The sequence below is a fragment of the Pygocentrus nattereri genome, chromosome 26 (assembly GCF_015220715.1).
Source record: "Pygocentrus nattereri isolate fPygNat1 chromosome 26, fPygNat1.pri, whole genome shotgun sequence".
NCBI lineage: Eukaryota > Metazoa > Chordata > Actinopteri > Characiformes > Serrasalmidae > Pygocentrus > Pygocentrus nattereri.
Window position 1 is genome coordinate 18,395,565 of NC_051236.1, and position 123,269 is coordinate 18,518,833.

A 123,269-nucleotide genomic window follows, 5' to 3' on the forward strand; every position below is an offset into this window, starting at 1 on the left:
TTGTGTGCTGTCAGGTATAATTGAATTATTATTATTATTATTATTATTATTATTATAGTCAAGCTTAACTGTCACACTTTATGTACTTCGAAGTTGCATGTTCTAACTGAACCTAACAAGTATTGTCTCTCACTCTTTTTCAGATCCCTCTTTTTGGGATCATGTCTTCAGACTCAGCCGATCCATTCTACTGGATGAGAGTCATTCTGGCCTCTAACAGGGGTCAGTATCTATTTATGTATAAGCATTATTGCATTACCATCCTTTGTGTATTGTGTACCATTCTTATTGTGTTGCCATAAGATCTTTTCTAATACTTGCAGATTTTTCAGTCTTGGAACTTAAAGCTTCTGCATACAAATTTTAAAAAAGGTTTCATCAGTAATGTATTAGATTTTATTAGAACTACTTTCTGTAATGATTTTTAGAATGCATATGCAACAAAACAGCTTTTTCAAAGCAAAATGTGTGCTTACATAGAGTTTGTCGTTTGTTATCAGCCACTTGAAGCAAGAGGCCCGTTACTGGTTTAATATTTCTTACAGCCCCCTTACACTAATGGCAGATGAGAAGTTTAGCCTGGTCTTTTCCATCAGTGTTTGGGGCTGACCCTTTGATGGGCTTAAAGTTTGACTGCAGTTGTTGTAGTCTAATAGTTTACCTGCTACAGGTACACTGATGGAGTTGGGTATCTCCCCTATCGTGACCTCTGGCCTCATCATGCAGCTGCTGGCTGGAGCTAAAATAATTGAGGTTGGAGATACACCTAAAGACAGAGCACTGTTCAATGGAGCTCAGAAATGTAAGTGTGTTTTGTGTAATTTTTGTGTTGCATGTAAATATTATGGACAGGAAGAGATGTCTCATACATTTTCTGACATTACTCTTAAAGTTTGGTGAATAAACCCACAATTTAATTTTATATTTTGAATCTTTGTGTCTTTTTCTTGCTTAGTGTTCCATCTTATTCCATGTAGACTGGCTGCATTTGAAATGGGATATGGCTATATAGACTGAGGAAAATGCTAATCAGGTATCTGGTCCTTTGTTTGTAGTGTTTGGAATGATCATCACCATTGGCCAGGCTATCGTGTATGTGATGACAGGCATGTATGGAGACCCCTCAGAGATGGGTGCTGGAATCTGTCTCCTCATCATCATTCAGGTGAGTTAACAAACATGCATCTTAGTTATGAAGAGTGACATGCTGTTAGTATCAGATGCCTTTACTCCTGTCATTTTACATATATCTTATACATCTAGAATTCTGTTAAACTATTAAATTGACTGACAGTATAAGGAATTTGGATAAACAGAATGCGACTCAGGCTGTATTTCTCTTTTGTAGTTGTTTGTGGCTGGTTTAATAGTGCTGCTGCTGGATGAGCTTCTCCAAAAGGGCTATGGCTTAGGCTCAGGCATCTCTCTCTTCATCGCCACCAACATCTGCGAGACCATTGTATGGAAAGCTTTCAGCCCGACAACAGTCAACACAGGCAGAGGTACACATTTAAAATGCCATGGCATTTCCACCTCAGTGTTGACCAAAACAAAATGGGTTGTATGTAACCATAAAAGGCCTATACCCAGAGTTTACACCTTTTGGTAAAGTATCCACTAATTTCACTAATTAAAGTCCACAAAAACTAATTAAGACCACAAGTGAGCAGATACATATAGGTTTTATAAATTTATTTTTTTATCACCAAGAGTGGGATATACTAGGTGAAGTACCTTCTTGATGCGTTTAGTGTGTTATAGTCTTGTGCATGATTTGAGAAATGGAACACATTTGAATACTCACTTGAATTTTTGTGTTTTTCTGTGCCAAGGTACTGAATTTGAGGGAGCCATTATTGCACTGTTCCACTTGCTGGCCACGCGAACTGATAAAGTGCGAGCTCTGAGAGAGGCTTTCTACAGGCAAAACCTGCCAAACCTCATGAACCTCATCGCTACAGTCTTTGTCTTTGCTGTGGTTATATACTTCCAGGTCAGTGATGAGTTATAGTGACCAAAGCAGTAAGACATAATGAGACATGCTAAATAAAAATAAATAGATTATATGTTACACTTCAAGGTGAATATATATATATATATATATATCTCATTTCCTTGTTTCATTTTCAATCTCAGGGATTCAGAGTTGATTTACCGATCAAGTCTGCACGTTACCGTGGCCAATACAACACCTACCCCATCAAACTCTTCTACACATCCAATATCCCCATCATCCTGCAGTCTGCGCTGGTATCCAACCTCTACGTCATCTCTCAGATGCTCTCCACTCGCTTCTCTGGCAACTTTCTGGTCAACCTGTTGGGAACCTGGTCTGTAAGTAGCCTATATGGACATAAACTGGTCAGATATTGCACACGTATGTTTTCTAGTATTTATAAATGAAAATGAGAATATGTGGATATAGCTGGTTATAATCCATGTTGCTAGAAGTGATCAGTCATTTTTGAGAAAAAGAGTGACTTGTGTATAATGTCTTTTCAAAGAGGAAATTCAAATATGAGTAAAACTTTGATGAAAATTGCCTGTAGTTGTGCAACGCAACTAGCATGTATTTAAAAATGCGCTGTATGTTGTTGTATGTGTGCTATAATCTACCTGACCGGATAATACATTTATGTCTGGGAAGTCACAGTCCAAAATGAGTTTCTTTTCTTTTTTTTTTTTTTCTTTTTTATTATTATTATTTTTTTCCGCTAGATACTTTACCATGCCTTTTATGGATACAAATTAACTATAATCTTAGACCAACTGTTGTATTTGGAGGAAAAAATTATTCTTATTTTTCTGTTATTTGCAGGATACATCATCTGGTGGTCCGGCTCGTGCCTATCCTGTAGGTGGCCTGTGTTACTACCTCTCTCCTCCGGAATCTTTTGGCTCAGTCCTGGAGGATCCAGTCCATGCCCTCATCTACATTGTATTCATGCTGGGATCCTGTGCCTTCTTCTCCAAGACATGGATTGAAGTGTCTGGATCATCTGCCAAAGATGTATGTGTCATCTGCAAGTGCATTGAGTAATCACTATGATTGTGAAGTGCATCAGCAGACCTTGTCCTGAATTCTGATATATTTAGAACAGTGCAGAGATGTAGTTGGCACCTTTAATGTTGGAGGAAGGATGTTTATATGGAATAAGTTTGTTTTTTTTTTTTTGGTTTTTTTTTAGGTGGCCAAACAACTCAAGGAACAGCAGATGGTGATGAGGGGACACAGAGAAACATCTATGGTACACGAGCTCAACAGGTTTGTCTCTGTGCTCATTCAAGCACATACCTGTTGTTTATAAATTGAAATCCTTCTGTTAAACCCTCTTAAATTTCGTTTTGGTACCCTTGTGTGTGTGCAGGTACATCCCCACAGCAGCTGCCTTTGGTGGGCTGTGCATTGGTGGTCTGTCGGTCATGGCTGATTTCCTGGGAGCCATTGGCTCAGGAACAGGAATTTTATTGGCTGTTACCATCATCTATCAGTACTTTGAGATCTTTGTTAAGGAACAGAGCGAAGTTGGAAGCATGGGAGCCCTACTCTTCTAAAATTTCTTCACATGGACACATGCATATGCTGACAGACACCTTATCAAACACTTTCATTATTTTTATGAGTGTTATTATTATTTTTTTTTTTTTTTTTTTGTACAATTTGAGTTGAAGTGGTCAGTTGTCAACAGTGCTGTCTTGAGAGAACTCCCTGCTGTTGGCCAGTTTGACCTTGAAATGTTTTCTTTGGACAGGAAGAAAAATATTTCTGAAATATTCAGTGGTTAGTCTGTAAAGCTAGATTCTGTGAGCTGGAAAGGTTGCTGGGTGAGCCTGTGTTTTTGAACCGCCCCACCTCGTTTCTCCAAAGTATTTCACAAAACCCTTAAGAATCTTAAGATTCTTCCACAGTTTGTTGGCTTTACAAATTCCATATACTGATGGCAGTGTTGAGGAAAGACTAAATATTAAAGTGCATCAGTTCTTCATTGTATGTGTCTTACCTTCACACAGTGGCTCAGTTTTCCATGTCTAATCCACAGTCTCGCCGGCACTTCAGAATCATTCTGAAAGGTGTTCTGTCCCTGGCGGCTTTCTATAAAGTCCCTCCAACAGTATGGTCACGTGGTTTGTTGATGTTTGCTGGTTTGTAAAGGACATTTGGTTGTGGTATAAACAGATTTGTCACATCCAAGGAAATGCACTTGTAGAAGATTGCATTATAGAACAGTCCAACCAAGTTGGTAGGAAGAAAGGTAAAACACACTACATAGTGTGGTCCAGTGTCCCCCTTCTTTTTCTTTTTTTAATGAATAGGTTATCCAAGCCGGAAGCGTTTTTGTCTGCATAAATAAGGCAGAAATGATTGAGTGAAAAGGTGCTTTGTCTTTGGTGGGTGCTTCTTTGCCTGACTGAAATAGCCTGGATCTTCTTGTAACATTAACAAATTTTTTACTTCTCTACAACAGGAAAACAACTTTTTGATGTCTTGTTGACTTAGTGTCTGTATATATGACATTTCATGAGATGTGCCACCATGTAAAATAACTTCTTGTTTTTGAATATATAAAAAGAAATGCTGTTCCAAACATCTATCTTCTGGAAAGAGTGCTCATTCCCAATAAAGGCTCTTTTGTGAAAAGCTTAGTCGGTAGTGGGTTTCTGTAAGGACAATTTTTTGGTAAAAGAGAAGTTCAGGAACATGAATGAACAAGTGATTGACTCTCCCTTTCAAATGCAGTGAATTTGCTCATTTATTCGGCAGTAGGTAATTAGGTAAGCATAGTGCAGTTGAAACATAATCTCAATATAGTGGCAGATACTCCTGAATAAACTAATACAAATCACGAGAGACAGGTGCTTATGGTGGGATTCCACAATATGGACATAAGGAGCACTGGCTATGTGAAATTATTTATTTGCTGTTCAATGAAAATTATCCCCGGCTGGTCGACCAGGGTCCTCTCTGTGTGGAGTTTGCATGTTCTCCCCGTGTCTGCGTGGGTTTCCTCCGGGTTCTCCGGTTACCTCCCACAGTCCAAAGACATGCAGTCAGGCCAATTGGAGATGCTAAATTGCCCCTAGGTGTGAGTGTGAGTGACTGTCTGTGTCTGTCTGTCTGTCTGCCCTGCGATGGACTGGCGACCTGTCCAGGGTGTATCCTGCCTTCCGCCCGAAGACTGCTGGGATAGGCTCCAGCATCCCCCCGCGACCCTGACGGAGAAGCAGCTTAGAAAATGAATGGATGGATGAAAATGATTTAAACTATATTATTTGAATTTCTGTTTATTTGACTATATCAAGAAGTGACATGAGTAGCATACAGAGGAGTGGTAGTGCAGAGGTTGGGGAGAATTTTAACAGCCAACTGTGACCGTTCAACTCAGTCTGCGTTGAAGGATTGTTAATAAGTGGATGATCTGCCCTCTATCAAGTCTTGGGTTACCAAATGAGCTGCTATTACAGAACTGCCTGGCCGGTGTGGGTGGGATAATGAGTGATCCATTTAGAAGGTTTTAACATTGCGTTCACATATTTCCATTGAAGTCAATTCATGACACGGTCCCTGCATTTCTATCCTCATTTCAACCTGCAGGAGGAAAAGTCTAATCAACACCCCACCTGAAAGGGTTAACTTTCCTTTGGCCACCAATCCTGATCATTTCACCCCCAAAAAACACCCTGCCTAAAGTAAAACTGAGCCAGCCCACTGGGGTCATATATGCACTTACATCAACATGCTTTACTCAAGCAAGATTGGGCTTATTGAATGATGCTTTTGCATTAAACTGATTTAGTGCTACTCTAAAGTTTTTGATTTTTTTTAATGTACAGTTTATTTACATTAATTTTTCTAACAGCACTCCAGGATAGACATATATTGCATGCCATAGATAAATCTAATCAAAAGTCTCACGGTCCACTAAAACAAACCACTACATGTGCTGTTCAAAAACGTCAAACATAATTTTAGGGCTGTGCTGATGAGCAGTGATGTTTGTATCTGGGTCACTGACTAAAAATTCATGATGTATGTTAACAAGGGGTCTGTGGTTCTGTGTGCTTGCCACATCATGCTCACTTCAATCAATGATTACCTGAGTAACAGATCCTCAGTTTCTGACTGGATAAAGCTGGAGAGGAACGACTTTAGCTGGCCTATGGAGTGAAGGGGAGTGTAGGACAGGATCTGCAGGACAGTGGCTTAGCCTTTTCTGTCTGTGAGTGGACTAAGGCAAGACGACACACAAATCTTCTCACAGATCCAGATTTTCTCTACATCTTTCTTTCTTTCACACTTCTTTCAAGCCATTCCTATCATCCTTTCTGGTTCTACTAGTTGGAGTGATGACAACTCTGAAGGAACTTTGTGGGGGCTTACCTCTGAACCCTCTTCCACCAAACCGTGGCAGAGACCCCAATGTGCCTCATGCACCCGTCCGTACCCCAAACCTCACTGCAGAGGAGGAGCGGGTGAGTTGTTACATCAACAAACATTTCACTAATAATGAAGCTTTAAGCTTTTAACTTTTAGTACTTCATTATTCACTATAAATGGACACCAGTCATGCAAAAGTACATTTTTCTGCAAATAGACACTCTGAAAATGTCTTTAGTATAGTGTGCATTTCCACTAGCAATCAAAAGTTTAGGAACACACTACTACTTCAGAAATTCAAATTAAGTAAGAATAAATACTGGCAATGATTTGACAATTTCCTTTTCTAAACTATTGTTAAAAGCACATATTTAAACTTATTTGGCCCAAAGCTGATTTAGGCATCAGAAAAGTTTGATTGCTGAGAAGCAGGGAAATCACAAGAGGAAAAAATGTATGGTTCTTTGAGCAGTTTTTGCAAAAGAAAGTACAAAATTTGTGACTTTCTACTTAAAGCATTTTTGTGGACATACAAAAATAACTTGCTCCTGTACAAAAAACAATTTTAAAAAGGTAGGTGTCCTCAAAAAACAAGCAACGTGCAAGGCCTAGCCTCTTTGGTTCTTTATTGAACACCCTTCATCATTACTCTAATTATTTTCCGTAGTGAACAAGTACTTTAGATACTGTAGGTCAGCGGTGTTGGACTCACTCATCTCTGCCATTTCATTTGCAGTTGTGCAGTGAGCTTGGAGTCCAAAGGTTAGGTGTTGAAATCTTTCAGAGGACTTGCGGGTCACCTAACAGACCCCACTTGAAAACATATAGAATTCTCTGGAGCTTTTCTACAATGTTTAAAGGCCTGTCAATAATTAGAAAAGATAAGAGATGGAGTAAACAGATGAAGAAAGAAGGGGTGTGTGTGTGTGCATGAAAGAGAGAGAGAGAGGAAGATGACAAATAACAAACAGAGAACAAAGCATAATGGATGGCAGGTTATGTAACATGTCATGATGGTTCAGAAAACTGAAGCCTAACCCTGGTCTGTGCCGTCTCCATCAGCTGTCACTGAGGAACGCTCTGAGATATTTTCCTCCGGCTCTGCACTCCACTCTGGCTCCAGAGTTTGCCCAGGAGCTCAGGCAGTACGGACACATCTACATGTATCGTTTCTGCCCTTCAATACGTATGAGGTATATATACACAGACTAATCGGTATGTCATGAACACTTTAGAATATCTTTTAGAATTCAGTATCCATGTCCAAGCGTTTGTAGACACCTGCTCATCCAGTGTTCCTTCCTGAAATCAAGGGTTTTAGTAGTAAGGTTGTACTTTTTTGCTGCAGTTACAGCTTCTACTCTTCTGAGAATGCTTTATACTAAATGAGGGAAGATTGCTGTGAGGATTTGATTGCAATTCAGCCACAAGAGCATAAGTGAGGTCAGGAACTGATGTTGGATGATTAGTTCTGGATCACAAACAGTACCTCAGCTCATCTCAAAGGTATTAGATGGAGCCAGTGCTTGGCATTAGGCATGATGAAGCTTGTGTGTTCCAGAGTATCCTGTTCTATTAATATTTTTCCATGGAGATTATAAGCTGCCTGTGCTGAATTCATTAATTAGAGGGGTGTCTGGATTCATTTGGACATATATTGTATCTTTATTGGTGTACTGTGTACCTCAAAGGGTTGTGAATCTATGACATGGATATTAGGGGTATAATATTCTTCATATTATTGTTTTCGCTGATACGTTTGTGTGAATCTTTTGATGAGATATTTCACAATGTAAAAAGATTTAAATATTGATGTAGCTGTATGTTAGGCATAATGGTCTAAAACTGGTCCTCACACCTACCGTATGTGTGTTTGTTGCAGGGCCTATCCTATTGATGAGTACCCCTGTCAGATACGTCATGCTGCAGCCATCATGCACATGATCATGAACAATCTGGATCCTGCTGTAGCTCAGGTGTGCACAAGCACACACATGTGCACCTCTCTCAGTGTTACCTGCACTGACAGTCACACAAACACTAATGTTATTTGACACTGATCTTTATAATATTTTTCTTGGGGAAAATCCTGTAGTTGGGCTCCATCTAAATCATTTACTCATATCTCTCACTGCTCAGTTTCCACAGGAACTCGTCACCTATGGAGGGAATGGACAAGTGTTCAGTAACTGGGCCCAGGTAATATATATATATATATATATATATATATATATATATATATATATATATATGTTAATGTGTGTGTGGGTGTGTGTGGGTGTGTGTGTGTTTGTGTACTTTTTTCAACTGTTTTCCACAATCATAAATAGTTGTTCAGCTGTGGAATCACAACAAACAGTTGTTGATCCACAGCTTTCATATAATTAATAAGACACCAAGAGGCTGTTAATACAAATCAAAAACAAAAAAATTTAAAGGTGTCCATAATGATGAACAGAGCCATAGAAGATTCTAAAATGACTGAGAAAACTCTATAGCATCAAGAATCAAAGACAAATCTTGAAATGTTTAATAAAATATCTAAAAATACCTTTTGGCAAATAGTTTGCAATATTTAAATCTACGGTGGGTCTGCTACTATTGTATATAAAATGACAAAAAATATGTGGTAATGTGGTTGGAAAGTGAGAGAGAGAGAGAGAGAGAGAGAGAGAGAGAGAGAGAGAGAGAGGCATAGAGAGACAGAGAGTTAAAGAGAAAGAAAAAGAGAGAGACAGAGTTAGAGAGAGAGAGGCAGAGTTAGACAGAGAGTTAAAGAGAGAGAAAAAGAGAGCGGCAGAGTTAGAGAGAGAGAGAGAGAAAGAGAGAGACAGAGAGTGGTGTATAATGTCTGTATGTTGGTGTGTTTAGTTCAGGCTGGTGTTACACTACCTGAGCACTATGAGTGAAGAGCAGACTCTGGTGATGTACAGCGGTCATCCTCTTGGTCTCTTCCCCAGCCTGCCCTCCTCCCCACGCTGCGTCATCACCAACGGCATGGTAACACAAACACACACTGCCAACCCCGATCACTCAGTTCAGTGAATCTGTGCATATTTTATCTTGCCTGATGTTGAGTGCATTTGCGCGTATCCCTCAGACTCAGTGCAATGCAGTATTCTCAGTATTCTCTTTCTTTCCAGGTCATTCCAAACTATTCCTCCAGGGAGAGCTATGAGAAAATGTTTGCTCTGGGAATCACCATGTGAGTTTGTTTTTTAAGGTTTTCTACCTTATTGACCATAAAGTTAAATGTAAATGTGATAGAGTTACATGTTTACAGTCATGTAGGTCTGTTTGTGTACATGTTTTTATTGTCTTTATTAATCTCTTTGATTCTTGTGTGTGTTCAGGTACGGGCAGATGACTGCAGGAAGTTACTGCTACATTGGCCCTCAGGGGATTGTTCATGGAACTTTGGTATTTAACATGCCACATAATAGACCTCATCAGAGGGATTGTTGTCTCAAATCTTAATTTGATTTAGGGTATTTGTAATTTATTTATTTGGAGTGCTCTGCGATAGACACAACAACTGAAGAAGCTGTAAGTGACAAGAGGCCAGTCCTGAAATAAGTGCCTAAAACCTTCTTAGACAGGGTAAAATCACTGTAATGCATGGCCTCAGGTGGTTTATTTTTTCAATGGTATATTCAATGGTAAAAATATGATATGATAAAATACATGAATGTTCAGTAAATTATTTATTATTCAGTTCAGTGCATTATTTGCTATCATTCTTTTTCATCTCCTTGTTGTTCATGCACCATTTTGTAGATAATTTCAACAAGAGTTGTGCTATTTATTTTAAATTTTCATAACATTTACACTTTTTATGTTGGTTAAAATTTCCCCATAGACTGATACTGGTGGAATATTGAGGCAGTTTGTATTCCAACTTTGTTCATCCCTTTTTTCATTCCTCCATTCTTGCATTTAAAGCACCTGATTTCAATTCTTTCACCATTTATTAAGCTTTTTTCCTCAGACATTTTATTTGTTCTTTCTTTTTCTTTTCTTCTCTTTCTTATTATTTCTTTTTCTGACTTTTTTCTTTATTTTCTACTTTCTACCTTAATTTCTTCCTTTATTTTTCTTCCTTCCTTCCTTGCTTCCTTTCTTTCTCTTCTTTTGTCCTTCCTGTGGTTACCAGGCAACTTCAGTTGATGCTGAACAAGAAACTGCTTCATAATTATTATTAAATGGTTTAACTGTGACTTTGTGAATGTCCAGATTCATGATACTGATCCTTTCATCTAGAGCTGATAATAGAACAAGCAATAGAAATAGAGACTTATTCTCTTTTCTTCCTCTGGGTGTTTAGCTGACGGTGCTGAACGCAGGGCGGAGGTACCTTGGCACAAGTGACCTGAGGGGTCGTGTGTTTGTGACCTCTGGACTAGGTGGCATGAGTGGAGCACAGGCCAAAGCTGCTGTCATTGCTGGCTGTGTAGGGGTCATCGCAGAGGTCAGCCAAACAGAAATCAAGTGTGTTTGAGCAGGAAAATGACCTAACTATGAAGGACACTGGCCTTCCAGGAGCCTCCTCCATCAAAAAGCATTGTCCAAAGTTCCATATAAGTACAATAAGAACAAAGTATTTCCTCAATATTTTCTCATGAATCTTAATTGAAGCTGTGTTCTGCCTGAAGGTTGATGAGGCTCCTCTGAAGAAGAGACATGAGCAAGGCTGGCTGATGGAGATAACTAAGGACCTTGACCACTGCATGCAGCGCATCAGGTACCACATACACCATACATCCCCAAAAGACACAGAGCTACCATCTATAGCAGGCTGCATCTCTGGAACTCTTCACCAAGGAGCTATGTGTCGTGTATAGTCAAAGCTTTATGTAAACATACATATCCAGTCATTACCACTGGACAGCTTCTTCTTTCATGAATAAATTGCCATTTAAAAGTTTGGAATCACTGTTTTTAATAATACAAGTCATACTTAGTTGCATATACATGTACACACGTTTATATATGATGATCAAAATAAAACAATGACTAGAATACTGAGCAGAGTTGTAGGTGATTTATGTGGTAATGTGTTTTATCTAGTTGTAGATGAAAGGTGTATAACGTCTACAACAAAGCTACAATAAAATGTACATCCTGAATGCCTCACATCTGAGAAGTGGGATTTCAAGTCAGCTAACTCTTAATATGGCCAGGGCCAATGTTTCATTTCACACTTCCATAATCTAAGAATAGCTCAACCATTTTTAGAGGTCCCTGTAGTTACTGAATAATAAGCCTTAGTATATAATAAACCTGAGACTTTAAGAGGTTAATTTTACATCTACGAAAAAGGACTGTTCATACATGAATGGATAATTACAGTAAATTAAGGTGAAATAACAATCAGTAATATGATAAGTGATTCCAGTCTTTAGAATGGTAATAAACCATCTAATACCATTTACTCTGATCATGTGATTTGGGAGTTCTGCTATCTATAATAATGGCTTATTCAAATTATAACTTTGATCTGGTGAGCAAGGTCATTCCCAATGGGATAAACATTTTAACAAAGCAAGAAAAAATATATATCCATATAATTCAGAGAGTAATTGGCCAAATAAAGAAAAGACAAAAGACACGTACAATAGGTAAATATGAGTAGAAAAAATGTTATTTGTCTTTTGCAGGCAGGCCAAAAGGTCAAAGATGGCCCTGAGTTTAGGTTACCATGGCAACATTGTGGACTTGTGGTGAGTGTCAGTTTATAAACTCATGAGTGTTGTGTGTTCAGCATTTATCCTTGTGAGTCTAAGAGGGTTGTGCTCCTCTAAATGTCTATTACCATTTATGCACCTTTGTATTAGTGGGACTGTATGTCTTAAAAAATGTCTTATCAATGATCCTGGTTTTAGGTATTCTCATGGTGTTGTGAAAATATACTGAAAATGTTTAAAAACAATAATATACTTCAAAATCATTTCACTACTGCTATTATGTTGATAGACTTTTAAACAAACCTTTCATATTTCTTTATAAAGCCAAAAGTCAACTACAAAAATCAACATAAACTTCACAACTCTCGATCTACACGTGTTTTGTGTTTCAGGGAGCGTTTGTGGGAAGAGTATGAGCGGACAGGAGATTTACTGGTGGATTTGGGTTCTGATCAGACGTCACTGCACAACCCGTTTAGTGGTGGATATTACCCAGTCCAGCTCAGCTTTGAACAAGCCAACCAGCTCATGAACTCTGACCCTCAGCGGTTCAGAACTGTTGTACATGAAAGGTACACGTTGGAAATTGCAGTGACACAGAGAAAACAGCCATATAGGGCCTCCACAAACCATATGATTAATAAACATTCTTATGTCATATTTATTAAACTAAAAATCATTTACTGTATCTGCAGTAAACTCAGCCAAAATAACCAGAGTGCCTAATTGAAAACCCCACTGTGTCTGTCTGCAGCCTTCGTAGGCACATAGCAGCCATTAATAAGCTGTCTGAGGAAGGAATGTACTTCTGGGATTATGGCAATGCCTTCCTTTTGGAGGCTAAAAGAGCAGGCAAGTATTATTTCCACAAAGCTGTTCTGGAAGCTGTTTGACTTTTTTCTTTTACAACCCCAATTCCAATGAAGTTGAGACGTTGTGTAAAACATAAAAACAGAATATGATGATCTGCAAAGCCTTTTCAACCTATATTCAATTGAATACACTATAAAGACAAGATATTTAATGTTCAAACGGATAAACTTTATTGTTTTTTGCAAATATTCACTCATTTTGAATTTGATGCCTACAACACGTTCATGTACAAAACACACAGCTTTTAATTGAAAAAGTGACAAAGACAACAGTTCATCTTGGTTTCTTGTGGAGTTTAAGGTTAGGGATAAATTAGGTAGGGTTTAAGTGTATGCATAGCTTATATAATACAAAAGTTAAGCTAAGAAGTCAACAATTCAAACTTTTGATTCCCATTGATCCTGCTGTCTCTCCCAGGTGCTGAGGTGCAGAAGAGCGGAGGAGGAGCTACAGAGTTTAAATATCCCTCATATGTCCAGCATATAATGGGGTTTGTCAGCACACACTCATTTTCACACAGTTCCCACATGCACTCAGCACAGAATTCATGTTCAGCTTATCCCACTAGCCAAAACTTAATGTGTTTCAAAGCACACACACATACACACACACATACATCTCACTTATCAGGCCTGTCCCATATAGTGCCACGAGCCTTGCAGTCCTCCAAGTCCTCTTAGATTACAAGCAGAATGCAGCTTTATGACAATGTTAATTAATAAACAAATGCTTTTTAATGATCATCTTAATACCTTCTTCTCTGCTATGTTGGTCAGGCAACTGTAAGCAAACCCCTCCTCTCTGATCCAGAACCAGAATCTGAATTCAAAGTCCAGATTTCAAGTTCTACAGTCTCATGCCCTTGCATGCACATACAATTAAGGATTGCAAGAGTGCAAATGTACCAACTGGGACAGGGCTATTCTCACTCCAGTAGTCTTTTTTGACTTTTGCCCTTTGTGTGTAGTGACATCTTCTCTCTGGGGTTTGGACCGTTCCGGTGGGTGTGCACCTCAGGGAACCCTTCTGATCTGGCTGAGACTGATGACATCGCCACCTCTGTGCTTGAAGAGATCAGTGCCTCTGTAACCGAGAGGGTACGACAGCAATACAGTGACAACATCCGCTGGATCCGTGAGGCTGGGAAGCACAACATGGTACAGTCAACTTTATGTCCACTATCCAGTGCACTGTACACAGAGAATGATTTGGTTCAGTAGTAAATGATACAGCTTCATATTCAGCACCATAAGTCATGTGTACCTTTCCTTATGACATTGTATGAGTAATATGCAATTAAATACTGATACTATACAATAGTGGTACATTTAGAAATGTTATTATTATCATTGGATTTTGGGACTATTATTTGTGTTTAGTATTTTTTAGTATGAGAATATAACATTTATAGATATGACACAGTGGATCTGTACTTTTACAGTATTTTTTTAATGTACTTTAACTGTATTTTTAAATATTCATTCTCTCAACACCCATTTTGGATGATAGTGATGATATGTTTCTGCGTGTAGGTGGTGGGCTCTCAGGCCCGTATTCTCTACTCAGATCAGAGGGGAAGAGTATCCATTGCCTTGGCTATAAACAAAGCTGTCGCCGATGGCAGAGTCACAGTAAAACTCAATATACACACACACTCAGAGCATTAATACTATATGGTGGATATAGATGTGGCAATCAAGGTTCTTTTCTCTCTGTTTCTAGGCCCCTGTAGTGATCAGCAGAGATCATCATGATGTCAGTGGCACAGACAGCCCCTTCAGAGAGACATCCAACATTTATGACGGGTCTGCCTTCTGTGCAGGTACACACACTGAAACCCACTCGCATCTCATCTAAACTTATTTATTTATCTAAATATTTTTCTCTCTTTGCATTTTAGATATGGCTGTGCAGAATGTTATTGGTGATGCATTCCGTGGTGCCACATGGGTTTCTTTGCATAATGGAGGTGGTGTTGGATGGTAAAGCAATTTTCACTGCTACATTATAGGAGTACTTATTGTCTATATTATTTTTTGGAGATATACTTTATGTTTTATGCTATAAAAAGTTTATAGACATCTGTTGGTTAATGTTATTAATAGGGAGCTTGTCCTTCTTTACTGCAGCAACAGCTTCTATTCTTCTGGGAAGGCTTTACTCTAGATGTTGGAAATAACTGTGAGCACTTGATTCAGCCACAAGAGCATTAGTGAGGTCAGGAACTGATGTTGGTAGATTAATGCTTTGAGGGGGCTTTATACCCCTCCACATTGGACATGCTGAACATAAGCCCATGTGCCACAGCTTTATAGTGTTCCATTTTATTAGCAATGCTTTCCTATAGATTCTGTACAAGCAGTGAGTGTGTAGTTGAACACCTGTTTCAGCATTTGGTGCATCTTAAAGTATAATTTACTAATGATAGTGGTGTCTGGATACATTTGCACATATAGTGTATCGCCTGGTGATCTAACTGGAGTATTTAGGGTGATCAGGTCTGTAGTGATTACTTGATAACTGGCTTTGTTATTTCTTATTGACAGTGATCATGTGTTGATTACTTTTAATTCAGGGGGGAGGTGATTAATGGAGGTTTTGGATTGGTTCTGGATGGCTCTGAGGAGGCTGGAAAGCGAGCCAGAACAATGCTGAACTGGGATGTATCTAATGGGGTAAGTGAATGAGTGCTTGGTAAAATAGACACAGTAGTCCACGTACAGTAGTACTCCACTGTCACATATTAACCTTCTTTAACATACACTGACTGGCCACTTTGTTAAAGTTAAACTGCTTCCTTGTTTCTACACTCATTATAGATTTTATCAGCTCCACTTACCATATAGGAGCACTTTGTAGTTCTACAATTACAGACTGTAGTATATCTGTCTGTCTGTATACTTTGTTAGCCCTCTTTCACCCTGTTTTTCAATGGTCAGGAAGACTACCACACCACCATTACGTCAGTGTCACTGCAGTTTTTATTTTTTGTTCTTTTTTACACTTCAATTTTGTGGTGGTCCATTAAAACAAAAGTCGATTTTGCCACACTCTTTGCACTGACGATTGTTTCTGCAGGTGGCTAGGAGATGTTGGTCAGGAAACTCTAATGCTTATGAGACCATCCAGCTCACCATGGAGGATCAGCCACATCTGAGAGTTACCATGCCATACCATGTACAGGATGAACATATACTGTACAATGCACTGCATTAAATAACAACTCACCAGAGCCATTGCACACTGCGCAGTAAATTCATTCAGCTCAAGACATTTTGAGTAGATTCATACTAAGGAACTTTGCAAAAACCCAGGATATGAATGGACTCTATAAACGCACTGGCAGTATTAAGTGTAAATATAAGTAGGTGAATTGCTTGCTGACTAAAAAAGCAATTAAATGTGGAATGTTTTATTAATGTGTCCATTTGTGATTGTCAAATTAAATGTGAAATATTTATTAAGTGTACTATACGCTAACTAGGAGCTAAAATGGTCAATGTTGGAATAGCACTTTTCATTCAAGGCAATCAAGGTCAAAATCACTTTTGGCGTTGCATTTCGTGACCATGTTGTCGATAACAATCTGACCATAGTTTGTGATAACACTGTAAGCATGCCTCGTCATTAATGTGGTCACACACCTAACAATGTTTGTGATTTGGGCCCATTCAAGGTTACATTAGAGCCACTCTAAGGGGGGCCTGGCTCCTACCCATTTCTTTTGCTATATCAAAAATATGACTGTAAAGCACTAGAGGACACCTGCAAGGTTTGTTTGCTCCAAACAGCCTCGCTTTAACTGGGTTACACTTCATAGTCTCCTTATAACTGGCTGAATTCTGCCCTCACTAGAGTAGGCTGAGCAAGTCAACAGAAATTGAACCAACTAACAGGTTAACACTACAATAATAAAAGACCTGCTTCAAGTTAGAGACTTTAAAGAAGCAAGTAAGTACATTTTATTTATATAGCACATTTAAAACTAAAGTACTTCACAATAAAACAAAAACAAGGATTCCTACCTTCTGAACACCACTACCACACATTCACACAAGAGGGTACAGACCTCAGTCCACAGATCAATGACTGTAGAATGCTAATCCATAAAAATGTGTTTTAAGCTTTGTTTTAAAAACAATCACAGATGATGCATGCCTGATGTCACTTGGAAGGCCATTCCAAAGTCTTGGTGCAGCGACAACAAAAGCATGATCCCCTTTTTGTTTAAGATGAGACAGAGGAACAGTTAAAAGTGATTGAGAGGCAGACCTTAAAGATCTTGAGGGCAAATATATACAAAGCATGTCCTCAACAGGTCAGGTGCCTGACCATTCAAAGCTTCAAAACCATCAATGCCATTTTATATTGGGTTCTGTAATGCACTGGGAGCCAGTGTAAGGATGCTAAAATTGGAGTAACCTGCTCTCTTTGCACCAGTTAACATTCTGGCTGCAGCATTTTGAACTAGTTGTAAACAAGCCAGAGATGCTCCATTAATTCCAAAATATAGTGCATTACAGTAATCCAATCTAGATGTCACAAAGGCATGAATGACGTTTTGCAAATCTGAAGCATTCAGAAATAATTTTAACCTGGAGATTGTCCTGAGCTGGAAGAAACTAGCCTTGACCACTGCAATTATTTGCTTATCAAATTTTAATTAGCATCAAAAACAACCCCATGGTTTTTAACTTGTGTTTTTATAAAAGGGGTTAAAGAACCCAGATTTTTTTTCAAGCTCTTGGTTACTGTGGGGGGACCAAATAAAATAACCCGTTTTACTATCTTTCAGCTTAAGAAAGCTCTGGGTCATCCAATTCTTAATATCCATGATACATTCATTAAGTCTTCCTAATGATTTCCAAGGTTTAAAGGTTAGTATAGTTGTAGATCATCTGCATAAAAGTGAAATGAGATGTTATGTTTACAAATAGTTTGGCCTTGTATAGCAAAAAAAGCACAGGGCCTAAAATGGACCCTTGTGGAACCCTATATATCATGGTCACCGAAAGAGTTGCTGAAAAACTGAGACATACAAAGACTGTTACTTGCATATCTGTTACAAGCTTTGGGCAGAGCAGAAGTTTTATTACACTCTTTTATAAACTAAGACTAGCTCAGCCTGTTTGCACTGAAATCTGTGTAGTTACTGAATAATGAGCCTTAGCATGTAAAAAAAAGTTGTATTTAAATTAGGGCCAACATCAAAATCCAATAACGCTGCTAGCTTGATACTAACCACGGTGAACACCCAAGAAGCATTATTGTAGTGCTTGTTTAGAAAGCTATGCTTTATGGATCTCTGCTTGTACCTGACGCTTAAAGCAAATACTCATTCACTCACTCATCATCTCAGCCGTTCATCCTCCTTGGTCGCAGGGATTGCTAGAGACTATCCCAGCGCTCACTGCAAGAAACATCCTGGACAGGTCGCCAGTCCATCACAGAGACAACACAGACACAAAAAATAAAAATAAAATGACTTTATTAGCACAAATAATTTGTGCAGGCTATCAATAGGATCCTCTGACTTGTTTCTCTCCCACAGGATCAAGTTTCTGCTGAGAGATTAATCACAAACATCGACACATTTGAGCATCCCAACCATAAATGTTATATTTTATTTTTTTCCCCACATTTCCATCATGTAAGGATACTAAGAATTTAACATATTGTCTATTTATGGTTTGCTGGAGCTTCTGGGCCATAAGTCACTCAATGCATCATGGGAATATGGAGGATATAATAAAAAAATATTAATCAAACTAACAAATCATAGCTGTTCCTGAAATTGTACCCTGTTCACTGCCACACTGTTTATGGGTTCAGCCGTTTTGTACTGGTATCTGAAAACAGTGCTGAAGAACCAGTGCACTCAACAAATCCCACAATGCAAAGCAATAAGCGGTATACAGCTTATCCTAGGAAACAGGGAATGCCCATAATGCACCATGTTCTTTGGTTGGAAGATTTACGTGCAACTTCTCTGAATGTTAGCAAACCCAGCAGCAACGGCAGCGACTCCACACCTCTCTTCAGACCTGTTACGAACGTGGGCCAGGTAAGCTGTTCTGGTGTGTGGAGTCAAACTGCTGGCGTGGTGTTCATAGTGTTTATGCGATGGAATCTCTGTGATGAGCAAACCCGCATGAAGTAGTGTCAAATTCTTTACTACCATACAAATGACCATATCGCCCTATATCGTGATCCAGATTTTCCAGGGAAGGGTTTAGTGGTTAGGAGACGGCGCATGATTTTACTTATAAACTCCACAGGAAAGCATTCATGTTAGACTCGCTTGGGAGAGCCCTGTTGTTTACAACAATACATTTTTGAGTGCCAACAAAGCTTAAAGGCAGAAAGCAACAACACACCATATTCTACGGTCTCTCTAATTCCACACTTTATCCTGGTGTAGGATTTTAAATAAGAAGCCAACTTCAGCCTCGTCACTAAAGTAACGAGTAGAATTTAAATAAAATACTTATTAAAATCAAATTGAGTCGGTGTAAAAAGTGCTTAGAAGTTTCTTAGGTGGTAATTTTCTCTCTTCTGGATAATTGTGGTGTGAAATAACTAACTCGAAGGTGAGGGTGGAGCAACAATGCGACGCAAATTAAATGAGAATGAATTATAAAAACTGTATGAGTGTAATGGAACTGCGTAAAATGGCAGAAAGTAAAAGTAAAAAATCATCGTTTGAAAATACTCAGAAATACAAGTAAAATACAAGTAAAATATAAGAGCAGGTGGTATTTGTTAGTTAACACCTTTAGCTTTTGTGAAGTGTTTGAAGTAAGACTAAGGTCCTACTGCCACCGAACCTGTTGCCATGGATACACGCGTAAACTACAGAGCCCTGCGTTGACAGAAGTGCACCAGTAAACTGAATAACTCGTGGCCTAGTTGTCATGGATACGGACGCAAATTACAGTGCCTCAGCTTTTGGCGCTTAAGTCTCGAAGGACGGTCCGGCAGCCCACGCAGACTGTTACAGGATCATTCCCTGCAGGTCAGATCGCCATGGAGGACCCGCTGCTGGAGGAGCAGTTCAGGCGGTTGAAGAAGCGAGATTTGTTCCAGACATACTTCTTTAAAATGGCTTGTCGCGCTTTTGGGCCGCCGAAATGCAGGGAGCGCCTCACAGTGGCGCCCCCGATGCCGAAGTTCACTCTCCCGGTCCACCGCGCTCCCTCTGTCCCAGCCGAGGTGTGCGGGACGGGATCCGACCGCAGAGAGCCGAGCTACACGGGGGAGGGCGGCGCGGAGCTGGCAGAGTGGATCAGAGAGAGAAGGGCGCTCCGCGGGGAGCTGGACCGCCTTGGGGAGCTGGATGGGTGGCTGCACAGCAAACCCACCCTCACTGACCTGGAATACGAGGTCATGGATCGGAGGAGAGAAGCGAGGAAAAGCCTAGCTCCACCTCAGCAGCTTAGTGAGATGGGCAAGGTGCACACTCGCAGGACAGACGTGCACACACACACACACACACACAATCACATGGCCACAACTCAATGTATTTAGGCATGTAGAAGTGGTCAAGACAACTTGCTGAAGTGCAGACCGAGCATCAGAATGGGGAAGAAAGGTGATTTAAGTGACTTTGAACGTGGCGTGGTTGTTGCTGCCAGACGGGCTGCTCTGAGTATTTCAGAAAATGCAGATCTACTGGGATTTTCATGCACAACCATCTCTAGGGTTTACAGAGAATGGTCCGAAAAAGAGAAAATATCCAGTGAGTGGCAGTTGTGTGGATGAAAATGCCTTGTTGATGTGAGAAGTCAGAGGAGAATGGGCAGACTGGTTTGAGATGATAGAAAGGCAACAGTAACTCAAATAACCAACACCTTGTTGAAAGTGTGCCACGAAGAATTAAGGCAGTTCTGAAGGCAAAAGGGGGTCTAACCTTTTACTAGCACGGTGTACCTAATAAAGTGGCTGGTGAGTGTATATTTATATATATATATATATATATATACATATATACTCACCCCGATCAAATTGTACATCTTCTACAGGGAGCAAATGTAAATTGCTGAGTTGAACATATTTGAAAAAGAAAAAAACAAAACATAAAAGCTTAACTTTTGCACAGGCCACAATATTTTTTTTGCACAGTTCATGTTAAGTTAATCAAATAAAGTATTAAAGTGTTCAAAATGTGCAGAAGTGTGTTCTCTGTGTTAGCTTAAGTTCAATTAGAAAATCCACAGTACATATTAATTGACTGTGGAATAAATTTTTGTTGTTTGACCCCTGATGTCTGAGCTGCAGCAGGGAGCCATGCGAGATGAGGAGGTTCTGGCTAGTCTGCAAATGATCAGAATGAGTAGTGAGACCCACTCTTACCCATCCACTCTGGGAGGTCCTACAGGTAGGGCTGTGGAGAGCTTCAGGAGACAGAGTCTGAGAGAATACCTAGGCTGTCTGGAGCAGTGCCAAAAACATAAGCTGCCTATTAGCCCCTCCACACTACAGAGAGGTACACACATTTTTTTCACATTTTTCTGTTTTAGACTGATCTATGAAAATAATGAGTGCTGTATTACTTTATGGCATTTCCTTTTCCTTAAATTATGATCATATACCCATTAACACCAAATTCTAAGCAAAGCCACAAACACTCTATTTCTCACTCTTTTCAAGTATTTCTGCACCCAGGGGATGCAGGTGGGTGTAAGGGGTTGGCGTTGAGGCAGGCAGGCTCGAGCCCTCTTCTGGGCTGTGGTGAGCATCTGAGGGGACAAGTGTCCTACAGCAACTCTTCTCAAAAGGGAAAAAAAGAAGAGGGTGAGGGGGAGGAACAAGAATCAACGCTACATAAAGTCCGCAGAGAGAGGTAAGGGTGACTCATGTAGTGGTTCATCCCATACAGATGTAAATACATTAAAGCTGACATGCTGCACATTAATATCATTATTTCCTCTGAAACCCACTAGGAGCAGAAGGCAGCCTCTGGCCCGGTGTGCTGACCCTAACGCATTCTGGCCAGGCCATGATGGTCATGTGCGGTTATATCAGCCTGTGATGTCTAACCATCCTGAGAGTGTGCTGTTTCAGCTCATATTACACACCCCAGCTCCAAGCCCTGGACATTGGCCTGTTAATCAAGCAGGATACTTCACCTCTGGAGACATCAGCGCGCATAAGTCCTATATACTGTAGTGTATCTGGAGACATTAGTGCACACAAGACCTATATGTTTTAGTCTTTTGTGACAATGTGCAACCTAGTTTACTGTTCTGAAAAGGCTAAAATGATCTGGACCAGCCATGTAACATTAACTTTGGACTGAACTCTGCAGGGCTGTAGTTCTCCAACTGAAATAATCCAAATATTGACTTATTAACATATGCATGTTGACTCATTTGAGGCTAAACTGAGGACACACTGTGGATAACAAAAAATCAGGACCTTCATTAGATTGATCCAAATAAATCTAACCACTAGATGGGACTATTACCATGCACAATGCAAAAAAGTAGTCCTAGATTACTGTTCTCCAGCTGTATGGGTAACATTTAAGAGCTAAAACAGCTCTTTTTGTCAAAGTCTCATGTTTCTGAGGAGCAGTGGTCTGCAGTTCAATGGATTTTGTAAGGGTGTCATAGTTTTGGCAAAATATGATGAAATTCATGCAATTGACATCTGGCGTATTGTCCCCTTGAGAAGTATTTGCAAGATATCAGAGTATATTATCAGCGCTTTAAACATAGCACAGACAAGCTTTTGTGAACTGTGAAAGATCAAACCTGTGCACAAATGGCACTGTTTCAGTAAAAGGGAACCAGTCATGTTCTAGTGTTGCTCATATTTTCAGGGTTATGGATAAATCTTTTGGCTGTTATATGGTCATTCTCCATTCAGTTAACTATATAGCCAACTTTAAGTACTGAATATTAAACATTGACTTTTTCCTGGAAACTTTGAGGCTACGGGGTTATTTGCTGTCAAAGGGGTGCTCTCCAAAAGCCCAGTGCTATAATAGGCTATAAGCATCTAAAACAAATAAACTATTTATATTAACCTATTAAACCATCTGTACAAACATTACAAGTTTAAAACGATATGTCAAATTCTAAAACATATATCCATGATTTTTTATATGGTATATTACAGTCTATCATGTTTTAGGGGGCACTATGATTTTTTATTTTTTTAGGTGAAACAATGGACTGAAATTCTGCACTGTACTTTGAAATGGTTGAGCCATTTAGGGATAGTGCAGCTGAAATGTAGTAAATATTATGTAGCGTCGCAGCTGTAAACTATGCAAAAAAAAAGATTAGTGAGCCGCAGCTTACAAAGTTGCGCTTGAGTTGAAATGGAGGTTTTAACTGGATCTGCTACTGTTAGGTCAGTTGTCTGTGTTTAAAGAAAGTGTTCATTCTGCCTTTTTTTCTCTCAAATAAAGCCAGCCTGAATTCAGTCAAAAAGTGCTGGGAAATCATGACATTACTTTGAAAAGCCTTTTGGTGGTATTGGTGTGTGTGTGTGTGTGTGCTGCATGTGATAATAAAGCAGTATTGCTGAACACGGCACCAATGATTTGCATGAGGAAGCACAGCACTGTATGTGGGTGTGCTGTATTTGTATAATCCAATGTAGATTTGAGCACAAACGTGAATGTCATAGATGACAAGAGATCAGCTGTAGGTAAAGGGTAGAAAGATGTCGCGGGTTTTAAGTTCACTTTTGTCTACTCGTGAGAATGGCCTCCTCTTCAACATGCTAGGACAGGACTGCAGTGTGAGTCCATTTGTCATCTTTTTTTTTTTAACTTGTTTTTACCGATCTTTTCAAATGTTGCTTTTAACCCTCTTAAACTCTAGGCTTAAAAATGTGTATTTTTAAAAGACTTATTCAGCAACTATTACTCAGAAAGTACTATAAACTAAAATGAGGATTATGTAGACATGAGCTGGGAGAACTGAAGTGTGGGCTCAGATACAGGACCTTAGGGTTTAAAGGGTTAATTACTCAGAATAAGCCACACAGTAAGGATAGATAGTTTCTAAATAATATTTGGTTTCAAAATAAAAACATAAAGAATTTCTCTGCTTCTTGCTCTCACACAGTATAAGAGGATATTAAATGTAAATGTGCCTGTCAGACAGATAAAGATAGCATTTATTTAGAGGCTGATTTGTTTGTGATAGTTGTGTGTTACTCTCTTCCTGCTTAGCTGATTTTACTAGCAAAAATAACACGCAGTATTAATTTACTGCTACAGCCAGCTGCATAATTATCGGCACCCTTGGTAAAGATGGGTACAAATGGTCATGAATAAATGTCTTAGACCAATCTTACATAGAAACTATGATAAAGTTGTGTTTAATTTCAATCTTAACAAAGAAAATAATCTTTTTATTTTTCTTGTTTACAAAAACTCTATTTTTTTATCTGAAATTAAAACCCAGTTCCAGAAGCGTATAACGATTTTCAGTTTTTGGCTAGATGAAAGAAAACGTTTTCTTTTGGCACACCTTCCAAATGCGCCACTGGCACAGAGGTGGCATCTAATTGTAGTCTTGGAGAATTGGTGACCCCAAAACGCTACCATCTTCACTGTGTGTGGCAGGTTTACTACAGCTCTAGTTGTTTTGAACTTCTTAATTATTGCTCTAACAGTGGATATAGACATTTTCTGTCATATAGCTAGTACATAGTTTTATCTCATTTCTTTTGTGTATTCTGTAATCTTCCTCTTGATGAATGACTAAAGGAATTTGGCTTCTATGTCAGCTCTTATTGATACCCCAGTAAAACAAGAAGTCATGGAAGACTGTGTAAGAATTCCTGAAAACTCAATTGGAAAAGTTAAAAACAAATAAAAACATACTTCAATTGTTCAAAAGACTTTAATACAGGTTTCTGTTTTCTTAGACTAAATTTACTTTAATTAAAAGACATTTTTTTATTCGTCCTCACCAAGAGCAGCAATAATTATGGAGCTGACTGCGTTGTGTGTGTGTGTGTGTGTTTCAGGCTTCTGCGTGTGCCGTGGTGCAGTTACTCATGGCGACTGCAGCTTGTAAAGGTCAAAAGTCGGAATGGAAATTTCACAGCTGTGGAGTTGTGTGCTTGGTGTCGGACAGAAAATTACAGTCATCATTTATACGACTCTTCTCTGTCAAGGTTACATACACATACACAAACACATCCTAATTCTATTACACAGATACCCATCAAACTCATGTTCATATTGGTTTGAGTTTATGTATAAGTACATTACTGATAGGATGATATTAAATAATGTTTTATTTGGACAGATTCTTTTGTTTATTCAGTAGCTTTGACTATTCCTATATTCTAATGCATTACTGTCTTAAAGGTGCAGGGTGTAAGATTTAGGGGAATCTATTAGCCGAAATGAAATGTAGTATACAAAACCGACTTGTGTATTCCTGAGCTTAGCACGAGCCCTTCATATCTACATTGGGATCGGTTCCTCTTCCACCCATCCATGTTCTATTGAGTCCACTGACTACTACAGAACATGATGGACCACTGGCTCCAGGGAGTACCTTTTGTGTTTTTTTTTCTGTTGAAGTGGCAGCAAGGGATGGTGAAGCCTTGTCGAAGATAAAAAATGAAATCGGGACAGCCAATGGCAGAAAACCTGACAGCCATCAAAGGTTCTATTGCATGCTTGGAATTGGAGGGGTGAGGGAGGCATAGTCAGTTGGTTGTAACCTGCAACCTCACCATGAAATCTTACACAATGCACCTTTAACCAAAGTACTGACTGTAAATGTAAAAGCAATAATCTCTCTGTGTTTCTGTCTGCAGAGAGCAAAGCTGCTTTGGGAGCAGGAGCTGTACTCACCATTTGAGTATTTAGCGCCCTGTCCTTATTTCCACACTTTCCCCGGTGATGTTAGTGACACAGCTTCCTCTAGATTTCACCTTCTTCCCTTTTTCCTATGTGGGACTGTATGTTAAAGGAACACTTAATAATTTCCCAACCTAATTTTTATCTGCTTTATCTGTAGTCTATCTGTACATGGATTACCATTTAGAATAATTTCCCTGCACTTAAATAAGAACAGAAAACCCACTGACTCAAACACACTTATAATAGAAACCAGTGGGCACTTGCTTTAGAATAGATTGAAAAACACGTACCCTATATGTATCTTCATGATATATATATATATATATATATATATATATATATATATATATATATATATATATATATATATATATATATGCCGGTTCTTCTTTTACCATAGGAGTGCCGGACTGGGCTGAACTTTGCTGATGAAGAGGAGGCTGGTTGTTTCTATAGTGCTGTACAGAAGTGCATCAAGAGTTCTAGAGGTCTGACCAACAACATCCTAAAGTGATGCTTTAGTACATATTTAGTCAAACACTGTTGCCTCATATGTCCAAAATGGTAACTTTTCAGAATGAAAAAACATCCATCCATCCATCCATCCATTATCTTCCGCTTCTCCGGGGTTCGGGTCGCGGGGGCAGCATCCTAAGCAATGAAGCCCAGACCTCCCTTTCCCCAGCCACTTCCACAAGCTCTCCAAGGGGGATTCCGAGGCGCTCCCAGGCCAGCTGGGCGATATTGTCGCGCCAGCGTGTCCTGGGTCTTCCCCGGGGTCTCCTCCCGGGTGGACTCGCCTGTGACACCTCCCGAGGGAGGCGTCCAGGAGGCATCCTAACCAGATGCCCGAACCACCTCAGCTGGCTCCTCTCGACGTGAAGAAGCAGCGGCTCTACTCCGAGTCCCTCCCGGATGACTGAACTTCTCACCCTATCTCTCAGGGAGAGTCCAGACACCCTGCGGAGGAAACTCATTTCGGCCGCTTGTATTCGCGATCTTATTCTTTCGGTCATTACCCAAAGCTCATGACCATAGGTGAGGGTGGGAACGTAGATCGACCGGTAAATCGAGAGCCTTGCCTTATGGCTCAGCTCTTTCTTTACCACAACAGACCGGTAAAGAGCCCGCATCACTGCTGACCCAGCACCAATCCGCCTGTCAATCTCCCGCTCCCTTGTACCATCACTCGTGAACAAGACCCCGAGATACTCGAACTCCTCCACTTGAGGCAAGAGCCTATCCCCGACCCAGAGAGGGCTCTCCACCCTTTTCCGCCTGAGAACCATGGTCTCGGATTTAGAGGTACTGATTCTCATCCCAGCCGCTTCACACTCGGCTGCAAACCGATCCAGCGAAAGCTGAAGTTCGCGGCCTGATGTCCCCAATAGGACCACATCATCTGCAAACAGCAGCGATGTGACCCTGAGGTCACCAAACCGGACACCATCCATCCCTTGACTGCGCCTAGAAATTCTATCCATAAAAATTATGAATAGAATCGGTGACAAAGGGCAGCCCTGACGGAGTCCAACTCTCACTGGGAACGAGTCTGACTTACTGCCGGCCATGCGAACCAAACTCCTGCTTTGTTTGTACAGGGCCTGAATGGCTCGTAGCAAAGAGCCATGTACCCCGTACTCCCGAAGCACCTCCCACAGAATACCCCGGGGAACACAGTCGAATGCCTTCTCCAGATCCACAAAGCACATGTGGACTGGTTGGGCAAACTCCCATGAACCCTCCAGAATCCTGGAGAGGGTGAAGAGTTGGTCCAGTGTTCCACGACCAGGGCGGAACCCGCACTGTTCCTCCTGGATCCGAGGTTCGACTATAAGCCGGACTCTCTTCTCCAGTACCCCTGCATAGACCTTGCCAGGGAGGCTGAGGAGTGTGATTCCCCTGTAGTTGGAACACACCCTCCGGTCCCCTTTTTTAAAAAGAGGCACCACCACCCCAGTCTGCCAATCCAGTGGCACCGCCCCCGATGTCCACGCAATGTTGAAAAGGCGTGTCAGCCAAGACAGCCCCACAACATCCAGAGCCTTGAGGAACTCAGGGCGGATCTCATCCACCCCTGGAGCCTTGCCACCAAGGAGCTTCTTAACTACCTTAGCGACTTCGGCCTCAGTAATGGACAAGCCTATTCCCATGTCCCCAGACTCAGCCTCCTCACTGGAGAACGTGTCGGTGGGATTGAGAAGGTCCTCAAAGTACTCCTTCCACCGCCCAATGACGTCTTCAGTCGAAGTCAGCAGCACACCATCTCCACTATATACAGTGCTAGTGGCACACTGCTTTCCCCTTCTGAGTCGCCTGACGGTTTGCCAGAATCTTTTCGGAGCCGACTTAAAGTCACTTTCCAAGGCCTCACCAAACTCCTCCCATACACGGGTTTTTGCCTTGGCGACAACTGAAGCCGCAGATCGCTTGGCCTGTCGATACCTGCCAGCTGCCTCTGGTGTCCCACAGGCCAACCATGCCCGGTAGGACTCCTTCTTCAGCTTGATGGCATCTCTCACCTGGGGTGTCCACCACCGGGTTCGAGGATTACCGCCCCGACAGGCACCAACTACCTTACGGCCACAGCTACAGTCAGCCGCTTCAGCAATGGAGGAACGGAACATGGCCCATTCTGAGTCAATGTCCCCCACCTCCCCCGATATCTGGTCAAAGTTCTGACGGAGGTGTGAGTTGAAGATCAATCTGACAGGTTCTTCTGCTAGACGTTCCCAGCAAACCCTCACTATACGTTTGGGCTTGCCTGGTCTGACCGGCATCTTCCCCCACCACCTGATCCAACTCACCACCAGGTGGTGATCAGTTGACAGCTCAGCTCCTCTCTTTACCCGAGTGTCCAAAACACATGGCCGCAAGTCCGATGACACGACTACAAAGTCAATCATTGAACTGCGGCCTAGGGTGTCCTGGTGCCATGTGCACTTATGGACATCCTTGTGTTCAAACATGGTGTTCGTGATGGACAAACTGTGGTTTGCGCAGAAGTCCAAAAACTGAACACCACTCGGGTTCAGATCAGAGAGGCCATTCCTCCCAATCACACCCCTCCAGGTCTCACTGTCATTGCCCACGTGAGCATTGAAGTCCCCCAGTAGGACAATAGAGTCTCCAGGAGGAGCACCTTCAAGCACCCTTCCCAAGGACTCTAAGAAGGCTGGGTACTCTGAACTGCTGTTCGGTGCATAAGCACAGACAACAGTCAGGACCCGTTCCCCAACCCGAAGGCGTAGGGAAGCTACCCTCTCGTCCACCGGAGAAAACCCCAACATACAGGCACCGAGTCGAGGGGCTATGAGAAAGCCCACACCTGCCCGCCGCCTCTCACCATGGGCAACTCCAGAAAAGAATAAAGTCCAGCCCCTCTCAAGGAGATTGGACCCAGATCCCAAGCTGTGTGTTGAGGTGAGCCCGACTATATCTAGCCGGTATCTCTCAACCTCGCGCACCAACTCAGGCTCTTTCCCCGCCAGTGAGGTAACGTTCCAAGTTCCAAAAGCCAATTTCAGCAACCGAGGATCAGAACGCCAAGGCCCACGCCTTTGGACACTGCCCGATCCACAACGCACCGAACCCCTACTACTGCCCCTCCCATTGGTGGTGGGTCGATGGGAGGGGGGACTCATGTAACTCCTTCGGGCTGGGCCCGGCCGGGCACCATGAGTAAATGCCCGGCCACCAGACGCTCGCTGGCGAGCCCCTCCCCCAGGCCTGGCTCCAGGGTGGGGCCCCGGTAACCCTGTTCCGGGCAGGGTACACAAGTCCTGCTTTTGTGTCTTCATAGGGGTTATTATGGATCACACTTTGTCTGACCTGTCACCTAGGACCAGTTTGCCATGGGAGACCCTACCAGGAGCTTTTGCTCCAGACAACATAGCTCCTAAGATCATTCAAGCACGCAAACCCCTCCACCACGATAAGGTGGTGATCCAAGGAGAGGAATGAAAAAACATTAGGAACTTATAATGGACGTTAACATTAAAGGATTTATTCCCAAGTAGTTTTGCACCGTTTCTATCCATCCATTTATTGTGACATTTTCACAAAAGTAAAGGGCAGCTGGGGTTTACAAATTGTCTTTAAAAAGGCCAAAAATGAATAACATGGAGATACAAGATTGATGATCAAGCAGATTTCATTGTTAAAACAAAATCTTGTATCTCTAAAATGGTAACTTTTCAGAGAAGGAAAAACACAAGTTTTCTGGTCCATTTCTATTGACGTGTTCATCGTTTAAAAAAGAGCCTTTTTTGAAATAAAATACTTTGTCAAAGTCATTTACATTTATACATTTTTACGTTTACATTTATATGCCTATTCACACAAATGCAGTTTAGCCCTGCTCATTCAAGTGAAAGGTGAGCAGCCAGATCAGAACAGAAGTCATTTACATATAATAGTCTGGAAATCAGTATACTAAAACAGCTTGTTATTTCAGAGGGATAAACAACATTAATTATGAATGTTTTGGTATAGCCCTCTGCCCAGTGATCGCTGGGATAGGCTCCAGAACCTCCCTGTGACCCAGGAGTATAATCAGCTTAGATAATGTATGTGTGTGTGTTTTTGGTGTATATTAAACTGTATAACACATGTTATAAGTGAACCTCAGGGTAAAAAAATAAAATGTAATAGACTGTAGGATATATGTCATCAAAGGGTTCCAGTCCAATAACAGCAAAGTTTTTGATGGAAATTTCCTTCATTGTGTGAAAACTGGCCATTCCCTTAGCAATCAATGTTAGTGTTCCATTCATCCCAGAATGCTGCTTACTGGCTGGATGTGCCTGAGTCTGTCTGGATAGCTTCTTTCACACTTAAACATGCGTACATTTAAGTAGTACAGATGTTCCACACATTTCTGGGCCCTCTGTGAACCCCCTTTTTTGACCATGTCCTTTGAGGGCCCCTTCCACCTAAGGGCTATTATTTTGTTACCTAGGGATTATAATGTCGTTGGCCTGTTGACAACAATTATTTCATCCGTTTGTAACTGTGTCCTGTAGTACACCCTGTCTTCATGCGCACACACAGTCTGGACTCTGCCTCTGGCTGGCTGCTGAGGGAAAAGCTGAATGCAGGTCTGACTGATTGTGGAAAAGACAGCCGGTGAGCAATGTCCACAGTTACATACATGCACTTATATCCACTCAGTTTTTAAATACCTGATGACTTGATTAGATCTTTAGTACTGAGCTCTAACCTGCTTGACTAAGTTACACAATCTTTCATAGGTCGCCATCCCCCAAAACTCCACCACCCTTTGACTTGAGGATGACCAGTACAACAGTGGGACCAGGGACCAAACCAGCTTTACGTTTTACCCCAACTGGTCAAACATCTATTTCTTCAAAGACTCTTTCTAGCCCTAATGCTGCATCTGTTTCTCTGGCACAGAAAAAGGGACCCCTGCCCCCCATCCCTTCTAATCCAAGGGCAGCCTCATTTAGTACCGGTCACAATGCTAATCTGAGAAGCCTTTCCAGCAGTTTTTCCATTCCAGTCCATCCACCTTACCCAGCCCCCCAAATAAACCTAGCAGGAGTAAGGAAAAGTGCTAGCTTTGCTCCGGTGAGTAAACAGCAAAGACACCATGTGACCTCACACAACACATTTCCATATAGATACAGTATGAGAAATTACTTTATGTATTTGACTGTGTATATGCAAACTTCATTTTACTGCAGAGAGAAAATTATTCTTCTGCTGTCCTGAAGCATCAAAGAAGCTTACAGATGTTTACAGGTTACTTTGCTCTTTGTCTTCTCATAAACACAAGGATAGACTAAGGCTTAGTCTATTTCTAAATATTTTTTTCAAAAATTGCTAACTTTACCAGAAATGTAGTCAATCAGGCAAGACATGCTGGAGCTATGAGTCTAATGAGCTAAATGGAAACTAATACCCAAGCAATTAGCATCATGTGAACTGCATGCCTAAATCATCACACACCTCATCACACAGCACCTGCACATTTTTCTTACCCTAACACTCCCACTTCTACTCAAGATGAATTTTGTTAATTAGATTATAAGTTGGATCGGGTGTGTTGGGAACACTGAAAACATTGAGACCCTGTTTAAACCTGATCACTTCATGCACTTTGAGTAACAGGATTTTATCTGGAGAAGGCCAAGGCACAAAAAAATGCAAATGTAAATACACAGATACAAATCCAAACACACAAACCACCTCATGAGGTGGTATGAGATGCACTTGAGCCACGTTGCTGCAGTGTAAACACATCCGTCTCTTCAAGACAAACAAATATCTAAACAGCTCTCAGAGAACAGCTTCCGAAGAACAAGCAGATTTGTATATTCTGTACAGACAGCAATCATGTTTCAGTCTGACTATTCAGACACACATATGACTACCAAGTGTAAATGCATGTGGCAAAAATCTTACCAGGATACAATCCAGATACTAGTTACTAGTCACTAAAATGTGCAGGCCAGGGGATACTCCAGGACAACAGTGGAGGACAACCAATTCTATTATCCAGTAGAGAACTCTCAGGGCCTTTTTTTTCTTCAGAGAAGGCCTAATAATTTCTATTTTAATAGTATCATCACTCTTGTTGTATTGAAACCATGAAAGTGTTGTTGTAATGCTCTTATTGTATTGTTAAGTTTTAGTTTATTATAAATGTATCTTTTTTTTCTATGTTGTATCTGGGTAGATATACTTAAGCTAGAACTAACAGTAGAATCACCCAATCAAGGGGTGGGACCAATTTTGTGAAGTCATAAGTATGTCACTAATTGTGAATACAAGAGGTAATCTGCCCAGAGAATTTCAGTCAGATAATAGAAATGGAAAACAGTGACAGCAGCTATTAAATGGCAGAGAAAACCCTTCAAACCAAGGAGTTAAAACTCTTTAAAACAAGGAGTCACTATAAAACTGCTACAAGCAAAAACGTGCATTGGTATGTATCGTATAAACTTCAAATAAAACATGGGATGTCTTTTTACAAGTTAAAATTATCCATGTTTAATTTAGAATGGCCAAAAATGTTCATGTGAATTACTGTTAGCTTAGCTCAAGCATACTATTAGAATCCCATAGGGGTGCCAGTGGAATTTAGCATTATCATTGAGATGTTTTTTTTTTCTTTTTCAATTTCTTTGACATTTATGGTCTAAACTCAAGGTCTAGCACTAATATTCATGGTTGGAACAAAATCTCATAAAAAAACCTCATAAAATCTCCAAAATGGTAACTTTACAGGAGAAGAAAAAAAAGGAAGCAGACCTTTTTCCAAGTTATTTTTGGCTATTTATTTTGGTCTATCCTTCATGACATTTATGCACAATATAAACATGCATTTTTCATTTATGTCAAAAACTGAAAATCAACAAAAATGGAGATACAAGGGTTTGTTCCGACAACAGCTAGATTATATATACACTATTTTCGTAGATAGCTGCATGTCATACTGTTTACGATTCAGCAAGATTTGTGGAAATTGTAGTAAAATATCCAAGCAGTTCACACAGTTGGGTAGACTCACAGCTCCAGCAATTAAAAATTAAAGATGCAAACTTCAAATACATTGGCTGATAGGCTACATTTCGTATAACAAGAAAATTGTGTAATTTTGATTTTATATCACTTTAAAAGCTTATTTTTTTGTCATTTTATCTTTCTAGCTGACATGCAAGCAGACTCTCAATATGAGGAAGATCAGTAAAAGCACCTGTGAATCTTCTAATGTAACACTGCTCTTATAGCTTTTTCTTTTCTGCAGTAAGGCAACTGTAGAACAATTTCTCAAAACCTTTATAAGTACATTACACATTAGAGGACTTCTGCTCCTGATTTGATTTGTGGACTCTGATGGTGCTGCAGGATTAAATCAGTTATGTTTTCTACCTGCCAAGTTCTGATATTGCTGTTAGTAAGTAACAGAAGATTGCAGCTGTATTTGAATGCTATGTGCATGCATTTGTGAATCAGTTTGACTCACTCTTATCTTGAAATACTAAAAACTATAACACCAATAAAGACCTTGAGTGATATGTTACTTCAGATTGTGATTTTATGTGTTTAATATGAATGTGTGAGGGCCTCTTTGTTGGCCTTCACAAATCTACACTGGAAAAGTGGAAAATAATGTCTTTTTAATTAAATATAATGTCTTTTTAGTCCAAACATCAGGGCCTGAGCCCTGGACAGAGTTGCTTAACCTATTTACCATACCAGCATGGGTGGCTGATATAAATAGGAAAAAGGAATTAAAAAGAGGTTTCATTTTTTGGCATCCTCATCATTTTACTTGCTAATAGCAATTCTGTAGACTTCTGCAGACCCAAGAACAATGTTACCATCAAATATATATGAATTGGCCAACATGGTCAAGCTACAGATACACTCAGCCAATGTGTAATTCTCTTTCAAATGTGTTGTAATGTATTACAGCAAGTGCTATTTTATTTAAGCCCACTATGCTTAATGCTGCCTTCCTGCTGTCTACAGTCAGTAATACTAGCTTGAAGTAATTTTGTTTATGTTGAGAGGTTATAAGTGTCATTATGTTTGATACAGAAACGTTTTAAATTTTGCCGTTATGTAAGCAAAAGTGCAGTAATCCAGTAAAAAAGGTTGAAGTATCACTTACATTTTTTTACTCAAGTAGAAGTATAAAAGTACATGCAAATAAATGTACTTAAAGTAAAAAAGTAAAAGTATTTTTTTTAAAAAATCATCAAATTAATTTTATAACAGGATATCTTTCTACTGAGAGGTACATATCCATCAAACTGAACATACATAATGCTTTAGAATAGAACTACATGCACACGCACACATATTTTCTAAGCTGCTTCTCCCTCAGGGTCACGGGGAGGAAAATGCCCAAACACGTTTACATGTTTGATTTCAAATTAGAGATGCACAGTGTTGGAATCTCTACTAAGACAAAACTGTCATCTTTTATTTTAGCAGTCAGTACTGAACACCAGATCAAATAAATCCTTCAAATTAGGTTTGGACCAGAGTGGGACTTATTTTCAAACCTGGAGTTACACAAACTCACAAAACATGCTAATGTCCTGCAATGCCATTACACCAGGCTATAGGCTGTTTCCAATGGCCATGCGGTCATCAGTCTACATATTTCAATCATCCTAGGCTGAAGCATATTGTCATAGCAGATATAAAACTAAAAAAAAAAATCTATCTATCTATCTATCTATCTATCTATCTATCTATCTATCTATCTATCTATCTATCTATCTATCTTGGTCTATTTATGTCTGACCTCCAATGACTCAATGTACTGAAGTAACATCAGTCCAAGCGTTTAAACGTAACCACTACATCAGGTGGAACGGGAAATGCTTCAGCTTCATCTAATCTCTATCCACTGTACAAGTTAAGCGCTAACTTGATGCCGTCACTTTCTGTGGATTCCACTGTCTCATCTGTTTATTTTTCTTCCTCACTGCTGGGGCCTGTAAGCCGTGAAAATAGCCAGTCACAGGTTCACTTATCTCCCCTCTCTGACCTTTCTTATCCAGTAGGGAGCCAATTTGTGCTTCACTGAGTGCCTGAATACAACAAATATAAAAAAGCAGGTAGATAAAACAAATAAATTGATCATTAATACTAAAGTAATAAGCCTGTTTTAAAAATTATAGCATAGTAAAATGTACAGATTTTTTCTTTTGTGTCTTTTGTGTTCTTTTGTGTGTGCATTTACCACTCACTCCAGTACAAACATTTTCCTTACTTTGTGGATCATCTACTGTGAACCAAAGAGGCCCTTCTACAAGGTAAGTGTTTAGGTTTAGGGTTATTTTGCTAGAGCATAACTGGAGTCAGTGTAAGACCTCACAAAAACACTTACATTATGTATGTTTCTGTATGGTTCAGAATCTATTACCACTACATATCAATCACTGTGTATGACATGTACAGTGTTGTATAATATTATACAGTGTATGATAATGTTTTGATTAAGTGTGACACATTTAAAACAAACCACTCATTTCGGTGCCACTCCGTGCTCCTTAAGCAGGATTAGGAGTGTACCGGTCACTTTTTCTGTCCTCCATCTGTCCCTCTGCAGCCCAGTCTGCCCTCTCTGCTGTTTTCAATTGAGCTGTTTGCAACACAAATCTACTCCTGTGCATATAAGCGGTGTGGACCGAGCACAGGTCCACACAAACCCTCACTCTCATTCTACTCATTCACTCTCACTCTACCCACTCATTCTCGCTCCACTCACTCACTCTCGCTTGACACACTCACTCTTGCTCTACACACTCACTCTTGCTTCACTCACTCACTCTCACTATAACTCACTCACTCTCACTCCAACCCACTCACTTTCGCTCTACACACTCTCGCTCCACTCACTCACTCACTCACTCACTCACTCACTCACTCACTCACTCACTCACTCTCATTCTAACCCATTCACTCTCACTCCAACCCACTCACTCTCGCTCTACACACTCACTCTTGCTCCACTCACTCTCACTCTAAACACTCACTCTTGCTCCACCCACTCACTCTAACCCACTCACCTTACTCTCGCTCTACACAATCACTCTTGTTCTACTCACTCACTCTCACTCTAACCCACTCACTCTACTCACTCTCACTCTAACCCACTCACTCTCACTCTACATGCTCACTCTTGCTCCACTCACTCCTACTCTAACCCACTCACTTTTACTCTCACTCTACACACTCACTCTTTCTCTACTCACTCTCGTTCTACACTCATTCTAGCTCCACTCACTCTCACTCCAACCCACTCACTCTCACTCTAACCCACTCACTCTCACTCTAAACACTCACTCTTGCTCCACCCCCTCACTCTAACCCACTCACCTTACTCTCGCTCTACACAATCACTCTTGTTCTACTCACTCACTCTCACTCTAACCCACTCACTCTCACTCTACATGCTCACTCTTGCTCCACTCACTCCTATTCTAACCCACTCACTTTTACTCTCGCTCTACACACTCACTCTTTCTCTCACTCTAACCCACTCACTCTTGCTCTACATACTCACTCTTGCTCCAACCACTCACTCTCACGCTACTTACTCACTCTTGCTCTACCCACTCATTCTCACTCTACTCACTCACCCTACCTACTCACGTTCACTCTGCCCCCTCTCACTCACTCTCCCTCTATCCACTGCTCTACTAATTTACTCTCACTCTAGCCACTGCACGGCCAATTCATTCTCACTCATTTCCTACTCACTCTCCCCACACACTCTCACTCTACCCACTCACTCACTCACTCACTCTAGCCACCGCTCTACCAACTCACTCTCAGTATACCCACTCACTCATTCTCACTCCACTGTCTACACTCGCAGCCTGATGCACGCTGGCACGCGCAGGGCTTCAGCGACATGAGAGGCTCTACTCGCCCCTTGAACAGGGCAGGTAAGCTGGACCCGCAGGGACTCGGTCAGTCAGCGGTCAGCAGGGCAGTAAACCGGTATTGTACCCTGGCGGGAACTCCTCTGTTCTTCACTAACTGCCATTGTGCTCGAACATATTGACGACGGCTAGCCAACGGCTCTCCGGTGCGTACAGCGCAGAGGTCCAGCCATGATTAGAGTGGATGGAGTGTAAACAGAAGCTCGTGGCCGTTGTATAATGTTGCTAGAGCTTTGGCATACCACGGCAGACCTTTTCTAACCACGCTCAGAGCTAAAGAACTGAGAATAAGTGAACTGTTATGCAGGAAAAAAACAATACTGTTTCCATTCTGAAACGCTTCGCTCTGCGCCCGGTGTATGTGTTCAGAGTAAGGCTGTAGTTTTCGTGTGTTGTGTTGGACTGCAGGTAAATGGAAGTCTCCAGGTCACTGTAGCGATCCGGGCTGCTTCAGGTTACGCGAGCACGGCTCGGGTGATGGACAGATCTCAGGAAAAGGGGATTTGATTTGGCATCTTAAACTTGCTGTTGTGGACTTGAAACATGTCATAGTGGACTGCAAGCTATGTCGGGGGTTTGAGGTTGGTTGGCAGGTGAAAGAGCCCTGCTGAAAAACAAACACGACTGGAGACAAACTCCATGGTTTGGCTTCCTCTTGGGAACTGCCTTAATGGTTACTTTTATATCCCTTTCTTGGAGAGCACCTAGATCCCTCAGAACACCATCAGATGTGTCTAGAATTAGTTCAGCATTAGGATTCCCACCAGGAAAGCACAAAACACCATTAATAACCATCAGGAACTATTAAAATCCTTGAATGATTTTATGATTATTTTTAGCAGGGAAGTGGAGCAGGAGCTGCGGCGTGTTAATGAGGTTATGCTCCACATTCCTAAGAATCTTTCAGTCAAGAAAATCTGATATTGACTGAATATTGCATGGTAAAGAGGAAGTCATAATACCGTAAAGAAACATTGTTAAATTATCCTGATAAACATTTTCTATCCATCCTGCGTACATGTTGAAGTTACTCAGTGCACTGTCAGTCTGTTCCAGGAGTAACGTGTCTTTGGGCTGTGTGTGTGTGTGTGTGTGTGTGTGCGCGCGCGCGCGCGTGCGATGGAGAGGGTTTGTGATAGCAGGACTGAATTGAGTACGTCAGCAATGAGATCTACTAGGGGTGAGTTACCATGGCAACCTGAACTGGCTAACTTGGTGTTTAGGAAAAGGTTCATAAATGCACTTTTAACATTATCTCTGATTTTTGTGTCTCACTCCTTTACTTGCTGTTTCTGCTCTCCCTCTCAGTTTTCCTATCTCTCTTGCTCTGCCTCTGCTCTTTGTAATGGTCTTTGGTAACACCTTATATACCACAGAATAAACTGAATCATGGAAGATTATATCAGGGTGTTTCTGCTGTAGAATATATGAAATATTTCATATTTCTGCATAGATCAATGTAGGTCAGACTGCCAGTGTACTGGACATGCTTCGGTATTACTTCCGCCTTTGTCTTTTTCCATTGCATTTTTTTTCTCCCTCAAATTTTATACCACTCATTCTGTAGCCTCGATATCTATTCTTTTCTCTTTCTCTGGTTATCCCTCCCTGTTTTCCTCCTCCCTCCCTCTCACTCCCCCTCCCTCTCTCTCTGCAGTATCTGGGTGAAAGTTCAGCTGCATTGCCTCCAATCCCCTTCAGTCGTCAGCAACAGCCTCTGTTTCTGTCCATCTGCAGTTGTGTGTGTACATTTGTACATTTTGTTTATGTTCTTCATTCTACATATAAGAGATATTTGGTGAAATGCTAGCTGTATATATTGTATGCTATGCATGATGTAATGCTGCAGCGTACACACACGCGCACACACACACACACACATGCACAGAATGTTCTCATATGTATTATTGGCTCAGATGTGATAGCCTGTTATGTAAGAAATCTGTCTGCCCTACATATGGATGTTGGAGATTTTGGAACAGAGAAGAGAAAATATATGTGTGTTTGTTTATGTGTGTGTGTATTTGTAGATGTTGATTGAAGACCTTGTATCACTGCACATCACAGGCATACAGAAACAGAACTGATTAAAGTATATATGTGCCGACATTGTAAACATTTATATGCATATTAGGCATTTGAGAACATATGTAAACACCAATTCACAGTTTTTAATTCAAAACATATATTAGAACATTAAGTACAGATTTTATGTATGCTAGTGACATTGCTTAACCATTTCTGAACTTGTCCAGCCCAGTATTATGTATAGTCATCCAATACCTGATTTGGCTAATCAGTTCTTCATTAAATTACATCTGGAACAAAACATGTGGTTTTCTTACTAGCTTAAAAGATATCAACCACTTTTTTAGAAAACAAGAAATCACTGTTACATTTTAGTGAGTTAATGTTTGTTGTCATTTATTTTAATGGTATATGGTGTTTTTATGAGCATAAACACAGTTATTGCCAAGACAGACTGTTTTATTTGGTTGGATAATTAGGACTATAGATAAATATCACAGCTATTAGAACAAAACCTTGTATCTCCAAAATGATAACTTTTTGCAGGAGTAGGAAAAAACATACTTAAATGTAAGTCAATGGACCCAAACCTTTTTCCAAGTGATTTTGGGCCATTTAATTTGGTGTCTTTATCATAAAATTAACACACAGTGTAAAGGGCAATAGGCATTTTTAAATTATATTAAAAACTGGAAAAAAAAGTAGAAAAATTAAGGTTTTGTTCCAACAGCAGCAATACATACACACATGCTTGCTTATTTATTTATTTATAAAAGTATCTAGTCATCATATGTACACTATATATCCAAAAGTATCCACTCCTGAAAAACAACCCCACACCATAATCCCCCCTCCACCAAACTTTACACTTGGCACAATGCAGTCAGACAAGTACCATTCTCCTGGCAACTGCCAGACCCAGACTTGTCCATCGGATTGCCAGATGGAGAAGCGTGATTCGTTACTCCAGAGAACACGTCTCCACTGCTCTAGAGTCCAGTGGTGGCGCTTTACACCAGTGCATTCGATGCTTTGTAATGCGCTTGGTGATGTAAGGCTTGCAGCTGCTGGGCCATGGAAACCCATTCCATGAAGCTCTCTACGCCCTGTTGAGCTAATCTGAAGGCCACATCAAGTTTGGAGGTCTGTATCAATAGACTCAGAAAGTTGGCGACCTCTGCGCACTACGCATCTCAGCATTTGCTGACCCCACTCTGTCATTTTACGTGGTATACCACTTCATGGCTGAGTTACTGTCGTTCCCAGTTGCTTCCACTTTGTTATAATACCCCTGACAGTTGACTGTGGAATATTTAGTAGAGAAGAAATTTCATGACTGGACATGTTGCACATGCCGTGTCCTAATACAATACTATGGTGGAATTCACTGAGCTCCTGGGAGCGACCCATTCTTACACAAATGTTTGTAGATGCAGTCTGCATGCCTAGGTGCTTGGTTGTATACAACTGTGGTCATGGAAGTGATTGGAACACCTAAATTCAATCATTTGGATGGGTGGCTGAATACTTTTGGAAATATATAGTTAGTGTCTGTGTGTGTGTGTGTGTGTGTGTGTGTGTGTGTGTGTGTGTGTGTGTGTGTGTGTGTGTGTACACAGTAGGATAAGTTAGGATCTCAATCATCCCTAATTGGTGATTAGTTTCATAACAGTGAAGATGCTACTAAAACAAGAATGAATGTTACTCATATGAGTGCTCAGAAACATAATATGCTGCAACTGCAATACCAGTACTGGTGTTTATTCGTTTTCATCACTCGTGTTTTGTAATAACCATTTTTGTTATCAGTTAGTAATAAAAATAGTGAAGAGTATTAATTGTTGTAGCTAGCAATAGGAGGGAATTTATTAATTAGCTACAGCACCAGCTGATTCAGGAAACATCAGATGGAAGCTGAATGACCCCAGTATGTGCTGAGGCCTGTGTTGTTTTGGGGCCAGTTTAAAAAGTGACCCACCCACCTGATTCAGAGGATTAGTCCTCCTGATCTGCAGACTAACACTCTCTCTCTCTCTGTCTCTCTCTCTCTGTCTCTCTCTCTCTCTCTCTCTCTCTCTCTCTCTCACACACACACACACACACACACTCACAGTATGTTTTTTTTACCCATCTAGTGGGAGAATGAATAATTGTTGTTGAATCCTCTCATTAGCTACAGTTGCTTTTAAAAGCACATTTTCTTTTCAGTAGAGCTATAGAGGCCGTACCAAAACTAGGACACTATTTAGGTTTGTATATTCTGTGGCACTGACAAGACAAGACATAATGTGATGTATGAAATTTGCTTTGTTGGCAGTGTCAACCTAATTTCTTTCAAACCTTACAGTGTACATACTCATCTACTCATCTATTAAGTTGGTTCCTCTTAAAGAAATAAAAGCAGTATTACATATTTGAAGTTCTGAACTTGTCCTCACCTAAGACACGTAATGTATTTATTTTTAAAACTGGTGGAATTTCCTTTTAATAACAGGCATACTAGAAAATAATATTAGGATATACTTATATTAAAGGTAAGGTTGACAATATAAGGCAGTTTGCTGCAGTACCTCTTCTGGGAAGGCTTTACAGTAAATGTTGAAATGGGCACACCTTGATTTCACTAATTAGAAGTGGTGTCTACAAACCTTTGAACATTTATTGTGCTTTCCAGGCAAAGAAACAGTTTATGGATAGAAAATGTGCCATCTAGTGGCTAATGTCTGTATGATCCCTTTCTCATGGTGAGAACACATGGATACGCCGTCTAGTGGCTAAAGTCTGATCCCTTTCTCATGGTGAGAACACATGGATACGCCATCTAGTGGCTAAAGTCTGATCCCTTTCTCATGGTGAGAACACATGGATACGCCATCTAGTGGCTAAAGTCTGATCCCTTTCTCATGGTGAGAACACATGGATACGCCATCTAGTGGCTGAAGTCTGATCCCTTTCTCATGGTGAGAACACATGGATACGCCATCTAGAGTGGTTAAACTCTGATCCCTTTCTCATGGTGGGAACACATCGACTCTTAAAGGGCCCATATCCTACATTTTTCTAGTATTTTCCCCTGTCTATTTATGATGTTGTGTGGTTTGATTTGCTCTTGTAAAAAGGATAGTTCCGGTTCTAAAGTGTGATTGGTTGATCAGTGTTCAAAGCCGTTGTAAAATCCACCATATACCACTCCTGTGACTGCCTGACAGCAACTGAACTGTGTATTACTATGCCACGGCACGAAAAAAAACTGTGCTGTTAATGGAATAATATTTGACTCTCATGCTGTTCGCATGGACCACCGAATATGTTGATGAAGTAATCTGCTTTGTTTTAACTGAGGGACTGGTAACTTATGTTCTTAACTAGAGGTAGGCTGATCAGGCTAAAATATTCTTAGCTGTATTTTGTACCATTGGGCACCGGATCCGCTATTCAAAGTCCTGTGTAGTGCGCTTAGTAGCGAGCAGGGAGCTATTTGAGATACAGCCCCAGCACAAGAAGAGGGGCGCTGCTGGATTGGTGCTAAATGAGACTCCCGGTGATAATTTGGTGACCAAAAAATACTTACAAAACAAACGTTTTTGCCTTAGACAGTGCTGTCTCGTCATATGTTCATTCATATATGACAAAATCTTAAAAATTCATGAAACCTCCGCGATATACAGCGGTGGGCGACCGAACGTTCTCCTCATTCAGCAGTCCGTGGTTGCTTGGCAACCACACACTTAAGGAGCTAGCTAGCTATATTTCTTACCGGAATACTAATTAAAATAACTTAAATCATTTTGTGAAAGTCGTGTATTTTATCGTATTTTATGTTGGCTACTTGAGGCTATGGGTTACTGTGATTTTATCGCGGAAGAGAGTTTTATCTAAGAGCATAGTAACCCACAGCCTCCCGTGGCTTATTGCTTTAATGATAAATGCTTAACCTACAGGCCCAAGACTGTTGTTGTCGTGGAACCTTTAAGACTGGTAAGCTCTGTTCTGATTGGCTGAGCTGTACTGCGCCTCATGTTCAAAAACACTTCTCATAACTTCTTTGTAAATGGGCAGGACTAAATGTCTATGAGCTGAATAGGCAGATATAAGTAAATGTGTTGCCCGTTTTGAAGTCACAAAAACAGTAGTTCCTGAGCAGCTATCGGCATCTTATATGCTCTCAGACAAAAAAACATGCTGCAGACTTTGGATGAGCAGGCTACTTTTTCAGTTCCCGTATACTTTGTATTTCACGAAGGTCTGTACTTAAATAAATATATATATATATATATCTATTTGGCCATTATGACTTGGATATCTTCAAATTATTGCATGCGCCGTAGCCTGTACTGCTATACAGTTTAGCAGTCTGGTGGTTACTGAAAAAACTAGGACAAGTAAAAAAAGTCAGACTTTATTCAGAATATTATGCTTTTCAAAACAAATGGCACCAAGAAAAGGTCTGGGAAAAAAGTCCCTTAACGGTTACAGTGAGGGCAAGTGGGTGGTAAAAGGTTGTAAACCAATAAAAAGCCTACTTCCATGCACTGGCCAATAGCATAATGCGTGCTCAGAGCATGAATATCATGAACAGCATGCGCCTTTTGAAGGTTGTGAGTAGATCTTTGAAAAAAATCAGATTCTTTCTAGCAAACAGTGTGTAAACATCCAATGAACCCTTCTCTCGTCGTTGTGCTCTTTTGCAAGAGATGTTTTTATATAAACATATATACATATGTAAGCATGTGTGTATGTGTGTGTGTAGCTGCTACAATTCTGTAGCCTCACCTTCTTGTGGCATTTCTCAGTATAAAGTGTTGCGTTTATATTTGAGTTGAGTTTATCTCTGCACACACCGTTAAAGTGTCACGTCTTTTGATTACCGTCTGATTTCTTAAGGCTGCTTCCATTCCGCATCAGAACCGCAGGATCTGATAATTCAATATCAGGAGTAGGAGTGGGCTTCTCATATGTTGCAGCCGTTTTTCTCTGAAAAGCACAAGCTGCCCAGTTCCAGCACGCTGTTTACAACTCTGAGCCCCTGCACTGTGCACGCCTATCCGAGCAGCGAGTCCAGCCCGCTATTGGTGGACCGCTCTCTTACGCCAGCCTTTGATTGGTCAGGTCCATATCAACATTCGCAGCCCATGTGGGCTGCATGTGAACAGCCACTTCTGTATTTTGTGCACTCTTTCACTCCTGCGGTTTCATGTTTTTTTTTTAAAGATGGGCGCCTCTCCCCCATGAGATACGGTAGTTTTGAAACCCGTCCATCCCTCTGGACGTGGTCAATAAACAGGTTTCCAGTTTGGGGGTAAAAACTCATTTTTTCAGTGGTCTGTATAATTTAAGCAGTGAGGACTAAACAGAAGGACGGTCCTTTGTCTCACTTCCTGCGGGACAGGCTTGACATTTGGCTTAAATTAACTGGCTAACAAAAAAATCGATAATTGAGGAGTGTAAACAATGGCCAGCTGCACCCCCATCTGCTGGAACCGTGTAGAACAACATATATGCCTTCTTTTAAAATGTCTAGTCTTTTTCTGTCAAAGGAACGTATGGGGAAGGTCTATCCTGCACTGTTTTGCAGTTTAGCAAAAAATAATATGTCCTACTAGCAATAATGCGATTATATATTCAGTAATTCCAATTATTTAAACAGTTCAAATTGAATGTCAAGCCTGTCCAATAAGAGAAGAGGGAAAGAGCTTCAGACATCTCAATTGTTTTATGTTTATCAGGTTAACTTAGAAAGTGCTTTGTGGAACATTTTATAAGTCTAACTTTTTAGTTTAATCGTATTTATAGTTAAGCATCTTTTCCAGTGGATGAACGACTGTATCTTTATGTTTTAAATCTGAGGATTCTTAAAGAATCAGAGTGCCATTAACGTCGTTGTATAGGTTTGCATTTGCTTTGTGGGGTCGTAGTGTTTTCTTTGTGCGCATCCTTTCGTCGTATTACGGTAAACCGTGATCTCGCCGCTCCTCAGCCGATATGACATAAGTTGCGCTGCAGCCCTCCGCCGCCACAGTCTCGTGCTTTCACAGGCGACTTAAAGGCTCTACAGAAACGGGATGTTAACGCCACCGGGATGAATGCTACCGAAGACATAACGATGGCAATCATGCCCCGGGAGCTCACACAAAACCCGCTACGGAAGATATGGATGCCGTGCAAGAACGGGCTACCGGAAAAACACATTTCGCAGAAGAGAGGTGGGTGCTGCTGCTGCTGGTGGTGGTGGTGGTGCTGCTGCTGCTGCTTCAGCGTAGTGCGAGATGCGAAAGTGTTAACTAAACGCACGAGCACTCTGCAGAAACCCGGCACGTAAAGCCACGTCTGTTAGCGCTTTAGGCCCGTGGAGCTGTAGCGCTCACGGCGGAATAGGTTTAAAGTCTCCTGTTCCCGCTCACAGAAGGCCTAAAAAGTGATGCAATCGAGTAAGAAGCTTTGTTCGCTTTACGAGGCTCTTATTATGCTCGCTGACGTTGTTATAAGCTAAAGGGGTCATTGGGTTCAATGGGCTCTACACTGATATATGTCCGCACACGTCTTGGGGCGGAAAACCGGGCAGAGGCGAGATGCTACAGTGGCTTGTACAGGTCCAGCGCGTAGACCCTTTAGAATGAACAGTAGCAGTAAGTCCAGTGTGCAGTCTGACCAGCCATAGTAGCTCCTGTGGCTCCTGTGGCTAGTAATCAGTTAAAGCAGGAAACCAACTAAGCCATGAAGTGTGGTGTACATTTTGTAGTGAATTGATCTAAAGCTAAATTAAATATATTTACAACGTAAGGATGCTAAAACTGTTTGTGCTCGTGTGTGTGAAGCCTGGCAGTGCTGAGAAAAGGCTGGCACTGGTAAATACTGTGTGCCTGTATTGTTGCAGTAAATAATAAACCGAGCCAAAATGCTGTATGACCCCGTCAGCCCCCTCATAGCTCCCTCCCACCTCCCTCTGTCCCCCCAGTGCACCTCTCATTTTCAGTCCTGTCATGTTAGATAAAACCACCCTCTTCCTCCTCTGCTGTACTGAGCTCTGAAGCGTAGAGCAGGGCTGGGGGACTCTGGTTCTGGAGGGCTGGATTCGTGCACACGTTGGTCAAACATTTACTAAACCTGGTAACTAACCGCTGGGTTGAATCTGATGTAGTTGAAGAAATCACTAAACCAAATTCTCCAAGACTAGTGTTGCATCCCTGGAGTAAAGGGATTCAAATCTGGAACTGGATTAAATCATAGCGGGAACACTGGTACTTAACTGAGCACCTAGGTCCAGTTTCCCAGACCAAGATTAAGAAAATTTTCTAATGGTGATTAAATTTAGTTAAAGCCTAGACTTAATCTGTGTCCAAGAAACTAGCTTTCAGTGTACTTGCTTGGTTTTCACAGTCACCTCTCAGACAAAGGGAGTGTGACAAACAAGGAGGTTTATATGAATATCTGTGTTTGAGTGTTAGCAATGAGAAAATGATGTACCTGTTGAGCACCTGTCACGATCATGAAATTTTAGCTGATAGCCATATGAATATTTGTGGTTAACAATATTATTGTCTTTTAATTATAATTGTCTTTTTAAAATATTGACTGCAGCTATTAAATTCAAAACCCAAAGTGTCCAAATTAGCTGATCAGCTATCTTTGCTTCCTAGCTGTCAGTGGCTCCCAACTGATGACACACAGCTCAGCTAACATACAGTTGCCTCGTAACTGATGAAAGGCACTTAATTCATGTTCTGTTTTTTGAGCTCCAACATGACTGTGAAAACTAATAATAATAAAATAATAATAAAAGATGTGCAGCACATTTATATCTTGTGTAGGGATGAGTGAGATGGCATAAAAATATAACGATGTTCTTATAATAGTGTGCATCCTGATATTCAGATTTTCTAACGTTTGATAGGTTGTAACAGCAAAAACCCCCAGTAGTGCCACATTTAGAAAAATGCAAAAAAAAAAAAAAAAACTGAATGCAATGATATTCAAGTTTCAGGCCCCACATGCCATTAAATCCAATGAAACATAATAAATTAATAAATTGTGCATAAATACATTTAATGATCTTTAAGAAAAACATGTTGTGATATAACCATGAAAACTGTACTACATTGCCCAAACCTAACCTTGTGTGACGTTGCTGAAACAGCTGATGTTAGTGCTGCCTCATTATTACAGTTTTGAGTTCAGACTCTGTGTTTTACTTATGATTTTGAATGATTTGTCACTGTTCGTTATCATAATGCACTTTCTATCAGTCATGCATCTTAAACAGCTTTTATAAGGATAGTTGCGTAACATTATATGTTGACATACAAGAATTGAATGCAGAGCACTTCCTTTCCTGAGTGTGTTTGTCTGTGTGCGTATGTTCTGAGGGAGGAGGAAGTGTAGACAGTGAGAGGTGAGGATGATGACAGTGCAGTCTTGGTCAAAGATTTGTTGTTGCGTTTCTTTAGAGTTGAAGCTCCTGCCCTGCTGAGTCAGCCTGCATGTATGTCCTGTATGATTTGTAGTTCTTCTGTATCCAGTTGCTGTTATCATCACGCTTATCTAAAATAAGAACAATATGAATAACATCTGTCAGTAATGTATTAAGTACATTATTAAACGTTTTAACATTGAACTATTTGTTTCTTAAATATGTATTTTGTTTTAATTGAAAGCATTTGCTGCTAGATGGGATTAGAGTAACGGAAGGGGTGTTGAGCTATGGCTAGTTTGTACTGAAGATTACCCTAATAATTGCTGTATTTTTATTCTTGAGTTGAATAAAAAAGAAGGGAACATGATTGGTCATTTCTGCTTAATGACTCCTGTAAGGTGTCATGGTTGCACTCTTGCAGGAGTTGAGCGTTATTGGCCAGTTGAGTGGATTCCTTTCTATTGCTGCAGTCTGTTCATGGCTGGTTTTACTTCAGGACTTAATTTAGCTTCACGTTACATTAGGTTTCTTTGAGTTGCATTGAGTTGAACTTAATTTAACCAACCATGCATCAGCTCTAATCCCTGTCAGGGTGAGCCTCAGGTTTTCCCACACTGTCTTTCTTTAGAAACCAGTGTCATTACTTTCTGTAATATAGTTAATACCTATACAGTAAAGGACAGGAGCAGCTGGTCATTTTGGATTGTCAGACCTTGAAATTTTAGGAGGTCATCCGTTGGCCAAAGTTGCTTTTTGATATAAAGTTTTTAGAGGACTTTGTGTAAAATTCTCACATATGTGGTGCTCCGCTGTAGCCTCTCTGCATGGTTAGCACTTTGAAAAGAGATGAACAAAGAGGGTATTCATTTTCAGTTTGCCTTTCATTTTGGTTCTTTTCACATGTCTGTGTGGAGAGCAGATTCACCAAGCTATTTGCATTTTTTTACATTAGTGTCTCCTTTCTGTCTTTTTATTTTCTTTATTTCTTGCTTTCTTTCAGTATGTATGACCAACTGTCCCACCCTAATTGTGACAGTGGGGTTGCCAGCTAGAGGGAAAACCTACATTTCTAAGAAACTAACTCGCTACCTCAACTGGATTGGTGTACCAACTAAAGGTATGTTAAACTGACACACACATGCTAGACAGTATATAGATTTACATAATAAAGAAAAAATTCAAGATCAGTGTATTTTTTTTTTTTAGCTTTCTCATGGTTTCCCAAGCTTCCTGAGTGCAACTTTTCTGTGAGAAAAGAATGCGTTACAAAGCTGCTAGATTCTCTTAACTATGGATACACTGATATTGGAATTGCAGGCAGATGACAATAGATATTTTTAAGATCTGCTAATGATAAATAAACAATTATGAAATTTAGAAAATGTAACTGCATCTAAAATGCAGACATTTTAGCAGATTATTCCAGCATCGCCTAAATGTTCTGCTGTTTTAGGGTACAGTAAATTAAATTTGGTTTGAAATATCTGAACATGTCCTGAATGTTTTTAAAGCAAAAATCTGCATTTACCAATATCATTTCAGTATGATTGAGCGTCCCTGTGTGTGTGTGTGTGTGAATATATTAGGGGTGCAGGACAAAATAGATTCTTAGATGCATTGCGATGCAGACGTGAACGATTCTGAATCAATTCACAAAAGTCAAAAAGCGATTTTCTATATTTTAATTTATAGTGTAATGTTGACGTAACGCAAAGGGCGGAACTTGGAAGTGGGTAAGTGTAGCGCCCAGGCTGTCTGTGGTGGCACATAACAAAAACACAACTGGATGAGTGAGAAATCCGACGTGCTCCCTCTGCATTAAAGCTAAGTAAGGTCAGAAGTCACAACCCAAATGTTCAGAAAAGCCTTTTTTCCTTTCAACAAAAATAAAAAAAATTTAGCTCAGCTATAGCTGCTTTCCTCTCGTCTCCGCCAGAAAACTTTTCCTCAGAAGTAGAGCAGCTTATTGTAAAACGTCTCATTGTTCGATTGTTTTGCGGGGCTGAAGTCGCTTCTTATTCTCCAGCTTCTTGTTTGCATTTTTCAGCTCCTCCTTAAATTCTGACTGAGGCGCTGAACGTATATGCGGCACCATTTCAGGTGGAATGAGAAAATTCGAAAGAAAAGCAACTTGTGCTTCACAACTTTTTAGTGTTTGACAGTCTTTGCAGATTTAACATTCCGGGAAACCAACTAAGGTGCTTATAAATGCGAATAAGTCTCCAAATCTTAGTCTAAGCTAAATCTCTCCCTCTGCCTTTTCGTTCACTACTAGGCAGGAGAGACTGTGTTGCTAAGTGACCTGCAGTCTTGTTGGGAAACTGGGCTTTGACACTGTGTTGCTCACATCCCGTCTCGCAGATATTTTACTGACACACAGTGACCCCTGACTCTCTACAACGAGACCAAATCCGGAGTTATAAAATCACTAAAGAAAATGAGCAGGACGGCTGCAACATGTGCTGCATGGACATCCATTATCACAGGATCTTATTTCACCGTAACTGCACATTTTATCACAGATGGGTGCCAGCAGCATCTAAGGTGCTCCAAACAATAGCAGTGAATGAGAGCCTTCCAGTTCACTTACCACATCACTTCCATTTGATTTATTAATAAAAGATACTTTGTTTTAAAAGTACCTGTTCATCACACAGTGAGGGGAAAAAAAGAGGTCCTGTAGAAAAAAAAGATGCATCAAGATGCATCGATAATCGTTTTATAATTGCATCGCGGTCCTCTGAATCATAATCGAATCAGGAGTTGCCAAAAGATTCCCCTTAAAATTTATATATATATATATATATATATATATATATATATAATACACATACGCACACATGCAGAAAACATCTTTATGATATTTGATTTTTGTGTGTTTAGAGTTCAATGTTGGTCAGTATCGGAGGGAGTGTTTGAAGATCTACAAGAACTTTGAGTTCTTTCGCCCTGACAATGAGGAGGGACTAAAGATCAGGAAGTAAGACTGTGTTCTTTCCTCTATGTGTGCTGATGTGTGTTTCTGGTTTTGGCTGCTTTGTAACTGGTTTGCTGGTTCTGTGTGTGTGTGTGTGTGTGTGTGTGTGTGTGTGTGTGTGTGTGTGTGTGTGTGTGTGTGTGTGTGTGTGTGTGTGTGTGTGTGTGTGTGTGTGTGTGTGTGTGTGTGTGTGTGTGTGTGTGTATGTTTTCAGGCAGTGTGCTTTGACAGCGCTGAATGATGTCCGACAGTATCTCAGTGTGGAAGGAGGTCAGGTGGCTGTAAGTGCAATCAACACATAAATGTTCATTGGAATATTCATTGTGTAGTTTAAACAGTAGATTTGAAGACTGCTTCACTGTGTAACTGTATGCTGCACTTACCAGGTGGGGTGCTGAGCAGTACTGTGTGTAATAGTTGGTATGTGTTAACTCACCAGGTGTTTGATGCCACTAACACTACAAGAGAGAGGAGGAGTATGATCCTGAGATTTTCAGAGCAGAATGGCTACAAGGTACTAACAAGTTCTTCTGGGCCAGTTCACTTCACAGACTCACCCACACGTTGTTCCATTGCATCTGTGAATTGGGTGCTTGTTGAAGCCTTTAAGGTCCTAAACCTCATGATAAACCTCTGCGTTAGTTTGCTCATGGTCTGTTTCTTTTTCGCAGGTGTTCTTTGTTGAGTCTGTGTGTGAAGACCCTGAAGTTATTGCCCAGAACATTGTAGTAAGTCTGTAGTTTCTGTGTTGACAAATATGGAGGTATGTGTAGATGTAACTTTTATTAAATTGAGTTCAGCAAATTCAAGGTATTACTGTGTGTGTAAGCAGCAGGTGAAGCTGGGCAGCCCAGACTACATTGATTGTAACACTGAGGAGGCCATTCAAGACTTTATGAAAAGAATCAAATGTTATGAAAGCTCCTATCAGCCACTGGATGAGATCTTGGACAGGTGTGACTTCTACGTTTTTTTACGTTCTATGTGATGTTTTGATTTTGAAAGTCTTCTGGATGTTATATTTAAACTGAACCTCATGAATTAAAACTATAATGAACTAAAATGTTACATCTTCCATTAAATGTCTGTTTATTGTATTGTTCCTTGTGTTTGGTAGAGAGCTGTCGTACATCAAAGTGATGGACGTAGGACGGCAGTATTTAGTTAATCGTGTGCTAGATCATATTCAGAGCCGAATTGTCTACTACCTGATGAATATCCACATCACTCCACGCTCCATTTACCTCTGCCGCCACGGAGAGAGCGAGCTAAACATCAGGGGACGCATTGGTGGGGACTCAGGCCTGTCAACTCGTGGCAAAGAGGTAGGGTGCGCGTATGTGTGTGTGTGCACATAGAAAAAAGCAAATGTGAGAGACAGGATGTAAATGTAAACATAAATGTAAACATAATAGAAATCACCATCCTTTTTATGCAGCCAAGGAATTTTTCAGGACCAGTCGTTTTTCAGCAGAGATTTCAGTGAATTCCTCATTCACTCATTCATCCTCATTTCACTTGAATTCCTCACTCACACTTTTCTTCTCCTTTACTCTCTCAGTTTGCACTTTGCCTGGGTAAATTCATTCAGGAGCAGAATATAAAGGATCTGAAGGTTTGGACGAGTCAGATGAAGAGAACCATTCAGACAGCTGAGGCTCTGGGGGTGCAGTATGAACAGTGGAAAGCTCTAAATGAAATTGATGCTGTAAGTGTGTGTTGGCCTGTGTTATGGTGACTTGTTAGCCTATGTTGTGTGTGTGAGGTGATTGTAAGGGACTGATTAGCAAAAAATCTTTTTGCATATAAAACGATAAGAGTACGAGTACATCACTGCACACTGATAAAATGGCAAACTGACTTAATTATGATACTTTAGGAAAAAAATTCTTGCTTATTTCTATACTTCTGCTACTGCCTATAGGGAGTGTGTGAGGAGATGATGTATGAAGAGATTCAGGAGCATTATCCTCTAGAGTTTGCTCTGCGTGACCAGGACAAGTACCGCTATCGCTACCCTAAAGGAGAGGTAAATTTTCTCATTTATATTTCTTAGAAAATTAATCTTAACTTGGCTGTGCCAGAGGACCAGTATACTATGAAATATAGTCAGTTAAACATAATAGGATATTTTATTCAATTTAGCTTCGGTAGGGGACGTTTTAAACATTTTGTAAACTTACCCTAAGTTTGGCATTGGTTGGAAGCAAATTCATTACTGAGCTTTCCTTTCAAAACATGCCAGCCATTTTGTCCTCTTATTTAAGTAACGTAAGCAAAGATTTGGCACACAGTGAAGTCGGGCACCTCCCCATGAAGCTAAGCTTGAAGTTAGTTCATTGTGCCTGCATGATTGCTGGAAGTGTTTGCATTTAACACTCTCTTCATTTGTAGTCTTACGAGGACCTGGTACAACGACTGGAGCCAGTAATTATGGAGTTGGAAAGGCAGGAAAACATTCTGGTCATCTGCCACCAGGCTGTCATGCGCTGTCTCCTTGCCTACTTTCTGGACAAAAGTGCAGGTATGATCCGTCACACTCCTGTGAAGTTTTACTTTTGTTTCCCTGTTGGGGTCTTTGGTTATTGAAAATATTCACATCAGTCTTGGTTGATTATAAATGGAAAATTAACATTCTACCCTGTCTTGTTGTTGTATTTTAGATGAGTTGCCTTATCTGAAATGTCCCCTACACACTGTGCTGAAGCTCACTCCAGTGGCCTATGGTGAGACAGTCTGCTATGTTCCTCCTATATTCAACATGTGTGCAAATGCATAAACATGAAATTTCTCTGAAATGGATAATTTCATGATTGAGGCTAAAGATAGCTGATTTTTTTCTTGTGCTTAAAGTAATTAGCTGCTCAGTAATTATTAAGAATATGACGTGTTTAAATTCCAAAGTAAACGCACTGTGTGTGTCTGTTTGCTGCCCTCAAGTATTTTGTGTTTTTATATGAATGTCTAATTTGGTTGTCCCTCCCTCCTCTCTCTTCTGTTATGCAAGGGTGTAAGGTGGAGTCCATCTATCTCAATGTGGAGGCAGTGAACACCCACAGGGACAAACCTGAGGTATGGAACATGGAACTGGTTTGGAATCTTCTTTTAACAATATGTCCATCTGTGTGACCTTCTTGCTGTGAACCATTTCTTTTGGATGTTGATTGAATCTGTGTTGAGATGCATGTTATTTCAAATACTACCCCAAAGTGGCAACTAGTTTGCTAGGCCTAATGTTGTCCTTCATTTGTGTTTAATCTTGAAGAGAGAAACCAAACTTTTATGATAGAAAACATGGATATGAGCAAGCAAGTGTTGGACGAGAGGTATTAGCCTAATTTGCCATTTGAAATATGTAACCTGTAAACCTGTAAATAATCAGTTGCCTATTGAAATAACGTGAATTAAATAAAATGCCACCTCGAAAGTAAGAGGGAACAAGCATATATAATTATGCTCTGACACTTATATTGTGTAGGTGTATCAGCAGCATTCAGATACAGTGTTGTCCACATGCCCAGCTCTTGTTATTTACCTCATAAATTGACCAAACAGCTCAGCCAAAATAAAGGCTAAATTTGCAGATTGTGCATTAAGAGCAAAAACCTGCCAATTCCAGTCCTTAGTAATATGTAAAGCCACTAAGATTATAAGCTATTCTTTGTGGGGGAGAAATCTACTGTGGCTAGATCAGCTGCAGGCTATGTCTGTGGAAAAATGACTGCAGGCCTGTGGTATAGCGCTTTAAAAAGTTCACTTCTCATCCTCTGGGATGCTGTCTCTTACACCACCGTTCCCTTCACTTTTTTTTTTCTTTGAACAGAATGTTGACATTTGCCGTCTGGCTGAGGAGGCCCTTCTTACAGTTCCTGCTCACCAGTGACGTACACATCTCAGACATTTCACACCACAGCTACACTCCATCAGGCTACTCAACTGATAGCCAGCGTTTCTTTTTCATTATTCTCTTTTTGTATTTTTTGTGCTCAGGAACACAGAGCACAGTGTGAACTGAAGGATTTTTACTTTCATTTTTTTTTTCTTTCTTTATTCATGTACCAGATTGATAACTGGAATCCAGTTTTAAGACAATGAACCCTAGTGTTGGGGTATGTGTGTACACACATGTATGTAACTACGCGCATGTGATGCCAGTGTGGACTAGAAACAAAGATGATTGGTGTGGCAAAAAGATTTTTTTGGCATTTTTCTAAAGAAATTTTTCAACCTGGGTTTTTTTATTTTGCTGTTTTGTTTTTATTTTTTGTTCTATTTTTCTTTTTCTTTTTTTTTCTTAGTTGCATTAAAACATTCCCTTAAGCAGTACTGTAGATCTGTTGGGGGAGATGTTTACACTTTCCCACAATGTGTGAACTGCACATTTTTTTTTTTTTTGGTGGTGATTGAAAAATGTTTTGAATTACACTGTGCCAAACAAATCAGACTTTATCTAAAGCCTCAGTAAGGATGTTTTGGCCGCTGTTCATTCTAAATGAACCTTCTTAATAAGTCATACTAAGTCTAAATGAATTAATACCCATTATCGATCATAGAAAACCCAGAGCTTTGGTTATTTGGAGATTTAGTTATTCAAATCAATAGCATACAGAAGTCTTAAAGCAGCAAATCAAATATACCCCTGCTTCTGCTGTGAGCAACGTGTCACTTACTTCCCTCGAGTATTCCTGATCTAACTGAATGAAATAACTGAAATTGTTTGTTTTTAGCCCTAAATACATTAAGCACAGTGACAAAGCAGATTATGATGGTATTCAAAGTAAAGTTAATTCAAGACACTGCTGGTATTTAATGTTTGTGCTGCCAGGAGATGCTGTTTCCAGGATGAGCAAAGTGTAAAGTTTACGATTTCATTGCAAAATTTACTCAACCTTATTACTTTATCACTGAGCCGTCAACTGTGTCAACTTTTAAAATCATCTCATATTGAAGTTTTTTCATCATTCAGTGGCAGTGTCACAATGTGATGGGAAAGTGAATGGAGCTCCTTTCCTACTCCAGTGATGTCTTCATCATGTTTCAGATAATTATGGATGCAATATATTTATTTGATAAGCACTTTTTCGTTGTGAACAGCAACTCGGGTGTTGTATTTGTGTATGTAAATACCTGTAAATCTGAACATTTACAAAATACTTTGCAGCCGATAACAGTAGCATGACCCATGTTAAAATTAATGCCTGGATACACTAAGCTGATACTGTCTGATTATTAAAAACAAAAATACAACTGGGTGTGCTACACCTGGTCTGCAAAGACATGCAATGGCATGCTCACACACTGAACAAGTTAGACATTATTTTTTTCTGAAATTACTAAATGTTTCTGGTGTTTCCTCTACAAAAGTGCAAGCATCTCTATGGTGACAGTAAAGATATTCAGACTAAAATGATCAGAATCACGCACATTACTGCTGTTTATCTTTGCTGTGTCACACTTGTTTTATAGAATCGGCTGCTGTTGTATCATTTTTGAAATCCAGGCCGAGACGCAGTTTTCTGATGCTGTTTTGTGGACACAGATTAGTTTTGCTACTTCAGTAGAACATAACTAATCTGTGTCAGGAGACCCAGTTTTCAGAATAGCTGTTATTTAACCAGGCCATGTGTAACAACCACTCTTTCTCTCTTTCCAAGTTCTTTTATTTGTATTTCTGAATTATTTTGTGCACAATTTCTTTGTATGTTATTGTTTTGTGCAAATAAACCATCTCTGATTAAAAAAAAAAACATCCACCCAGTAAAGCGTGTGTACAAGCTTTTTAAATTCACTGAATGACTGTAAGGTCATTAATGACCTTTAATAAAAAAATCTTCATTTGACAGAATAATTTTAATATTAAGGCAAACAATAAGGTAAATATAAAATCTGGCAGAGTGAAAAATATCTTTGGTTTCCTTACAATGTTGCATGGATGTGTACAGGCAGCAAAAATACAATCTTGACACAGATTATGTGCATACATATATAACCCTAGAAAAATCTCAAAGCAAATCCTAACAGACTGGGTCAAAGAAGAATAGAGATGTAGTTTTCTGAAGAAAAAAAAAAACCTTCACACAATGATTGACAACAATTTAGCACTTGTGAAAGCATCTCATAATACTACAGTCAAAAACAAAAAAGTGCAAAAGCTGTTAGTGATGGCTAATGTCAGCACTATCTGGAGAATTTGTGTTACACACAATACATGGGGGGGCAAAAAAAATCTGTAGGCATTTGTTCTGATCCTGCGTTCTGTCATCTGCTATCATTAAACACATATTTTCTTAAATATGCTACATTGGGTGTCGTGGAGCATTATTGGGATATTGTGTAAGTGCTGCTCTGAATGTACCAAGTACCACTGTGAATAATAGGTTAAAAGTACCAAAGCTAATAAAAGATTAAAATTTAAAAAGTATTTTATGACACAAGGCTCCACTGGTGAACGTGTTAAGCCTCAGCCTAGTGGACATTCCTTCATTTAGAGGCTTAGGGCACTTGGGTGACTGCGCTTAGCTGAATAGGTATCAGTGTGTGGAAGATGGAGTATGCTGATGTGCTACCTACCACACTCCATCTTTTACGGCTACATCTGGATTCATGAAGTACAGCAAGTGTCTCTTTTGCTCGCTTTCTTTCACATGCATATGCACATTCACGACATACAATTCCTTCCTGTTTGATTGAGTCTCTGTTCAGGCAGGCTGCTGTGGGTTAATATTGAGGTGGGCGGGATTTCCCAACAGTCCAATCCGCTGCTTATGCTTCCTCTGTTCAGTCATCTATGTAACAGAAATGGAATTAAGTGTCTAAACATACTTTGATACAAACATGTTCATATTCATACATACATAACACACACCTGCTCTTTGAGCTCAGTGAGCTGATTGGTCAGGTTGGAGACAAGTCTCATGGTGGACTCGAGTTTCTCCTGCAGACAACGCAGCTCGTTCTGTTCTCCCTCTCCATCACTGCTCACTAGAGACATGGCTCTCATACGAGGGAACCAGTCCAGATTGTGTTCCTGTGAAGAGAGTGAGGAAATGACCCTATAATCTATTGTGTATAATGACCTACTTCAGCAGCAACATAGTATGGTGTAGTATGTAATTTCACTGCTGGTTGCCTGGGCAAGTACACCACACTATACCAATAAGAGTCCTTGGGCAAGATTCCTAACGCTACAATCCCCTAACTCTGTAACATAATAAAAAATTGAAAGGTGCTTTGGATAAGAACACCTGCCAAATGCCTAATAGGGACATCACTAGCAGTCGGAGTACACATATGAGGCAGTCCACCATGTTTATTTTTGCTTGTTGCCAGTTTATCACCCACCTTGTACCTACACTCATGGGACATTTTATACAGTATTTTAGGCATATTTACAACAGGTATATATGATACATATATACTGCGTACACATGGTGTAATAGAACAGGTGCACTTTTTGGTAGCTGCACAACTATGCTGCTGTGCAAAGAATGCTCCACCACCCAAGTAATAATCGAAAGCCAGTGGATCATCATAAACTAGATATTACTGAACGGGGTAAAGGGGTGGGCTAAAAAATAGTCCAGCAAAGGATGGGCTAGAGTCAGTAACAGGTGCAGTTCTTATAAAGGCCAATGATGTCAGAGAAATAAAACATTGGTCGTGAAGTGTGCTAATATAATTCTAAGATCGAAACATTTGAAGTTTGAAAAGCCCTGTTAGAAATGGTGCAGATCAAAACTTTTTACTGATGAAATATGTAATTCACCTTGATCATCTGAGCCACGTAGCTCTCTGGGCCAGTGTATTCAGTAGAGTCTTTCACTCTGACCAGCACGATGAAGTACAGGTAATGCCACAGGTTGTGCTCCTCTTTGATATGCTCTTCAAACGTCACCGTCTTATTATCAAACTTATCTCTCTCCAAACCTGCATAAACATGCCACAAGTAAAATATACACACATTATGTCTTCAACTATAATATGCACATATTCATTTTTATGTAAACATTTTCAATATGTAACCTAACCCCTTTCAACTCACAGGAACTGTAGGTTTACACCTCACTTTCATAGCGATCTACCTCACGTAGCGGTTTTATAGCAGATACTGAGTAACTCATAGCTACTGCAAAAGTAGGTCTTATGATTAATAACTGCATAATAAGCCTAGAGTTTAAACCCTACGTGTGTTTATATGTATGTATTCTCACCACATATAAAGCAGGTGGTTTTCAGCACCTCCTCTTTCCTTTGTTTCTCACTCCTCAAGTCAGCGAATGTGTCAATGATGACACCAAAGATCAGATTTAACACAATGATGATGACCAGGAAAAAGAAGAGCAGGTCATAGATAACCCTCGCAGCAAACAGAGGCTCCTGCACACAGACAAACCCACCCAAATATAATACATAATCTTGATGTATTGCTCATAACTTAATGACCTCCTCTACTATGTGTTTGCAGCGGTGAGAAATGTGGCAAAAATATAATACCATCATTCCTGGAGACTGCATGTTTCATCTTTTTATACATCCTTTAAATACGGAAAATATACAGCATATGCTCAGGAAAGGTATTTGTGATGAAATATACAGTGATAATATCAAACTGTAATATTGCCCACTCCTGTGAAAGTGTGCGTGGTGTGAATAAGAATACCTCTTTAGAGGGTTTACGCAGCACGTCACCGACTCCTCCCCCACTCCTCAGACCATGACTCAGTACAGTAATCATACACATCCACAGAGAATCACACGCTCTCTCAACATCATCTGCACACACAAAAGCACATTACATAAACACAAATTAGAATCTACTTATGTTCAATGCTATCTGTGACTCAAACGGGAATATAATGTGCAATTTAATAAAAAAAAAAAAAAAAAATTCACTGCTTACCTTCTGCTGCATCAACAGTCAGGCAAGTCCCATTCTCTACACTGCACGTACCCTCAGACAGAAAGCCACTGGCCATACTCGCCCCCTCCTCTGCAACACACACACACACACACACACACACACACACACACACACACACACACACACACACACACACACAAACAGGGTATTACCAAGGACATGCATTTGGGAACTAAGTACATAACAAAAACTACTGAGCCCTTAAAAGGACCTCTTCCAAAATCTTAAATATTAAAGTTTTTAATGGAGTAGCACTTTGTGTGAGAACTGTTTCTTGGGCAAATATTTCTGGAGTAGACCTGAACAACATTTTTCATGTTTACACAAAAGTTTCTGGTGCTTCAGGATTTTGATTTTTTTGCAATAAGCCCTTTAAGTGCCCAGCAATGTCATAAAGAGCTACTACAATTTACTTTTGTGTTTACATTTCAAAGCTATTTTAGTTTGACCTTATATTGTGTGTGTCAGTTCCATACCCAGAGTGCTGTTAGGAATTCGATCCACCTCCAGGATAAAATCATCTTTAAAAAAGATGTAACCCACAATGGAGAAGAGGTAGACCAGGATAAGCCCCAGTACAGCTGTCAGCACAATGGAGCGACCATTACGTGTCACACTCTTAATCACATTCAGCAGAGTTTCCTCTCTGTTCACCAGGTCAAATAACTATTCATGAAAACACAAAAACATACAATAACAACAAAAATGGTCATTTACTTACTCAACTTTACATGGGCTACAGTATGCTAGGTAATTGGAATCTCTGTTTTAATAAGACGTACATATTCCTGGTAAGTAATAGCATAATCATGTAATGCTGTTGTAACAATTTTTTATTTATGAGAAAGCAGAAAAAAGTGTAGTATTATTAGTAACAAGTACAGTTGCTCCACAAGTCTAATTTGTGTAATAAGTTGAATATCTGAAATATTCACAACATTTACAAAATACTCTGATGAGTGTATTAAATCCACCTAAACATTGTTGAAACAAAAGCTGTGATGCAAGGAATAAGATTAAAAAGTCTGACCTTTTTGTAAAAAGGCCTTAACATGACAAAAATTGCTTAAATGTAAATAGTGATCTACAAATAGTCTTGAATACCTCTTCACATTTTTACTTGTCTTTTCTCTTTTTTCAATTTTTTTTAAACTTTTAGTTGTTTATTTCCAGGTTTAAATGAAAAATCACAGATTTTCATTTTCAGATCTCAGACTTTTGGACCCCGCTTTATCTTTATACATGACTAAATCAAAGGCCTTGATTAGAATAGAGATGTTCAACATTTATCAAAACGTTACCAGTAAGCTGTAGAAGAAGACGTGTCCACAGAGGCCGAGTGTACAGATGAGGAGATAGAGCAAATGGAACAGAAACTCTCTGTCCATCACCATCGCTCTGTATCCACGCGTAAACGTCCCCCGGTTACCCACAAAACTCAGCAGGAACACAATCTTATTACACACCTAAATGACACAGAGAGAAAAAAATTCACTTGAGTGCCTTAATGCTAACAGCTCTCAGAGCATCATCAGTACTGTTAGAAGTTATTAGTGTTATTAGTGAGTGTACTAATAGTGTTAGTATTTCTCATTGCAACTAACAATATGCAATACATAATAATTATATAAGTACTTTTAAATAATTGTGTAATTGAAATCAACTGTACGGCAACATGACTAAAATAACTAGATTTCTAAGGAGTAACTCTTAAAAAAACATCAGTATATTTTGTAAAAGTGTATTCCATTATACGTTTCAGTGGTTTATAGGTAATAGATCTAGAGTGTTTTTGTGAGAGCGAATGCACATACATTAAAAGCTCCCAGCAGAGACAGCATATGTTGAAGGCCTAATGAGAAGCCCAGTCGTAGAACAGAGGAAATGACCAGAACCCGCACTGCATTTGGACTGGGCAACAGCAACACAAAACCCAGTGAACCCAACACACACACCCACAGCAGCGCAGAAAGAGATGGGTCCAGCTGACCTGGTGAAAAGGCACACAATTAAAAACACACAGACTAGTGTAACTATGTATTTGTGTATAAAACAGAGTATTATAAAGAGACTATGCAGTGCTGTAATCTTTCTGACTAAATGTTTATACATGGTCAGAGTTTATAGACTAGCCTGAGGAGTAAGATGTAAGGCTGCTGAGGCTGAGGGGCTGCTGTAGTACTCACTGTCGCTCATGCCGTCAAGCGGATAGAAGAAGGCCACCAACACATTTATGAGCACAGCCAGGTTAAAAGAGACATTACTCCAGAATGACATGTTCCTGCTGCACCAGTACAACACTGGTTGAGCTGAAAAACATACACACAAACTGTGTTTAAATAGTGCTGTTTTCTTCTAAATTCAAATTTCATATGCATCCACATACATGCAACGATTTAAGTCCCAGGCAAGATCACACAACCTTAAAGCCAAGAAGAAGATACTTTTCTAGATATCTTGGCAGAAGCATGATTTATTGCTGATAAAATAATAAAGCAATGGTCCTGTTTGAGCTCAAAGAATGCTTATTGCTGTTGTCGGAACAAGACCTTGTATTGCAATGTACTTCTCATTGGGATTCCTGGCAAGAGTCTTCAGAGGCTACAATACATTCAGAACAGCGCTGCTAGGATCCTGATAAGAGTGCGTAAATATGAACACATCACACCCATTCTCTATTGTCTTCACTGGCTTCCCATCTCTGCCAGGATCGAATACAAGGTTTCCCCCCTCACCCACCAGTGCATTTACGGCAATGCCCCGACCTATCTGAAAGAACTCCTCACCCCACTGACTTCTATGAACACAAATTGCCTCCTCCCCCCCAGAACTAAACGCCGCACCATGGGGGACCAGGCCTTCTGTTCTGCTGCTCTTCGCGTATGGAATGCTCTCCCTGACCATCTGAGGGCACCACAGTCAAGTGAGAGTTTTAAAAAAGGACTTAAAACCTTTCTCTTCAGCAGAACTTATAACCCTTGATCTTCCTATGGAGTGTAAAGATGTTTTTATAGTAGTTGATTCTATAGAAATGCTTCTACTGTATAGCACTTTGAGATTAGCTTAAAACGTAAAGTGCGTTACAAATAAAATGTATTATTATTATTATTATTGTATCTCCATTTTTGTCGATTTTCAGTTTTTGACACATTGTAATTTGAAAATGCATTTTGGCCTTTATATTGTGTGTAAATTCCATGAAGGATGGCCAAAAATGACAAAATGTCTGGTTCCATTGACTTACATTGAAAGTAATGTAGGTTTTTTCCTTTTCCTGTAAAGTTACCATTTTTGGAGATGCAAGGTTTTGTTGCGACAGTAGTGTTATGCTAGTAGCAAGATTCACACTAGTGAGGGGGATTACACTTCGTTTTTTTGGGATGTTGCTTCAGGCTATGTGTCTCTCTGTTGTGCTGCTAACCAGCAATAGCTCTTAATCCGCTGTGCTAACAGGCTGTTGTTTCAATATGTACAGGCAGAGATCTCTGGCCCTTTTATCTAATAAAATCTAGTAATCTACCTTTAATTACCAAGTGTGTTGCTGCTAATAAAAACAAGCAAAACTTAAAAAATGGCTTTTGGTTTATATTATATACTTTTGAATTGCAAAATAAAACAGTTCAGGGTACTCAACAACTGCCCTTTTGATTTGATTGGGCAGCACAGAAATTTTTTTTTATGAATGTGATATAACCAAATATAGTTCAGCTTAATTTTTTTTTTATCTCAGGGCAAAAACAATTGAGAAAAGTTGCTTGGACTTATAATTCAATGTTCAACATTGAATAATTCAATATTCAATGTGTTCCCTTGCTTAGGCCTTTCTCCACAAAAACAAGCCACTAACTCAAACAGTAATAGTATACCTCGCAATTTTTTCTGCCACCTCATCTCGTTGTAGAGGTCATCTGCTCTCAGGAAGAAGTCATTGATCTTGCTGCCCTGCTCGTCTCTCTCTGTGCTATAGTACACTCGCAGCTTTGACTCATTTGTCAGGAAGGAGCAGATATGAGGCACAGGAAACACTATCTGCTCCATGGTGCGATCCTGACGGACTATCTGCATACACATAAACACAACACAAACAACTACACAACATGGTCAGAGTACTGATCAAGCATAACGTTAGTGTGTTTTTGTCTGTGTACGAATGCATAACTGGAAAATGTGAGTGTATGCATGTATATACACTCATCAGAGTGTCACCTCTATCTGGGCAGTGTGTTTAGTGTAGCACTCCAGAGCCTGGTCTTCTCCACTTGGTTTCAGCAGCAGCTGCAGTTCTTTGTTGTGACGAGACAGCTGAAGGATCAAAGATCAACATATTACACATTTAGTGTAAAATTTTATGAAGCCTATTTATCTTTTAAATGAATGTGTTTCAACTGTAGACAGACACTTAGCACTGCAAATAACTTCTGCTAGCTATTTAAGTCATTGTTCTTAGGCTCTAGGTTCATGTGTTGCTGCACCTTATGCACTGCGTCAGACCTGTGCAATGTGTTCCTGACCGTGTATGTGTCAGGAACACATACAATGTAATTCATCACACGTGTGTGTGTGTGTGTTTAATAGCTAAAAGACAAAACCACAATAAAATGCAGAGCTAGAGTTAGGCTTAGAATTTTTTTTATATTTATAAATATTTAATAAAATAATAAACTATTCATTTTTCACCATAAGGGAAAAAGCAGAAAATGCATGTTCAACATAAAATTACACAGAAGCCACAACAACTAAATGTAATTGAAAATGTTCAGTATATAGTATGTCCACCGTTTCCCTTTATTATAGCTTCTATTCTTTTTTTGGTAGTCTTGCTCTAAAGTTTATTTTCTGCTGTTCTCTAATATCTCACTTATATCTCACTAGCCAGGTAATCCCAAACACACTTAGTGTTGTTAAGGTCTGGTCTCTGAGCACACTTTTCTCAGTAATGGCTTCCTGGAAGCAAAACACTTTTCAGATCTATAGCACTTGTCTTCTCAAAGTGGAAGCATGAACAGAAACACATTTTTTTCACATCTGATGCAGAAGCGGAGCCAGATTTTCTCCTATCTAAGATAAAAGCTTTAAGTATTGTTTATCTGATAGTGACAGTTTTAGTGTTTGATCGGGTTTGGTATGGCTGTTGTCTTTTTGTAATGGTTTTTTCACTTATTTTCCTTTGAATTTCCTGCAAGTGGATTTTCTTATACCTAAATTCATCAGAAATATCTCCTTAAATATGTCTGTTTTGGAAATTAAAATATTAAGGGTGTGCTATTGCAAAATTAAGGGTGCACAGTACTCTAAGTAGTTATATGTAATACATACAGGATATGCATATGAATCCATGTATGTACCTGATGTGCCAGAATATAGATATTGTGCCCAACGTTGCGTGGTGAAGCAGCATGGTCTTCTCCATTCTCCTCCTCCTCATCAAAGTCAGCCTCTCCCTGCTGGTAGGCCTTCTTCATCACTTCCACCTAACTCACAAACACACAGACACACAGACACACACAAACACACACACATACCACAAACATGCTTTCAAACAAGCTTAAAATGCATCTGTTGACACCAATTATCTTAAACTTGAAGATGTATCTATACCACAGTGCTAAATAAATGAAAAAATGCTGCATTCTCACCAGCTCTTTGGGCCTCATGTTGTACAGAATCCTCTCTGCATTCTCATTGTCATGACGACTCTCCATTATGGCCAACAGCAGCTTGGAGGCATTATTCTGAAAAACAAGCAGGTGACGTGTCACAGGAAAATTTGTACTGTAAACTGACAATAAATTACAAAGCAACAAGTTAACACACAATACTAGATTATACCAGAATCTCAAGTTTTAGGTTTTTATGTAGTGGCATACCAAAGCCTCAAGCCCTCTCAGATATCATACAATATTATCAAAATATTAACACTCAATTCATAAAAAAATTAAGTTCCCTGTGATTTCAGACTAATGCAACATACCTTTAGCTCTAGCACCAAGTCCATCCTCTTTCTGCCAAGTGGATTGATGTCGTTCAGAATTAAAGCAATGATGATGTCTATGCCATTAGACTCATGAGTGGCAATGCAGTTCTATAGAAAGACACATATGCTTAAATGAAATCAGTATGAAAGCATCAGTTGTTTTTCTTTGCTGTGTCTGTGAACATTCACAAAAGGAGAGAGACAAAGAGAGAGACTGTGCGTTTCTACCTGGTTATCATGGCAAGGTCCTTGGCAGTACTCAGTGAGGCTCTCTATGGTCTGGTTAATGAGAGCCACATTGTGCTGGTTAATGTAAAGGCCCAGCAGGCCCAGGCCTCCTGTAGTGCTGCCACAAATACAGTCCAGAAATTGCAGCGTCTCACACACCAGGTTATAGTTGTTCTTATTGTTCTGGCAGCGCAAAAAATTCTGTGTGGAGTGAAAGAAAAATTAATGCTTTACACAAAATAAGCAACATCACTCTCAGAAATGTGTGAACTGATAACACACATGTAAAACATGAGCTGTATAAAATACTTTGTAGTCCCACTTTTATGCATGCTAATTACATGAAAACATCAGTGTTTTTCCTTCCTGTTAAATATCTAATGATGTGTATTTCTGACAAAACGTTTCACATAATCAATGCCTTTATGCTTTTTGCCACTTTTAGTTTGACTAATACTGAACCACTGGTGTAAAGGTAAACCCAGCAAAAGACTGTCATTAGAACATACCTAAAATCTGATCAGTGCATGTATTTAATTAAAAGTATAAAAAGAATATCATCATAAAGATGTATTAAAAAATTACACTTGCACCACAGTACATCCTCTACAATACATGTTGTTTTAACAGATCTCTTAATAGTGTGCAATAGATCTGATTTGTACAAACCAAACTGTCTAAATGCAGGTGTAGCATTCACACAAACACAGACCTGCAGATCTCTGTTGTGGTTTTCACACAGTAGCTGCAAGAAGCGCAGTATTGGCTGCATGATGAGAATGACAGGACTCATCTCTCCTTGCTCTGCCCCCTTTTCTCCCCCTCCCCTGTCTCCGTCAGCATGACCATAGGCCTCCTCAGGATCAGCATCACGACGATATGAGCCAAATGCCTTCTTTGTCACTGCTGACGCCTCCAAGAGCTGCTCCCGGGCTTCATCAGTGACCATCACTACTGAATCTTTTTCTAGACACAGAAAATATATCATAGCACAAGTCATCATCTTTATTCTTAAGTCTCTGTCATCACAGTTCTGGATCATGTGACCTTATGTATTCAGACACAAACCAGACAGCATTAATGCGCTAATCAGCGTCACTAATCAAGTAATCATCATATTCATAGCCTTAGGTTATGACACATGCAGTTGACCTCTTCGGCGCTGAGGAGCATCTCGGTCCAAACCGTGGTCGTCACGGCGCTTGTTACCGAGGTCACTGGTGTTGACAGTAACCGTGGCCTTGATCTCTTGTTGGGCAGCTTTCATTCGGTCATAAAAAACTCGGAAGAACTTTTCTGACTTTTTATCCTCCGTCAAACGTTTAAAAAAGGAACGCTGTAGCAAAACAGACACAAGGATGAAACATGGTAAATATATTTACTATATCAACTGCACTTACCACCATTATTATTGTTTTGATATGCAGCAACATCTGGAACTTCTAAGAGTTAATCGAGTGATAAATTCAAACTCCTTGTTCTGACCTGTATGGTTGTGTTTCCACCCTCCAGGAGGGCAATAGCCAATAAGATGCTCTCATTAAAGACACGGTCACTGTTTGTGTTCATGATAAGGTCGATGACCAGGTCAGACGCCCCCTCACGATCCAAGTGACACTGCACTTCTGTCAGAGACATTTCTGCTCGACTCAGAGCACCTAATCACACACACACACATACCACTTATTAATGTTAATGACACATGGGATACTGATGTTTTATATGGAAGTAAGAATTACATTAACTGTAAAGTGCTATAACAATACTAATAATAAAATGTAACAATAAAAATATCACTCCATGAACCCACCTGGCTGGTTCTTGTTTGGAGCTACAGGCGTAAGGGCAGAGTTACTGAAGGTTGTCAAACTATCTCTCCTACCACCTGTCCTGAAGTTCCCATAGTAACGGTTCACCAGCAACTGCCTCAGAGCTTCTCCCTGAGAAGACACATAGAGCAAATATGAGTATGTAAGTGTGTGTGTTTCTATTCTTCCCCTTTACTGCTTTAATTACACCTTAAATATACACATTACACATGACTGCATCTCACTACATACTATCTACAGTAAATGTGTTTTATCTATTTTTTGTAAATAAAGAACTTTATAAATAAGTAAGTACAATTCAAGCTAATAAATGTGGGTATATCTTCTACTCTAATTTAGGGTAATTTGTTGTAATTGTTGTTCCTGCATAAGGTTTGTACAAATCCTATTCCTCCACATGTATATAAAGGGTACACATGGTGTGCATGTTTGTTTGGGCTAAAAGAGAGTGTGTTGTTAGTGCAGAGTCAAGTGATTCCAGAGGTCAGGGGTCAGGGGTCAGGGTGACCTACCCTCCTCTGATCCTCCTGCAGTTTTGGTGGCAGACTCACATCCACCTGCTGAGTGAGTGAGCAGAGCAGACAACAGAACACTAACACAGAGTTAGTCATCATCACCATGCATTAGCGAACAACATACAAACACAACTCCATGCAGCACAGTGTCACAATTAAACACTGAGTGTCTAGTCAGTAGCAATGGCTGGCTGCAGTATGAAATTTGTTTAAATGTATTTATTTAATTAAAGTCAAATGCATTTATTGGAAAGATCAGTGAAAAGCACAGGAGAAGAGCAGAGCTCCAGGAGTTTTTTTAACACAGTTACTGTAGCTGATACTATGACACTAGTATGGAAGACAATTTCTTCAAAAACAAAAAAATTATTACCACAATAATTATGTCATCAGCCACTATTGCTGAAAAACAACACATTAATGCAGCTACACTGTAAATAATGAAAGTCAAGTCATACAGAATTATACAGTATAAGGTAGGCATCTGCACAGCTTTTTTGAATGATCTAAACTGAAGGCAACTCAAACTGCTTAGTTGAAATGTCTTCTAACTCACATTTTTAGCACTGCATCTCACAAAAAATACAGGTTAAGCTGAGCTAATTAAAACTAATTCTGGTTTCCTTCTTAAAAGCTGAAACTGCTTTGGTCCTTGCTATTTCTGACCCACTAGCTTGAGCTCCCCTATTGTACAAGTCCTCAGATCTAGAGGGAGTGAGAGCTGAGCACTTCTTCCTTTTGGACTCCCAATCACAGACAGGCTGTGGTATCACTAGGATTCAAACTCGTGAGCTTCTGATAATCAGGCAGTGCTAAAAAACATGTAAAAAGTTTTAACTAAACCACAAGGTTGGAGTTAGAGAACTCTGGTGCCTTCAATCACTGCAGCTGGTTGACCTGACTTTTAATTTTTAGTGTACTTTTTATCATAGCACCAAACAGAAAATCACATAAAGGAAGACGTACCAAGCAAAACAGCCAAAAAAAAAAACAGACAAACAAAATAAAACTTTGAAATATTACTACCAAACACATTCATATTCTAATAGTTACACAGGGCTATCACTAGCTAGGAGCTCAAAGACACACTTGAAATAAAATCTATATAGATGGAAGGAAGAGACTGAAGAAAAACCACAAAAGAGGGGACAGAACAAATAAGAAAACAGACAACAACCTCAGTAACATCCATCTCATCATCAAATGCCATGGGCTGAAAAAGAGGAGTGAGGGTTGGGTTAGCAAATGAGTGCACACATGTCAAAAGAAGCAAGTGATTATTAGGGATACAAGGTTAAAAAGAGACAATAAACAAGTACAATAAACATGCAAACAGCATATGCATATGAATGTGCTATAAGAAGGTGCTATAAGAAAATAATAAACAGAAGTTAAAAGCATGAGCATACATGCACAGAGTGCAAGAAAGACAGCTTGTACAAGCTAGTGAGTCCATTGTATTTTTCTAACAGCGCTGCAGGATGACTAACCTTCCAGTCTGACTGTAGGTCACAGCTCTGGCATCTACTAATATTTGAAGATGTCTGTTCATGTAAACCTACTCGTTCTCTGACCTGCTCTTCTTATTTTTTCCTCTCCTGTTACCTTCTCTCCATATCCTCTGTCTTTGGTCATCATTTCTCGGAGGGTCTGTAGAACTTTGATGCACAAGTGCTCCTCATTCTCCTCCAACAGCTGCTTTGTGTGTTTTATCAACCTGTGGAGTAAAGGATGAAAACTACATCTCAGCATCCTAAGTGGGTCCTCATTAAGTGGCTTACAATATATACAATATACAATTTGATTCACTGAAAACTTTTTTAGTCACTGCATAATTCTGTGTGTGCTATCTCATTGTTTTGACATATTCATTACAGGGTGTGTACACTTTTTAAACAGAAGAGTTAGATTTCTTTTTGTCATGACATAAACTGAAATTTCTATTCCAAACATTTAGCACAGAGCTCAGCAAAACTGCCTATATTGGAACACTATAACTTTGACATTCTATATGATGCTGTGAATGAATAGTTCATAAGCATTACAAAAATCCTAGTTGTCAAGAGGTTTGGTTTTAGTTTTTTGTGCACTTTTCTCATGGTGTCCAAGCCCTGACAGTTAACTGTAATATAAGTTATTTGCTTAAAATAAATAAAAATGAATAATCTTAAATAATACGCTTTCTTTCTGGAATTGTGCTTTCTGACTGGTTAAAGTTTACAATGCAGTGTGTACAATTTCAAGTGGAATAGTGTGGAAATGTTATAGTTATAAAAGTTATATAAGAAGAGTAGCATTTGACTCATACTTGCAGATAAATCCTCCGCTCTCACACTTGCGATGAGCCTCAGTGTGTTCTGGAAAGAGCAGCTCTGGACGATGGAGAACATCCACCAACACAGACAACTCAGCCTGCACTAGAGGCCTCAAACGTTCCTCTAAAGCTGAAACAATGTCCTACACACACACACATACACACTCAGAGTGAGGCACTGATGGGTAAGATAATAAATGCCCTGTTAAAAACCCTTAACACTGACAATGCATGAACTCTTTGAAGTTTCAATGTTATCAGAAATTAACAAAAGATCTTACCATTACAAAGTAAAAGGACACAAGCATCACCCTTCATTCACAAGTGGTCATTATCTCACCTGCAGTCTCTCAATGATGTTACGGTAGTCGCGGGATGCTGTGAGGACAGAATCTCTCCGTGCAGCATTGCGGGCAGACAGCCTCCAGCTTAGAGCTGTTTTCTGCACAATGTTGTTGGACTTTATGAACAGATTGTTCACCTGACAATCCAGATCCACTGGGATGGCTATGGCCCTGCCCTTAGCTGCACAGCAGATAAACAAACCACAGCTCTAGAAATTTTGCAATAATGTAAAGACCCTGGCAGAAATGACAACTGGCTGAAATCAATTAGGTGTTGCTTGTTTTACAGCCATAATACTATTTCAGCACTACAATGATGAACTACTAGCTCCACCCTTATAGAAAACTCAGATAAATTTTACATTGAATAAAACGTGGTTTTTGCTGACTTCACATTTTAAAAATGTGCGACTTTTCTGCAAGGGTAGATGTAATGTAAGTATAAATGTGAGTATAATAAATAGTGTTACTAAGGCCTTTGGTGGTCAAGCTAATATATTTTGCTCCCTGAGGCTCCGATATATGATTGCTGGGTTCCTTACTACACATTTTCACTCTAAATTATTTGTCCACTGTTTACACCATGGTTTTACTAGTACTACAAATTTAAATATCTTTCCATCATCAATAACATGCCAGAATAATGACAGTAATGGCCCAAAAAATGATTATCAAGAGCATAGAACAGACTATTTTGCAGGAAGAGTGCTCTTACCCACGTCGCTGAGAACCTTTATGCAGGCCTCTACACTGCCCTTCTGACCTGGGAGCATCCAATTACAGTGATACACACGGAACACTCCCTGCAGAAGCTGCACAAACACTGGCTGACGGGTCTGAGAGACAGGGAGAAAAAAAGAGTATGTGCGCGCACGCACGCACACACACACACACACACACACACACACACACACAAACACACACACACACACACACACACACATATATATATATATATATATATATAGACAGACAAAGAAAGAACAAAGCAAATCTTCAAACCATGGTCCAGGGGATAGGAGTGAGCTTTACATGTGCTGCAAAACAAAAAACTGCAGAGCACTGGGACTGAGAACAATTTTCGCAATGAATTTGTTGACTGTTGTAGTTGCTGTCACCTGTAGGCTGGTGCTCTGATCAGAGAACGGGGAGCTGAAGAAGGTGGTGACGATGCTCATGATGGTCTCAGTGACATAGTGCTCCAGAACTGTGTCTGCATGCTTACGGTCACTTGTGTTGTTACACACCTACACAACAGCAAAGCAGAAACCACACATGTGACCAACAAGACTGTGCCTGACACATACTTTATCAAAGATATTAAAGACTGTGCTTATGTATGGAGGATTGACTGAAACCACATGGGAAGGATAAAACATCCAGTTGCCATTCAACAAACTCATATTTTGCCCTTAATGCAACCACTGCACATTTTAGTGCAGTACTGCGCGAAAATCTGAGATCACCTTTTTATTTGATTTATTCTTAGTCACAGACAACCATTAAATACAAGTTATTAATTTATCATCATAAAAAAGAAAAGAACACATATTTAACAGAAAATTGCACAGAAGTCCCAACATCGAAATGTAATACACTTGGTCTACACTTCGCCTTGATTGCACGTTCCATTCTTTTGAGTAGACCTTCTTTCATTGAGAAAAAAAAAACATCAAAGCAAAAAAATCTCAGACACATTTGATGTTGAGATCAGTCCTGTTCTGACATTTTCTTTTTCCCAGTTTTTTGACAGCTACATATCCTTTCAGACTGCATAGTGATGAGTTGATTTTCAGAGTGGAAGGATGAACAGAAACACCTGTGCATTTTTTCAGATCTCAAGCAAGAGTGGAGCTTGACTTTCTCATATCTCTAAAAGAAGAAAACCTTATTTGCTGTTTATTTATGGTGACTTTCTTCTTCATTATGAAAATGGATAATCTTATATCTAGCCTCCATAGAAATATCTCTTAAAAGTGCACAACTTATATGTAATGGCAGTTTTCAATAACTAAATTAATTAGGGGAGGTCTCTTACTTCTGCCTAGTACTGTACATAGCTTGCTTTCTATTGCAACAGAAAAGACTGTTTAACAGTGTCCTATTGCATCTTCTCTACCCCTTCCTAAAGCAGACTGTGTTAAGAAGAAACAAATATATCTATCCTGAGAAATTAGCATGCTGAATCAATGGACACATGATGCTTATTTAGCGAATTAAAACACTAATGTTGAAGATTAGCATGATGCAGCTTAAAGTAAAAGAAATCATTTTTTTTAAAGAGTGATAACACCTTTGTGAGAACAACTGATTTTTTAAGAACTCAGATTACTGGGATTATTTAAAAGCACTCCTTACCCTGCAAATGTCCACCAGAAAGTCATCAAACAATTTCCACATGTGATTACTGGTGTAGATCTCCTTCATCTCGACCTCTGTATCTACATAGCAGTGATTGAGGAAATTCACATATGCCATCTTTACCTGAAAAAAAACAGAGTGCTCATTCAAGCTCACATTTTTCTTACAAACACATCTGCTTGCATGCTGAACTGACTCTTCACAAACTAATTCACAGTCTTGCCATTTGCAACCCAACAACAGCAACATTTCAGTCATTTACAAACACACACCTCTGGGATGCAGTCCTCATGTGTGACCACACGCACAATGTCATCAAGCGGGAGAAGAGAGTTGCACTTTATCTCAGTGTAGACATTCTTACCCTCTGTGCACAAGGCCAGTAACTCCACCAGGTGGATATGATACCTAGAGGACAGTGATATATACACATTTAGCATATAGCACACATAAGCAAATTTATTCTTTTTATTTGGCTGATCTGTGCTGCAGTTTTATGATGTAAATAATGTGAGTCAGATAAGTGCACTCACACTGTATTTGCATGCTGCTGCTACATACCTATAATTACCAAATAAATGAAGGCAGACAATTGTGCAATAACTGTGACAGATGTGTTTAAAAGAATGAACATGGGAGGGGATGTGTCCTCACTAGTCTAATATGTAAAGCCCCACCAACAACACATTGCACTGCTGAAAGTCTTACATATCTCAAGTAAATACACAAACACAATACATACACACACACCTGAGAGCACTGTTCTCATCAAGGCGCTCCCTCTCAAGACGCATCATCTGTACCAAGGTCTGAAACGATGCACGGTCATTGTAGAACACAAGGACATCCTCACCTGCCGTCACCAACTTCACTCACACACACACACACACACACACACACACACACACACACACACACACACACACACACACACACACAAACTGCAGTTTAATGTAGGAAGGATACAACATTCAGCTGCCATTCCGCAAATGCATGAATAGCCCTAAAGCTACCACAGCACATTTTAATACATGTCTTCTATTGCAACAAATAGGGGTGTTCTACAGCATCCTCTCTATGCCATTCTAAAGCAGACCTCTGTATCATAAATTGAATGCTTTATAACTTTATAACGCCATCTCAATACAATGAAAAAAATGCCATACTACTCTTTCCCAAACCTCACTGCACAATTGGAAATGTTCCATACATATGCTGCAGGGTCACTGCTTCCAAAATCAGGCACAGAAAGAGAGACAGCAAATACATAAAATACATAAATACAGTACCTTATCATCTTACCATCATACCGGTTTCATTTCTTGGTGTCTGTAATACAGTACTGTTTCTAAGCTGATCTTGTTCAAACAACACAGACTTGAACTGAATTCACTATGTTTACAGATGTTTACACTATGTTTAGCCAAAAAGAAAATGATAAAAGTGTGTTTACAGTTTACAATCAAACTGGTAAAAGTGCATACCATGGTGGCCAGGTTTCCAGAGTGCAAAGCAGTAAAACTGTCTTGTAAAACTGACTTGTATCAGAAGTTTAAATGTTTATATATATGCGCAAGTGCAAATTTTTGACTAGTAGATTTTATCATCAACAGCCCACAGCAGCTGCTGAATTCCTACAACACACAGACACCTGAACATATCCATAGACAAGAACAATATTTCCAAGGTTTTTATTTATTTCTGAAATGTAAGTGTAGATGTGATATCTTTTTATTTAGAAGAGCGTTTTCTGTGTAAGTTGAGGTATAAAAAGTGTGTACGTGTATAAGATTAAACAATAACAATAACTTAATACAGTGACCAGTTAGAAATGATTAAGGGTGACTATGAGCATGTTTTCCTTTAGTGGTCTGATACACGAGTGTTAACCAACCTCAGCCATGACGATGTCCTGACATTTCTTGATGAACTTGTTTTCAGCTTTGACTATGGTCTGCAGGAATTTGAGGTAGTGAACACTGCGGCCATGTGTCTCGATGCAGTGAACAAAATGCTGCACTACTCTATCATTTATCTCACTGCACAACTGGAAATTGTTCATAAAGATATGCTGCATGGTCACTGCCTCCAAAATCTAATAGACATAGAGAGAGCAAGAGAGAGAGAGAGAGATAGATAGAGAGAGAGAGAGAGAGAGAGAGAGAGAGAGAGAGAGAGAGAGAGAGAGAGAGAGAAAATATAAATTATTATTATATTATTTATATTAAGTTAAACTAAATCTTATTTAACATATTTATTGAAGATAAAATGATGTATTATCTGGATTGTATATAAAGTACTGTGCAAACAACCTAGGAGGCACTGAAAATTATTTAAAACTGTTCATCTCAGCAGTCAGTGTGTTTTGTTTGTTTAAAAAAAAGCATATAATAGTATTAGAATGAACATGAATACAATACAAAAATAACAGAAAAAAACTCGAGATTCATACTGATATCTTGCAAGGAACAGTGCAGTTAGAAGAACCACAGGGTGTGGTTCCTGACTTTCTGTGTTCCCCAGCTATTGCATGGACTTTTTGCGATGGATTATTTTACTGTTACTATAAGCATGTTATCTACACTATGGATGGTGATGGTGTAAAAGCCTACCCCAGGGTTGAGGAACAAGTTGATGTGTTTATGAAGAAGTGCCTGGTTCTGCTGATTTCCAGCACAGAAATTCTGAAGGAACTGATGAGCCAACCTCATAATTTCCTGCATCCACACATCTTCTCCCTTAAACACACACACACACACACATAAAGAGTGCTAAATCAAATCACAGGCTGAAGCAACAGCATAATGGGAACACCACAAAGTGATTAAAGTCAGAATTTCCAATACACAACTCCACTACCCCCACACACTTTTTCATAGGGGATCTGTAGCAATTCCAGAACTACTGAGTGAGCTCCCATATTCCTGAGGAGACGCTGCTGCTGCTTCTTGTTTTTCCTGCCTGAAAGACACTCCATCACACACAGCTTGCTCAGTCTCAGGAGAATCTACAGATACCCACACCACAAAAACACAGACATGTATGTAAGTACCTTCATACAGCTGAAGATCATAACACATGATTATATCCAAAACTCACAGCCTAACCTCCTTCACGAGTCGGTAGTTGGAGCTGCTGGTGTTCTCCACTTTGGGTTTGTTTAATCCATCAGAAATTGAGTCACTCTATTAAATAGAAAATCAATGGCAACACACTGCGTTAGCTTGACATTTTCAGAATTCCAGAATTCTGAAATCAGAAGTAAATCTGGACAATAAATCAGTGCTGAGTAATGTTGCTAATATTCAATATCACAATATTTTCATAATATTTCATTGGATCAAACAATATTTAAGTTGGCATTAAGTTAATAAACCCATGCCTCCTGAGAACTGGTACAATTAGCTAAGACAATGCAAGACAACTTGATGCTGCCTGTTTCTGAAAGGTATGTTTTGTTCCATTTTCTTCTCTTAAAATTACATCTGCATACTGTACAGTGTAAATAATTAAAAAACACACCTTTAACCTCAAAACTGTTTTGAATGTTTAAACTGCTTTTCACTACATATTTACCTTGTGATGTGCTTCTGTGGCGATGCCCTCTCCTGTGTGGAGTCCTGAATCTGACCCCTGCCTCTTGTAGACCCACAGCTCAGACTTTTCCACAATAGACCTCAGCTGGTCCAGATCTGCCTTAATCTGCTTGTAGTTCTCTACATCCTGACTGGTCACAAGGAGCTGCACCTACACAAGCAACAACAACTTATATGTGACAAAAATTCTACAACAAACACAAGAAATCATTTTATTTTATTTTTTTATAGACAACATTTTTATATGTTCATTTTAAATATAGTGGCTGACATCTCATTGCCATTAACTACTGTTAGGGTTGAAACTGCCGATTAGGTTAAGATTAACAAAAATATTACAAATGTGAATACATTTTAGAACTGGTTCAAGGCATTAAGAGTATGTGTGATACCTGTTTAAAGGCCTGCAGGACCTCCTGGCGCTGGCTAAAATGTCTGAAGAGCAGCTGCAGGGCTCTGGACACCAGCGGAGGATAGTCATGCATAGTCAAGTGGAGAAGTACCCTCAAAAATGTCCTTCCTCCGTGGTCATCCAGATCCAGGGGGGTGTTTTCTTCACTGAACATACATAAACACGTGTACATTTAAAAAATACAATGACAGGTATACACATAAACACGTCAGACACACAGTGCATGACAATGGCCACAAAATCGCACCTTCCTCCAAAAATCCCCTCTGCCTGCTCCTCAATGTGTTCAAAGTCCAGTGCACCTAACCAACACAAGGGATTTTTTTTTTCACACCACATGTACTTATACTCTATAGCCATAAATACCCATACCCACCTAATCAAATATAAATGCCCACAGACTTGCTCTTACCTTGAACACTGGTTTGTGAGTCTGGGTTAATAGAGGTTTCTGTCTGAGAGTTACTCTCATCAAACTCTCTCTTAAAGATACTCAGCAGGCAGGATATCCGGTAATCCAGTCGCACATTGAGTATGAACTACACAGAGAGCACAAATAATATTAAAATTTTCTGCATTTATACAGCAGTAATGTACAATTACAGAACAGATTGGCTTTAGCCGTTATGTGCCTGACCAACAGAAAACTTGTGTCATCGCTAATGTGTAATCCAAGTTTAGAACTCTGTATGATTAACACTGATTTATTTACCTGCAAGATCTCTATTATCTTGAGCTTTGTGTCCATGACGAGTATATCTTGTTTCTGAGGTTCTGTTTGGGCTTTAACAGAATCTCTGTCTGGGTTAGCACGGGATGTGGGTGGCAGGAAACCACCACCTCTCAGCACCACCTGTGTCATCAGCTCGCCCACGCCATGGATGGAGCGCATCACATTACTGCCTGTGCACACAAACATGGGAGGGAATAGGAAGAAGTAGCCTGGAAACTCACTTCCCTGAACAGGTTCAACTATTTCCTGCATCAACACAGCTGATCTGAGTGAATAAACCTGAGTGAATAAAATGAATTCATAAAAGGGCTTATTAATCGGATGGTGAGCTTACTCAGGTGTGTTAAGACAGGGAACAGTCGAAACTGCAGAGTAACGAAACCCCAGGAATAAGATTAGAAAACACTGCTTAAAATAGTTTCTTTGTATTGTTTTAGGATGTGCAATTCAGGTAAAAACTGTTTACCAAATTTTCATGTTATTTGAAAAATAGGGATGCACTGAAGTTTTCACCCCAAAAAATAGCATTCGATTTTTGTCCAAAGGCGAACAGATGAATATTTGTACCAAAATAAAACAATTTAATTGGCCTACGCAGTAGAATATTTCTATTCAAATATGTAGGACACACAATGTAAGACGCAGGTTCAATACTGTCCTCTGGTCGACTGTAGAATTCAAACATTTTTATAAATTGGTTATCAAAAAGATTAATTTACAAATTTTTTTTAGACTTTGCTGTTACTTGAAAATCTGACAATTCATACTCATAATACCTGATATTGTTCTATACCATTTATAACATGGTTTAGTTCTGAACAAAGTTCTCTCCTTGTATGCCTGTCCACTAGCTGAACCTTATATGAACACAGCTCATTTGACCTTTCATGTGTCTGACCTTTGCCAGGCTCTCGGTCCAGTTTGACAGGGAAGGAAGTACTGATATGCACACAGTCCAGAATGGCCAGCAGGATCTTAGTCAGCCTCAGCAAGTCACTGAAGTTATAGAAGCCAAAGTAGATCAGGTTCCTTGCCAAATTCACTACCTATAACACAGAGCACAGGGGAAGAGCACAAGACAGGGTTCTGTGGTGAGACAAAACATCAGATGCAGAAGCACAGCATGTCCAGTGTTTAAAGTGATCATGTTAGATTAAGGAATGAAAAAGGAGGAGTAAGTAAGCAGTCAGACCTCAAAGGTGAGTTTATTTTTCTCCTTGTCTGAAAAGGGGAAGCTCTGGCACACAACGTCCCGCAGGTAGTTCTCTACAAACTCCATTGTCTGGGAAAACTTCTCCTTTACCTCATCACGGGATGTCCCATCATTATCATAACTAATCAGAAAAATACAACAAATTAAGTACTGACTGGTTGAAAACATACCCCTAAGCTTTGCAATGTAACCCTTAAATGCCTGGTATTTCACTAACCTTTCGTACATACCTTGGATCACTTGCACTTAAAGTAGTATTTAAAAGTTTGAACACACTTGGTCAAGTTACATGTTTTGTTGATGTTTTAAGCAATAATACATTAACACAATTTCTACAAGGAACCACCATTACTGCAAGTTTTAGTTTAGCATGTTGGGAAAACAAAAAATATCACTTAAACAAAACTTTGCAAAGGCCACATTTATATTCAATGTTAAATTCAGAAAATCAACAAAACATGTAATTTCACCTGAGGCACCCAAAGCAGCTAAAAAAGTGATCTACAGAATTACCATGATAGAGCAAAACTCTCAAAGCATCCTACTGATAATCACAAAATAAATACATAATATAACATAATATTATATAATTAACTAACAATTAATATGCATTGATTAATAATGAATTAGTATTACATACTTAATATTATATAATTAACACAACATAGTATTTCTATATTTTATTTTGTTACTTATCTAAAAAAATGGACAAGGTAGATGGGGAATGAGGTTATGACTCACTAGCAACCTGAGGTATAATTTATGAGTTTATATGGTCAGCAGTTGAATGTGTCACTCACTCATCAATGGATATCTGGGATGGGATTTCAGACCATAGGCGTGCATATTTGACGGGTGTGACCTGTTCCTGTGGGTCACGGTCCACATGCATATGCAGCATCATGCGGCAGAAAGAGGCTCGGAGGTCAAAAGGCAAATCTTCATCAGACATGCAGCGTAATATCAAATCCACATCTAGCTGAGCTGAGATCTTATTGATGGCCAAATACTGTCGGTCAAGACACATCCGAGCAAACAGATTCAGCTGGTACCTGACAAAGAGAATCTCAGAATGTAACGTCCCCCAAACGAGAAATCAGTGTTGGAGAGCTCAGTGGCTCGTGGGGTTATATGTGGGGATTGCATTTATCTTGTGTGTACCTGTAATAACTGATAACCTCCTGGTCCTCAGTGTGTCCCTCTTTGGCATCCTGTGCAAGCTCCCTGATGCTTTTGCTCTTCACCTCACCACTGCTGTCCTTCCAGAACAACCACACTTCCTCTTCATCTTCCTCTTCATCCTCTGCACTCTCCCCGAGCACTGGTCCTTCCACCTCGAACCGTGACAATACCAGCCTGAAACACACAGACAATGTAATACAACAGAGTCTATTATTATAGTATTATTAGTTTTACATAATAAACATGTATGTGCGGCACCCCCAATGGAAAGAGATCCCAGCAGAGATGTTCACAAGTTACCTTAAGCCTCTTGTCTTTAACTGTGAACATCACTCTGTGCTTTGCACCTTGTAGGATAGCACCAATTACAACTTTCTGAGGGAGATGGCCTTGGATGTATGCTTGAAGTAAGACCATCTTGCTCTGTTCCTTTAACTTTCACTTATGCAAATTATAACTATTTATAACTATAAATTATAACTATAAATTATTTTTAACTTAATGAAAACATATCACATTATAACTTCAATTGCAGGTTAGCCCCCAGGCAACTCATGTTTAACCTTAGCAAAAAGGGTACCATCAGCAGTTAAACGGCTTTTGATACTTCATGAGAGCAGTGCTTTGCATCAATGACACTGTGTATCCTTGTATTTTGGGTTAATCGTAAGAGTAATATTTTGCCAGTTGTCTTTAAACACAGCATTTAGCAGTAATCTGATGGGCATAGCTAGAGTGACGCTGCTGTGCCAATCAGATTAAAGTTGGTTGCAACTAAATTTTAAAATGTTTGTTCTATGAAGCCATACTGAACCTGACGCCACTGTGAGCTGTGATTACTGTTGCAAATTGACAAGCAGAAGGTTAAAAACAGAAGGTTTTATTTTGCATGTTAAATTTCTCAGGCTTAAATTGAATGAGTCATTAGTCTAAAATCGACTCGTCCATTAAAAGCAAGTCCTCATTGATTCAAGCATGCATGTAATTTTTAATAAGAAACTGACAAATAAGAAAAGAAATTACTTATTCTGGAAATGGAAAACATTTGTTCTATTAGACTACAAAAAAGTTACTAAAGTGAATTATATTCCTACTAATGTAAGTGCTATTATAGCATTCAAAGACAGTGGCGAAAGCTCCCTCATAGTCAGTCTGCAGTGATGTGGTACAAGTCATACTTGGTCTCAATAAGAATGTCCGCGTTGGCTGGATCCAACACAGCATTACAGATGAGCTCCTGAGTCACAGGAATGGATTTGTTCATTGACACACACAGATCAGACAAGTAATCCAGGAACCTACACATACAGAAAAATGTATGTTACACACATGTCCATTCAAAATGACAGCATTACATACGGTAAACCACAGTTCTCTTTGATAAGTGTTGAGATACTTATTTCTCTGTCTCTTTCTCTCTCTCTTGTTACAATATAACACATTGCACGGTGTTATTTGGCAAGATATTTTTTTTAATTGGAGAAGAGAATACATTTTTTTTTCACAGACACACCTAGGCTCCCTGTTCTTGCGGACCAGGCTGACAAAGGTGTCAATCTCGGCAGCAGTGATGTGTTTTTCTAGCAACTTGCGGTTGTTGTGCAACAGGGCTGTGATGGTGTCCTCTGCCAGCACGTCATAGCCAATCTGCTTCTGCATGAATCTGAACTGCTTTGCTATGTACTCCTACACACACACACACACACACACACACACACACACAGACACACACACACACAAACAAGGCTCAGTCATCTAGTGGTACCCTTAATAAATATATAGAAGTAGATTAAATCTGGCAGTTTAACTATCGAATCAAGTCTCTCACTGGCAATCCATTCTGAGAATTTGGCGATAGCCCATTAAACTCATGTATTACGTCTATTCATAATCATACAGTTTCTTTCTTCTCAGAGTGGTAGTGTCCTTCAAAGGCAGCTTGTGACAGAAGCAATATAGGAATCTATGTATTTTCAGCTTTGTTAGATCACGTTCTTTATATATCAAATAACTGCAACAGCACTGAGAAATCATGTGATTAATGAGAAGAGCAAATTAAACAGCAGAAAAAAACACGCTTTTCCACTGACCTAAAAGCGCTAACCCTATCATCCTAATGTATCAATATATTTAGAGTTTCTTCCAGGCCTCCAGGGTAGTTATGATACATTCACCCTGAGCATAGCAAAATGTATCAGTATGTGGAATTTGAGCTTTCTGTGTGCTACCCTGTTTTCTTTCCTATCATCATATAAAAGTATTATGCTACCTTTACTGTTGAATGCACTATGAGTTTCTGAGAGAGAGCACATATACTGTACATACAGAACAGAATTCAAATGAATAAGTGACTTCATTGGATTAACAATATAAGGTACCTTATATATAAGGCAGTTTGCGACTAAAATAAAATAAAAATCTAGGAGTTTTAAACTGTGAATACATTTTTGTAAAACTCATATACAATTTTCAAAAGTTATTAGGCCCAATTTTTCACCTCAGGCTTAAAGTAAACTCTGCAAATAGCTTATTTTGGATGTTTGATCTAATCTAGAATCCAAAATATTATCACACACCTTTTTAAAATTTATCTGTTGCAGTATTACATGGTACCTGCTGTGTGGTATGACAGCATAATTAGGCAATCATGGCGGTACCTGGTTTTTACGGTAGTCCTGCTGTGAATGCCGAAGAACTCTGTAGCAGAGTCTGCAGATGTGTCGGAAGGGGGCATGGCGCTGGTCAGCCAGCTCCTCCAATCTCAACATTGGACCATCCCCACTGTCAGTGAAAGGAGCCTGCAGCAGCTTGAAGATCTAACCAATCAAAACAAAAAGACAAGGATTCATCAGACTAAAGAAATCAGGAAGCTATTTAAACAAAGAATAGAGCATAAGAATATATGCCTGTTTCAGGATGTTCTGCTCCCTCATCAGTTTCTGGCGCTCCCTGTTGGGTTTGTTCACCGTAATCTCCAGCACATCTTGACCGCTGTTAGGAATATCCACCACAAAATACACCAGGTCCTCCAGCAGCTTAGTCACTGCCCTAATAATAAATTTTAAAAAATAACAAATGCCAGACATAAGTCTCTGTATCTTTCAGAATAAAGTAGGATGGACCAAATGCATATCATAAAGTGCAGTTGATCTTTAACACGTATATGTCACTTAGTGACTATCCAGAAAAATTGATGCATGATTAGAATTGAATGAACAGACAGATGGACAGACAGCAAGTACATAAGTATGTATGGACAGAGAACTGATCTACCTCCTCTCATTCTGCGTGATGGTACCCTTTTCCAGTTTTCCAGCAATGGAGGCCAGAACTTTACTGGCATCATTAGCAAAATCCAAATCTCTGACCTCTGCTGGGGACACTGGGACAATAGCAAATGCTTCTTTATCCTCTTTCAGAGGAGATGTTCCTATCTGTGTGTGTATAATTGTGGGAGTAAGGGAGTGAGAAAGGCATAAAAAATACTTAAATATCCACAGCAAAAGGGAAAGAAAAAAGATTTTAAATTCTCAACAAGCAGACAGGAATTAATTCTGTGATTTAAACATTCTAACTCACTCTGAGCATGACTGGTTTCTCTTCCTCCTTGTCTATGGGCTGGTTTGTGCTATGGACCCAGGTGTTTGTGCATAGGTGCCTAAGCCTAACATAAGAGTTCCTAAAAAACACACAGGCATTACATTTAGATATTAATTATGCAAACAAAAGTAGTTACCTAGAGACCACATGAAGCAGATTTGCATCAGTAAAAGACTATATTCTTTAGACAAAACCCTACTTTTATCTCTGTCAATCAACATAGGTGATCTATACGTCCTACCTGGGCACAAGTGAATCACCCCCTCTCAGAGTAGTAGGGTCCAGCTCAAAGATAGAAGAGATGTCATTGCCATCAGGAACAGACACCAGTGTGTACATGACTTTATCTTGTGGATTTCGCGCACGTGCTCGTATCACTTCATGTTCAGAGTCCAACTACAATTCATCAAAACAATATGCTTAGTCAGATTTTATCTCTGTAAAATGTTTTTGGCATTTCTTACAACATTTAAACACAGCTGTATTTACAGATCTACCTTTGTTTATTTCCAGTACATATTGCATGTTAGCCATCCTACACACTGAATACTGCGTGCTGTACTACACAACATATACTAGTCAGTTTGTTTGCACAATTCATATGTTTTGTACTGGAAATATATCAGTTTGTATATACTATCTACAATTAGGAGACATTATCCCATTGAATGCAAAAGAGCAGAAAGATCAACTACAAATTTCCATTATAAATTATACCACTGTTAAGCACAGCAGGTATGTATACTGCACACAACAGTACACACACAGACACACTCACAGAGGAACGTGACTCGAGGCATTCTTCCTCATAGTCTGGGTTTACCTGTTAAAAAGCAGGTACAAAAAAATAGTCAGTGAACACAGACTACTGCATTATTTTAGTATGTAGATAATATTAATATGTAGATAATATACATTTTTCTAAGCAACTACAATATTTTCTCTGCTGTTGTATTAAGTGTTTTGACACTTTGTATATTAAACTGTAGGTATCAATTTGTAGTCTTATAACACATATTCAATAACTATTAGAAATTACACAACAGCTTGTTTTGACTGCACAATCTGACTGCTTGAGAAGCATTCTGATTGTTTGAGAGGTATTCTCTAATAAAGTTTCTGTGAAAGAAATCATTCCGCTGAGTACCAGTTACTAAGTACGGATTCATTTTAAGCTGCAGCTAACCAATTTTATCCATTTTTCATTGCCATAATTACTATTACCATTTCTATTTTAGCATATACAAAAACAGGAAATTAGACTTGCAGCTTACTTGGTCAGATTCTAAAGAAGAGTGCGACAGCAGACCTACATCAAATTATGAACCTGTTGTTGCCCCTAAGTAAGCTTTTTGGTTGGCAGCTGTGACAGCAGAACAACTACATAAACTAGAACTAGTCAGAAACAAACAGAAAACAAGTCATAAAACAAGATTTGCTATGAAATGTTCTACAGACTGTCTGGAACAAAACAACATCCGTGTTAATCTGGCAGGTAGTAAAATACTGCAAAAGCTGAGATAAACCTGAAATTGTGTCAATTTGTATGGCTCTATCCTCTATAACTGCCAATATTAAAGCAGTTTCAATACAATTCAATACAATACAGATTTTACAATCTGTTGTACAAAAACAGCAGAAGACTTGAACATAGGGGAACCTAGGGGTTGTGGGCTTCAATTTCAACTTATTTATCTGATAGGTCCTTTTCTGTAGCTTTGGGTAAATATTTTGTTGTGGCCCCTATTTGTTGTGGTGTACCTCAAGGGTCCATTGTAGGTCCTGTCTTGTTTTCATTATATATGATCCCTTTAGGGGGGATTTTTAGGAAGTATAACATTCCATTTCATTGTTGGATCAAACTGGATGCTTCTGTCCCTCTCCAGCCTCTATTTAACTGTCTTCATGATGTTAAAGACTGGCTAACTCGGAATTTTCTTACATTAAATGAAAACAAGACAGAAACCATTGTATTTGGAAGTCATTTCGCTTTGGACAAGTTAACCGATACCCTTGGCCTTCTTGCTTCTCACTGTTCCTCAGTTATCAGAAATCTTGGAGTGTACTTTGACAGCTCCCTTAAACTTGAGAACCAAGTTAATTCTGTTGTGAAGTCCAGTTTTTATCAGCTGCGACTAATTGCCAAGGTGAAATACTATCTTCCTCGTAAGGACCTTGAAAGACTCATCCATGCTTTCATTACCTCTAGGTTGGACTACTGTAATTCCCTTTATTCCGGTCTTGATCAGTCATCTCTCTATCGCTTACAGTTAGTCCAAAATGCTGCTGCATGTCTCTTGACAGGTACCAGAAAGCACGATCATATCACTCCAGTCTTGGCTGCTTTACATTGGCTCCCTGTCCAATTTCAGATTGATTTTAAGATCCTTTTACTAACTTTCAAAGTCTTAAATGGCAAGGCACCCAGCTACCTTGTTAAGCTGCTCAAACCATATAAGCCTTATAGATCACTGAGATCATCTAGTCAGATGTGGCTGGAGCAGCCGAAATCTTGTCTTAAACACAAAGAGGATCGGGCCTTCACAGTTATTTCCCCTAGACTCTGGAATAAACTGCCACTTCATATCCGTACTTCAGCGTCTACACAGTCTTTTAAATCCTCCTTAAAAACCTATCAATTTAACTTAGCTTTTAATTCAAGTTCAGCCTGAGCTTCCAGGTTCTTTGTCTCTGTCTCTGACCTTTTTTAGTGTATTCTATTTATTGTATTTGTTGCTTTATATTATGTTTTATTCTTGTTATTTTATTGACTTTTGGACTTATTGCTTAATTTTAAACTTGTTAAGCACTTTGGTCAACTTCGTTGTTTTTAAATGTGCTCTAGAAATAAAATTGACATTGACATATACTTAAGAGGGTATATACTAGGAACTGCCACTTTTGGCACCCTAAAGATCCTATCACAGGATGGTTATTTAACTTTAAAATTCCATGCTTATTATGTCTTGGGATTAACTACTTAGACTGCAGTGCACACAAGTTGTACTTAGGTTTGGCCATTTAATGGCTTTTAACTCCTATGAAAATAATTTGTAATTTATGTGGTTATGACTGACAAAACTGAAATGTGAGCTCTTCTACAGACCCTTAGGGTTTAATGGGTTAATGTGTGTTCAAATACTCTGTTTCTAGGTTATGTATCACCTCTGCAGCGAGGTAATGTCCAGTTGCCAGGTGTTTAAACCTGAACAGACTGTTCCAGTAGCCCGCTCCTCCTCTACAGGGGTCATGCTGCACGACCTGCAAAACACATATACACCTGCTGTACTTCCCAAGGAAATCATATCAACACTGGCCAACAATTGCTCAACAAGTCCATGTGCCATACACACACAAACACCCACGCAGACACACTGACCTCCACCTCCCAGAGCGCTTTGCTGCTGGTTGCTGAGGTTGCAGACTGGCGTCCAGTGGTGCGCAGGAAAACATACTGCTTCTTCCGGTGATCGTCACATGTCAGAAACTTCTCCTGCTCTGCATGGAATAATCGAACCACATCCCCCTAACACATATACACACACAGATGCGAGTACTCTTTATCATTTAATTTTCTCCATATGCAAATTCATAATAAATCAGGCAGAACAGAAAGAAATGTATAAAAATACAACCAGATGATAGAAAGAACAGAGAATGTTTTCGAGTTTTTCACTCACTCCTTTGAGAACGACCTCTTGGTTGTCACTCCATTTCATGAAAAGAACAATTTTCCAACTGGTGCTGCAGTTCACTGAGTTCACCTGTCAGATAAGAAGTAGAGCAAAAGAGAAATGAGGGACAGTGGCAAAGGCGAAGTCAGAGAAAAAAAATGTAAGTACTAAGATACTGAATGTCAAGACATGACCCAAGGGATGTGTGTTACCTCATTGCATCCTGGGTTATCAACAAGCTGATGGCTGCTAGCATGAAGTGGCTGTCCAGCATTCACAGGATTTAACACTACCTTATCTCCTATGACCACCTGAAACACACACAAACAGGCAGGCAAGACATACAAATAGTTCAGTTTTCAGAGAAAAGAATCATCATTTTACATCAAAGATCCAAAACAGAGAGTCACAGTAGTTCCAGTAAATATTAGTTGAAAGGAGAAGAAAAACAATGACTGAAACCGCTTGATTTTGCTGTTTTATAATTCACCGTCTTTGTATAGTTTTGGTTTAAGATTAAGTGACCCTTATTAGTCCCACAACAGGGAAATTTCACCTCCACATTTAACCCATCCGTGAAGTGAAACACCACATACACTCTAGTGAGCACACACACACTAGGGGGCAGTGAGCACACTTGCCTAGAGCGGTGGGCAGCCCAATCCGCAGTGCCCAGGGTGCAGATGGGAGTTAGCTGCCCTGCTCAAGGACACCTCAGTCATGTGCTGCCGGCTCTGGGAATCGAACCGGCAACCTTCCGGTCACGAGGCTGGTTCCCTAATCTCCAACCCATGGTGTTTTGGATGGTGAAACTTTTCATGCTCAGAGACAAACACTATAAGCCTGTCAGAAGCAATATTTATCTAAAGACTCTGTAAGCACAGGCTGTTTTTTAATTAGCTGGTCAGTTTTTAATGTCACATAAAAAGACATAGAAGTCAAATTTTGCTCGATTTGTACAAGTACAGTGAAGTACAGTGTACAGTGTCGCAGAAGAGCATTTTTATAGAGTTCTGTGCTCACATAGACCCTCTGCCATTCAAATTCTTCATCAATAGAACTTTTCATCTGAAAACTCAGAGTGTCAGAGAGTGAATATGCTGCCACTCTTGTACAGTACTCACACTGTCTCCAATGGAACGCAGTTTGTAGAAAGGCTGAATGTAGAACCAAGAGCCTTCATTTCCAGCAGCATCCAAAGTCACACGCATGGCATTCTTCTCCAACAGAGCTGGTAATCGCTTATTCACGGTCAGATACTTATTGCTCTTCAGGTGGAGCAGCTACATGTACAAACACATTTGACATGATGGATGGTGTACAGTACTCCAAGTATTGAGTTTGTGTTTGTGGATGAGAAGGCAATTTTACCTGGATGACATTTCCATACTGAATGACAGTTCCCAGCAGCTTCTTGTTTTCTGATTCATTCTGTTTCTTCTCTAGATCAGCAGCATGCTAAAGGAGAGGGGATGAGAAATAATTCTGAAAACAGTGAGATTGATCCCACAGAAAAAAGCATCTTTGAGAAAAACTGAAAATGCTAAAATTGCTGGATGGACCTGGGGCCATTTTAGCGGTCATATGACATTACTAATCCACAGCTTCCATAACAACAGCCACCATCTTTCCATAAACAAACAGAGCTTCACACATACACACACGCGCACAGGAGCAGAAGTCAATAGTTCTTGGCCCTGATACATGATCACAAATCTCTTACATAAAGTCCTTCAGACACATCTGTAAAGACGACTGGCCACAGGTCAAAGTGCTGTGGTTCAAAATATTGCCATACATGGTCAGAGTGACAGTCATTTTGCATCATGATATCATTTACAACGTGACTAAAAAAACTGTAATTAAAACACTGCTTACATTTTGCATTATTTGTCTGGGTAGATAATACGGTTGTTAAAACAACAACATTCTTCTTCTTAACAGCTTCATAAAAAATGATAGTTCTTAATTTAAAATCTGTATAGCCAAGCCTAAAATACCTGACACACACACACATGATCATATACGTAGCTGAGACATACACACTTCACATCTGAGCACAAACATCAGTTATCTATTATAGCAACATCTTTCAAACATAGTAAAATAACTATAACGCACATGGCTTTTAGCTTTATTAAAGTATACATGGTAGTTGTCTCACAATATAGATGCAACTTAAAAATAAGATGCCTGAGAACAATCAGGAGAAATTTGGGGCTAAATGTGTGTAAATCTCTGGCTAAAGAAAGAGTAGGAACAAAGTTTGAATGGAAATGGTAAACAAGCATTTCAATAATCTATTAATGTAATGTAAGTCAGAACACATGAAAAATTTCCCCCAACAAACTCCAAATAAGCATGTCAATGTGCATCATGTGTGAGGAGGATACATTACGGTAAAAATAATCACTACCTCTTGCAAGAGAAATGTTAGCTAAATTTAGCATTTCACAAGCTAGCCTTTCTTGCTTGTGTTATTGCGTACCCCAGACATTAAAAGAGACTAAAGGAATTTTGGTCAGGCTGTAGAAGGAGCGTACCCTTGTTGTACCCTCTGAAAAACTAACATGTTGACGCTTTTTCCACTGAGAACAGACCTCACGTAAGACAATGAGTGCTTATCAGCATCCAGTGTTGGACTAGTCAGCTGTAGTTTTAGCTCACTCCTTAAGAAGGTGCCTTCATTTCATCCGATACAAAAAAAATGTGTGTGACACACACAATCGGATATGACATTTTGAGCACACACACAAATATATACACACATCCACTCACATGCAGTTTGTTGAGCAAGACAGTGTCAGTGGTGCTGGTTCCTCCAGGTTTGGCAGCTTTCCAAAACTGTTTCTGTGCTGAATACCTGTTCATGGGACATAGTCTGAACAGACAGTCTGGGATAGAGAAAGAGAGAAAGAGAGAAAGAGAGAGAGAGAGAGATTTGGTTAAATAAGAATACAAACCACAATGCAGTACTTCCCAGCTTGAACAGATAGACTCAGTGAGCAGTTTGCTGGAATGGACCTTCAACAGTGCAACTAGAAAAGTGTGCACAGTCACATGGCAGAATAGTCTCTGTTCTCTTATGCACATGTTGAGACTCTAAACCATTCTGTATGGCCTGAAATTGTTTAAAAGATTAAAAGACATTGTTAAGATAGTTATGGAGGTCTGACAATTCTTTGCTCCAGCAACAAATACATTCTTTAATGGCAACTGTTACAAGGGTCAACAAGCCTTACAGAAAGCTGGCAAAATTATTTATATATATATTTAAAAAATCAGAAAAAGAAACATTTGTTTTAAATTGTATATGTAATGCATATAAAAGGTCACATTGTTAAGACAGGTCGCATGACACTTCTTCTTTTTTTTATGAGGTTTTTATATTGCACACAATTCATTGTCATTTCTAATCTGCCTACAACAACATTGCGCTGTGAACTGTAAATTATCCAAATTTTAGCAGCTGCCATTATTTCTCATTAGGTCAAATATGATTTTGGTCAGCTTTCTATAAAGTTGCTAGCAGTGGTGCAACATTTTTTTTCTTGATGCTTCAATTATAACCCCTCAATTGTAAAGGAAAATAAAATCATCCTGAATCATTTGCATCAGTCAAAAAACAAATGTAAATGCTACGAATGAATGAATAGTGATTTGTTAACAAAGAAAGTTTGTTCAGACTTGTTTAAATAAGCGTGATATTTAAACTAATATGTGTGAAATTCTCCATTTTCTTCAGCATTTTTTCAGTGATTGGCTCAGGTACAGTTTACAAGACAAACATGGGCACAAACAGCACTGAAGGACATGTACAAACCACTCTGTACTGCGATGTCACTGTTTTGTGTCAAATCAAATTATTCTCAATATATGAAAATAGCTTTTGAATCAAACTGGAAACCAGCAAATTCTGAAGATTTACACCCCTACTAGTTCATACGAAAAAATGGGCGGGCCAATTACTTCAAGTTTATTTTAGACAGAATCAATATCACACTCTGCATGTCTTTTAACACAAGCAATAAATATAAAACCTACAATCACCGTTCTCTACACTCACTGGAGGATAGAGACAGCAGTCTAGAATGTCTTATTTTTGTAAGAGCCACGTATATCACATAGCAGGAGGAAGAGAAACACAGGAGACATATGTAGCAAACAGAAACAATACGCTCTGTTCAGACAGACAGTCATAAACACACACAGGCACACACACACAGATGGTTGAGGCAGTAGATAAGATAAGGAAAGGGAGATAGCCTACTGAATGAAAAAGAAGAAAACAGGTATGAAAACCAGTATGTAAATAGTATAAGTGAGCATGTGTGTATGTATGAGGATGTTTTACATATCAGGTTTAGTTTCTGATATCAGGATCACAGAGCTTTCAGCATTAAAGTAACCTTTACATGTACTGTACCTATTTTATTTCATTAAACTCATTTACACAAACACACACACACACACACACACACACACAAACACAGACTGTACAGAGCATTTGTACAAATCCTGTACACCGTCACTTCTGATATGTCAAGATCTACAGGGAAGAGAAAAAGTCCTCCATCGCTCCTACAGGAGCACCAGCCATACCAAATAAGGAGAGAGGGGGAGTGTTGGAGAGAGAGAGAGAGAGAGAGAGAGAGAGAGGAAGAAAGAGAGGGAGGGAGGGAGAAGTCGTCTGTTCTCTGTTTCTGGAGATTGGGCTGATAAAACAACTAAATGCTTAGGGTCAACCAGAGGAATGTGGAACATACCACACACACACACACACACACTACACACTCTTCACTGAGAAGTCAAACCTGGAGTTCAGAACTGGGCTAGGATTGAGTGTGTCTCTGACTGTTTTGATAAGATGATACTGCGAGTGTCATTTCTTTCCTCTCTCAACTCCCTCGCTCTTCATCACTCTTTCTCTTTTTCTAGTGTTACTCAGCTGCTGCAGTCTCCTGAGGATACAGCTTATCAGAATTTGAAAGCAGACAAAGAACATGAACACATCATCAGCACTATCAATGTCCAACACAGAACCACACACATATATAAAACTACAAATAGAGTCAAAGGGATGACAGAAGGTGAGGGGCAAAAGGTACATGAGCGTGTGTTTATATTCAGAGGAAATAGTATGCATTCCTCTCTAGAGAGGCCCAAAGGCCACCCTTCTCTTAGAGCTTGAAATACAGCTCACACTGGGTTCGGTTCGGTTCGGAAGACATTTCTCAAATATGTGCGGGGCTCAGACGAGTTTCAAATTTTATGCTTGGGTTGTGAAAGCCAACCATTTGTGACATATTTTGAGATTTATTTCTCCCTGCGTTAATTTTTTTCTAGGCAACATGACAATATTTATTGATATTGTGATAAATTACATCACAATGTGTAAAAATATTCTTTCAAAGCATCTTGCAGATATTATTTATCCATGACCTAATGACGGCTATCGGCTATTATAGTCACTACACAGTACATAACCAATGCCAAAACGTGAGGTTATATTCTACACATGAGCTGGTTTGGGTCAGTTTTGGACAGAATTCTGACTGGCTTGGGTCAGTTTCAGACTCAAAACTTCATGATGTGGCTTGGGTTAGGTTAAGTTGGGTTTGGGAAATTTTGTGAGGCTCAGGTCAAGTTTGAGGCCCAATTAAAGCTCTACCTCTCTATCTCTTTCCCTCCATCATTACCCCGTCCCACTGCCATACACGCCACTCTACTGACTGCTCCTGAATACTCAATGTCACTAACAGATGCACCTACAGTAATGCTGTGAGCTTCCAGAACCATAATAAACACCCTCAGGCACACATACACACTTTTGTGAGAAGAGCGTCTGGAATTCTATAATTTATTTAAGCCCCCACTAAATAGAGCAGCGGCCTTTTGTTTTGGCAGTTGTTTCCCCAGCAACACAACTGGCTGTCCTGCAACAGAAACAGTATCACAGACAATATGACCTAAAATTTTGCTAGTGGTTTTATAACAATGGCATAATAACATTAATAGATAATATACAACATTTAAATTCAACCACACAGTCTGATTGGTTGAGAAGAGTTCTATGACTGTTGTTATATCTCATAGCAACACCTTTTTATACCATACCAGTGGCTAAGAAACAACAATGATCACTTTACTCTGAGCTGCTGGAACCACTTCAGTGTTTCCCACAGGTCTGAAACAAGCCTGGTTTTAGCACCATGGGGGAGGGAGATTGTGGCAGGGGTGTTTCAAAATATGGATACCTAAACTCATTATATCATTTTGTCCTTGTTCTGGTTTTCAAATAAGGCATTAGTTAATTAAATCCTAAATCTCCCATGTTTTCCTTTTTTTGATGTGAAGAACCTTACACATGTGGGTAAAGTGTAGTTTTGGAAGTGGAATTATGAATTTGTTCAAATATAAATTGGACATTGAAACAGGAGGGAATATATTTGGGTGGAGCTTATCTGTGTGGAACACTGTATTTTTATGCAGAAAACATTGCATAAACATATATTAAAAAATACATATTACTACATATTTTCCCTACAAATACATATTTGAAACAGTACCAAAAGTACCAAGTCAATGCACAGTAATTGAACATATTATGTCAACACAATTGCTATCTTTATTTTTTGGCAAGAATTGTGGTGTAAAAATTTTGTTTATGTGCAAATATTTTTCATCATATAAATTCAAAATAAGCTAAATGCTATCTAGTCACCAGTAGCAAGCAGTTGCCTGTACTGTCTTCACCCTGTGAAATAATGAGCCTTTCACACAAGCATAACAGTCTGTGGTCATTTGTTTCAAATGACAAAAATCATGATACTCTCTGATAACAGACAGACGTAAGGCTTAGGAGATTCAATTCCTTACTAATTGCTTGAAAAATATGATCAGGATACCGGATAGAGGGATAGCTTTGGCTTATATTTCAAAGTAATATTTTATGACATATTTTTTGTTCTCTTGAAGAGCAGAGTATTTATTAATTTAATAATCTGCATCTGTAACCCTATAAATTAATGTTTTATGTAATATTAGCAATCCAGGTAGACCTAGACCCAGTAAAGCCTTCTGCCTTGGCCGATATGTACATGAAAAACACTGGAAATCCTCATCAGCCCAAATACATACTTGGGCTTTTGGCTTCATTATATATTATATATTCAAAAATGTAAGACAACATTTGCTAAATATTTGAAAATGAAAATATTTAATAGTTGCAGCCCTAAAATCCCTCCAGCTCATGTGTGTTACCACATCACAGCTTTGAAGTTATTCATGGTAGCACATTCCCTCTCATGTTCTATTGCTTAAACTGGCTACTCTATTTAATATACAAACCTGTCCCATTGAGAAAATGAACTCATTTGTAATAAATCCCAAACTGTTGCTTCAAAAAAGTGAAACCTAGGAAATGAAAAAATCCTCGTCATATTGTTTCTATGGCTACAGAAACCATTTTCTCCTGGGGATATTTCAACTTTGACCCTTAAGTCCAGCATCATTCGCTCAACTTCCTCTGGATGAGCTTAAAATAGGCCAGCAGAATTCACTCACACAAAAAGTATGCATATGTACATCTTACCCCTGAACTTCTTTGGTGGGTTATTCAGGTCTCCAGCATCTGGCTGGACAACACAACGGTCATCAACCAACCTTAGAACAAAAAAGACAAAAGGATGATTTGAGGGGTTTTGAAATGTGTAAGTGTGTGTACAAAAAGAGAGCAGCAGAGAAAGAGAAAGCATGCACGTGGGTGTGTTAAGTGGAGGGGGGCTAGGGAGGCAGCTTCATTCCTCAGGACAGATTTGGCCATTTCTGGTTCAAAACAACAGCCTGCTGGACATCATCCAAATCCCACGATCAGTCAGCCGCAAACACACACAGACATACAACAGTGTGAAACTGTTGACAGCTACATTATACAGCTCTAAAATCACAAACAACACAGCTATCTGCAAGGTGCTAACTCCTAAAATAAATGAACTTTTTAGTAAACTTTATGATGAATTATGATGAACTGTTCCAGTGGACTAATGTTTCAGCTAGTGGTAACACTGCATTTGTGATCCAATTCAGTGAAGGCCAAACATTTAAAAGACGTTTTTTTTTTTTTAGCAATTTTACAATGCAGCATCTTCTTAACATAATCACCTATTGAACAAATACTTAAAACAAAAGCCTACTTAAATTTTCATTGTGATGTTACAGGGATTTGGAATATTTGTAAAGGAAACAACAGGACTTTTAAAGAATGACCTGTGAAATCTTCCTAAACTACAAACTAAAAAACTACATTATCTTGTGTTCAAGATCCACTTTTTAGGAGGAACATCTCTCCAGTCAATGTTTCGGAGATCTGGGGTTACATATTGCTTTGAAGTCCATGTTAAGGAAATCTAAGGGAACAATGGTAATCATTTCCAGAGCATGCGGACGCTGAAGCACTGAAAGTTGAAACTGAAGTTCGAGTGCTGATAGATCTCTCTCCTGCTGATTCAGCATGTTGGGTAATAATTTTTCCTAAGAAGGAAATCAGCTGTCAGCTTAGAATTCTTCAGAACAAAGACTAAGATACTGTGGGCCTTAAAGAATCGTCATATTTCATAGACAGTTCTGTGACTGATGTTGAACAGACAGAGATGTTATTGAGACACATGTAAAGATGTAGTTAAACACTACACTGTAAATGAGGCACAGTAAAGGAACCTGTAAGTACAACACTAAAAGTCACAAAAAAGCAGGCCAGAGCACTTTCTATGCATCTGAACATGGGGTTAACATTGGGGTTAAAGGAGTGTTTTGTAAAAATTACCTGCAAAATTAGCTAAATAAAGCAGTTTATTATATATATAACCATAATAATAAAAGTAACATGAAGCTAAATAGATAATGTTCTACTCCCATTACTATAAAATCAAATAAAAATCAAATCATGTTTGTCACATCACATTTACACAGGTGGAAAGTGAGTAAAAATCTTAGGTGCTTTATATTCCTTTATAGAATTTAAATACAAAAAAACGTATAAATATCTAAGAAGAAAAAGATATATACTGATCAAAGCATGAAATGTAGTTAGCAGTTTGAACAGGAACGTTATACACATGCACACAGACAGTATAACCAATGACTTACGTGTCTTCGAGTTTCAAGCTTACATTGAAATGGTATGAGGGGCTAAACCTGTCTCTGAATGCAGCTAAGAAGTCCATTAAGTGTCAAATTGGAGACACTGCTATGTCGGGTTCAGGGTGTTTCCTGTCATTAAACTCAATTGCGATTACATGCAAATTAGACTTAAGAATATACAGCCCCGCAATACATTTTGTAAGACATTTTTCACATCTTTTGCACCCAAAAAAGTCTAGCATTAAAGAACCACAGTACGTACTGTACAGTGTAAGTAAACATACCCCAGAGTGCTGATGAAGCCACTGGTGGATCCCTCAGCGTATAGGGAGCAGATGTCCCCAATGTGCAGAAAGCTTGACATCTTATCCACCATGGCAAGAACACCTCCACCTGCATCAGCGGCAAGAGGTCAAAAGTTAAGCAGAGTCAGCAACAACGATGCATTCAGTGCAGATAAAAGCAATGATTTAATGCGGAAAGGAAACGCCAGTAAAACACTAAAATTAGAACATCAGAAATGCTGTAGTGAATCTTCAGAGTGAAGAGTAAGTTACATGTGGAACATTTTCGTCTAGATTAATTTAATTTCGTCAAAGACAAGACTTTCAGCTGAAAATCCCATTTCACCCTTTTCAAGAGCAAAACAACACAATCAGCTCAACAGTTTAATCATGAATGACTGGCCTGTCAGTAAGTGAACAACAAGGTGACCTGTTGTGGTATTTCCACTGATTTGTGCTTCTTAAACTGGACACTATGTTTACACTGATGGGTTTCATAATGGACAAAACTATCTAATACTGAGTGCCCACCTATCACTATAAGAACTAGTTTTAAAGTCTTAAAGTTGTAAATGTTTTAAAGAGAGATTTTTTTAACATCTAGTGAAATTTCTAATTATTTTTTAATTAATTATTAATTAGTTGATAGAGTTTTGAAAGCTACCATTTAAATATAAGCATGTTCACAGCAATGTCTCCATTAAACCTACATCAAAGAAGCAGCTGTACTGTCTCAGTGAAATGAATAAACCTTTTATTCCCTCACATGTAGAAGCCTCAGTAGAATATTTACTCATGCATTACTCAATCATATCAGATCTGCTCACTTTATTTGTTCAAATTCTTTAAGACATAATTTTCAGGCATTTAAAAAGAAACAAATAAGATACAAACAAAGAAATGGCCTGGCACAGACATTAATGACTAAGCCACTGCAATATAAGCTTCCAAAGAACTATCCAGAGTGTTTATAAGAAAAATGTTAAAATATTGAAAAGAATGCATTAATTTAGTTTGTTTATTTTACTTTCTATTTTTATTTGCTCTAATCTCTGCTCAAGGAATCAGGCTACTGTACCATATATGTAGAAAGACATTGGAGGATGATACCAAATAAGCTTGATAAATAGGTTTTAAATCCCAAGAGTTCCTTCCAATAAAACCTCTTCATTCATTTATTATATTCTACCAGCTTTAATTTACTTTAAATATCTTAGGCAACACACTGTTATTTGTAATGTCCATACTTACTGTGTGTAACTTTCTGTGATGAACAGAACTACACAGTGAATTTATGTAAAGTCATGTGGTAATGACCTACGTAAAAGGATTAAAGGCCACTTAAATCAGGGTAAGTGTTTGTTTTACATAATTAAGAGAAACAGAGTAGAGTTTGGTTTGACTTGAGCGACTAAGACAGATGCTCAGTTTGGCTTCTGTGTGGAGCAAATCCTGTGGATTGACATTGAATTCACTAGTATTTCAACCAGTTCACCTGCACTGGTGTTAAAAACAGATTGATGTGTCTAACAAATAGCATTTTTCATATTAAAAAACTTTGCTTTATGAAACCCACCCTCTGGAGTTGCTGAACAAAATCTAATACGATCTACTGAGTTCATAACATCACTCACACACACTTTACCCTACACATACACACTGCTTTCAGCTTGGACAAGACAGCAAAAAAAGTAGCTGAATCTGAAACATAAAGAAGTTACTGGACTGAATACTGTTGATGCACATAACATTCGCTGGAGAGTTTCAAGGAATTCTACAGGACTGGCAGAACTTATACATACAAAAATGGTCCTTCAATTCAAAAGATAAAAAAGATTTGTTGTTTTACAGAATTTAAAGAAGAACGAATGAATATTGCTTTACAATTCAAACAGAATTTCAGAACCCTTAACAGAATGAAAGACACAGGTTACTGGTCCTCATACCCCAACCGTTCACCAACCGTTCTTAAGAAGAAGTTTCATCTTAAAACTCATTTATGCAGTTTTTATGGAGATTCTGACATTCACTAATGTTTCCTTATTTAGGATTTATTCTTAGGTAAGAACAGAATCTAGACACCCAAGAGCACAAAGGCGCGAACAATTCTGCGGTTTAAAAACATGTCAAGACTTTTTCTGAGGGCCTTTTCTCAAGAACAAGTTTAAGAAAAAGCTTAGAAAGATTTTGGTGGATGAAGTCTATTGCTCTGTTATTTTGTAAGTAAAATTTGTAAAATTGTAAGGAAGCCCAGGAAATATATTTTTTAATTAAAACACTAACACTTTTTAAAGTGTATTGTGTGTTACACAGTTCATTCAAAGAGAACAGTCTCTGTTCTGTTACCTATTCCCTTCATCTCGCTGTCTGACATCTCTTACCATGAGCTCCACAGATTCCCCAGGTACATCTACAAAGTTTGCATAACAAATAAGGAGCCACACATGATGAAACTCTCTGCACTTCCACTTCCTCTGACCGCTCAGTACACTAGGCAGCGGAGGAATTTGCATAGGCCTGTGTAGAGGGTTTTTCTGGTACAGCTAATAGTGAAGCCACACACAGGGTTTTAGACGAAACTTCAGTGTAAAGAAATGATCCTTACATGTGACGAACTTTCACCAAGGAACCACGTAAAATCTAAACACACTGTTGCCAGATTTCACTCATTGATTTCTCATTACCTGCTTTCGTTTAAAAGCGTATATTTCACGCACACATCTTTTCTGTAACATTTTAGGAAATACTTTTCACATCACAGATTATTCTACAACACTGCACCTGTAGCTGCTCCTCCGAGTCTCACTATCGGAGCTGCAGGTTATACGGCAGTTAAAACAAACGCAGGCAGAAGGAAAAGACTTCAGACGTCAGCGTTTTGCCTTAAAACTGTAATATCAACAAAATTAACTGCTCTCTGACCGAAAAAAAAACTAAGCAACTAAGCTAAACTAACATGCCAAAAACTGCTGGATTTGCCAAGCCACGGATCATTAAAGTGCCTAATCAACTGACAGCGTAATAAACGTATTTAAAGACGACCGTTTAACGCTTTAAGAAATGCATTTTGAAAACGACTATTTTATTTTAACCCCAGAGCAGCTTCTCTGAGGACCGTTTATTAGTTTCCTAAATGGACTTACCCGAGAGGTCTAAAAGTCTCCAGTTAGGTTTTTATTCTCAAGAATTACACATTTGTAGTGCCAAACTGGGATAATTCAGAGGAAAACATACAGTAAAAAAACTTTTTCTCTCAATCCTTTTCCTGATTGAGCGGCGGGCAGCCCGGCTGTGGTGTGCGCGATGCTCTCATAGATAAGATAAATATTTAGGCTAATAAAAGGTGATGCTCCGGCAGAGAAACCTCTCACTCTGGCGCATTTTCGCTTTTATTTCTTTTACCTCACGGAGTTGAACTCGACACGATACTACACGGGTCGCTCAGTGGATTGGTCCAAAAGTTTCGTCCTCCTGAAAAAACATAATCCCGAGAGCACCAGCTAGTCCGAAGACGGTCCATCCATCGCCCCGTTTTCTTTCGTCTCTTTTCGGCTCACCGAGGCGCCTCACAGACTGTAAGCCGCGATGGAATTCTGGGAAATTGTGTTTCTGAAGTTCTGCTATGGCGCTGTTAGGGACACCACCGGCTTTCGTCCAGGACTACAAAACCCACAATTCCATGCAATTCATTTCTCGTGGGGGGGGGGGGATACTTTTTATTTATGTTGATGCCAAGAAGGACAGCAAAACAGAATTACACAGCTGTGGCATAACACACCACCAAACATGTAAATGAGAAATATTCTGTATCAGTCGGCCAATTGTACCCTTAAAGTGTAAAAGGAGAAAAACGTTTTGTCTACACGTCGCGCTTCGTCTCTTGGCAAATTAGCGAACTTTCTCGTGGTGGCCTGTCATCTTCCCTTTTTTCACATATGTACCATTTCCTGGGATTTTTCTATATGAACATTAAAAAAATCAAAGCAAAAATGCATTTAATGAGCGCCAACGTCGGGGCCCGTCCGGTCACATGTTTGGAGACAATACAATTTTATTCTACAATAAACAGAAAAAAAACTGTCCTTATGCTAAAAAAAGAAAAGAAAAGAAAAAGGAAAGAGAAAGAAATAGGGTCAGATGACTGACCACGTGACCCAGTTCTCAAAGATGGCTTCACAGATGTAGGAGAGAGATGATCCTGAACATCTGAACATGGCTTTGTCCCTGCGGAGTTGTGGTGCGGTTCTGAGTGTTGTCTGTGTCTCGTTGCAGTTCGCTGTAAACGGGCTGGAGGCTGGATCAAGTCCAGACTGCGGCTGCAGTTCTCTGAACAGAGAGCCGAGCGAGGGAAAACATCCGAGCTGCGAAAATCCGGCAGATAAATACTCTGCAGTAGTAAATGAAAAATCATCAGACCATGACACGCTCAGCAAGGTAACGGCGTCCGCACTGCAGCGAGTCACAGAACAATCTGATCAACATGAGGGTTAATTGCACCTAGTCCACTCTGTGTTCCGCTGCAAGGAGTGTAACACAAATGTGGGCCAGATGTATCACAAAAAGTGTAAGGCTTCCGAAAAAGAGTACGCAAACAAGCTGGTTTACACATGTAAATTCACTGTTGTCTTAACCTGCGAACTGTGCATCCCTGTGTTACAGCAGAAGAAAAGAAAGCATCTACATTAGCGTTGAGGGGTAAATTAAATACTTGGGCGGATTATCGATAATATAAATAATTCAGTTATCCTGACAGTCAAAATAGGCATCTTGACACTTAGATCTATGACAGAAAATGTATGGTGTGTTTCATATAAGTCTGAAGTGTATTTTGAACTTTTTTTCTTTATCCTAAGTTAGCTAGCTACATGAAACTCTTCAAAGAAATTTTTAAGTGGAAAGTGGAAAAAAATCAACAATTTTAAAAAAGAGGTTTAGACCCTGGCTATTAGTTTCATCAGTTAGGTTTTTGGCATTTGCAAAATTTAAATATAAAAAAACAGCTTTATACAGCTTTGTATCTCTTAAGGATTTAACTTAAGATAAATACTTAAAATGTTTTATGAAAGTGGCCAATAGCCAATAAATACTGTTATTATGTATATCCAGCTTTTCTAGTTAATTATAATGTTTGATGAGTCAACCATGAATCAGTGCTTCAGTTACACCAAGGATTCAGATGTTGTGTATCTCCCTTTCCTCCTCTCTCATTTTCTCTATCTCTCTGCCTCTTTCCAGTTCAGTTCAGAATAGCTTTATTAGCCTGACTGTGAGGTACAGTATTGCTAAAGCATCATACCAGTAGCAGTGAACAATGAAAAAACAATAATGAAAATAGAATGAGATGAATAAAGAACCAACATAAAAAAACATTTATTATCATAATCACAATATTACAGTATTATTATTATCATTGTGGTTATACTTCTACTAATTATTATATACTAATTATACTAACCCCCCCCCCCCCCCCCCCCTTGTATCTGATGCATTAGATGGTGCTGCTGCAGGGTGGCTGGTTCCTGATGGGCACAGATGAACCAGGGATACCACAAGATGGGGAGGGACCTCAGAGGAGGGTGTGGCTTGACCCTTTTCACATTGAAGAGCATGAAGTCACAAACAAGCAGTTTCAACGCTTTACTAACCAAACGGGCTATGTGACAGAGGTAACAGATATACACACACATATGGGCACGCACAGATATTAAAAAATGTGATGGTGGTCTAACAGTTTCTTTGTGTTCAGGCGGAGCGTTTTGGAGACTCCTTTGTGTTTGAGGGATTGCTGAGTGAAGACATCAAGAGTTCTCTGTCTCATGCGGTGAGAGAGCATGAGCTTTTAAAGCTGTCAAAATCAAAGTCATTTCACTGTAATGCATTTAATTATATTCCCTGTCTAGTTTGACATGGGTGTTATTAATGTCATAGTACTGTTTTGTGAATGTACACATGCACTGAAGCCCAACTCTTAATATTTCTAAATGAAAGCAATTATTGTAAAGATATTTGTGCACATCACAGACATACATAACATCACAAATACCTTTAAAGGGCCCATATCATACATTATTTTTGTATTTAATTTTTTCTGCTTAAAGAGGTCCACTTAAGACATCTGTGTGGTTTTATACATTTGTTTTTAGATGGCAATTTTCCAATTTTCTTTTTATCCCTTTAGAATTAAACAGGCTGTTTTTGTAAGACAAGCATATGTAAATGAGCTCTGTTCTGATTGGCTCCCTTGTAGCTGTTCCTATTTTAAAAAACAGTCCAGGTTGAAACACTCTATAACTTTGGCATGAATGGGTGGAGCTAAACTGCTGTAGACCGAACAAGTCCACATATGTAAATGTCATGGTTACTATGACATCACAAAATCACAGGGTGATCATTTTCGGGTGGATCTCCCTTTAGAAATATTAGAATAACACAGTAACATCCATTTGTGCCCAAAGGATCCATAAGCATCTAAAGTTTGAAACTACAAAGTGAGTAGGACTTGGATTAGTGTTTGCAGAGGTCTTTGTCTTACTTGTGCACCTTAAATATGGAAGTTTCCATAAACTTTTGGTGAACTCCTGGTGAACTCCTTGGTGAACTGACCATGGGCTTGATATCACAGAGCCTTTGATCAGTGGTCACACTTGTGTTCCACCACCCCTGACTCCCTCCCTCTGTCAAGGCAATGTAGTGAGAGGGACATAGAGCTGCAGAGACAAGAGGAGGAAAAACTAAATAAAAAACTTCTGGATATTTTAAATGGAATGTTCTAAAGAGACACCTGTGACACATGATTGTGATCAGTAGGTTGCTGCTGCTCCCTGGTGGTCACCAGTGAAAGGAGCAGACTGGAGACACCCAGAGGGTCCAGATTCAGACATAGCAGACAGGTAAGCTTAGCTGGAGTGTTATTATTTTAAAGGGTCCATATTACTTAAACCCTGATACCTGCGAAAACAGCTTGTTTAGAATTTACTGTTTCTGAAATATTTACATATTATCTACAGACCAAATCAGAATGTTTGTAAACATGATAGTAGGCTATACTTCTAAATTGATAACTTGAAAATTGAAAGCAGTGCAATTCATGGCACAATTTGCAGTAAATGCAAATATAACACAAAATATTGACAATAATGATAAAATCTTGTTGTGCTTGAAGTTGAAATGTTGTAACAGATACTGTAATGAATTTTTGTCACATTTTACTCATTTTGCAGTTCTATCTGCTTTAAGGGTCTTAAAGCAGGTAGAGCTGCTATGAGCTGTGTTAACCCCAGTGAGGGCTTTTGCAGCCTGCAGCAGTTTAGCCTATTTATATTGAAGTTATAAGGAGTGTTTAATTCCATAATGCTTTTTGAATGATGGCACAATACAGAGCAGCAAATCAGAACAGACATATATCAGTCTTAAAGCCGCAGTAACAAAAGAGGCAATTCATAGGAATAAAAAAAAAAGTTTGAAAAAAGTAATGTAAAAATGAAATATGATTGTTTTTGGTACATAAACCCACATGTTTTATAAGTCAACCTCAAAGGAAAAAAGAAAAGGAATATGTGTGATATGGCCCTTTTAATTATAAATTGTGTTTGTAATAGTATTACATTAACCTAGTACTTTCTAATGCACCAAATCAAAGCCAATTATAGCCACGCCCATGCATAATGATTTTAAATGCAGTGGGTCCTAGAGGACCTCTGTCTCTGTCTTGCTCTAACGTACCCTCTTTAACTGTTAAGAGCATGTTAAAAGAGCAGTTAACCCAAAGACAAAAGTTCCCAAGCTTAGAGGAAAAAGAAAAAGACATAGTCAAGTTGTCAAGATGTTTGGTGTCTGAAGTATTTTTTGTGGGGTTTTTTTGGTTGTTTGTTGTGTAATCTATTTAAACAAGTAAGGCTGAAATACTTTATTGTACCGTATATAGGATGGATCACCCTGTGCTGCATGTGTCGTGGGCTGATGCTCAGGCTTACTGTCAGTGGGCTCAGCGCAGACTACCCACAGAGGCTGAGTGGGAGTTTGCCTGCAGGGGGGGGCTGCAGGACAGGTATTAGTTAAAAGGTTATATACAAGCACTTTGTTCTATATGTGTTCATTTGAGCTATGCTTCCTCTATCATTCCCTTTTTTTATCCAGGCTGTATCCATGGGGGAATAAGCTGATGCCCAGGGGACAGCACTATGCAAACCTGTGGCAGGGAAATTTCCCCAATCACAACACAGCGGAGGACGGATACTCTAAAGCATCACCGGTAAGAGAGTGTAGAAAGGGTGATGTATGGTCTTTGCCCTTAAAAACTGACTAATGTTAATAATCTTGTTTTGGACAGGTAATGTCATTTCCTGCAAATGGGTTTGGACTGTATGACATAGTGGGAAATGTGTGGGAGTGGACGGCAGACTGGTGGAATGTTCATCACACAAGAGATCATTCGCGCAACCCGGTAAGAAGGCAAATTTACAAAACCTCAAACACTGCAGGGAGCCTTTAGTCAGATGAATGTAAGGCAATTTACATTCAGTACAGTGTAAATGTGAGACACCACCCTTCATTTATTTAATTTTCAGTACAAAATGACCTTTAAGTACAAGTGATTCATATTTCAGAAGATATTTCTGGGGAAATTAGACATAAGATAATCCACTTGCATAAGGATTGGGATAGTTAAAAGAAAAACACATGTTTCCAAAACATCAAATTAATCAATTATTAAAAGATACAGAGTCAAAGGGACTCTGACTGTGTAAGATCTGGTAGACCACAAAATCTGTCCCCATCAGAAAAACAGAACTTAAAGCTTTTTTGATGATGGAGTAAAATCAATCTCCACTCTTGTTTCTGTCCAGCCTTCCTGTCCAGCAACACAGCACTATGGCCCTGAAAGGATGTATATCTGTCAAGAAGCCACTACTGAGAAAACAAAGTAAATTTGCAGTAGAACACTGAAATTGGACATGTATTAGAGTATGGTTTTATGGCCTGAAGAGTTAAATTTGTAACTGGGATAATTTGGATCCAGAGAAGCAGAAAACACAACCAGCCGCTAAGACTGAACTCTGGAGATGTGAAAAAAATCCTGCAGATTTATTGTACATACTGAAAGCAAGACTCGTGAAACAATGAAAGCTTTAATAAAGGTAAAGTCTGGGCACACTAAATACTGAAAAAGGATATTTTGTTTAGTTGTTGAAGTTTCTGTGTAATTTTCTGTTAAATATGCATTTTTCTGAAAAATGAATAACATTGTGCATAATGTCCATGACTGAACATTAAATAAATGAAGGGTGGTTTGAGTTTTTCACAGTACTGTGTATACAAATTAACATGAACCCCTCAGTACTAACCAGTCAAATACCTCATTGGCCTTTTTATTGTGTCTACAGAAAGGACCAGAAACAGGAACAGACAAAGTGAAGAAAGGAGGTTCCTATATGTGTCACAAGGTAACAGCCAAATGCTCAGACACATGCATATTCTAGAACTCTATAATGCAGGCATAATTTATTCCTCTGCTCTTTATTTCTCTTTGTAGTCTTACTGTTACAGGTACCGGTGTGCTGCCCGAAGCCAAAACACTCCTGACAGCTCTGCCTCTAACCTGGGCTTCCGCTGTGCAGCTGACCCAAAACTGTGACCTCTGACCTCTCATGTGCCTCACTGTTCTTCACACTGTCATTATCAATGGGACCTCACTGCAAGACCTTTGACCTATTTTATAAAATTGTTTGTGTTTTTTTAAATCAAAATAAAACATTTAAAAGGTGGTAGATGTAGTTACATTTCTTTGGTTTGGACTAAGTTAGTTTTACTAGGCTGCAAACTAATTCACTGTATGAACAAATATGTGCTGAGCACACGTGTCCTTTATAAACAGGATGTAGCCACTAGATCTCTTGACAGGTCAAAATTCCAGAAATTAAAAATTTCACCACCTGAATGGTTTCTGCAGGCCTGCACCCTTAATTTTATTAAGTAAAATGAAGGGGCATGAGGATATAGTGTGGCCGGAATGTGTTTGTAGCTGTATAGCTACAGCCCACATTTATCTAAACTGTTATACTGTTTAATTACATAAATGCGTGTTCTGCACTTGGCTAGTCACATTCCAATCTAGAAGCGTTATACTTGAAGTGAAATTGCTTTGTTGGCATTACTCAATGAAACTATTTGGACAATCTTGTGGGTCTAATCTTGTAATCTTTAAGTCTGTCCATTGGCTCCTAACATCTTATTTTTTTTATATTCTTTTCTTTTACTCAGCCTCTTCATGTTGCCTTGCCCCCTGCTCTACCTTTCCTTTTGTGTGAAATTTTTTATACCCCACAGGTAACTGCTAAGCTACTTTGTTGGCTGTAAGTGCAAGTTAAGATGTAACAGGATGACAGCTCAGTAGTACAGTAACAACTTGTAGACCTGATTTAAACCTGTTAACTATGAATTTCTGCTGTGATTTATCAGAATTCACTGAGTACGTTACTTGAAATGAACATCTTCTAAAAGCTATTTAACACTGTTGTGTGGCACATTGACAATTTTTTTTTTTGAAAATTCAACAATTTTTTGATGTAGCTAGCAGACACTGAGGAGAGTTAATCAAAATGATGAGTTATATTTTGGACCCTGTATTAATGACAGAAATGTCATTGACGCTTGTGTGAGAAATGCCATGCACCTGATAATGGTCCAGCAAAACATAGCTTTCCTAGTATTATTTAGATGTTGCAAGTAGTAACTCCAGGTGAGTTGGTGACTAATAACTAGAAAGTCCTTTTAGTCATTTTAAGAGAGACCAAGGTCAGAACTAAATGCAGCATGATGAGAATTTATTGTTATGGATTATTATGCCATTACATGGAAAACGAGCAACATTGCTGACAAAAAGGGGATGTGTAAGTACTGCAAAAGAACAATTTTAACACTGCAAATGAAACCATGAAGGAGCGTGGAGAAGTGAATAACAGGGCTGACTCAGTTTGCCAGGGCATGTGATGTAACAGATGAACAATTAAATAGTTTTAATCAAATACAAATCAAATACAATGACAACTTCAATCACTTTATTTGATTTGTAGATATATCATAGATTATTAATTGTCATTATTATTACTCTAATAATGAGAGGGGGGGGTGATATGCTGGATTTGATTGGTAGACTTTAATCATTGTTTGCAGGCTGTCATGGCGTGGCAGGATAGGCAGATGCAATGTATTTCTTTCCATCCCCATAAGTAGTGTTATCCCAGGTGTAGGTCTGGATATTCAGCTGCATTCCTCCTAAACGCAGCCGACACCTGAAAAGGCAGAAGATGACATTTACACTTTTTCATTCTACAGCTGAATGCATGATTTAAAAGACAGTTTAATAAGTGCACAGCCGTATGGAGGAGGTGGAGAAGTGGATAAAACGGCTGACTCACAGTTTGCCAGGGCGAGTGATGTAACAGAGTGAGTAGACAGCCAGGTCAAACTCAGGGCTACTGCCAATAATGGCAGAGCCAACCTGCTTATAGTAACCATCCCACATAAACTGCATCCCCAGAACATCAGGATAAGACAACCACTGAGAGGCAGGAAAACAAAGAGAGAGAGAGGTTATAACACAGATGATAACATTTGTAATTTACCAGCCTGATGCTAACATGGCTATAAATTAGATTATCTGTTAGCAGCTTCAGACTTTGGACATCAAACATTCCTTGCTGACTCTCCAAATTTATGCTAACAGGAAAACTGCAAATTAGATTTTTTGGCTGAACTACCACTTTAAAGGCTCATATGTAGATCAACACAATTCTTCACTCTCATTACTATATAACTTGCATATCAGTAATTGCTGTATCACTGTATCATTTCTAGCAGTTTTTGAACAATAGGTCAGATTAATAACTGAATAATATTAAATTAATTTGTAATAAACAGACTTAAATGAACACAGACAACAGTATGTGCAGATGAAAACTCACAGGGCCATCAAAGCTGTGACTGTAATAATTGAGCAGGCCTTGTTTCTCCAACAGGTAAAACCTCACCCAGTTATGGAACCCAGACACTTTACCATTCTTAATCTCCCCTGTAAGTAAAGCGACCTCATTAACACACAGGTACTGCCTCAACACGCAAACCTTAAACATATGTATAGCATATGGAAAACTTAAGACATTAGAAGAAGAACTAAACGTGGGCACAGTCACACTGACCTGAAAAGATGTGTTCAAAGCCACTGGAGTCCATCTTGCCATTGTTACGGGAGTAGAGGCCAAACCACATCATCTTTAGATCCTCCAGAAACTCATCCCAGGAGCTGTAATAGCCTGCCATCCAACACAACACTCAAATAAGCACACAACATTGTGCAGCCAATGTCCAGTTTAACAGGAGAGGCTTACTCAGGAGGTCTAGGATTTACAGCATTTTTATTTAATCAGTATAGTGTCACTGGGGCACTACCCTCAAGGGTATGTCTTCAGTACTTATACCTAACTACCTATAGTTAGGGAACATAATTGTACCATAATCCATTGCAGTTTTACTTTTTAAGTTGAACTGACTCAATGTACCCTGTTCTATCTGGTTCAAAATATCAGGTTATGAAAAGGTACAAAACTTTTTTTATAGGTATACAATTGTAACTTAAAACCTTTGTTGTACCTTTGAAACCAGTTGTACCTTAAAAATCTAAGAATAATTCATGATCATGAGCCTGTAAGATGTTAATGTCTGAGGGATTAGAGACCTTTAGAGTTGAGGAAGGAGTAGAGTTCTTTGCCCAGATGTGTGTTCTTCATGGTTTCCATGAGGAACTTCTCTTGCTCCTGTACCTCCACTGAGCTTACACTTTCCGACGTTCCTGTCTTCCTCTCATAGTTGTCCAGCAAAGCAATAAAAGCTTTATATGTCGGCTTGGAGAAGAGGGAGGCCTCATTCACTTGCTTGAACAAACTGGAGGATGCAAGAAGCAGAAAAAGAGCCTGTCAATAATTGAATTGACAGGTGTCATAAATTTTCCAGGGAGATGCATATGGCCTGACACTAAATGTGACCAATTTATACTTGGTGGTTAAGATTCACTGGAAGAAAATAATAGGATTAACTTTCTTTTATCACCCCTTAAAATCCAGTTATGATTCAGTTATTACTCTTAAGATATTTTCTGTAACTTATTCAGTAACTATTCATGTCATGTAGTTATGAGAGCGAGGAACTGAAGTGTGGACTGAGGGATTGCACAGACCATTGGGTTTTAAAAGGTTAAAGTAGATGTCCATTGAGGCATGGAGTGTGAGCGTAAAAAAGCTACATTTCATTTATTAAAACCAAAGTATTAAAACTGCACCACTCTCGAAAAATCTGGAGGTATTTCTGTCCGTACTTCCAGCGTGAGAGGATATCTGAACACTACTTGCCTGAAAGCATGTGCAACTGTCAAGCCATTACTTAGTAAAGGAACTAGACAGACGAAAATTTTAAAATCAAAGAAAGAAGCTGTTGCTATTATTATAACAACAGAGAGTCCAGACCTCAATATCATTGAATGTGTTTGGGATCACTCGGATTGTGAGAAGCAAAAAATTCAACCAACTTCTAAGACTGAACTTTGCAGATTTCTTTGAAAACCTGAAAGTACACCAAAAACAAACAACTGATTCATTTAGGCTTTTGGGTCATTTTATTTTATTTTATTTTATTTATTTATTTATTGCTTTTAAAGAACAATGAATATCATGTATTTAATGGCCATTTTGACTGAAAATAAAATAAATAAAGGGTGGTCTTCTGAAGTACAACTCATCCGCATACAAATTGTGTGTGTGTGTGTGTGTGAGTTCTTACGGAAGTGGTGAGAGGTCATTTTTAGCACTGGTCTCTGAGTTAGGTATGAGGATCTGAGGGTTAATGATGATTTCAGAGGGTGAGGCTTTGTTCGAGTCTAGAGCATACAGAGCCTCAGAAACAGACTGGATCTCTGAGTCTGACACTCTACTGTTGATCACTGCAGGATCTGTAACACACACACATACACACACACTCAGAGATGAAAAACACAGAGTCTAACCTTTGAAACTGTAGACTCTTTATTAATTTATTGATCTTAAAACTTGTTATTCAACACTGATTTATGCAAAGAGTGAGAAACTGAAGTGTGGTTAAAAAGTGTTAAAAGATTGTATTGAGAGAAAACACATTTAGACACACAGCTATTAGAGCTAGTTTAGTTTCACCTTGGTGTTTGCAGTAAGAATTATATTTTACATTAATGTGTTAATATTGATGACTAACAGAGAGAAAAGCACAAAATTAAATGTCCGTGCATACATTAATATGTTTTGCATAAACTGGAGCATATACTAGACTAGACAACTGCAAAGTAATTTTGTAACTTGTTCACCTGTTTCTGTTTTCTTGTCATATTTCCACACTTCTTAATGTTGGTACAGGTTGTGCTAGGAAAGTGAACACATGTTCTTCAAGGATTCTTTTGTAAAGAAAATAGTTCTATATAAAACCATGACCACTCAAAGAACCCTTTGCATTATTAAAGGGTTTTGCATCATGAAATTGTTCTTCAGATTGATGGAGAATGTGCTGTAGATGGTACTATAGAATACTAATAGAACATTTTTGAAAAGGGTTCTATAGCACCAAACAGGGTTCATCTATTATAAAAAGCTTGACATTGTGACAATAGAAGAATCTTTTTGGTGCAATAGTGAACCCTTTTCAAAAAGGTTCTATATAGAACCATCTACAGCACATTCTCCATCAATCTGAAGAACTTTCAAATTTCATGAGGCAAAGAACCCTTTAATCATTTTTTTGAGTGAAGAACCACTGAATTACCATCCTACTTAAGAGTATAGCATGTTACTAGACTAAAGTTAACTAACTTCACCACTAGCTAGATATAAACTCAGGTCTGCCTGAGGGGCTGTGAGACTTTTTATTAAAATTAGGTCTAATATTAGGGCCTTACATCACACTTTTCAGTTCTTGCATATTTTTATATGTATAAAACTGTATAAAACTATAAAACACATTTAAATTATGATACTGGCTTGAACACATTACATTATTGCAGGAATTATAGAAATTCTTTACTTTAAAAAAAAAAAAAACACTAGTTTAAAATGGCTCTACTGTTTAGCCTCTCAGTTCATGTCCCAAAAGATCCTGTGTCATAGACAGGTGGCATGATGCAATCATGTGAGACATAGGCTGTTTCTATAAGTTCTATATCTAATTGACTGCTACTCAGATCTGGGTGATTGGGGAAGGAAACTGCGACTGTTGCAAAAGATCCAAGTGCAGAAGAAGCTTCTGGCCTGACCTAGAATTATAAATATGGCGGAAACTAGTGACAGTGAGAAGTGGACAGCAACATGTGTGAATACAGTCAGTTCTTCTGTCTTCTGTAACTTATGACCCATGCCAGACATTCACCGTCGACAGGACACATTTAAGACTTATAAGGATTGAAACTAATGCAACTTAACCATTATGGAAAATTAGAGTTGTTCACATAAAGTAACTTTAAACCTGTGAGACTGTGATGCAGTATCATTTTATCTTTATCTAACTTTGACAGTGATATTATTGCTGGGCAGGCTGCTGTGTGAAACTCTGCAGGTGGACACAAACACCCCTAATACTGTCACCCAATATAAAGTTGGCACCAGGGCAATGCTGATAACCGATATCGAATTTTGCGATAAACACCTCAAAGTAAGTTTATTCAAGCTTTCTTTTTAGCACTCTTCGAGAAAAAAAATTGGCAAACATTTACTAAAGACCTTGAGCATGCATGTACTTCCATATAAAACAAAGATCAATAATCTCACATAGTTACTTCTCAGCTGACTGATGCAATGTCATTTGATAACCCTGTTGAACTGCACCAACAGAATTGTACGCTTTGACCCTTTCACGGCATTAAGATCACTGTAGTCTTACTATATTCTACAATTATATGAAAAGCATTGGGGATATCAGCACCATACATATATGAACAAACTTTTTTTTAATTTTCGTCAAATGCACATTTAATGTGAATGCAATAAAAAGTACTGCTTATTCATTCAATTCTCAATTCTTAAAGAGGAACTGCACTTTTTTATTTCTGTATAATTTTAATGTAAACAAGGATGTTTACAAGAAGAGATGTAAAGTAAGTCATTAAGGCTGATTTGATGCATTGTAGAGAAACTTCTTAGTTGATTTTCTCTATAGTAGTTGTGATAGGAGCTGGGCATTTCAATGTCTACAATGCAAATATTGCCTTTTTTACTATGCAAAATTACCAGTTAACGTATTTATGTCTTCTGAGTTTTCTTTGGGTACTATTTTGCTTTACATTGCCCTCTCCCCTATCAATGAATATTAAAAATAACGAGAAACAATAGATACAAAATAGAGACAAAACAATGTCTCAGACATCAAGTATTCATATTCACAACTATTTCATGTAACAACTCCATGTAAGTGAGCTTTTAGAGGCATGAAATGCTCCAGTTGTCTAGTTACTATCACCACCACTATGAACAAATCTGACTCTATGTTTCTCTTGAACAGAACATTTTACATCAAGCCACTCTAAACTACATTGTTACATCTCAACCATTAATTATGCAGGAATTTTGAAAGATCAATCCAGTTCTGCAGCGTACATTACCTCAATAAGCAATAGTCTTCAACATTTACTACCTTTGAACACATTTGTAAGACAAATAAAGACATAACTCAGGATGTATTTGCTGGCCAGAGATGGCAGACATCACATACGGTATAATTTCTTATTATTTGATTATTTTCTTAATATTTGCTGAATGACACTAACAAAGATGGTTCTTCAGTGATTCTTCAGCAAAAATCTATATAGAACCAAGACCACTCAAATGAAATGGTTCTTTGCATGATGAATTGATTAATAAACAGACTGACAGAAAAAGTGTTGAATATGGCTCTTTATATGGAAGCCTTTTGAAAACAGTTCATTCACGGTTCATTCATACCCTTTAAGCATGAAATGGTTCTTTGAGTGTACACATGGAGGGTCCATGTATGTGAACTACTGTTTTTGCTAAAGAACCTTTGAACATCCATCTTTTTTAAGAGGGACAATTGCTTGTTTAACTCATCATTATCACATTACTCATTATCACATTACTACTACGATAATTTTACAATTATTTTTACTTATTTTTCTTCCCTCCTTGTTCAATGCTTTTATTTTTTTATTTTCTTATTTTGTAAAGCACTTTGACCTGTATTTAATGAATGAAAGGTGCTATTTTAATCAAATGTAGTATTTTTGGAGTTAGTTTGTAGTTTTGGGGTTATTGTCAGGAGTAGGCCTGCATGGTTGTGTGGTACAGCGTGTCACTCACGTTTAGACTGCAGGTAAACGTGGCCCATATCCGACCTTCTCCCCTCATATGTGACAGATGTGTTGTCTGTGTGACAGTGTGAACAGCACATTCACGCGATTTTTACGTCAACGCAACTCGACATTCGTCATCATTTCGCCCTGTTGAGACTCAAACATTTAAGCTGATATTTCTGCACTAAATAAAGAAATGGCTGAACGCGGCTGTATGAGAGCGAGGCTGCAGCGTCGGTGAATGGTTACCAGTCTGAAAGCAACGTTTAAAGAATCAGAGGACGCGAACCAAAGAAATGACCTTTTACTGCGAGATCGAACACATTCTGGGTGATGAGCCCAGCTGTCAGCCGTCGGAACTTCACGATCGCTTCTGGCGAAGATGAAACTGAAACCGTAGGGAGCGACTGGCGTTTGTTTACGTCTGGATGAGCCACGCGAAGCAACGATTTGGGCCACTTATACCTGCTATATGAACGTAGCCTTAGTGTATTCTTCAGACATGCGAAATAATGCTGAGATTACATTAGAAGAGGCTGTCTAATCTGATAGTGATCTATGAGTAAACTAGGAGAATCTATAAAAAATGTTTTAAAAAGCATTTACTTTATCAAAAGGATACATGACATCAGAGAGAAAGAGAAATGAAGTAACATGTAACACATACACCCTTTAACTGTAGCTTTTTTACTCTGTTATTAATCTTAAAACTTTTTGTTTAGTAACTGATTTAAATTATTTTTCTGTGGAACACAAACATAACAGCTCAAATGTATTGCTGCTGTTGGTGTTACTGTGACTATTGTTATTGCTATTATTAATATTTAAGTTGTAGTAATGAGAATGAGGAACTGGAGCATGGTCCCACAGACAGGCCCTTGCTGTTTTAAGGAGATAGTCCACATGAATAAATATACAAATATATAAACAGTCAATACCAACCGACGTTACAATCGTCTGAACAATGATTGTTACCAAAGGTACATGGTAAACTGAAAATGTTACGAACTCACTGCTGTAGCCCTGAGAGATCAAGGCAAGTGTGAGGGAAAGAAGCACAATGATCCTCATCCTCTTCATCATGGACAGAAAGTGACCAGAAAGTCCACATTAAAAAATCGTCCTGTCTTTATACCAGCCTGAATTGCCTGTTCACAACTTATAGGCCCCTCCCATCTGTGTTACCATCCAATCAAAGCTCTCAAACTTCAGTAGCCCATGTGGACCAGATGGCCCTAGCATCAAAATGTGTCCATGTGTATCTTAGAAAGTAAAATTCTAAAGACATCTGATTAAATCTCTCTTTCTCTTTCACTAACACAGCCAGTTTCATGTGATTAATTCTCCACTGTAGTTTCTGTAAACATTACTCTCAATAGGCAAGTGCATATGATCTAAACATGTGCTCTTGACAGGGCTTCTGCAGTTCATGCAGAGGGTCAAAGAAAGCCATCTGGTGCTGTTCCCACTATGATTGGAACAGAAAGTGTTCTCAGTCTGTCATCCAGTGTAGAAAACCCTAACCTGCATGGATATCATCATGGCTATACAGATTACTTTCAACTGTTCATTAAGGGTAACACAAAGATGAAGCACAAAGGTAGGTCTGTTCAGAAGGATTTTACAATACTTACCATCTATCATCTTTCACTTTTGCAACACCTACAGTAACATCATAAACTGCTTCATGTGATGAAAGCAAACTGCTGACAAACTGAAAGACCGTCAATTTCAACAGGAACCTAAACATTTAAATTCTTTTTAAAATATGGGTTAAATATGGGAACAAAATTATATTAGTGCTTATTCTGTGTCTCTCTATTGTTTAAAATAGGATAAGACCTGTACCGAGGCCAAAAACTGAAGTAGGTCTGCGCTTAACCGTTAGAATATGAGGTTTTCGTTACAACATGAGGTTTTCGCATCCATATATGGTAAACAGGAACATGTACACATTTAGGTTCAGCTTATATGCACACACATATTCAGCTTCAGGGTATAAAAGGAGTCAGAACACATTGGGAGGTCAGAGCTTACTTGGGAGATACATGATGCATGTTCTCTGTTTGTAACCTCTCCAGAATTCTGTAATAAAACTCTATTTGTTTCACTTCAGTCTGATCTACTTGTCTCATTTTTTTTTTTTTGCATCAACGAACACGCAGGACTGGTTTCGTCCACAGATCCTATTCGTAATCCATAGGGTTTAATATGATGTTGGCCCAGTCTTTGCAGCTGTAACAGCTTCAACTCTTCTGGGAAGGCTTTTCTTAGGGTTAGGAGTGTGTTTATGGGAATTTTTGACCATTCATCCAGAAGCACATTTGTGAGGTCAGACACTGATGTTGGACAAGAAGGCCTGGCTCACAGTCTCCACTGTAATTCATCCCAAAGGTGTTCTATCGGGTTGAGGTCAGGACTCTGTGCAGGCCAGTCAAGTTCTTCCACACTAAACTCGCTCATCCATGTCTTTATGGACCTTGCTTTGTGCACTGGTGTGCAGTCATGTCAGAACAGGAAGGGGCCGTCTCCAAACTGTTCCCACAAAGTTGGGAGCATGAAATTTCACTGCAACTAAGGGGCCGAGCCCAACTCCTGAAAATCAACCCCACACCATAATCTCCCCTCCACCAAAATTACACTTGGCACAATGCAGTCAGACAAGCACCACTCTCCTGGCAACCACCAAACCCAGACTTGTCCATCGGATTGCCTCGTGAAGCGTGACTCGTCACTCCAGAGAACATGTCCCCACTGCTCTAGAGTCCAGTGGCGACGCTTTACACCACTGCATTTGACGCATTGCATCGCGCTTGGTGATGCTTGATGAGGCTTGGATGGAGCTGCTGGGCCATGGAAACCCATTCCATGAACCTCTCTACACTGTTCTTGAGCTAATTTGAAGGCGACATGAAGTTTAGACACCTGTAGTGATTGTCTGCAGAAAGTTGGCGACCTCTGCGCACTATATGCCTCAGCATCTGCTAACCACACTCTGTCATTTTACGTGGCCTACCACTTCGTGGCTGAGTTGTTGTCATTCCCAGTCGCTTCCACTTTGTTATAATACCACTGATAGTTGACTGTGTAGTATTTAGTAGAGAGGAAATTTCACGACTGGACTTGTTGCACAGGCGGCATTGTCATTCACTAAGCTCCTGAGAGCAACCCACTTTTTTTACAAATGTTTGTAGAAGCAGTCTGCATGCCTAGGTGTTTGATTTTATACTGGAACACCTGAATTCAATGATTTAAGGTATATTTTTAATGATTAAAGGTATTATTTTATCATAATTGATATTATCATGAATAATAGTATTATTGTTGTTTTGTTATTATAGTATATCCATCTCCACTGTTATTGATTTTTATTGTTCTACATCAACACAGCCACCGTCCTTTAAATTGTCTGAGAATGTCATGATGAATGGGCCAATAGAGATGCTCCAAAATAACTTGAAACAAAATCTCTTTACATTCAATTACATTAAGAATTTTTTTCTCCTGGGAAACTATTGTTTTTGAGATACATGTTTTTCTTTGGTGAGTGATGATATCTTTTAAACACTTGAAAAAAAAAACACACCACGGGCTGGAGGAGGGATAATGCTGTGGGGTTGATTTTCAGGTGTTGGCTTAGGCTGCTTAGTTCCAGTGAAGGGAAATCTTAACGCTATAGCATTACCAAAATATTTTGGATAGTTGTATGCCTCCAAAGTGTGAACAACTTTGGGAAAGGCCTTTGTCTGTTACAGCATGACTGGGCCCCTGGACACAAAGCAAGGCCCATAAAGGCAACTTGACTGGACCACAGAGAGCCCTGTCCTCAACCCCATCAAACACCTTTGGGATGAGCTAGAACGAAGATCATGAGCCACGTCCTCTCGTCCAATATTAGTGTCTAACTTCACAGATGCTCTTGAAGAATTGGCAAAAAAATCCCACAGACACTCCAAAATCTTATGGAAAGCTTCCCAGAAGAGTGGAAGCTGTTGTAAATGCAAAGGGATGGACTGACAGTTTTAATGCCTATGGATTTAGAATGGAATATAAAAAAAATACAGCACCAAAAAGTGTTCTTCAATTGTAACAAACCTGACATCATAACAATAGAACAACCCTTTTGGTGCTATACAGAACCCTTTTCAAAAAGGTTCTACATAGAACTATCTACAATCATCTACAGCACATTCTCCATCAATATGAAGAACACTTTCAAGATGCAAAGAATCTTGTGATCAAATGGTTTTTTGAATGTTCATGGTTCTATATTGAACCATTGCTTTAATAAAGGGCCCTTGAAGAACATTTTTAAGTGTGCAGGATTGAGAAACACAGATATACGACTGAACAACATATGATGTTCTATACTGCGCCTGTATGGCCAAAAAAATCTCTTTCACAAAACATCCAGGTTTACGTGAATTTTTTTAACAACCAACGTTGGAGCAATATATTATCAGACAACAGCATATGTGAACAATAATCTCAGCAATATCATCATACCATGAAAAGCACACCATAACATGAAAAGAGTAAAGATATTGTTACGTCTCCTAGGGGTAAGACGCACAAAAAAGAAACAAGACTGTCCACCCGGATGCCAGACCAAAACAAAACTTAACAAGAAATACTAAGAACACATCAAATACGGGTTTGACAGTTTATTCGACGCTTTACACTTTCCTTCTGTCATCGAAGGTATTCTCAACAAACCACTGACACAAAACAAAGGAAACATAACTTCAGGGAGACCCAAGGCCCAAAACAACAAACAAAGAACCTAATAACATTAAAAGAAATATAACCAACTTACTTAACAAAAGAAAAGAAAAAGAAACCACAAAAACTCTACCCTCACTACACTACAGATAAACAAAGTCCAACAGATCAAACTAAAAGGGCAGGTCACCCCTACTTTTCCTTTCTAAAAAAAAAGGAAACAAAAACTACCATGACATCTTTACTGGCCCACAGAAACCTGTAAATTAACCAAAAAAAAACCGGTCTGTCGACTGGCGGGCAGCCAGGGAGCGGAACCGAGCGGAACCGAATAAGAAACCCGCTCCATATTGCGCTGACATTAAAGGCTTTTATAACCGGCGCCAACAGGAACAGCCAATCATACGCCGGGAAAACCGAGACGTCAGTCACGCAGCAACAAGGTCCATCTGAAAACACTGAGGGAAAGGGAGAGAAAAGGGAACATCCAAACGCAGGACGTAACAATATAATCTAACAAATTGCATAAAAAGCTTTAAGTGATTTTAATTCGGTAATGAAACTACTTTACGACGAAGTGAACGGCTTTTCCAAATGTTTCCAACCGAGGGGGCAGATCTGCGTCCTCCTGCAGGGACACGCTCAGTGCGCTCCTGTGCTGTAGGTGGAGCAACGCACTCTGTATCTGTGGTTCACACACGCCGAACTCAGGGACGAATAAGTGCAGCGTCCTTTCGGCTTTCCGTACTCAGCGTGGTTCAATGACATTCCGGTAGCAGGGATGGCTGTGTCGGTTTTATTCAGGTCTATACGAGCAGAGCTCACTAAGGTAGGAGTGTTATTTAGTGTACACACAGTATAACTCTTTGTGTTCATTGCCAGTGGCTAAACAGGCTGACATATGAAGGCTGGCCGCATATATCCTGGGGGGAGTGCGCAGCCTCACCATCACCTGTGCCTCTATACTTCGTTTACCTCGTCTTCTTTGTTTCATATTTTGTTCGAGGCACTCCAACTGTTAAATGTCAGTCTGTGTCATTCTCAGGTCACCTTTCAGAGACACACTGTCAGGTGTGTGCAGAGCGCAGCAGATAAAGCGCTCCTGGTAAAACTGCGTAAAGCCACCGGCTACACGTTCATCAACTGCAAGAAGGCGCTGGAGAAGTTTAACAACGACATTTCTCAGGTGAGCTGTAACTTTCACGGTGGGAAACGAGTTTTTGATTTTGTGTGCTGGGGATATTTCATTATTTGTGGTTTTGCAGGCAGAAAGCTGGCTGCACGAACAGGCTCAGAAGGAGGGATGGAGCAAAGCAAGCAAACTGGAGGGCCGGAGAGCCAAAGAGGGACTGATTGGTCTGCTGATGAGGGATAATGCAGCTGTCATGGTGGAGGTCAGAATTCAGCAAAACCTTTTCATTTATGTTGCTTGAATACACACCTTATATCTTAAATCAGTGGCTCCCCCACTCTGCGCCTGGAGTGCTCCTTCTTTGTATATTTTTGTGTTTTTGATCTCACACGCCTGATTGAACTTCTCAGCGTATAAAAAAAACCTTTCCTGAGGTTAAATGGGTGCAGCAGGGAAAACACGAAAATGTGCAGGACAAAGTTACTACAGGTACAGGGTTGGTTACCTGTGCCACACATTTGCAGTGTCCGGCTATTATAGTGTCCACACCGTGTCCACATCATGTCCAAAGAGATGTACAATATTTGATGCTTTGTAGGCACAGTGCTGGTTTGATACTTTTTGGCTGGTTTCTTAACACTATAAAAACATTAAAGCTGTACTATGTCAAAATCCCCAAAACGTAGCTCTCTGGTGTAATTGCATGCAATGCATAGAAGAAAATTTTGTAACAATGGTTGTGCTTTGGACCCCTTCTCTGTGTGGATGAATGTGATGGTCACGAGTGCATTGAGAGTATTGAAAGATAACTCCATCAAAACTTGGTTAAGGGTGTTCTCCAAGGATGTAAATGCTACATTTTTCAGTTGGTGCAGGTTTAAGCAAAGGTTTCATAGTATACTGTTCTAAAGTGCTAGAGACAATTTAATATGTTAACACCAATCTAGCACACTACCCACAACACCATGATATATCACAATACATGTTGTTATGCCTATGTGTCACATGTTTTAATGAAAATGTTTTTTTGTGTTTGTGTGGTTTAAGATAAACTGTGAGACTGATTTTGTGGCGAGGAATGAGAAGTTTCAGCAGCTGGTGCAGGATGTTGCTTTGGCTACAATGGCTCATCACTGCAGCAAGGCGCATGGCGGATATAGAAAGGTATTTCCAGACTGCCTAGTTTCAGTAAGTGTGAATGCTAACATTTAGCATCATCACTCTTGCAGTAAAAGAGGCCATAAAAACTATTATCTTTGCAGAGTATGTTGTCTGCTGACGACCTTGCTAAGCTCACCATGGTGGAGGGACCCTCAGTGGCAGATCAGATGGCACTGACTATAGGTAAGACAAGCAGGAGACATAGGTCTGTGAGTGACTTCCCATTGTGCATCTACATGATGTGTGAATCACACAGATGTGGGTTGATGGATGCTGTTTTCATAATAAACATTGTAAATTAATTACATATTAATGAATAATTATCGCATCCGTCTTAACCTTAACTTTCTCGCTACTGCTTCTCTCAGTTCTTTTATTCGCTCTTCCTTCCCAGGCCGTTTGGGTGAGAACATTTCCGTGAGGCGGGCTGTGTCCGTAGGTGTACCTGCCGACTGGCACATTGGCTCGTATGTCCATGGAGCAGTTACAGGGCAGAGCAGCATGCCGATGGGGCGCTATGGTGCTCTGGTTGTGTTCCAGGGTGGGCCTGAAGGACAGGCAGAGGCTTTTGGAAAGAAGCTGGGACAGCATATAGTGGGGGAGGCTCCTGTTACTCTAGGAAACATGGAGGATCTACCCTGTGGAGAATCTGAAACACGACTTTTACCACAGACCTTCCTGCTAGAGCCCAAATACACTGTGGGACAGTACCTCACCTTGCATGATGCACGTGTGCTCGACTTCATACGCTACAAATGTGGTGAGAGCGCCTCTCAAGAAGTGGAGTGAGCGGAGAGCACATCGTGTTGCAATAGGATGGCAGTCTGCTTGTACAGTCATGCTACATTTGGGAACCAGTTAAGACCCACACTAAGGCAAAAGCAGGATTTGAATGTGCCTGAGGAACACAGCACATTAATTGTATCAGCTCTGATCATTAAAAAATCTCTGAGTATTCAATTACAGTGAAACTCAAAGTACCAAGATGAAAACTTTTTTTTAAGGCCTGCATTGTTAAGAGAAACAAAGAAACGAAAATAACTTATTTAGGCCAGAGACTAAAGGCCTGATATATGTATAGCTCTTCAATCCTGCTCATATATTCAGCATAAAATGAGCCGTTTCTCCACATTCAAAATAAAACATTTTATGTATCACACGGGTTGTTTCTGTGTGTACTTATGAGTTTTACTACTAATTGTGTTTAGTGCTCATTCTAGAGTTTCCAACTTTATTTGTATAGCACCTTTTATAATGGTGATTGCCACGAAGAACCTTTACATAAATCCAGACTCCTCATAAGGGGGAAAACTGGCGAGGAAATAACGGATCGTATTTCTTTAAAAGGACGGACAAATGCAATTTCAAACCAGGACCAGTAATCGGGAGGCTTCTCGGAGCAGAAGTGCTGATCTAGGATGTCTTCCTGTGTTCAAAGTAAATACGAGCGAAATCCGGTTCTAGATCAGCACTGCTGCTCTGGGAAGCTTCATGAACTTGTAAATGAGTAGATGTTTTCTTGCTTGCCACAAGGTGTCGCTGTGACTATCTGATTCCCTCTGTTGTGACAAATTTGAAGTCCAATTCGGTCATTGTTCACTTCCCCTAGACGCTGGAACTGTAGTTTCCTGATAGTACACACATTCATTTTCAAACGTGGCTTCATGGTAGTGTCTCAGGTTTAGTGCTCCAGAAAGAAACACATTTATAAAGGTTGTAAGAAAGTTTTACATGGCTTTTAAACAAATTTTGCTTTTACATGAGAAAATTAGTTATCAGAATTTAATCGAGTTGAAATGGCAAAGAAAGATGACGAGGTACTGAACTGAATTACTTAAGAGTGAATCCCAAACGGCTTCCTATTGGACACAATCAGAATGCATTAATTTATGACCAAATGTGGAGGCACCTAAGGCTGCGCTTAAGTAATTGTTACTTT

General features: G+C 39.3%; 8 protein-coding genes across 12 annotated transcripts in view; 6 read left to right on the plus strand and 2 right to left on the minus strand.

The window, feature by feature from the left end:
* The window catches only part of sec61a1 (SEC61 translocon subunit alpha 1), a 6,272-nt gene extending 1,628 nt beyond the window's left edge, over window positions 1-4,644 (plus strand). The window contains exons 3-12 of the mRNA XM_017719751.2: window positions 1-14; window positions 144-222; window positions 671-802; window positions 1,056-1,165; window positions 1,349-1,502; window positions 1,833-1,993; window positions 2,137-2,334; window positions 2,819-3,010; window positions 3,189-3,265; window positions 3,369-4,644. The exon at window positions 1-14 is cut by the window's left edge and continues 52 nt beyond it. Of these exons, the coding sequence (XP_017575240.1) occupies window positions 1-14; window positions 144-222; window positions 671-802; window positions 1,056-1,165; window positions 1,349-1,502; window positions 1,833-1,993; window positions 2,137-2,334; window positions 2,819-3,010; window positions 3,189-3,265; window positions 3,369-3,555 (1,304 nt within the window). The 3' untranslated portion in view covers window positions 3,556-4,644. The remainder of the gene's footprint in view (window positions 15-143; window positions 223-670; window positions 803-1,055; window positions 1,166-1,348; window positions 1,503-1,832; window positions 1,994-2,136; window positions 2,335-2,818; window positions 3,011-3,188; window positions 3,266-3,368) is intronic.
* Window positions 4,645-6,196: 1,552 nt separating this feature from the next.
* Window positions 6,197-16,352, plus strand: uroc1 (urocanate hydratase 1). Its single transcript, XM_017719764.2, has 19 exons — window positions 6,197-6,471; window positions 7,439-7,569; window positions 8,259-8,352; window positions 8,516-8,575; window positions 9,248-9,376; window positions 9,520-9,581; window positions 9,730-9,796; window positions 10,701-10,844; window positions 11,029-11,117; window positions 12,034-12,096; window positions 12,453-12,632; window positions 12,815-12,912; window positions 13,351-13,423; window positions 13,901-14,090; window positions 14,466-14,564; window positions 14,656-14,755; window positions 14,834-14,915; window positions 15,509-15,608; window positions 16,012-16,352. The coding sequence occupies exons 1-19, from the start codon at window positions 6,346-6,348 to the stop codon at window positions 16,147-16,149; spliced, it is 2,025 nt and encodes a 674-aa protein (XP_017575253.1). The 5' UTR covers window positions 6,197-6,345; the 3' UTR covers window positions 16,150-16,352.
* Window positions 16,353-19,850: 3,498 nt separating this feature from the next.
* On the plus strand, window positions 19,851-33,821 carry si:dkey-197j19.5 (EF-hand calcium-binding domain-containing protein 12). Its single transcript, XM_037534796.1, has 12 exons — window positions 19,851-20,385; window positions 21,211-21,418; window positions 21,583-21,775; window positions 21,876-22,097; window positions 24,925-25,074; window positions 25,490-25,602; window positions 25,729-25,815; window positions 26,175-26,262; window positions 30,799-30,901; window positions 31,027-31,363; window positions 31,480-31,537; window positions 33,448-33,821. Exons 1-6 carry the CDS (start codon window positions 19,960-19,962, stop codon window positions 25,506-25,508), a joined length of 1,218 nt encoding a protein of 405 aa, XP_037390693.1. The 5' UTR covers window positions 19,851-19,959; the 3' UTR covers window positions 25,509-25,602; window positions 25,729-25,815; window positions 26,175-26,262; window positions 30,799-30,901; window positions 31,027-31,363; window positions 31,480-31,537; window positions 33,448-33,821.
* Window positions 33,822-36,964: 3,143 nt separating this feature from the next.
* pfkfb4b (6-phosphofructo-2-kinase/fructose-2,6-biphosphatase 4b) lies at window positions 36,965-55,332 on the plus strand. Of its 2 annotated transcripts, none has more exons than XM_017719848.2 (14): window positions 36,965-37,209; window positions 48,645-48,761; window positions 50,528-50,624; window positions 50,836-50,902; window positions 51,061-51,135; window positions 51,293-51,349; window positions 51,454-51,575; window positions 51,739-51,946; window positions 52,183-52,329; window positions 52,546-52,650; window positions 53,016-53,145; window positions 53,285-53,347; window positions 53,629-53,693; window positions 54,445-55,332. In XM_017719848.2, exons 1-14 carry the CDS (start codon window positions 37,176-37,178, stop codon window positions 54,502-54,504), a joined length of 1,347 nt encoding a protein of 448 aa, XP_017575337.1. In that variant the 5' UTR covers window positions 36,965-37,175; the 3' UTR covers window positions 54,505-55,332. The 2 variants fall into 2 exon arrangements, with proteins under 2 accessions (XP_017575337.1, XP_017575325.1); XM_017719836.2 differs by lacking the exon at window positions 36,965-37,209 and adding an exon at window positions 45,218-45,437.
* A 790-nt stretch (window positions 55,333-56,122) lies between these two features.
* Window positions 56,123-100,476, minus strand: itpr1a (inositol 1,4,5-trisphosphate receptor, type 1a). 3 transcript variants are annotated; one of them, XM_017719807.2, is made up of 61 exons: window positions 100,344-100,476; window positions 96,942-97,050; window positions 95,111-95,181; window positions 90,295-90,410; window positions 88,888-88,974; window positions 88,641-88,799; window positions 87,729-87,827; window positions 87,523-87,606; window positions 87,222-87,368; window positions 87,008-87,103; window positions 84,621-84,665; window positions 84,084-84,238; window positions 83,822-83,921; window positions 83,516-83,676; window positions 83,149-83,290; window positions 82,900-83,058; window positions 81,756-81,928; window positions 81,421-81,540; window positions 80,222-80,416; window positions 79,861-80,112; window positions 79,040-79,181; window positions 78,746-78,893; window positions 77,827-78,017; window positions 77,527-77,653; window positions 77,362-77,416; window positions 77,095-77,260; window positions 76,683-76,853; window positions 76,214-76,291; window positions 75,976-76,113; window positions 75,719-75,844; window positions 75,001-75,201; window positions 73,857-73,972; window positions 73,379-73,514; window positions 73,104-73,229; window positions 71,864-71,992; window positions 71,461-71,581; window positions 70,742-70,926; window positions 70,396-70,544; window positions 69,693-69,804; window positions 69,265-69,300; window positions 68,085-68,132; window positions 67,554-67,683; window positions 67,229-67,401; window positions 66,896-67,079; window positions 66,456-66,709; window positions 65,744-65,944; window positions 65,513-65,623; window positions 65,178-65,273; window positions 64,887-65,012; window positions 63,748-63,843; window positions 63,408-63,600; window positions 61,728-61,850; window positions 61,356-61,531; window positions 60,843-61,007; window positions 60,018-60,207; window positions 59,521-59,610; window positions 59,281-59,393; window positions 58,832-58,997; window positions 58,387-58,547; window positions 57,487-57,648; window positions 56,123-57,406 (listed from the first exon to the last, which is right to left on the minus strand). In XM_017719807.2, the coding sequence occupies exons 2-61, from the start codon at window positions 97,031-97,033 to the stop codon at window positions 57,320-57,322; spliced, it is 8,151 nt and encodes a 2,716-aa protein (XP_017575296.2). In that variant the 5' UTR covers window positions 97,034-97,050; window positions 100,344-100,476; the 3' UTR covers window positions 56,123-57,319. The 3 variants fall into 3 exon arrangements, with proteins under 3 accessions (XP_017575296.2, XP_017575305.2, XP_017575313.2); XM_017719816.2 differs by lacking the exon at window positions 69,265-69,300 and having other exon boundaries at window positions 57,265-57,406; XM_017719824.2 differs by lacking the exons at window positions 68,085-68,132; window positions 69,265-69,300 and having other exon boundaries at window positions 57,265-57,406.
* Window positions 100,477-101,091: 615 nt separating this feature from the next.
* Window positions 101,092-106,705, plus strand: sumf1 (sulfatase modifying factor 1). 2 transcript variants are annotated; one of them, XM_017718627.2, is made up of 9 exons: window positions 101,092-101,375; window positions 102,434-102,607; window positions 102,688-102,762; window positions 103,749-103,831; window positions 104,866-104,988; window positions 105,078-105,192; window positions 105,271-105,384; window positions 106,325-106,384; window positions 106,474-106,705. In XM_017718627.2, the coding sequence occupies exons 1-9, from the start codon at window positions 101,154-101,156 to the stop codon at window positions 106,573-106,575; spliced, it is 1,068 nt and encodes a 355-aa protein (XP_017574116.1). In that variant the 5' UTR covers window positions 101,092-101,153; the 3' UTR covers window positions 106,576-106,705. The 2 variants fall into 2 exon arrangements, with proteins under 2 accessions (XP_017574116.1, XP_017574124.1); XM_017718635.2 differs by lacking the exons at window positions 106,325-106,384; window positions 106,474-106,705 and adding an exon at window positions 105,788-105,883.
* A 1,042-nt stretch (window positions 106,706-107,747) lies between these two features.
* On the minus strand, window positions 107,748-115,439 carry endou (endonuclease, polyU-specific). Its single transcript, XM_017718654.2, has 7 exons — window positions 115,329-115,439; window positions 110,772-110,940; window positions 109,675-109,880; window positions 109,139-109,252; window positions 108,905-109,011; window positions 108,359-108,501; window positions 107,748-108,232 (listed from the first exon to the last, which is right to left on the minus strand). The coding sequence occupies exons 1-7, from the start codon at window positions 115,396-115,398 to the stop codon at window positions 108,118-108,120; spliced, it is 924 nt and encodes a 307-aa protein (XP_017574143.1). The 5' UTR covers window positions 115,399-115,439; the 3' UTR covers window positions 107,748-108,117.
* Window positions 115,440-119,602: 4,163 nt separating this feature from the next.
* Window positions 119,603-122,489, plus strand: tsfm (Ts translation elongation factor, mitochondrial). The gene is made up of 6 exons (XM_017718666.2): window positions 119,603-119,866; window positions 120,083-120,223; window positions 120,303-120,431; window positions 121,217-121,333; window positions 121,432-121,513; window positions 121,725-122,489. Exons 1-6 carry the CDS (start codon window positions 119,819-119,821, stop codon window positions 122,117-122,119), a joined length of 912 nt encoding a protein of 303 aa, XP_017574155.2. The 5' UTR covers window positions 119,603-119,818; the 3' UTR covers window positions 122,120-122,489.
* The last annotated feature ends 780 nt before the right edge of the window (window positions 122,490-123,269 follow it).

Excerpts from the sequence above, each read along its gene's own strand:
- si:dkey-197j19.5 (XM_037534796.1), top strand. The coding sequence starts at position 19,960 with ATGGAGGACCCGCTGCTGGAGGAGCAGTTCAGGCGGTTGAAGAAGCGA. Across the intron at positions 21,419-21,582 it reads CCCCTCCACACTACAGAGAG|TATTTCTGCACCCAGGGGAT; the intron begins GTACACACATTT and ends ACTCTTTTCAAG. Across the intron at positions 22,098-24,924 it reads GCGCATAAGTCCTATATACT|GCTTCTGCGTGTGCCGTGGT; the intron begins GTAGTGTATCTG and ends TGTGTGTTTCAG.
- pfkfb4b (XM_017719836.2), top strand. The coding sequence starts at position 45,314 with ATGAATGCTACCGAAGACATAACGATGGCAATCATGCCCCGGGAGCTC. Across the intron at positions 50,903-51,060 it reads TGGAAGGAGGTCAGGTGGCT|GTGTTTGATGCCACTAACAC; the intron begins GTAAGTGCAATC and ends TTAACTCACCAG. Across the intron at positions 53,694-54,444 it reads CCCACAGGGACAAACCTGAG|AATGTTGACATTTGCCGTCT; the intron begins GTATGGAACATG and ends TTCTTTGAACAG.
- tsfm (XM_017718666.2), top strand. The coding sequence starts at position 119,819 with ATGGCTGTGTCGGTTTTATTCAGGTCTATACGAGCAGAGCTCACTAAG. Across the intron at positions 120,224-120,302 it reads TTAACAACGACATTTCTCAG|GCAGAAAGCTGGCTGCACGA; the intron begins GTGAGCTGTAAC and ends GTGGTTTTGCAG. Across the intron at positions 121,514-121,724 it reads TCAGATGGCACTGACTATAG|GCCGTTTGGGTGAGAACATT; the intron begins GTAAGACAAGCA and ends CTTCCTTCCCAG.
- uroc1 (XM_017719764.2), top strand. The coding sequence starts at position 6,346 with ATGACAACTCTGAAGGAACTTTGTGGGGGCTTACCTCTGAACCCTCTT. Across the intron at positions 10,845-11,028 it reads GTGTAGGGGTCATCGCAGAG|GTTGATGAGGCTCCTCTGAA; the intron begins GTCAGCCAAACA and ends TTCTGCCTGAAG. Across the intron at positions 14,091-14,465 it reads AGGCTGGGAAGCACAACATG|GTGGTGGGCTCTCAGGCCCG; the intron begins GTACAGTCAACT and ends TTCTGCGTGTAG.
- sumf1 (XM_017718627.2), top strand. The coding sequence starts at position 101,154 with ATGGCTTTGTCCCTGCGGAGTTGTGGTGCGGTTCTGAGTGTTGTCTGT. Across the intron at positions 101,376-102,433 it reads ACCATGACACGCTCAGCAAG|ATGGTGCTGCTGCAGGGTGG; the intron begins GTAACGGCGTCC and ends CTGATGCATTAG. Across the intron at positions 102,763-103,748 it reads AGAGTTCTCTGTCTCATGCG|GTTGCTGCTGCTCCCTGGTG; the intron begins GTGAGAGAGCAT and ends TGTGATCAGTAG.
- endou (XM_017718654.2), bottom strand. The coding sequence starts at position 115,398 with ATGATGAAGAGGATGAGGATCATTGTGCTTCTTTCCCTCACACTTGCC. Across the intron at positions 108,502-108,904 it reads GTCACAGCTTTGATGGCCCT|TGGTTGTCTTATCCTGATGT; the intron begins GTGAGTTTTCAT and ends CCTGCCTCTCAG. Across the intron at positions 108,233-108,358 it reads ATCACTCGCCCTGGCAAACT|GTGTCGGCTGCGTTTAGGAG; the intron begins GTGAGTCAGCCG and ends CTGCCTTTTCAG.
- itpr1a (XM_017719807.2), bottom strand. The coding sequence starts at position 97,033 with ATGGTGGATAAGATGTCAAGCTTTCTGCACATTGGGGACATCTGCTCC. Across the intron at positions 84,239-84,620 it reads GCCTCGAGTCACGTTCCTCT|TTGGACTCTGAACATGAAGT; the intron begins GTGAGTGTGTCT and ends GATGAATTGTAG. Across the intron at positions 70,927-71,460 it reads AAAGGTTCTCAGCGACGTGG|CTAAGGGCAGGGCCATAGCC; the intron begins GTAAGAGCACTC and ends TCTGCTGTGCAG.